The 118,032-nt window shown below is 37.1% G+C and overlaps 4 protein-coding genes and 1 long non-coding RNA gene across 6 annotated transcripts; 4 read left to right on the top strand and 1 right to left on the bottom strand.

Annotated features, from left to right (window-relative positions):
- Positions 1–976: 976 nt before the first annotated feature.
- LOC129255792 (uncharacterized) lies at positions 977–24,911 on the bottom strand. Its single transcript, XM_064095924.1, has 20 exons — positions 24,577–24,911; positions 23,542–23,721; positions 22,567–22,729; positions 21,798–21,875; positions 19,540–19,658; positions 18,898–19,071; positions 17,962–18,404; positions 17,338–17,532; positions 16,973–17,154; positions 16,549–16,662; positions 13,074–13,282; positions 8,944–9,120; positions 8,086–8,245; positions 7,211–7,288; positions 6,523–6,641; positions 6,074–6,244; positions 5,145–5,587; positions 4,147–4,341; positions 3,525–3,706; positions 977–2,293 (listed from the first exon to the last, which is right to left on the bottom strand). The coding sequence occupies exons 1-20, from the start codon at positions 24,736–24,738 to the stop codon at positions 2,178–2,180; spliced, it is 3,660 nt and encodes a 1,219-aa protein (XP_063951994.1). The 5' UTR covers positions 24,739–24,911; the 3' UTR covers positions 977–2,177.
- A 4,753-nt stretch (positions 24,912–29,664) lies between these two features.
- Positions 29,665–44,677, top strand: LOC129255791 (organic cation transporter protein-like). 2 transcript variants are annotated; one of them, XR_010292981.1, is made up of 12 exons: positions 29,665–29,963; positions 32,237–32,494; positions 34,186–34,289; positions 35,227–35,381; positions 36,545–36,713; positions 37,736–37,886; positions 38,582–38,670; positions 39,178–39,386; positions 40,190–40,298; positions 40,956–41,165; positions 42,406–42,632; positions 42,882–44,525. XR_010292981.1 is itself a non-coding variant. In XM_064096623.1 (11 exons), exons 1-11 carry the CDS (start codon positions 29,799–29,801, stop codon positions 42,491–42,493), a joined length of 1,707 nt encoding a protein of 568 aa, XP_063952693.1. In that variant the 5' UTR covers positions 29,667–29,798; the 3' UTR covers positions 42,494–44,677. The 2 variants fall into 2 exon arrangements, 1 of the variants encoding a protein (XP_063952693.1); XM_064096623.1 differs by having other exon boundaries at positions 29,667–29,963; positions 42,406–44,677.
- A 9,996-nt stretch (positions 44,678–54,673) lies between these two features.
- LOC129256470 (organic cation transporter protein-like) lies at positions 54,674–75,027 on the top strand. The gene is made up of 11 exons (XM_054894662.2): positions 54,674–55,095; positions 57,276–57,536; positions 61,839–61,942; positions 67,678–67,832; positions 68,245–68,413; positions 69,670–69,808; positions 70,200–70,288; positions 70,673–70,881; positions 71,323–71,431; positions 72,275–72,484; positions 74,677–75,027. Exons 1-11 carry the CDS (start codon positions 54,931–54,933, stop codon positions 74,771–74,773), a joined length of 1,707 nt encoding a protein of 568 aa, XP_054750637.2. The 5' UTR covers positions 54,674–54,930; the 3' UTR covers positions 74,774–75,027.
- Positions 75,028–85,111: 10,084 nt separating this feature from the next.
- LOC129255790 (organic cation transporter protein-like) lies at positions 85,112–98,485 on the top strand. Its single transcript, XM_054894117.2, has 11 exons — positions 85,112–85,316; positions 87,035–87,295; positions 88,466–88,569; positions 91,980–92,134; positions 92,723–92,891; positions 93,729–93,867; positions 94,354–94,442; positions 94,793–95,001; positions 95,385–95,493; positions 96,875–97,084; positions 97,496–98,485. The coding sequence occupies exons 1-11, from the start codon at positions 85,152–85,154 to the stop codon at positions 97,590–97,592; spliced, it is 1,707 nt and encodes a 568-aa protein (XP_054750092.2). The 5' UTR covers positions 85,112–85,151; the 3' UTR covers positions 97,593–98,485.
- Positions 98,486–102,632: 4,147 nt separating this feature from the next.
- Positions 102,633–104,102, top strand: LOC135153736 (uncharacterized). The gene is made up of 3 exons (XR_010293243.1): positions 102,633–102,743; positions 103,261–103,377; positions 103,849–104,102. It is a non-coding gene; the product is annotated as an uncharacterized LOC135153736 (long non-coding RNA).
- The last annotated feature ends 13,930 nt before the right edge of the window (positions 104,103–118,032 follow it).

Below are 118,032 nucleotides of genomic sequence, written 5' to 3' on the forward strand. Positions count from 1 at the left end.
GAGAGATTGATAAACAGTTAAATCTAGACCAATCAGAGCTTGTTTAGATCGCTTATACCTAAATTATTACATCCCCAAACTATTGATATGAGACTTCTTGATCACGAGGATTAGTATTAGACCCAGAAACATCCATAAATAGAGATAGACCGACTGACTACAAGACTTGACATCGACATCCATTGAGTTTACTTCAAAAATGCATGTACTCAATACTACACAATTATTGAATTTGAATAAAGGTTTCATTATTAAGTTCCAAATGGAGCTTTCTTAAGAGTTTCATTAGTTATGCTTCTTAACAAAATACTTGGAAATTCCATATGTACACGCCATTCCATTAGCTAGTCTTAATACATATACCCTTTGATAATAAAAATCAGAAATACATTCGATTTTTTTTGTTTAAAGATAATGATGTTAATGATACTTTTATAGATTTTTAGGAACGCTTGTAAGCATACTGTGGTAAATATTTCTTGGGAAACAGTGTGAAATGATACACACATCATGTTCTTTTTTATTTGTTTTTGTTACTTGTATTAATTTTTGTCCATTACGCTTTGTATTTGTGTTAATAAATTATTTTCCATGTTTTTAAACTCATTTCATATATGTTTTTTTTCCTGTATGTACTCTGTCATTATTTATTTTCAATCACTGTTTTTATTTATGTATATGATTATATGAATGTACATTTGACAGGGCTTCCTTGTAAAGCAGGCCAGTTCTGGTCTTGAGCTGGTTCTGTTCAAAGTGAATAAAGCATGTTGGTATTATTTCAAATGATAAAGCACTCTTCTTGTCATATTTCAGCGGCAATGACTCGAAAGTAAACGATAATAATAATAATAGCCAATCCCGCACGAAAAGTGCACAATTTCCACTCCCTGGGGAGCATTCCTTGCATTCATCGCAGCCTCATTATGGCGCTGGCAAAATCAAACATACAATAAAACAATTAGGAACAAAGATCTTTTTGATGTCGGGAATATCCCCGATTTATTTTAGCCATAATAGTTATCATTATTTTGACACCAACTCTAATCGTTTTGCGGGTGTTTTTAGTAAGTTGTTTTTTCCAAAATGCAGCTGTAATCCTTAGTTCTGATCAACTTCCATCTAGAATCTTGATCGCTGTCACCTAATCTCCAGCAATTTTCATAATAATTTATTCATTCAGAGTCCACTCCTTACCATATTTCCGCTATGCTATTAACTTTAAACAGGACTAAGTTCCTAACAAGTGCATATGAAGAGCTCACTTGCAAAAGGGGTTAGGTCCATTTTTCATCAAATTTGACTTTTATGTCTCAATGTATAGATTTTTAGTAGCTCTATAAGATGATACCAAAGAAAAGTTGAAATTCCTATTAAAAAGTGAACTAAAATGACAAATAAAAATCACTTTTTTTTTTCAAAAGGGGCTAGGTCCATTTCAGTTTAGTTGCAAAAGGGGTTAGGTCCACACAATTTTTTTTGGAAAAGAATATCTTAAATAATATGAAGACAGGTAGATTTCTTTTTTACCCAATTTTATGTTCTCATGGTAGGGTATTATGAAAATTCAGTTTCGCATAAGAATATTGCAATATGGGAGAATTAAAAAAATGATTTTCTTGGAGTGGACCTAACCCCTTTTGCAACTAAACTCTTCTAAAGAACTCATTTGTCAAAAGGGATTAGGTCCATTTTTCATAAATTTTATTGTTTTCTGTCTCTAAACCTTTAAATTCTTATTCACTCTGACGATACCAAAGAAAATTTGAAATTCAAATGAAAACGTGAATGAAATTGGCAAAGAAAAATCACTATTTTAATCAAAAGAGATTAATTTCAGTTTGCTTGCAAAAGGGGTTAGGTCCACAATGATATTTTTTTCAAAAATGTGTAGAAAAAAATTGAAGACAGGTAGATTTCTTCTATACCCAATTTTATGTTCACATGATAGGGTAGTACATCATGACAATTTAGTTTCTCATAAGAATATTTCAATAAGTGAGAATAAAAAACATGGTTTTTCTCGAAATGGTCAAAAGTGGACCTAACCCCTTTTGTAACTAAACTCTTCATATGTAGGATGAAATATGATGAACTGATACAGGGGAAGTTTGTTTGTTTTTTAAGCCGTAGGATAAAGGGTAGACATTACACTATGCTTCCTACCGATGTTCAATCTAATTGCATGTGGGTAGCTGTTTGTATTCTTCAAAGTACTGTTCCCACACTGCCATTTCATCTTTCCAGTCATCATAGCCCTCTCGCCATTCTTTCTGATCTTCGTCAATCGTGTCTAGTGGTAAGAATTATAATCAGACAAAGTAAAGATCAGTTTACATAAATAGCTAAAATTTACATATCCTTTCCAATTAGTGTCAATGACAAGCTATATATTATTTCATTCATTTGATTATTTGTACGGAATATATTTTCTGCCAATGAGTTTAAAAACACGAATGATAGGAGTGTAATAATATTTTTTTTCCATGACATAACCGGCAACACTAGCATAGATATCAATTATTAGAATATCCGTTTAAAGTGAGCGATAATTGAACTATTAACGCAGTTAACATGGTTAAGGTACAAGCACCTTTAAATAATTTTTTTTTTGCAGTGCCACAATTTTTCTCTTTTTCTGAGGGGGGTGGTAAATCTCCACCAAGACATGATATCCAAAACGCTGAAATTGGAAATGGATTTATTATACGTCATCGCGTCATTATTCTCTATTCTCTATTGTGTCAGTTAATTGAGTTGCCAATAAAATGCTGTCGTGTGTATAAACAAAGGTGACATGTCTAATATCATCGCTATCGATGCGGATGCATATGGAAATCATCGACAAGAAAATGCTACACTGCACTCATGTTTCCTCAAAACTAAAGAATGTGAAAATTCCATCTTTTAATATGTGTTCATTAGTCCATAACTTAGGGATCATATCATTTCATTTATGTGCATAATACTTAATGTTTTAACGATTAAATAAATTGTTATAAATTTTCATAATTGCTCTAAGAATCTCTTCGATGCAAAATTACGCTGCTTTAAGTGGAACTCTTATTTATCATCTTTAGATATGAAAACATTATACAAGCGTTAAATTTTTGTGAAGGGTTATTGCAAAATAAATCGAAGTTGAAATATTTAGAATTTCATGGCTTTTTTACGCTCCCCCCCTAAAAAAATCTCGGGTCAGGCTTTTGTTGCCCCATCCTGAGTGAAAAAAAAACTTTTTTAAGGTCCGATCTCCCATGAAAGGATCATATCTGTCCAGGAAATGATCACATCAGATCATATTTCGAGTCATTTTACACAAAACATGGGCTGCAAATCTTAGCCGGGTCTTCCCTTTATAGAATATGTATTTATTCTTGTTTTTTTTTCAATTAGGTATAAAGGCCCTTTAACATATGCCTACATACATCCACCCACACATACATCAAACCATACCTACATACATACACATACATATACATATACCCATGCATACATACATATATACAGCTAAACACACATACTTGCAAATGCCTCCAGATCGGGTAAGTATTCGTTCCAGAAATGGCACTGTCTCGCCAACACAGCTCTGCCCTCACCCAGTTCTAGGGATAGTTCCTTGTGTTTGAGCTCGGGGATCGTGTACAAGGGCCATGAATCGACTCCTACACCTGCTTCTCCATCGACACTTGATTTGCTGGGATCTCTGCAAATGAAAGGAAAAGTATTATCAGACCTTCTTTCTCTTCAGAATAATGAACAAATTACATTGACATACGGTTCCATATGATTTTAATAACAATCACGCTGATAACTGTTTTTTATTATTATATTTTTCACAACGCAATTTGACCGCACCTAGCTTGTAAAAGATGAGTTGTCTTTTCTAAAGAAACTCACAAAACATTGTCAGTCTATGCACCATGTGAATACACGTCAATTATCACCCTAAAATGGAAAAGGTGTGCTATCCCTAAAAGTCATATCTTTGCTAGAGAAGATCTGCGTCAGTTGACACCAGTGGTTATTAAATTATAGTCAGTACGATTTCTCTTTGCAACGTTTTCTAAAAAGTCCTTCAAACTTAAAGTGTTCGTCAAAGATTTCATTCATGATTATTGTTACTGAGATGAACCTCCAACTTACCCAGACTTGGCAAAGTTTGTCCAGAACTGCATGAATTTCACGGACAGTGCGTTTTCCTCATCTGTCAAGTTTTGCCCATGAATATAGTAAAGCTCATCAATAAAAGGGAGACCCCAAACGAACGTTAGATCTTCTCCATGACCAGCTCCTAACCACGGAGTATTCGGTAGAATATCTCCGTACAAAAAGAGACTCCTGAACATGAACATGATGAATAACATAGTGATTTAATGTGAACATAATGCAAACCTGGTGACGTAGCTTAGCGATAGTAGCATTCTGCTATCATATTCGACGACTGTGCAAAGAAGAATTCTAACTTCATTGTTTTAATATCAGTTGGACTATTATATAGCTCAATGATAATCTCTCTTTTGGGTATTAATACACTACTGAAGATCCATGACTCGCTACGGTACAGAAAAGTAAATGTCATTGAAGAGATATAGCAACGATTGCAATGATAATTTGTTCATAGCTTTTCATCATGGACCTACTAGAGTAGGTCCATGCTTTTCATAGACGACAGGCTGAATTCAAATGAAGGAGTTGTTTTGGTCACAGTGCACTGGTCGTATCATGTAGCGAAGGAATAAATTAGCCAATAATGACGACGATTAGGTGCGTTAGTCGTTCTCTCTAATTTAAAAACATTAATAGCTATCTCATAAAATTGATTACTTATCGAATACACTGTAAAAAAATGAAGTGCTAATTTAGCACTTACAGTGCTTGTATAGTGACTGCACTACGAGTGCTGATTCTCTAGTTTAAATTTGAACTAGAAAATCAGCACTAGTAGTGCAGTCACTATACAAGCACTTTAGATTAGATTAGATTTTTTACAGTGTATGCCTCAGAAAATGTCACATGACTGTATAGTCATTCAACATTTTTTTCTTAAATACTGACAGATTATTATTTTGTAGATACTACATTATAATTTAACTATCATGACTATGTGGGATTAAAAAAAACATATTTAACAATTGTCTTACTTAGACGGTGCATGTGTCATGTAATACTTGTAGACTGTACCACCAGCTTCAGCATGTTTCCTGACGACGAAATCCGATGGGCAGCCAAAGTCAGAATCAGTCCCAAAATTCACCCACGATTCAAAATAATCGGCTTCTGGATCATCAGCATTAGTCCAGTCGATGTATTCCTGGAGCACAGAATCGTATACGATCTCCTCATCCCTGCCATAATTACTCAAAATGGCCTTAATCACTCCTTCAAAGTAAGTGCGATTTATTGGTGGTGGAGTCGGGCTCCCAACGTAGTCTGGAAGGAAAAAGAATGGGTTCAGTGTGCCTTCGTCCTTGTTGAAGCCAACCATGATTGGTACGTTTGCAAAATCTCCCATCTCATAGAGGTTGGTGGGGGTGTCATCTAAGAATGAACCGTCCAAGGTTACTGGATATTGTAACTGATAAATCTATAAACAAAAAAGGAGTTATTCTCAAGCAATATGTGCTAAAAATATTTTTTTTTCTAAAAAAAAAACGCATCTTGAAAGGGATTGGCCAAATATTCTATCATAGAAATATGGTCGTATACCGTCAACAAGTCAATATACAAATAAATGCGACTAAAATTCGGTTGTTTCGATAAATGCGTCCTATATTTATTTCGAATGTATAGGGAGACGAGATTAAACACTACCAATCATTGTTGAAGGTGAAGAAGATTTACGCCTATAAGCATAAGTTTGTTCTTAAAGAAGTCGTGGATATATGCAACTCTTGTATACTTTCCGGAAATGTAACATAATTTATCGATAATCCAAATTCACAAGATTCATTATCCCATGCAATTTCGTGATTATTAAACTCACACACAAGGATAATGTTATAAGAATCACAAAAAATCAAAATTGTATGACACAACATTTTGAAGAAAACAAATATCAGAAAGATAATACCTCGTCAGCTGCCACACTTAGTTGCAGGGCATCTGCATCCCGGAGGCAGGAAACCAAAGCAGAATTAGAGATGACATCGTCACAACCCATCTCTCTTCCAAGTTGTTGTGCTTTCTCAAGCTCAGCGACTGGATCGTGCTTAAAGGCCCATGGACTAAACACAGTTCCACTCTGTAATTATTTATGGTTACGTTGTTATGGTTATTTGAATGATATGAAGTATATTGGAGTGCTGACGAATATAATCATTACAAACAGTCTTCAGGGCACGAAACACCTTATGGATTGTGTGTCAATAAATCGTTCAACATGTTTAGCAAGTTTTTTTTTATCCTTTCCTGAAATCCATCAAATGCTGATTGCTGATAAGGAAGACTGGTATCATTCTAACTTCATTGAAATATGGTCTGAAAACATGCCACAGAACGAACATAAAGATAAATACAAACCTGATATATTGCCTGATTGAAATATTGTCTGCTAAGCTTGGAGATAATGTGAAAACTAACACTTCCTGATCCAGCACTTTCTCCAAATATGGTCACCTTATTCTTGTCACCGCCGAATGCTAAACATGATATTGACAAAAATTATGTTATTATGTTAATAAACTCTTCAAATTATTGGAGTGACGTTTAGATGGATCAATAAGATGTTTAGGTTGACATTTTTTATATAGTACAGGTCAATATCTGTCCAGGTTTAGATTTATGTCATGATTATCAAACATAGGTATAGAACCTTTCGGTCTTGAATATATTTCTTCGATACTGAAAGCCCAACTACATATAAAACTTCACATGCACGGTAAACTTTCTTTTATATAACAAACTAAAATATGTTGTAATAACAATACAACCATATCTATGTGAATAAGTTATAACGCGCACACTATCATCATATCATTATTTATTTAAAAACCATGTTAAGTGTTTCGTACGTTATGATACTAGATTTACCGTTGCAAAATCAATGAAAATAATCCATTCCAGATAATAAACTCAATTAACATGTCTGACTTAGATCAAGGACTTTAAGAGCCTTTGATATATGAATTATTTTACTAATTCACGACAAGAAAGATACAAACAACGGATATATGTTTTGTCTGAAAATGTATTGTGTTAATAACTTTACCTTCTATGTTGTCATAAACCCATTTCAGAGCAGCCACTTGATCCAGCATTCCATAATTCCCCGGTGAGTTTTCGTCCTCTTTGTGATGGAAACATATTTAGACATATAACGTGTTTTATTTTTTTCAACAAGGACTACACGAGCATCAATGCAATATTCGAGTATCAATCCAATATATATTAATTTCATCAAAGACAATGTTATTTAATGATATCTTAAAAACTGACGACTATAAATCAGGCTTTTACCAATGGCCGTGATGGCCTTTCTATCAGATTTTGCAGATTTGTGAGGACTGAAATTTATCATTTCCAAAATTCCTCTGCAAATTTAATCGGGAAAGACATCATGTTCATTTAACAATAAACTTTATTATCATCAACAAAATGGGTTACCATAAAGACAAAAATCACAACAAAGGTTAATGATATCCAGGTGAATCATGTGACTACGAAAGCGATATTTTTTTATCCATACTTAGCTTTATATAGTGAAAATATGGGACTGGGTAGTGCGAGTTGATATTAGATCGCGTATAGATGTTAATATAATTTTGAATAAAGACTTTTTTTCATTTTAGTGTTGTTACAGAATGTGAATATACCTTTCTTAAAGGTTACGCCGTATGGTCGATAGGGGGTAATCTCCGCTACGACTTCAACATGTTCAAGTAATGAGAAAAAAAACCCCAGGGGAATAGGAGAAAAAAACATATTAATGGAGAAGGGGAAGAAAGAAAGTAAAGAGAACATAGCAACGTGGTGTTTAGGTCATGTAACTATATGATACTCCCATAATGCAATTTCGAAATATATGGCATCCACCTTAGGATGCCACCACCACTGATGCCACTCCCTGGCCTTAACAATACCTACCGGTTGAAAACTGAGCGAAAATCGCGAGACGGTAGTTGATAGTTACAACAATGACATCGCCAACAGCAACTAAAGGTAATCCGTAATAATCGTATGCCATTGCCGTACCAGTAGAGAACCCTCCTCCGTGTATCCACACCATCACAGGAATTCCAGATCCCTAGAATTAAGAAAAGAATATGCAATCAATAGTCAGCATCTTGCATGACCCGGAAATAAATAATCAACAACGTCGTTGTAATCCCAGATAAAACTGTACACTTATTGGAAGAGGTAACCAATTTGATGGTGAATATATTTCCAACCGAGTACGAATTCTGTTACATTTTCGCCAGTAGGCCTAAAGTGGTTGATTTTGACAATTTTACCGGTCGAACAAAATAATATTGACCAGCAAACTGGTTACTTTGACCTTTGACTCTTTAGAGTGTTTATTACGAGCTCCCAGCTTCCCCTTCTCTTCCCCTTTCTATTATTTATTATGGGGTGTCCGTCTCAACCAACCCAGTAACTCAGCCACTTCTTTCACCACGCTCTCTCCAAGATCTATACCAAACAATCTTGGGATGAATACGAGACAGAATCTTCCTTTCATACATGACAAAATAAATTTTATCACGTTCCATGTAGGTTATGAGTCTACTTGGTAATTCAGTGCCATAACGGTATTTGGTATCGTAATGGTATCGTATTTTGGGTAGCTCTTTTACAGATATTCATTGTAGCAACTATACACCCTCATAAAAAAAACAGGGGTTTATAATGTCGGCTAGTTACAGTATTATCTGAATGTGGTAAATTCAATTAGCTCCAGGAGAGTAAAATAGTATCTGTGAATAAAGTTGATGGTTATCATACCTTTGGGCTTGGTGCGTAAACGTTCAGGAAAAGACAATCTTCTGACAAGTTGGGGTATAGGAAAGACGGTGCCTGTTGACACGCAGGGGCAAATTGTGTAGCATTTCTATCGCCCTCCCATGGCGTCATGGGCTCCGGGGCTGCAAACCGAGTTGGCGGACTTGCATAAGGAACACCCTATAAATGAAGCAATGTTTACAATAGAAATTGTCAAACGATAAACAGAAATGAATATTAGGGCCTTTTCACACGTGAATCTTGAATCATCATTGTATTGATGATTGCAATTCGTCTTTAGAATCATTGGACCTTTCACAAGCTCACTCGAAAACTGTGATTTGAATTCCGAGCGAAGGCGATATGTGTCCCTGGTGACTTGTCAATCAAAGCATTGCATCGACACAATGAGTGCATGACAATTGTATTATCTACGGAAGTGCCTGAAAGAACAAGTAAGCTCCCCAAAAGATGTTTTGGAGGTCATGCCTTTCACACGTAAAATTCGTACCGTAATTTGAGTTAAACTTATTACGGTAAAAAAATCGTAATTTGAATGATTCCAGTGAAAAATACGGCTAGTGACGAATATTTAGCACGCGTGAAAGCATACTACAACATAATTAGAATCACGAACACTAATCACAGTCACGATAACAATAGTAATCATCATTACAATGATGATTTAAGATTCACGTATGAAAAGGCCCTAAAATTTCCCCCCGGAGTAGAATTTGAATTCGTGATTATGATTAGCGTTCGTGATTCTAGTTTGGTTTCACACGTGATAAAAATTCGTCCTTAGCCTTATTTTTTACTGGAATCATCATTCAAATCACGATTTTTACCGTGTGAAAGGGCTTAGTTAGTCTCATATTATACCTGGGTGCATTGGTTGCATAGTTGCATTAGATCTGATCGAATTATGCTTATTGGAATGCATTTTTCATTGATTGGAGATGCCTTAATGAGTATGTTTATTTAATCTTTCATTATTTTTTTTAATATATGCAAGATGACAAATATTACAGCATTGGTGGTCTCCCATGATATCTGGTTCGGTGACAATAAATAAATAACATCAATAATAAACAAGATAACACTGCACAAACATTATCAACATTATGTTTAAATAATAATTGTTCACCTCATTAATCAAGTATGCTTGTTCGTTCAATGATAATTCTTGACAGATTCTTTTTTAATTAATGTTGAATATAGATAGAAAGTAAATGAATGAAGAAAAAAAACTTAGATGAAACTACTGTATTTTTAAAAGATGAAGCCAGGTATGAAAGAGAGACATAATCAAAGTCAATCGACACGGGGTGCCAACAATCTAGGTATTTACATGATATGTTCACTACTCTTTTATTGATACATTGGGGAAAATCACAGACATTATAAACGCATAGTACTTTTCCTAGAATATTGCTTACGAAAGATGATTCTGACAATGGTCTTTAATTTGGTTGAGTGGACATACATGTATCATCAACGTTTTACTTTTGAATTAACGTTGCCTTTTTAAAGATCTTTTGGCACATGTCTTGTTGCAATTCACTTCTTAATGAGTTAAGTTTATTAGAGTCTACAATTATATATTTTGCCATTGAAAAAATATTCCATCTTCTGCTAATGTTTTCAACTTCGCTTCTCATGAATGCAGTTTTAATTTGTATTCTGTATTCAAAATCTCACTGTCATGTAGAATAGTTTCTAAGTGTTTAGGAATATCACATGTGATATACTCATTCCAGCCTTCGCCCTTGGAACTATTCATTAGATCTTTGAGTGATACATTTTTTATTCATGAATTTTGGTCCCATGCTTGGTAACGAAAAAAAATAGATTTAGGAATAAGTATGCTTGATACTCTGTCACAATTTCTAAATATGTCCCTTTATCTATATCAAATCTATCTATCTGGGAATCGTAATGATGAAAAGAATGTATTCCCTGACGTAAAGTTGGGTTTCACTAAAGCAAACAAAAAATGTCAAGAGCATATTAATGATAGGCTGATGAATATCCATTTAAAGATTTTTTTTTTTTTTTTTTTTTGATGTTTCAACGTTGCAATTTGTTTACAAAATGCAATTTCTTCTACTAGTGCATTCAATCAAGTATTTCATGAACACTTTAGAAAAATATCGTTTAGTCATTCTTAATAAACCTAGACCAATGCAATTTATGACCTTTGTAATGCACAGTAAATATATAGAGAGCAAGCGCGAGTCGTACGTGGTTTCACAACAAAAGGCAAATATTAGCTCTGTGATAGTTTAAAAGATTTTCATATTGTAAAGAATGGTGCATTTTTTTTCTTCGCGTAATACGCTAATTTTGTTCTCCACTTTGCTTTGAAATATTATGTGTAGGCATTTAGTGTTATGCGTAGGCATCTGTGAGTAGTTCTGTGGTGTACACAGAATAAAAAAAAAACTGTTTATTTTTTTCATACAAAGCTGTTTACTACATCAACCTTACAGAACTTGTTCAAACAGTTTAAACAAGTGTTTAAAAAATAATAATAATACATGAGATTTTTATAACAAATTTTATTTGTATATTTAGTTCTCAATGAATTAAGTACGAGTGATTGAAATTTTAAAGAAATATTGTAAGGTTCATATAGTAACAGAAGTCAGCGTTTTACTGTGTCGGGATAGAATAGCTGTACATGCATGTGTGTGTGTGTGTATTACATGTTATCGTCTGTAATGGAAATTCTGGGGCCCTTTGCATAAACGTTATTATTATGGTAACTTTGCCATCTAATGGTTACTACTATGGTAACGATGATCAACAGCCAATCAAAATCAAGGATTCCAAGCAATTTACCACTGGATGGCAATGCAACGGGGCTGTGGATAGAGAGAGATTCACTAAAAGATCAAGTCTCCCCCAGAAAATGTTAATGTGAAAAAGAGAAAAAAAAATAAAACGAGCATGACACTGAAAATCTCATCAAAATCGGATGTAAGATAAGAAAGTTATGACATTCTAAAGTTTCGTTTATTTTTCATAAAACAGTGATATACACAACTCTTTGACATGCAAATGAGGCAGATGATATGTCCCTCACTCAATATTTCTTTTGTCGTTTATTGTTTCAATTATACAATATTTCATTTCTTGCAGTTTTTACAATAAGGGCCAACTTGACTGAACCATACAGTACTAAACAATGATAATTCCACATGTTCAGGGATGAATTAATCGTTGTTTCACATGGCAATGAGGAGAACATTAGAACAGTTCATATAATAAAATACAAAAGAAACAGTGAGTGGATGGCGTCATCAGTCTCCTCATTTGCATACCTACCAGGATGTGCATACAACTGTTCTTTTTTTATTACTCGAAATTTTAAAATGTAATAACTTATTTACATCCAATTTTGATGGAATTTTCAGTGTCATGCTTGTTGGATTTTTCTCTTTTTATTAAAATCAACTTTTTGTTGGGTTGGTCTTGTCCTTTAACTAAGCATAACGGTGAAAGTGGGTCCGTTTGAATTAACTTGGGGATTTTCATATTAAATTCATTATTGCAACCTATCGGTAGCAGATACATGTACATAACGGGGGGAGATCACGTTAACCTTTCTAATTCCCAAGGCAGACTGACATTGTATGTTATGTTTAAAAGAAAACATTTAACAACTTTTTTTCCAGTATCATATCATGCAGCCATTTGTTAGCAATTTGGATAAACTAATTTTTCCCCACAATAGTGTTTGAAATGTTAATATTTCAGGTTCAGCTCGCATAATTTGGATTGATTTTAATCAGGTAATCACACGCATTGATATCGATCTGATCCTTTGATTTAAAATCCCCCCTCCTTTTAATCCTGGATCTGTCCCTGTTTATATCCCGAACATAAATTTCTGCCTACGGGTCTGATCTATAACCAACATCCAATTTGTACAAATTCAATGTTGCCTTTCCATGTTTTGTTTTTGTTTTGGTACTAGTAATTGATCTAAAGCTGTGTCCTGTCGAAAATTCTCTATTTCTTTCCTATTTAAGAAATATCAGGGTGAATTTTGACTATAAAACCTTTACTAGTAAACTTTGGATCCAATTAATGAAAAAATGTTTGATATGTAAATATCCTTGACTTACCAAGTATATGTCTACATTTTTAGTCACGTTGATGAACCGATCCTCACTAAACTCGACGGTCTTTCCTACAAGCTCGCCTTCAGTGACAGTCACGCGAGGGTTTTGTCCAGACACGACAAGAATAGAGGAAACGAAAAGCACCAAGATACAAAACAACTCCATCTTCTTTAGAACGAAATATGTCCACGGTGTAGTGATTACCGTCTGATCTTATGACTGATCCGTTTTTTTACAAACTTACCTGACTCTTTTGTTTTTTAATTTTCTGTTTACTTTAGACTGATTGCAATAGTTAACCATTAAAAAACAAATCGCTTGGATTTCATTCTCACGCCAATATGCAATACATTGTATCATGCTACACAAGTGCTTCTTAATTCAAAGAACACGGTAGACAAGTAAATATTTGATAATTGTACTGTACTTTGTAATGGACTATACTTTGACTTGCTTTCCCACACGTACCTATTTTGATTACTTTCATTATTATAAATATATACTGTATGCTAACTGCATATTTGGAAGGGATTGTACCCACGATGGTATATAACTCCTCCACTGGATTCAAACACAAAATGACTGTGTAATCCTTAATTAGCTAAACCTATTTATCATTTCAATTTGGCTGTGTCATTATTTGATTTATAAGCTCTCGACTATTTACAAATTTAGTGACCGATTGGTCTTATTGGCACTTCATCTACCTTTGGTTTGGTCTATAGCTAATCGTAAAATCAACGTTTGTTATTCATCACCATGAAAAGCTTATTGCCCCCTCCCCCTTCCCCACTGGCTATTATTCACTCGCACTGACTGTCCCTTTATCGTTCATTCTACAAAACGCTTTCGGCCTAATGTGAGATCATTACATACAAGAAATCGGGATATTTCATGATTTACAATATGTGTCGTTACTATAACAACGCAGTATCACATTAAATTAATTATTTTGCCCGTATTTACTCCATGACACCATCACTTGAACTCCATGACTGTTTTTAAATTACGTCAGCAATATCTACAGACCACTTTATTTTAACTGCACATCTTCATGTTCTTGTTGACAGTAAATACCGTCATCATGCTGCACTGGCATATTTGAAAGTTATTATACCAAATGCATAGTTACGGTACAGTTATCCTTTTTGTGTGTAATCAATTTTAAAGGACAAGTCCACCCCAACAAAAAATTGATTTGAATAAAAGAGAAAGATCCAACGAGCATAATACTGAAAATTTCATCAAAATCGGATGTAAAATAAGAAAGTTATGACATTTTTAAGTATCGCTTAATTTAACATAATAGTTGTATGCACATCCTGGTCGGTATGCAAATGAGGGAACTGATGACATCACTCACTCACTTTTTCTTTTGTATCTTATTATTTGAAATATGAAATATTCTAACTTTCTCCTCATTGTCCTGTGAAACAAAGTTTTATTTCTCACTGAACATGTGGAATTACCATTGTTTAACATTATATGGTTCAGTCAAGTTTATCCTTATTGTCAAATCTGTAAAAATTGAAATATTGTATAATTCAAACAATAAAAAACAAAAGAAATAGTGAGTGAGGGACATCATCGATTCTCTCATAAGCATGTGACTAAATTGTGCATATAACTAATTTGTGAAAAATAAGCGAAATTTCAATATGTCATAACTTTCTTTAATATTTTACATCCGATTTTGATGAAATTTTCAGCATTATGCTTGTCTGATTTTTATCTGTCGATTCAAAACAACTTTTTTTCTGAGATGGACTTGACCTTTAAAAATGTAAATCATACATAAAATGTATTATTTACATGATGTACCGTAATAAGTCGAGGGACATCGAGTGAAAAGTGTAGGTGCCTCTTTTCCCATATAACATGTATAATCTCTCTCTATACATTCCCCTTCCAATTCTGCCCCCCTCTCTTCCCCTCCCTCTCTCCCCCCCCCCCCTCTCTCTCTCTCTTTCTCTCTCTCCCTCTCTATCTATTTCAGAATAAAACATTATTACAAACAAATGGAAGACGTGTGTCATATTGGCCTATTCTATTTCGTAGATACGACAAAAAAAGTTTCATCGACATTCAAAGAAAGTTGAGATTCAATATAAACACATTCATAAGTGTATGAACTTTTAGGGTTATCCAAACCAAAGAGCTTACAAATTTAGTGAGAACATAAACTAAAAAAAGAAACCTAATTTATTGTTTGCTAACAAACGCAATATTAATTGAGAAGCTCTGATAATAAGTATCAGTAAAAAAATACTGTCATAATGAAGGTCAATATGTTATCTCAGTTAAATGCAAATAAAAGTTAGTAATGATTAATACATTGTGCAATACATCTTTCATAAAGAAATACATTGTTTATAAGGATATTTGAATCTTAAGAATATTCTTTGATTTGTCAAGAATATCAAAGATTGACACGAAATCATGAGCATAATACATAACACAGGCAATGTATGAAAGCGTCGTGGTGTAGCACTTCTGACTCTCGCCTTGTAATCAGAGGGTCGTGTGTTCGAATCCCACCGTGGCCTAGCGTTCTTTGGCAAGGCGTCAATCCACAATTTGCCACTCTCCACCCTGGTGTTAAATGGGTACCAGAAAGCCTAGTATGCCGAGCAATCGAGTCTTGAAACTCTTGTTGGAATACTCCCCAGGGAGTGGAGAAGGTGCATACATTGAATGCGGGCATGTCAGGTTCCGATGACCGGGGTAATGATATATTTGTAAAGCGCATAGAGACGTCTGTTAAGGTCTTAAAAGCGACTCGGGCTTACAGACGTCGTTCCGATGTATCAAGCGCTATATAAAAGCGGATTATTGTTATTTGTTATTATTATTATCATTATTATTATTATATAGCTACACAATCGTCGTTAACCGTGAAAATGAAATGAAGAAAATAAACAGAAAATGAATTTATTTCTACCAGACATATTAAACCATATATCTATTTAGTCTAAAATGCCCCTTAAGCAAGGGTTGACTCTACAGGGGTCAAGTGTGACCCAAACCTATGATTTTTTTTTTAGTAGTGAAAAGGGGGAAGGGCAGAAACAAAGAAAATGGGGGAGGAAAGAGAAAGAAAAGAGAAAGAAAAGAAAGGGAAAGAAAAGAGAAAGAAAAATGGAAAGAAAAGAGAAAGAGAAAGAAAAGAAAGGGAAAGAAAAGAGAAAGAGAAAGAAAAGAAAGGGAAAGAAAAGAGAAAGAGCGGGTATCACAAATATGTGTATTGGTCGTGTAATTATGAAGGACATCTTACCTTCCCTCTATCAAAATACCCTTGTGCCGCCCCAGTATATCCAATATCATTTCAATGTTTTATTCATGAAAACGAACAGCTATTGAGAGTGGTTAACGTTGTACAATGGTAAAGAAGACAGTGATTCAGGGTCAGCTCAACGAACTTTGCAAAGTGTTGACGCCCTCTAGGTTCGTTGGGTCACGTATTAAATAAATTTCATCTATTTGCATGTTGGCTGTTCTTTGTATTTTTCGAACGCCTGCTCCCAGTCGGTCATTTCACTCTTCCAGTCATCATAGCTCTCTCGCCATTCCTTCTGATCCTCGTCAATTTTGTCTAAGATGGAGAAGAGAAAAGGCATTAGTGCTATAATTACCATCATCACTTTTATTAACAAAATCGTTGTTATTTCCATTATTACAACAATTTTTTTTGATTTTCCTTTACGTAAATCTGGCCGGTGAAAATATAATAAATGTCTGTAAACCATGTTTCTACCTGAGAGGTAACACCCACACACAAATCAAAACCCTGCCCTCGCATTTTTCTTTTGGGACTTAAAGATGCATTTAGTCAATATTTCTTTAAACTTTAATATATTGTATTCATATACACATTTAAAGGGGGAAATACCAAAAGTTCATACTTGCAAAGGATTGAAGGGTCGGAACGTAGTTCGCCCAGAAACGACACTCGCGAGCCTTTAAAGCTCTATCCTCACCAAAGCTCGGTGAGAGTACTTTGTGTCTTAATTCAGGAATCGTGTATAAAGGCCAAAATTCATCTCCTTCTCCGGGCTCTGCACCGGGGATGGACTTGCCGGGATCACTGAATGAAAAGATTTAAGGCAGAGTTGTAGAAGGTGGTAATGTGGTGGTGGTGGTGGTATAGAAATAGGCAAAATCTCTTTAACGTCAATGGATTGAGAGAGTTCGATATAATAATGTATGGTGGGTTTTTTTAATTGAATTACTGTGTCCAATAAAATAGTGATGACGCGAGTAAACCTACCCTGATTTTGCAAAGTTTGTCCAAAATTGCATGAACTTGACGGAGAGGGCGTTCTCTTCATCTGTCAAATTGTGCCCATGGATATGGTAAAGCTCATCGATGAAGGGCACACCCCACACGAATGTGAGGTCTTCACCATGACCTGCTCCCAACCAAGGAGTGTTTGGGATCTCACCTGCGACCATGAAGTAACTCCTATTTGGGCATGAAAAAGACACCGATTTATGCTCGTTCAAATATAACGTGACTTAGCTATAACATTTTGTTTTTACTTCTGTAGGTATGGCCAATGAGATGTGAGGGCACGGAAGAAAGCCACAGAGGAAAGATGGTTTCTCGTCGTTGAGTTACGAAAAAAGGTAGTGCAGCAAAGATATTCTAAATAGTGTGCACAAAATAAGTTTTGAAGGTGTGCGCTGAATAACTTTCGCCGACTCTTGTAGTAGAGCTCGCAACCTATAAATGTATCTATAACTACATAAATTGGAGATCATAGATCCCGTCAGGTATGTTCTACCGGCATATTTTTTATTACAAAGTTCTTTTATCAAAATGTGCATTTCCCAAATATGCCGTAACATAGTCAAGGTACAATGAGATGAGCTGACAGGTGTGCTATCTTACTTAGATGGCGCATGGGTCATGAAATATTTGTAGACTGTTCCACCGGCCTCTGCGTGTTTCCGCATCACGATATCTGACGGACAGGCGTAGTCTGAATCGGTTCCGTAATTCACAAACGACTGAAAGTAATCACTTTCCGGATTATCAGCCATTGCCCAGTCAATGTATTCCTGGAACACGGCATCGTGCACGATCTCGTCGTCTGTACCATAATTTACCAGAAGACCCTTCACAAAGATCTCGAACAGGTTGCGATCCATAGGAGGTGGCGTCGGACTTCCGACATAAGATGGAAAATAAAAGTACGGGCCTATCGTACCCTCATCCCGGTTAAAACCTATCAGGAGTGGAACGTTGGCAAAGTCGTTCTTTTTATACAGATTGGCTGGAGTGTCTTCCAAAAAAGTACCATCCAGGGTCACTGGATACTGATTGCCGTATACCTGAAATGAAAAGTGATAAAGGTACATCTTTAGAGTCATTAGAGTTTATCACTAATTATTGGTTTTACTAGTATTGAATCATAATCAATTCAAAATTGTCAAGAGGCCATATAAAGTTTTTGATTATATATTTCTGTACAGGGAACAATATCAATCACGGACAGTCTCAAAGCGGGAGGGGGTCGTATGCTTACTATTTGAAATTCACAAGTAAACGGAGCATCATCATCATTTTAAGAAAAAAGTAAGGTGTTTCTCTCAGGGACAGAAATCCAGCTACCGACATAAAATGTATGTTACTTGATGTCTTGGAATTTCCCCCTAACAGTGGATGAACTTATCCCGTAAAAATCATTTTGATACAGTAATCCGCAGTAATCCCCAGTCTATAATGCATTCCACGTTACGTAGCTAAACTGTGCCTGTGATCTATTGCCTTTTAACATCAGAAATTTCCATGGGGGAAAAAATCATCAAATAATGATTAGTGTACCTTGTCGGCTGCTGTGCTCAGAGCTAAGGGGTCTTCTACATCCCGGAGGCAAGTGACCAAAGCTGAGGTAGATGTCACATCTACACAACCCATCTCTCGTCCAAGTTCCTGTGCTTTCTCAAGCTCAGCGACTGGATCGTGCTTGAAGGCCCATGAACTAAATGCAGTTCCACTCTGTGAGTTATAAATTTTGAAATTCCGTTTGTGGCCCCCAGTACCAAGCTAATCTAATAACTTTTTCATAATAAAATTGAAATGAGTCTGGGAAGTATTAACTTTACTCACAAAAATAGATAGAAGTGGCTGCTAATTATTTCTTTATTTAATTTTAAACGAAATAAAGACATTGTAGTGGTCACAACTCAACAGAAACTGTATTTTTTAATCCATTTGATCTTCAAAACTAAGAGCTTAAATTATGTTTAACCAGTCGTTCCGTCTTTATAACTGCATGTGACTGAAATTATAAAATCAGAGGAGGAGTTTAAAAGTCGACACCACAAGGGACCAAGATTATCTGTTTCATTAATACTTTGAATTTGTAAAATTCTGATTATCTATACATTGTGTAGAGTAGAAAAGCACTATCATGCCCGATTGCAACATGTCTACTGCAAATGGTTAAAAGATGGAATATTTAACCTGAAGCACAGCTTGCTTGAAAAACTTTTTACTCAGTTTGGAGAGCAGGTGAAAACTGACGCTCGCAGATCCTGCACTTTCGCCAAATATGGTTATCTGTTCTTTGTCACCTCCAAAAGCTAGAAATGATCAGGATGATAGAAATAACAATATGATTTATCTCATTATGGGCTCTTAATTAATGAATAATTATCATTGTCTCACTAATCATTATTACAGCAGATAATAGAGATGCCAAAAGTTCAATTTTGGCGTATTTGGTTTTTTTTTTTGGGGGGGGGGGCAAGAATAAGGCAATATTTTTTTTAAAGAAATTATGATTATGGAGTGTACATAATCAGGTCTAAATATAATTAAGTTCATTTACTACTTAGTCATAGATTGACTACTTAAGCCGGTTTTCCACTAGGGCACGGACAAGACCAGGAAGGGTTGCGGAAGCAACTTTTGTCATTTCGGCATGCTGTCCGCACCAAATCCCGAAAAAGATTATGCAAATGAACTTGTCCGAGGACATAACAAGGACTGTCTCCGTTTTGTCCTAGGACATTCCTGGAAATGTCTTGGGAGTGTTTTAGGACAGCATTGTCTGAATATTTTTTTCGGCGTTTGGCGCGGACAGCATGCAGATCGTATCAGGACAAAGCCGGACAAACTTAGGACAACGTCCCGAGAGGTAAAATCAAGGACTCGGATAATCAGAATAATTTACGGACAACCTCTTGATATACAAAGAAATTATCGTCAAGTTATTGAATGAAAAACCATTTGTTTCCAAAACGACCCATTTGAGAGCAGGCGAGAATATAAAATTGTTTCGTCATCAAAATACACTTTTCAAAATCGTTATTCCTATTAAATAGGCTACAAGATTTTCTTTTTTTTTTCAAATAAAAATTCATCCATATTTTATGCCTTCATACGAATGAATGAGAGGACAAATATCTCTTTTCGCCTGACATGTCAGAACATGGAAACGCGCACCATGATGTATCACATCATATCATAATTTGCATGATTATGCATCTACCATATTGTTCATGATTTTATCATAGTCCATCGAATGAAAAAAAGAAGAAAAAAATGTCATTAAAATGTAACGGCGTTGACGTTTCAAATTTGGATTCGGACAAATTTTTTATTTCCCGAACACCAGGAAGGGTTTAGGACAGCATGCGGACACTCCCAGGAATGTCCGGACAGGTTGCGGAAGGGTCGCGGATTACAATTATTACATTCCGCGCCTTGTCCTGACGCTGTCCTGGCCCTAGTGGAAAACCCCTATTATGAACCAAACTTTCATTTGACAAAGTAGAAAGTGATAAGCAGACAAAGCTTATATAGGTCAAAGTGGTCATTAAAGGAAAAAAACTAGACTAATTGGGTATAAAACCAAATGAAGTGTTTACCAAACGACAATGAGAGGAAATAAAACAGTTAATAGACCAAATCAAAGATGCATTGATGTTACTACTAGCTTAAAGGGATGGTCCGGGCTGAAAATATTTATATCTTAATACATAGAGTAGAATTCATTTAGCAAAATGCCGAAAATTTCATCAAAATCGGATAACATAAAATAAAGTTATTGAAGTTTAAAGTTTAGCAATATTTTGTGAAAACAGTCGTCATGAATATTCATTAGGTGGGCTGATGATGTAACATCGTCACTTTCCGTTTTCTTATGTTATTACATAAAATCATTTTTTTTTCATTATTTCATACTTGTGTGAATAATATGTCTCCCTTATAATGAAATAAGTTGCAGCAATAAATATCTAATGCACTAAATCAGTTGTCAATCCAATTTTTCTAGTTCTTGGAGGAAAAAATTTGAATAAACCTAATTCCATATAGTAAAATACAAAAGAACAAGTGGAGATGTGACATCATCAGCCCACCTAATGAATATTCATGACGACTGTTTTCACAAAATATTGCTTAACTTTAAGATTCAATAACTTTGTTATTTGTTATCCGATTTTGATGAAATTTTCGGCATTTTGCTCTGTGAATTCTACTCTATTTATTAAGCTATACATACTTTCAGCCCGGACCATCCCTTTAAAAGCTTTTGGTTTGTCAGTTTTCACCTTTTTTTCCTCCGAATTGAGCCTTTATTCAGTTTACCTAGTTAGTAAACATGGTGAAAGGAGGAATGTATAAAACTTTCAGAGATAAATGCACCAATTTCATGATAATCATATTTAAATACGTGATACTATACGTTGTATAGGTCTTATTCAAATGATACATACGTTCTATGTTGTTGTAAACCCATTCTAGTGCGGCTACTTGGTCCAACATTCCAACATTTCCAGGTGCTTCTTCATCCTCTGATTATAAATTGTTATTAAACAATAAATGGAGAGCAAAAATGTTATGACTATAAAATTAGCCATTCATTAAAGGTAGTTGTAACCGACTACTACAGCACGCTTCCAGTCATGATCGTGTCCGTCTTCCGTCAAAATTAAAAATGGTCATTGTGAATAATACCGAAATTGAAGCAAAATCTTCATGTGTTAATGAAGGCTATGTGTGTATCAATAGTGATAACCAAGTACATGGGCCAGTATTGAGCAAACCACCTGGTGATTATCTCGCTTGAAAATTCATTTTTTTTTTTTTTTTTTTTTTTGGGGGGGGTTAGTATTCTGATCTACAATGACTGTTTTTTGTATCATCATTATTTAAAATGACTTTATTAACAGCAAATATAACATTACAATGAGAAGATTGGGTTAAGTATTAAGTTCAAATTTTCATGAAGAATCAGTCAATGAAATATTTATACTTGCTATGCTGCAGTCAAACCGGAGAAACGGAGCTATTACGTTATTACGAATGGCATACGTGTACGTAGTTCGGTTTGGAGCCAGTTTTAAGTCGGTTTTGCCGATGCAACTATGGTAGATTATAGATTTGTATATGGACAATTCACAAAACTTTTATGAAATTTAAAAGCTAAATTCATTTTTCGTCCTTTTGTCGTCCGAGATAAGAAATTCTGTATTCAGATTATACCTGTTGACAACTGTGCAAAGATCGCTAAGCGGTAGTTGAAGGTTACTATTATGACGTCGCCAACAGCTACTAATGGAGGTCCGTAGTAATCATATGTCATTGAGGTCCCCGTTGAAAAAGCACCTCCATGAATCCATACCATGACAGGTATCCCTGTTGATGGCTACATGAAAAAAAAAGTTGTCTCAATCATCTTTCTTCTTTCAGACATGTAATAATTGTTTTGCATCAATTAATTAACCCATATGGTAGTGGCATTAACCAATTTTCTACAGGATTCAAAGTAATGGTCAATGCAGGAAGGCCATTAAAATCACAGGTTTTAGTAGTCAATGGGCTAGTTGGACTCTACATTATGCTTACTGCCAGTATATCAAAAGACCATTCGAATCGAATTCAGGATCTATTTCAAGATACGATGGTGAGTGGTTATAAGAGTCAATTCTAAAGAATATGCGGAACAGCCAAATAAAGATCAAATTAAAAAAATAATAAATTTAATCAGAACCGAAGTGATCCCTATACGGTCTGGGATCGCTTTCGTTGGTGTGATATATTGTTCTTAATACCCAAAGTCCTAAATCTGCACTGTTCGTCAATTAGGGACCAAGGAACAGCAGGTCTGAGTGGGCTTGCCCCCATGCTTTTTAGTATACAAGTACAAAAAAACGTCATTTAAATCTTAAAGTGATTTTTTTTTACATGGTCACCACCCTTCCCCCTCCCCATGATCAAAGCTGTTCTGTGGTCCCTGTCAATTGCTAATTCATTCATCAGTTCCAAAGTATGACATGATTTACATGATTTAGGTGTTATCTATGCAAAAATAGTGGCCTAATAAGGATAAGAATGGGGCCTTATATCGTTGTCATCCAAATATGGAATAGTCACTCTTGCCAATGTATGAGTCACTTGTGTCTGTACAAATAAAAATAGAAAATAGGGCCTAATAAGGACATTTTTTCAATCAAATACCTTTGGACTTGGTGTGTAAACATTTAGATAGAGGCAATCTTCTGACATGACGGGATAGAATAAAGGCTGAGGTACTTGTTGGCATGCAGGTGTAAACTCAGTGGCATTCCGTTCTCCTTCCCATCGTGTCATCGGGTCAGCTCGGGCGAACCGCGTTGGAGGACTAGCGAAGGGAACGCCCTAATCATCAGCAAAATAATGATAGTTTTATTTTATCTCCCATGTCATATGCATGTGATGTGTCATAAAAAATATAGTTTGTCGCTACAAGTCTGAAATGTGTGAAAAAATAATAGTTGGTTTCGAGCTCATATATAGTTCAAGTCTGTGAGATATGATACACTAAGTTTTCCACAACTTAAAACCCGACAAAAGTCAATAATGTGCGCACAAGCAATTTAAGAAATGAATTCCTGCCAGGTACCCAGTAACCTATCCTGGGTTGAGTGTGGCAAAGTTATTGGTGTCTAGTAACACGACATGTTAGCGCCAGCACGACATTCATACCTGAGCAATCAGTATTTTGAGCTACACCAATCCACTTGATGCCACCACCTCTACAAAAGTCAAGTGAGAATGGATGTGTATATAATCAGGTCACTGTTCCAGTCGTTATATTTCATTGAACCAAACAAAGCAATATAACATATAATTTTTAACTTTTCTCAAGCACAAAAACAATTAAACAATATAACCAAATAACAATAGAGATCTACATAAAACACGAAAGGTGGAAACTATACTAAAATGTTCATGAAATTTACATATTCAGCAGTTCCAATTATGAAAACAACATGGCATGGGTGTATGGTGTAAACCTTATCAATTTTGAATTAGCTAATCAACACATAAACAAGCGTAATTCGTACAGATGTAAAGAAGGGTTGAAAGTTGAATTGATTTTAAAATAAAAACATTAATTTCAATATTAAGCAGTAATCTCATTTATGATCAATAGTCCCAAACTAAAACATCGGTAAATCATGAATCTAAAAGAAAATTAAACACTGTTTATTCAACATTTTTACGACTTACAAGAAACATGTCGACATCTTTGGTTAGATTGATGTACTGGTTCTCAGTGAACTGCACTGTCTTTCCCACAAGAATTCCCTCTGTCACTTCCACACGAGGACTTTCCCCCGATACACAAACAGTGACAACAAAAAACATCAAAATCTTAGAAACTCGCATCATTGTTCTTCACCCAAATTGTTTATCCACAGCGAAAGATTATTTAAGACTATTATAGACAGAGTAAAATGCAACTTTCTGCCTGAAAATTTACCAATCAATATGCATTTCTAATATTTCACCTGCTGGTGACTGTCAAAGGTCTGTACCATACCAATTCTATTCTCAAATACAGTGATGCAGCAATTTATGATGTGATTTGTTTTATTGTTTTATTCATATTCCATGCAGTCGCTGGACCGGTGACGAATGTATTCACGTGGGTATTGTATGAGAATAATAATGGGTCCAAGTTGAACTTTGAACTGTTTTGGCCTTTAATATTTGTGTCTTTTCCGCTGGATCCAATTGTTTGCTTTTATCCCGGTCTGAACCAACAGTGGCGTACTGGAGCTAAATCTTGAGGGGTTGAAGTGTTCATGCTATAATAAAACTAATGATATTTAGGTTAGAAATTGCGTCTGTAAAATAGCTTTTATACACGTGTTACTGCATAATGTCAAATATGTGTAGTAGAGTTAGTATATTATTTGATTACAAAATGTCAACTTTTAAATCAAAGAGGACTACGTACGTAAGCAAAATAAACAAAGAAATTGTGTTTGCCTTGGTTGAACAGTGAATGGTACAGTGGCCCGGTTCAAAAAGAATTACTACTATTATTACTTTGTCCTTATTGTAAGTACCATAGAAACCTTGACTGTGATTGGCTGCTGAACAGTATATATTATCATGGATTCATGGCACTTGCCATAATGGAAGAGTTATAACAGCTGTACACTTAAAACTTTTAACAACATACTGTCCACACAACTATCGACTAAAATATGTTCAAATTGAGTAATAAAAACTAATAATTGGGTAATAAATTTGCTCAGTTGGATAATAATTGCCCAGAATATACATATATTTACGAACATACATTACACAACACAGTGGACAGTATTTTGCCCAACATTTTAAGTGTGTAGGCCTAACTCTTGATGAAACGAATACGAGTGATATTACGAGGTGGATGTGACGCAGCAGCCTGCAACAAGACTTTGAGAAACATAACATGCGCGTATTATGGGGGTTGCTTTCGGGGTCCGGGCCCCCGGGTAGGCCAAAAAGGGGGCGCCAAAAAGAAGAAGAAAAGAGAGAGAGAAAGGGGGAGAAAAATGAGGGAAAGAAGAAAACAAAGAGAAAAATGAGAAAGAAAGAGAGAAGAAAAAAAAAGAAGAAGAAATAATATTATCGATTATTATGATTTCCTATTAGTATTAATATTGTTACAATTCTTTAAATTGAGGTCAATTCCTGTTTTAACTTGATATCGATGTATAAAACCTCTTTCTTTTTCCTTCATTTCTTTATCTTACTATGAGATAAATCTTGCTATTTGTTCCTTTTTTTCCTGATGTTTCACTTTTAGCATTATTTGTATTTTAGTTTTGCTGTATATAATTACATGTATTCCTAATTATTTGTAATCTTTTCTTTTAATGTGTGTATATTTTCTTTATGCAGGACCACCATTATGTGAAACAGCCTGTGAGCTGATTAATGTTTTATCCTGTTGAAAGATGTTTTAATAAAATAAAAATAATAAATAAAAAGGGAGCACCGAATTAATGATCGAACTAGAGGGCGCCGAGTTGATGTTCGATCTAGGAACGCCGAATTGATGTTCGACATAGGGGGCACCGAATCTATGTTTTTCTAGGGGCGCCGAATTGATGTTTGGCATAGGGGGCGCCGACTTGAAGTTGGACAAAGGTGCACCGAATTGATCTTCAATCTAGGGGTGCCGAATTGATCTTCAACCTAGGGGAGCCGAATTAGAGTTTGATAGAGGGGGCGCCTAATTGATCTTCATCCTAGGGGCGCGCCGAATTTATGTTCTACCTAGGGGCGCCGAATTCACGTTCAACCTAGGGGGCGCCGATTAGATGTTCGACCTAGGGGCGCCGAATTGATGTTCTACATACGGGCGCCGAATATTCAACATAGGTGCCACCGAATTGACGTTCGACATTGGGGGCACCGACTTGAAGTTGGACAGAGGGGCACCAAAGTGATCTTCAACCTTGGGCCCGCCGAATTTATGTTCTACCTAGGGGCCGCCGAATTGATTTTCCACCTTATGGCGCCGAATTGGAGTTTGATATAGGGGCACCAAATTTATGTTCAACCTAGGGGGGCGCCGAATTGATGTTCGACCTAGGGGCGCTGAATTGTTGTTCGACATAGAAGCACTAATTTGATGTTTGTCCTGAGGCGCCAAATTCATGTTCTACCTAGGGAGGGAGCGCCAAATTCATATTCGACCTTTGGGCGCAATTTGATGTTTGACCGGGGGCGCCAAATTCATGTTTCACATGAGTTTGGCGCTCGTGCTTGCCTCGAATGCATAGTTAGATGCTCATCCTGTTCATGATTACAAAAAGTGGTTAGGACCTCCAAATTTTAGGTCAGAATATCAAAAACTGTCATCTCGTTCTTCTCGTTTGCATCAATTGTTTAGTAAGGTGACGATTGGTCCTGTTCATGTTTAGATAAATGCTTAGAATGTCAAACCTTGGGTCGAAATACCCAAAAAAATTAGCTCGCGCTTCGCGCTCGCATAAGAGCGAAGTTTTCTCAGTCGGTAAAGTGTCTGCCTGCCGAACCAAAGATCGTGGGTTCGAGTCCACCCCGGGCTGATGACCGAAGCCAGCGCGTTGTGTGTAAACGTCTCTTCCTTGTTTCATAGATGCAGGCTATGTTACAGTGGAAAACACTTCGTCCCTCGGATAGGACGTTAAATGGAGGCCCCTTGTAGAGGAGAGTCATCACCTTTGCACGTTAAAAACCCACTGCACTATTCGAATAAGAGTAGAGGGAAACCCCGGTGTAGTGGTCCACCTGCATTCCCCCAATTATGTTCATGGTTAGAAAATGTGCTTAAAATGTGCAGCTTTTGGTCGGAATATCAAAAAATTTAAGCTCGCGCTTCGCGCTCGCATGAAATTATTTTTCAGATACCCATTCTGTTCATGATCACAAAAAGTGCTAAGAACGTCCAAAATTAAGGTAATAATATCACAGTTCTTCATCTCGCGCTTCGCGCTCGCATCAATTGTTTAGATAGATACCCATCCTATTCATGGTTACAAAATGTGCTGAGAATGTCCAGTTTTGGGTCATAATATCAAAAATTCTCAGCTCGCATCAATTATTTTCATAAAAATAGCCATCATGTTCATGGTTACAAAAAGTGCTTAGAATGTTCAGTTTTGGTCGGAAATAAAAAAAATTGCGCTTTGCGCATGCATATACCCATAATGTTCACGGTTACAAAAAGTGCTTAGAATATCCGATCGGGAAACATATAGATGAAAATATCCCCCCCCCCTCCTATTAGGGAAAGTTGGATCCGCCCTTGGTAAAGAATGTCAGCTACCGCTCACATATCTTTGTTAGGCCTACTCTGATGAGAAGCTGAAACCTTTAAGTGCTTAAAATTATATGCTTTCAGGAGCCTTTTCATAAAACTGATCGTAAGTAAAGAACGACTGGTGATCCTTTCTTTTAAGAGCGTAAAATCGTTTAAAATTCACCATTCGTTCTTAAAGTCGCTCTTAACTTACGAGCTTTATGAAACACCCACCTGATTGCATTTATTCTTTTCAAAAAGTTGTATTATGACGACATATTCATGGATATTTCTTTTTCATGAACACATTTTTCAAAAAGTGGTCTTCGATTGCCCTTTTTTCACGTGATTATTAAACAAGATAATTCAATATGCATTTAAGGCACCTATCTTAGCCTGGCGGGAGAGGGAGGGGCGCCATTTTCCAAAAGTTCACAGGGGCACCAAAATTAGTTCGGCCCCCCAGGGTGCAAAATCCTGGATATGCGCCTGCATAACTAAATCGAAAATAATCCCGGGCAGTTTTAACACAAACAATTTCGATTTGAACGACACGTGATCTCATTTGCCTAGAAATAAGTGATAATTGATGATTAAAATAAGCTACTAATGTCTACGATTTCTAAGTGAGAGTACACCACACCATAAATGCTAGTGAGGTATCCGTTTATCGTAACGATGTGTCAATCAACACCTACACGCCTCGTGCTCCATGTCGGAGGCATGGTGTATGATGAACCATGCATTTCGTCTACCGTACGGTATAACTTTCTTCAGTAGCATTTTCTACTTTGTCAAAGAGAATTCTTTTAAAATAAAAATCCATTAAAAGAAATAAATACAAATACGTATGTGTTCTTATAGATAAACAAATGTGAATTGTGTTCAATAAAATCAATTTCTTTCCTATTCGTATCACTGGTATATATGGCATAGATTAATTTGGTTGTACACACAAATTAAGAAGAGAAAATGCTCATTTTTGCCAATGGGAATAATACAAAATTATTCATATTTTCGTTTGGAAATTATCTACGTGCTCTACAAGCATAATGTTTACACCAGGTGTGCCAGAACAAGTAATAAAGTATTGTTTTCTTAAGAAAATTGGTAAATGTCTTTTTTAATTGGGACCAATATCTCTGAGAATATTACATAGTTGGGAACAGGCTTACTGCATGGTGATCTTAAAGCAGGCTACGCTTCGTAGGAATCAACTTTCATTTTAATCAAGTAGAAGTCAATAGATATTGATAATGTGATGAAATTGAAGGGATAAAAAGAAATCGACGAAGGCAAGCAGGCTAATTGTGGTATTCGCGATATGAAACGTCTCAGCGTGGATGCGCACGCACCATTATATCAGCATAAAATTGAAAACATGATCTCGGTAACACTTATCGTGAAAGGGTGTCACTCGATTCATCCCTCCTCAAATTTCATGGTCTTTCTGCAAGTATAGGGCCTTAGGATTGACCTCTGCGCATAAACTTAACCCTCTTTTCTGTTCGACCGGTTGTGATGCTGAACTCGCATCGCAGTGCATCGATCCACGGTTAACAGACAAAAGATCCCTGCATGCGAGTGTTTTTAGCCTTTGTGTATTTCGGAGTTTCGTCCTTTTGTCACCTTTCCCTTCATCATCTTACAACCACTTTACAAAATTATGGAGCAGGGCGGAATAAATTTCGATGAAATTTTGTTGAAGGTGGGAGAATTCGGTCGGTACCAGATCTACATTTATAATATTCTTTGTCTCTTCATGTTTGTCCCACCTTGGCACACTCTCGCTATTTACTTTCTCTCTGGTACAGCTGAACACTGGTGTAAGGTAAGATATAAATTCTTTCAGCGCGTGCGTACCTGTATCTCTTGTGGATAACTCGAACATCATACAATTTATATGAGTAATGAGTGTAACATATCTGCTTCATAGGCATGTAATTATCACCTGGAATCACAGAGGGATACATATATATGTACATGCATATCATTAAAAGACTGTAATCATCGCGTGTATTTAGTAAAGAAGATAATATGTATCAAATGTTGTGCATATACTAACAGGAATATAGATGAAGAAAGATTACTATTCAAGGAAACTGGCGTAGGATATTTGATGACATTCGATGAGACACAATTTAAATGAATATAATGTGACACTACAATTGATAATGACGGATTTGATTTAATTTGTAAATATAAGAATCGTATTGTTTATCTATGAGAGTGACATAAGGAAAAGTGATCAGGAAAATATTTTTCTTGAATCAAACAATCAAAGTTGTTGTTTTCTATATTTGTATGGTATAGACCCCATATATAATTCAAATGTAAATAAGTTAAGAAGATCATATAAACGTGTCTTAAACATCGATTTTGTTTTACTCTTATGTAGATTGGGCATTCGATTTATTCATTGAAATGCCCATTGCACATGTTAGTAAAAAGAATGACAGCAGCATATGCGTTTACGAGTGTAGAAGATGAAATTAGATGAACCACTGCAGCAGAATATGAAAGGATTAGTATCACGATGGAAAATGACAGAATATAGGATTGTTATAGGTTCTTAATGGGTTAATGGTCTTTAAATTTGCACATCTGACTTGTGTTTCCTTACTTAAAAGCATCGGTGAACTTCGTGCAATACAAAAGAAACTGAACATACACTTGTTTACACTGAGTAGAACTCATATCAATGGTTTGAATGAGGATTCTGAATTAATGATTGATGGATATTATATCGTAAGAAATTATAAAATTGGGAGTGGTGGTGTGGCTGCCTATATTAAATCGGACTAGAAATGTAAAATTCGAACAGATTTATAAGGAATGGTGATCTTGAAATACTAGTAATTGGACTGATGGATGATTTCTATCATGAGACCTACTATTGTACTTGGTATTTCAGGAGTTTGAACAAGTCATATACATAGATGACGATAACAAATCAAAATTATTTATTGATCTCGGTGACTATTATGTGCCATCATGTTTATAAAGTAATCATACTCATGGCAAACACAACATCTGTTTGATATTGAAAACCACGATATGAAACAAATGACGAATTATATTACTAGGGTCACGTCGTATGCCTCGTCAGTAATAATATGTTATCATAACTAATAGACCAGCATGCACAGATTAGAAATTCTGGAGTCATTCCGATACCTCTATGTTACATTTATCTGTTGATATGTTTTACAAGATCAACGCAATAATACCCGAATGATTGTCAACCGAGCTACAATCGATTTAGTATTTCACGCAACATTGGTAAAATAGATATGGGTCATCCAAAGACGTTGGGGTCATCATTAAGTTGATTAGGGGAGCGTTTCATGAAAGGAGTTGTCAGACGTTTCATCCCAGTATTACCATGGTAACACTGCTTCTTAGCCAATCATCATCAAGCAAAGTTGTCAGATCTGACAACTTGTGGGACAAAAATGTTGATGAAATAATCCCCAGGTATCATGGAGACAACTTGAGTCAATCGAGAATTCTAAAGATGCGTACGATTACTTCGAAGAAAAAAAATGTTTATAAAAAAAAACTTCGACAATCGAGTCTACATGGATGAAAAATAATTTCATTGATTCGCTCTAGAAACGCTAAAACATTTGATGAAAGACTATTGATTGAAAACGACTGAAATCATTGCAGATTAAAGAAAAACAGTTCATAAATGCATAACTAGTATGTAAATCCTGAAAGAGATTCTTCTTCCACACATTTTGATCATGGATGTGTGGTTTGCTTACACTTAAGTTGTCAGGCGGTATTCTTTAATGTGATGTGAAACCGGACTGTGCAACTATCGCTCGCTATAATCGTTATCATATTATGTTGGAAGACGCTGTGGCCCACCAACATAATCCACCCCCACCCCCCCCCCGAAAAAAAACGATTGACGCCGATTATAGTAAAAATCACGACTCTGCGAAAATGGACACAATTCTATAGCGTTTTTTTTTAATGCTTGGTTGTTTCTGTCAAGGTTTTTTCTAGTGTGGATAAGAAACGCTGCTGTACGAAACTTTATAGACAAGATAGAGTAAATTTACATTTTACTAATATGCACATTTCCAAATCCAGATACCAGAATGGGATTCAGTGGACTGCGAGAATATCGGTCTAAATTCAACCAGGGAATGCATCTTAGCGAAAAGAGAGGTCGGTATCCCTTCGAATCTTTCTTCCAACGGTGGGGTGATCTTCGACCAGTGTCATCGGTACAATGTCGGTGACACTGCTTTCAATTCCTCTCTCAGATTTGGAGATGATACCATCATCCCTTGTGATGCTGGATGGGAATATGATGTAGATTATTCAACATCCACTATCGATTTAGAAGTAAGAAATTCTTATTCTTATTCATTTTTATCTAAACTCTGAAAACAAATATCATCTGCTGATTTTATCTGTTTCCCTCGCCCACATAGCAAAGCAAGACTGTAGTTAGCGCTTTTCCGACGGTTGCGGCAACGTCCCAAACATTAAAAGCTCAACCAAAATGACCAAGGTCAAGTTTTTTAAATGTCATCATAACTTAGAATGTATATGGAACTATATCATGAAACATAAACATTAAGATAATCAACTATCACTAATCATCTAGCATGAGTTCCAGGTCACCTGCCTAAGGTCAAATGCCATTTAGGGTAAATGAACCTTGACCATGTTGTGGCCAATTAACCAGTATCTGACCAAAAAATGCATATTCCAATGTTAAAATTACCACAGTTAATGTACAAAATGTACTGTGTATCAAAAGATCAGTCTAAAAGACAACTGGTACAAATTCAGTTTTTGTAATTCGTCTGTTTCTCGCAAGAAGAGACTTTTGGGTAATTTTCACGATTTTTTTAAATCATGCCTCATCTAATTTGCTGATAATTTGAAATAATTTTTATATAATGAATAGCCTACGATATTTGAAATAATTAAAAGAAAAATAACCGAAAATAAACAATTTCCCCCAAAGTCCCATGAAGCCGTCCAACTATTGGTATGATGGTTGAAATGAACAGTAACTGATTCACAAGATTAAAGGAGAATGAAACCCTTGAAACCAGCTGAATCCATATCAAAGAGAAAAATCAAAGAAACATATTGTTGAAAGTTTGAGGAAGATTGAATGAATAATAAAAAAGTTATGAGCATTTGAATATTGAGATCACTAATGCCATGTAGATCCTCCCATTGGCAATGCGACCAAGATCTGTGATGTCACACACGTACAACTCCCTCACTACTTTAGTACTTATTTCACTTATATTCTCACTTTTATAGAGTCTATCACAAGGTGAGGTGTTCTCTTTATGAGAGGACAAGTACAGAGGTTTCACAACATGATATCATTGATGAATCGTTTGTCATATGATTAGAATGAGCAAAAAGATATGTTTTGGGGTATATTTTCAGCGTCCAAAAGGGGAGAGTTGTTCATCTGTGACATCATAGATCTTGGTCGCATTGCCAATGGGAGGATCTCCATAGCATTAGTGATCTCGACATTCAAATGCTCATAACTCTTCTATCGCTAGTCCTATTTTACTCAAACTTTTTTTTATCTTATTCTTTAATTTTTCTGCTTTCACAAAAACTAACTTGCTCCAAGAGTTTCATTCTCCTTTAAGTCAGTCAGTAAAACAACCATCTCAGACTTTAATGATAATATCCTGCAAACTTCAAAAGGGCTTTCCAAGGTGATACATAAAAATAGATCGAACAGTTGATGCCTCACTGAACATGATAGAAGTAATCTTAACCTTGCCCTTCTCTTTCTGTGCAATAATTAATCCCAGTGTGCATGCACTCTACATTAATTTGCACCCTTCACAGGACGTGCAACTTTGCAATCCTTCTAATATGAAGGATGCAATTTTGCATCCATTAGGTTCTCACCCGTGTGAAAACATGCAACCTTGTAAATGTACCTTCATTGTCCCATTGGGCAGCACCTTCAAGGGTATGAATTTGTGTAAACCTATTTTATTAGAGTGTGTAATTAATGTGCTTGTGCGCTGTTCTTTATTTTTCAGTTCAACCTCGTGTGTGGTGCCAGCTACCTTCCTTCTGTATCACAATCTCTATTTTTTGCTGGTGGTGCCGCGGGTTCGGTCGTAGTAGGCTTTGTTGCTGACAGGTAATGTATAGATATACTGCCGTGCAGAATTGAAACTCTGCATTACTGAAAAAGGGTAGCAGTTGTCTTCTTTGTAAAGCATGCGCAATATGCATAGGCGGATCTCGGAGCGCTCGCAGTTATCATTAAGATACATAAGCATCTTTTTCAGAATCACACGCATTGCTCAGAATGGTCAATTTTTAGGACAAATACATGAAATTTCAAAAAAAATTAGCTCGCGCTTCGCGCTCGCACTATTCAATTAGGGCTCATTATGTGGTTAATATACCCCTTCAAAAAAAACCTTGAGCCGCCGATCGGGGAAATATGGGTGACATTTTTTTCGCACCCCCCCCCCCCCCCTATTCGCGAAAGCTAGATCCGCCCCTGATATTTACCATTAAAGCTGCACTAATGTTAGACTGAGAATAATAATAATAGCCAATTTTTATAAAGCGTTTTTCCCAGAATGGCTCAAAGCGCGTTACAGCATATTATTACCCCGGACATTGGATTCATTTCAATCCCACTCGAAAAGTGCACATTTTCCACTCCCTGGGGAGCATTCCTTGCATTCACCGCAGCCTCATTATGGCGCTGGCAAAATCAAACATGCAATATCTTTGGCATCATTCATGAGAACATGACTTATTGCGAAGAAAAGGTTACTATTAAACTGGTATTTTTTTTAAATTTAGTTGCTAAGTATTTTAGTGCTTGATAAGTATCGAATGTAAAAAAAAATAGTTATAGGTCACTCAATACGGCTAAGTGTATTTCCTATATCTGAAAAAAGTAAATATCTCATTTTAACAGAGACTCACTCATAATATCCAATTATCCATGAAACGAAAAAAAATGATTTATTATTTTTTAAGCATGGTCATATAATGAAAGTAATAATTATTTCTTTTTTTTTGTCCCTGTTTAATTCATCATATCTTCCCTTTCACAGAATAGGACGCAAGCCGACAACCTTTATCTGTCTAGCCATAGCTTCTACTTCTGGTGTGATCATGGCTTTCTCCATTAACATCTGGATGTTCTTGATTTTCCGCACTTTGACCGGTGCTTTCATATTTGGAGTTTCAACAGTATCATATGTATTCGGTAGGTGATAAATTAAGAGGAGTGGTGACAGGGTCGTATTCTAAAATGATTTTATATGTTATCTTTATTTTCATTGCTACACTGATTAAAAAAATGCAATATGCCTTTGAAAAAGAATCGCGCACTTTTGATTTGATTGTTGGTCGATGATAGGCGCTATTTTGTGCCTTAAAATCAATCACAATCGTTCATTGTCTCCCAATTTGTTTATGTTTAACTTGGAGTGATAACTTGAACTTGAACGTAGATGGCGGCAACAATTATCTTAGTTTGTAAGATGACGCTCTTTGTCAGCCAAATTACAAGAGCGCCTTCACTGGTTCACATTTTATGTGCATGTAAGACTTGAATTATGCTTATGTGCAAAAGCGCACATGGCCTGACCATGCTGACGACACACAAGTGAGAAGTGCAATTTTATGTCACACTTATACCACTGTAAAACATCATTGGTTGGGGTACTAGTAAAAGCGAGAGAAAGTCATATATACAAAGATAAACATGATTGTGCATGGAGCAGATCAAAGGGAAGGTTGCCGCCTGCAGTACCCACCCTCTCCAATACCCCCCCCCCCCTTGCATGATATAACACTCTTTCCAAGAATGAGTGGTATACAGGGTCTCTGGAGTCTAGCCTTGTATTTTACACAATGTCACTCGATATTGAAACGGAAAATATTCACTGTTTATGTCATTATTTCAAAATGATTAACCAGATCAATTTACAACTTTTTCCTATGTGGTTATAAGTAACCAGCAAACATGGCCGTACGTAGAACTTTTTTTCATGTGGGCAGGATGCGTAAAATTTTTCGAAGAACCTCAAATCAGAGGGAGCGAAGCGACCCATCTTGTCACGGGGGCACTTTTACACTTTCTAAAATGAAATGGAAGGATTTCGTGCATACTTTTAGTGATATTTGTGAAAAATTGCAGTAAAAATGTAAGTTTTCAACAATTTTGGGGGGTCTGCCCTGTCCCCCGTTGCGTACGGCCATGCCAACAGTTATTCACTCGATCATTTTCAACGTTTAGATTGGTTAATTATATAATTCAAATAGGCCTATGTAAGTCTCAGTTATTAAATTTTAAGGTATTTTATCAATTTAAAGTACATGTAATTCGTTTATTTCTATCATTATGAATACATTCTATTTTGACAGCAAATGAGTTCGTGGGTCCTTCTAAACGGAATGTATCTGGTGGCTTCGCCTGGGTTTATTTTTCGTGTGGATACATGTGTCTAGCTCTCTTGGCTTACTTCATTAGGAAGTGGCATCACCTTCAGCTCGTAATATCGCTTGCACCCCTCTCTTTATTCGCATTTTATATGTAAGTATGAACTGTTCTATGTAAATTATAAATTCGACCCTAATTATGTTTAAATGCAGAAGAGCGGATAAGAGCTATCAAATAAGACCAATAAGACTTGTGGGATATGATGGAATTGTATGAGAAGTAAACAATGGTTGACATGTACTGAAAAATCACTTCTATGAAATCGCCCTCAACGACAATCAAAGTTAATTTTGAAATCCTCCAAAGGGCACATGAGAGTAATTCATCTGCGCGCAAAGCATGTCGGACAGGCGTAAGTAAAGATCACATGACTTTATTGATTAAAATAATTCATTAAAAATAGATCAAATGTTTGTATATCCAAAGTAGAACGATAGAGATAATGCTATGTTCATACTCTTTCATAATTAAGGCGTTTGGGGAGGCTAGACTGCATTTTTGTATTTCATTTTAATTATTATTACCCACAATGCAGTTCTGTTTTTTCTGGAAATGAACTGGCCGAAATTATGGTTAGTCTTATTTCAGGCCATTTAACTTTTGATTGAGCTGGGCAAGTACCTGATTAACATATCAAGTCTTAATGTACTGTTAATTGTGACTAATTTCAGTGAATTAAAGCAAAATCTATCGAGGGATTGATTTTTAATGATTTTTTTGATGAGCTATGATATAACACGTGAGTGAATGGGGGTCTGTAATACTCATGTGTGCCCCAAACTGACAATTTCTTTTTTGAAGAGTCGGTGCATCTGCCAACGTGTTTCGTACATATCCAATCCGCTCGAGCTAATCCGTGTACGAATATCACAATGGCTGCAGGACACAATAAGACAATGCCTGAGAATGTGAACTGAAATTGATACGTGAAAAGATATATAAATTTAAACAAATGCTTCTGTTAATGAGATGTATCAAAGATGAACAAATATTTATCAACAATAAATATAAAGTTGATAGGTCTATTGTCGACAAGATTGATATGAGTATGCCTATTATTATCGTTCATTTCATTATCAATTAATTATTTTCTTCTTGTTCGTTGTTCATGGAAGGTTTTTACCAGAGTCTGTACGCTGGTTGTTATCACAGGATCGTTCTGACGAGGCTGTTGAGATTATCAGTAAAATTGCACACGTCAACAAAATTACTGATCCTTTTATAGCAGGAAGGAGTGACTTGAATACAAGTAGTTCTGATCGTAAGGTAATAATTAAATACAAACTAGCTTTTAAATGAATAATAATATCATGATATAGCAATTTAAAGGTAGGGGCCGCGGAACTACCCCCCCCCCACACTCACACATACTGTTTTTCGATAAACGTGTACAAAACGTTAAATTGTCCATCTGATTGTGATTTTCTATAAAGTCAGCCCCGGTCACCCCCCCCCCCCCCCATTAGTGGTGTGATTCTTTAATTTCTACCGGCTCCACATTTACTTGTTTTTCCTGATATGTTGGCCTATTTCTTTATATGTACTTTATGTCTGTAAATATATCAATGAAAATAACTTTATTTAATATCCATGTTGATAAACCCTGTATTACGGAATCAAAACCAATTTTTCCCCAATAATTAAATAATTATTATAAATGTTATTTAAGTGTAAAAACGTTTACACATATTTGGCTGTACAGTATTTTGCCTCTTTTACGCTTCACACCCCTCCCCCCACAAATCACACACACACACACCCACGATCACATGCACAGTTCCCTCTTCATGACGGCACTTTAAAGATTATTTGAAGCTTCTGCATGAAATGCTCTTTTTGTTTTAATATTTAAAAAAGTGGGAAAAATTACGAAACTAAGACTTAAACCTACAAAAAACATACGGGAGGAATGCCTTCATAGATGTACATTTTCCGTAACTTTTGTGTTCTTGTTATTTTAGAGTGAACCGGAGGAAATTGAACAAAAATTCACGGATCTTTTACGAATGCCACTTCTACGAAAATATTTCTTCAATGTCATGTTTAACTGGTAAGCAGAATTTCCACCATTATCTGCATATTAATACGCTTTACTACTATATTATGTATACCAACGTATATATCGAGGAATATAGAAGAAATGAGTGATGCTCCCCATAAGATAATGATTTTGTAAGTAATGATTAACAGCTCAGATATATGTTTCATCCATTTTTTTACAGGTGAGTAGATCTATTATTGTGTTGAGATGACAGAGTTATTCAAGGATTCTATCCTATCCTTAAATACACCTCTTACCCATACAGTGACATCTACACACGCTACACACTAATTGATTACACCTGTGATTGATATTAAAAACAAGACAAGATCAGATAAATAAGATTTTATTCACTCTATCGACCCCCTCTCGGGGCATGAGAGTACAGCATATAAACAACATAACAAATTATTTCTTCTAAAGGTATGCATTAAATGTGAACATTAAATTTATTGATAATTAAAGGTAATGTAAATTTTACTTTCATCATGCCAATTGTCTATATTAACTTTGTAGGATCGTGAACACCATTGTCTACTATGGTCTATCACTCAGCACCAACACACTTGGAGTTAACATTTATATAGCTTTCGCGATCGCTGGTGCAGTGGAGATTCCGGGAAATTTGGTAGTGATCTATCCCATAGAATATTTTGGACGACGTCCCTCATATGTGTTCTTCATGCTTGTAGGAGGGGTAGCCTGCCTTGCCACAATCTTTATTCGTAAGTTTGTAATAGTTCCAAACTCTCAGAAAAAAATAGGGTTCACCTTTGCACCGTCAGAGCTGCAACCGAATAATAGGCCTATACCGAGAGTACTTTTTTAAAACGCGCATTTTTTTTTTGTCTTGAGGCGCCTTTATAGAAACTTTCTTTGCAATTTTAGACCAGAAAGGTAGAAATATAACCATATTGCTAAATAGGTTTAACCCAGGGCATTGCTATAACTATAAAACCCATCATTTAATTTAGTCGTTTTTCGACTTGCTTCATTTTTAAAATGTTAACTTTCATTTCCGTCACCCAATAGTGTATGATTAGTTCATTCCTTGGTTTATTTTACTTTTCAATAGCTTTATCACAACTGAATATTTGATTCTATCTTTCTTTCCTTGCAGATCGCTGCCGTTAATGTACATGTATATATTGCGAGATGCCCGTCAACATCAAAGCATTTTCCCTGATTCCAATGACGGCGTTTAGGATTTTTTTCTAGCAATTTCCCTCATCCGGAACCATTCTTTTCCAAGTTATCGGTCTCTATCTCCAGTCATTTATCTCACCGTTGTCGTGCTTGTTACTATAATCATTATTTTGTTATGATTATTATATTACGTATATATTTTTTATTCATTTTTCAGATTAGATTTTTTTTTACTTTTTCCTCATCTTCTTCAAAGCCTTCTTTTACTTCTACAGTAAAACGAGATGAGAGCAACAATTATCACATCATAATCATTTTTTTCACGTACATTCAGTTACCTAAATTATAATACTTAATCATATATCTGTCAATGTTTTCTCAGCACAAGGACCCTGGAGAATAACAGCGGCTATGGTAGGAAAGTTCGCTATCACAGCTTCGTTCAACATCATCTTCTTGCTTGCTTGTGAAATATTTCCAACACCCGTCAGGTAAATAATAATAATAATGCTAAATTTTTGTATAGCGCATCACACATAGCATAGCATGTCCCTATGCGCTTAAAGAAGAAATAGTGTAAGGTAAGAATAAAGTAATCAAGATATTTATATTGGACCATTAGTTCAAAGGTAAATGACCTTTTATAAACGACTAAGCTTGAGAAAAGAGCATATTAACCACCCAACCTGAAAATGTGAAACCAATTGACCAATGCGCCCTTACTAATGAAACATATGCCATTGATGATATGAATTGAATTAATGTTATTCAAAGAACTTTGAATCGTTAGGCCTTATCGCTGCACTAAATAAGCGCTCATTGAAATTGTACCCCTTTTTACATTACCTGTACTAATACATAAGACTAAATGTGAGGCATAAGAAATATATTGCTTAATATGGTACAATAATTGCAAGTCTTGACATCAAAATGTGAAGTTTTGTAATTATTATAGTTTTGCTAATTCACTTGTTAAGAAACATGTGTACTTTGACTCGTTTTATGTCAAATTTTGTCCGCTATTTAAGTTTTTTTTTATTTCTTTCATTGTTAATCGTAGTCTGCGTGAGACACTTTCAGCTTTTATCAGTAAAAATATCGAAAATATGGTTAAAAGGTATTTGTTATCATTGCTCTACCTATCACAGGAATTCAGCGCTTGGTATTTGCCGACTTGGATCCAATGTCTCCAGTATCCTCTGTCCTTTCATCCTGCTTCTTGGTAATATATGGAAGCCTTTACCCCTAACCGTCTTCGGAACGATGACTCTTCTGGCTGGAGGACTCGCTATTCATCTCCCCGAAACCCGCGGCAAGAAACTCCCCGAAACTCTAGAAGAAGGAGAAAATATAGGATGGTAAATATTCCAACCGGGTTTGCTGCAAATAATATCGTTCTATTTCGTTTCACCCTTATTAAACCAAAATTTCAAACTAAGAGGTATTTTGGTAGGACGGAAGCAAGGATGCCTTGATTTTAATAATGATTGCCAGGACTGATAGACGGAACTGAAACATTATAAAATACTGTTGAATATTGTTTTAACCTATATGTTTCTTTTAAGATCCTTAACAATCAAGAATCAAATACATTTTACTTATATTTTTCTGTCGCAAGGGAAATCATTGACTGAAAAGTGCTTTGCCCAAGATTTATCGTGTTTGATTTCTATTTAGAGGTGTATGCTATAAGCTTTTAGGAAAATTATCATTATCGATTTTCCTAATTCGAGAATAAAAATGCATTAACTTTAAAGGACAAGTCCTTCTTAAATTTACTGTAATTCATCATTTCCTTTACTAATTAGCAGATTCATGAATAAATTAACCCCAATGTTCCGAACACACTTTATCCAAAAATGCATTGTGCAGACTGTATACCAACACATGCATAGTAAGGAAACCCCATCCCCGCCCACTTCCTTCAAATTGCAATGTCGTGTATTCTATTTTTTTTTAATCTATTTAAATAGAAATGGTGAATTGAAGAAGAAATACAATGACAATTTCTATATAAAAAAAAAGAAAGGATGAATTCTAGACAGGTTTAGGCATTTTAATTGCATTGCCCTGTGAAGCGGGGGTGCTGAACCACCCCCCCCCCCCCAAACAAAAGAAATCATTGGGGTGCTGCGTGTATTATTCTCAATAGGAAGCACCCCCAGGTATTATGGAAGATGTGTAAAAAAATGTAATCAAACTGACCTTCATTTTGTAGTGATAATTTTTTTTCTTACATCAGCATCTCCCGTAATTTTTTTTTTTTAATCCCACAAATAGTGTAAGAGGCTGTATGGAAATATCAACCTACATAATGTTTAAAGTTGATGATGCCAAATTTTTACAATTTTCTGCCCATAAAGATGTATGCCTTGGTCGCTGGTTCCTCGGGCACATGCCTAAAGCCATCTTGTTCACCCCTCCCCTCGATTCTTGCGAGCGTGTGTGGTTGTGTATGGGTAGCGCATGCATGTGTGTGTGTGCTATGTGCGAGCGTGTATGGGAGGCCAGATATTGGAGATGATTTCATTTTATCGATATTTTTTTCAAATCAAGTTTGTATTGGATTAATAAATACACCTTGTTTATATTTCACAGGAAAGCACAACCAAGAAATGATTTCCAAAGGGCGCCACCTGTTGCATTTTCGGAGCTCAAACAAGACTTGGAAGATTCAAGTGAATAAAAAACGATTGTGAATTGAGTTTCAAAGAGACCGCCAATCTAGGAAATATGACAGAATGGCAACTATTAATGTTTACACAGTTCGGAGGTCGGGTATCAAGTGTGCTTTCAGTCAATCCCTCATACGCACAAATCGTGCTGCTTAACCCTTTGCGCGCTGATGTTGCAATCTTGCACATTTGTACAATCAAATTCAACAATCGTAATAATTAGTTTTCTCCCCTACCTTCAAATTAAATAAGGTAATAAAAGACAATACTAGTAGTTCTTGGGATAACATTTACATAATAAGTATCAATGGTGCAATATGGAAATCTTGAATTAAAGAAAATAACATGGCAACAATTGTCATTATTATTATCCCCAAAAAATTAATTCAGCATGCAAAGAGTTAAAGGGTTAATCTTGATTAATGAACGGAGGCATATTAGTATGCAAGTGGCAAAGTATAACTCCTTCTCCAGGTATATCGAATAACGACAGACCTTTAATCATCTTATTTTTAATGTAGTGATGACATTGATCTATATCTATTTCATTCGAATTATTTAATGTATGAACTGATGAGTTTTACACGGCTTTATCACTTTGTAATCTAACTATGATTTAGAGATTTTCATAAATATTAATCTCAACCGAGGCATTTTATGTAACGTTGAGAAGTGCCTCAGCCCACAAATTATCGATAATGTTTTGTGTATTTTGAACATGTGCTACTTAGAACATGTAAAATATGAATCTGAAATATCAATGTTCATAAAGAAAAGTAACTGAAATGCTGCTCTTCAAAAATGAAAGTTGAATTGTGTGCACATTATTATTTATTAATCCACGAAGTGTTTGATATATTTTTGCTTTTAATATTTTGTTTTCCTGTGCTATATAGACTCATATTTGTAATGCACGTCTATGTAATGTACCTATAGCAATTGAGTCTTGGAACTCTTGTTGGAATGCTCCTCAGAGATTCGAGAAAGTGCATACATTGTGCGGGCATGTAATGATCCGATAACCGGGGTAATAATAATTGCTATGTAAAGCGCTTAGAAACTCAAAGTATTAAGCGCTATATTAATGTAACTTTATTACTGTTACTGTATTATTATAATTTTAACTTCGTAATTTTGCAATCACGATCACAAACAATACCTAATTTTGTGCCAAGTGCTCTTGATCTCCCCTTCTCTTCTAATTCCCTCTCCGCATTTCTCACTCTCCCCCTCCCTCCCACTCTCTCTCTCTCTCTGTCACTCTTTTCCTATCTCTTACTATAGGTATGTTTGTCTTCAAAATGATTGTCGGTGAGGGTTGTGGAACGATGGGCTTTAAACTTTTATTAGCCATCCTTACTTTGTATGAATTTAAATTAAATATCATCCTTTCATGAATTTCGTTGCATATAATGTTGACAGAAAAATAAATCGTTGCCAAGTCCATTACTGAACTATCGAATTTTCAAACAAGTTCATAGGAACAATTTCAATTTGGGGTACAAGGCCCTTAAGTTTTGAAAGACATATTTGCCATTACGTATATACATGTATTTTCTATTAAAAAAAAGATTTTCTCTCTTATAATTCCCATCGTAAAGTCTAAGGAATGTGAACACAAAGAAATATTAATGCAAACAGGTTCCAGCAAATTGCACTGTCATATTAGAATGGTGAAGCTTAACCGAAATGTGCTGTTAATCATATTTACTTTGCATTAAACAAATAGATAGAGTTCTTATTTTGCAAATTTGTTTTTTGGTAAAGGACATGGGCAATTTTGGCAGAAATACGCAAACAAAATTGACATACTGAATGAAGGGCATTAACATCTAAAGAAATAAAGTAAAGTTCCGACGCTGCTCTTTTGTTAGAAAATGAAATATGATAAAGAAAACAAAATGTGTTTTACTTACCAATACTTGTATTTTGAAGTGGGAGATTTTGTATTAAAATGTTCATGTTTTTAATTTAAGTAATGCACTATTTTTATTATATTCATATTGAATGTTTCATAAATGCATTGCAACATGGTTATATTGCAATTATTTGCCTGTTTGATTTTCTGTCAATAATATATTAGACATAAATTTAATGAAATTTATTAGGTAATGACATTATTTTATACCTGGTGCATTCTTGAAAATAAAACAGAATGTAAATTTCAATTAAGTGAGTGTTTTATACTACACCCTAAATAAAAAAAAACTTCAAAAACTACGATATGACTGTTGTTTACAAATTTTGCTTGCCCTTAATCAACATTCAGTTATCATTAAAATCAGAAATTAAGCACATTCGACGTATTTCTTTAAGTAAATGGTAAATTCAGTAAAATATATGAGAATTACTGAGTTATAGCAAACATATTAAGTACTTTTGTCCCACATCTATGACATCTTCTCTATCCTCTCCCATTTGAGTCTTTTACTAGTTTATTTTCAGCGAATTTTTACATAGTATTTTTCCTCTTTCATCTTTTCCCCCCAATTAGTTCCTATCTATCTTATTGCAATAAGTAGATATCGTTCCATCCGTTTCGTATAAGTATTTCATTTATACTGTTCGTGTTCTAGTCATCCAATCCCATTAGTTTAAATCTTAATATGTATGACTGCCAACGTTTTGAGAATGTTATTTATTCTTAGTTTGGTGTGCTATTTCTATTTAGACTGTCTCCTAAATTTCATATTTTATATTAAGCTCCATCAAGAAAATAATTATTCAATATTTACATCATTATTGCATCCCAAAGTTCTGGTCAGGTTACCCTTATACAAGCTGGGTCTACAATTCTCGATTTCCTGCGAATATTATTGAAAATTATTACAAATACTATTTTCAGTAATTAGTCTGAGGATCATGTCTTGAAATCAACAGCTTTCTAGATCCATTAAACCGACTAATCCACTGACGTGATACATACTTTCTAATAAATAATGAATAACGTTCATTCAAACATAGTTTATCATAAGTTAATTAGAATACAGCTTCATGTCGAATATCTTCACAAGACTTCATGTGGATTGGAATATATTTGTTGGTCTGAAATCCTATGGTTTTAATATGTGTGCAATTGCAGCTGATATTATATCCATTCAATGACATACATAATACTTAGACTGTGGTTAGTATAAGGAGTGATGCATCCTGCTTCAGCTGCCAAGTTACTATTGTCCAGCATCATTAGGAACTCGAGATTTTGGTATCTGCAAGAAAGCTGTACAAGAGCGGTTCAACATTGACTTATATAAGTCAATGTTGAACCGCTCTTGTACAGCTTTCAACAACACATCTATAGGAGAATCCCTTTCTTCATCCATTAGCCATGTTAGCCAACCGTATGCTTCACTTTCTACCTCTCGTCGATTTTTGGTCAATGAGTCCTTCATCTTGAAATATCTCTTCCCTTTTCTGTCTCTGTTGAGAATGTAATCATCCGATGCCATGGCTCTGAGGCTTTCCCTTCCTCTCTATCCAAAGTAGACCATCACATCCCGGAAAACCTTGTTCAACTGGAGACCAATTGGTGAATTATTGTATACCAGTCCACTTCCACGGATTTTCTTTATGCCATCGATGATTACAGTAGGTTTGTGTTTCACTGTACCCTTTCCATCTTTCTTCACTTGCTTGAGGACAGCTTTGTATGTGTTATTGAACTTTATGAATGTCCTTCGATGACAAGATGTCAATTTCTTTGGCGATGAACATCTTCCATACACCAAATTTGATAGATTGTAGAGACTTCTTTTTGTACAAGGTGCCATCTTCCTTCCTCAGACTACCAAAGAACTTGAAAGAAGCGACTTAAGACACTGTCAAGCTCTCTCGTAGGGAGTTGATGCAAAGACTCAAAATCAATTCCAACTAAACCACAAAATCTTACAACTCGGTGTTTGGCGAAACGTTCAACTTTTTTCGTGTTCTTACTGTCAACACTGTCCAAAACTTTACCCATTTCTTGATCCGTCCACAAAACAAATCCTAATCCTCTTTGTTCATCCATACTGATAATTCAATTTATATCAAACAAGGGGCATGGCAAAAGCAGAAAATAAAGAAATCCGTTGCAAGGTCAATCTACCGCAACCATGCACCCTAACCCAACTAAATTCGCGATTGCGCAACGTCGACGTACGTGTAGCTGATCTGACTGAACACGAGCGCGTATGACGCTCTTTATTACCCGCGTATTGGTCTACAAAGTACGCGCAGCGCAACTGGAATTTCTGTTGCACATTCGATGGCGCGAAATTCGACTTGCGATCGTCTGCGCTGCCGAGCTGATTGATACCGTGTTTACACTTAATCGGCATTTGAATCGGCTCGCGGTTCTGAACCGCGAGCCGATTCAGCATCGGCTTTTTCATAGCGTGTAAACGCGAGCAACTTGAATCGGCTCGCGGTTCAGAACCGGCAATTTGCACCACCAAAGTAGTAGGTTCTGAACCGCGAGCCGATGCAGAATCGGCTTTTTTACAACGTGTAAACAGAAAGCCGATTCTGCACCGGCAATTTGTGCGCATTTCAATTACTTTACCATTGTGACGTAATTGTAAGCGCACTGATCCAGCGTTGTCTTTATTATGACGTATATTGTAGGTATGCGTATCATTTCAGGTTTTTGCATCGGCTCGCGGTTCTGAACCGCGAGCTGTAACAACGTGTAAACGCAATCCAAATGCCGATTCTGCATCGGCATTTGGTTCAGAACCAATTGCCGATTAAGTGTAAACACGGTATATAACGTACATTGCGCCACAGTGCAGACCTCGCACTATCCTGCACTCTGCACTCAGAGTGCAGGATAGTGCAATTGGTATGACGTCAGAGTGCGGATAGCACATTTGGTATGACGTCAGAGTGCGGGGTAGTGCATTTTTTTTGTGCCATAGTGCAATTCGCTGAATATCATGTGATCCGATTTGGACCAATCAGATTACAGAACATTCTTGGGAGTTGTATAATTTGGTAATATATTATACTACGGTATGCCCCTGGGTTCGGTACTTGGTCCTTTGTTATTTCTAATCTCTGACAAAGATAATTATCATTAACGCATCAATTTTTGTTTTTTGATTCTTTGTTTACTGATGACCCCAATTTGTTACTGTCTCACAAAAACACTGTTTCTCTCGTGTCCGTCGCGAATGTAGAAATTAAATTATTACAATCATGGTTTTGTTTAATGTGTATGTATTACTTTACGATTAAGGAGTAAATTATTAAAATCAATGTCGATATTCTCATTGTTAGTGGTTACGATGTTGCTCGTAGTGAGCATTTTCGATTTCTCTATTTTTTTATGAACATTTGAACTGGACACCCCATTATAAGAATCTGTGTGTACAAAGGTTTATCGAGACGTAGATATTACATGTAGATTGAGGTTTAACTGAGGCGATTCCATGAGCTTCATAATCAATCCTGTACTTCCCTGCCTGACTTACTGCAATAGTGCATGGTGCACTACATTTGAGACTTACATTAACAAATCAAAAGTTTTACAATAGACAACTTTAAGGCATCATCAATGTCACTTTTCATGACTTTTCATCACTCATTAATGTCATTTTTCATCACTGTCACTTTCATCAATTGACATCATCAATGTCACTTTCATATGCTAGTTTACCTGTATTCCTTAATTTATAGTTACGTCCACTTGATAAACTAGTTTCATTAATTGTTTTATGAGTTTCATGTTAAAACGTCATTATTTTTCCCAAATTTTGCCAACTGAAAGAGTTCATCCTTAAAGGACAAGTCCACCCCAACAAAAAGTTGATTTGAAAAAAAGGAGAAAAATCCAACAAGCAAAACACTGAAAATTTCATCAAAATCGGATGTAAAATAAGAAAGTTATGACATTTTAAAGTTTTGCTTAATTTCACAAAACAGTTATATGCACATCCTGGTCGGTATGCAAATTGGCAGACTGATGACGTCACCCACTCACTATTTCTTTTGTATTTTATTATATGAAATATGAAATATTCTAATTTTCTCCTCCTTGTCAAGTGAAACAATTTTTTTTTCTCCTTGAACATGTGGAATTACCATTATTTTAACAGTATATGGTTAAGTTAAGTTGGTCCTTATTGTCAAATCCGTAAAAATTGAAATATTGTATTATTCAAACAATAAAAAACAAAAAAAATAGTGAGTGATGGACATCATCGACTCTCTCATTTGCATATCGCTGAGTTGTGCATTTAACTGTTATGTGAAAAATAAGCGAAACTTGAAAATGTCATAACATTCTTATTTTACATCCGATTTCGATGAAATTTGCAGCGTTATGTTTGTTTGATTTTTCTCTATCGATTCTAATCAACAATTTTCTGGGGTGGACTTGACCTTTAAATCTCAGAAACATTGAATTTCAGGTGCTAGGTAAAAATAGCACTGGTGAAAATCTGTGTCATTTGCCTATGTCATTTTACACCATACCGAAATTAAATATTTCATGATACAGGAGGTGCAAGGAAATATTTAATTCCTATGAAATGTAACACAGCCCTGTGTAGACCATTAATATTTTTCGTACCATGTTCCATATCTTTTCAATGTATTCTATATGATTTTAGTGCCGGTATGTTATTTTATTGCTCAGTTATCAGTAAAGCAGGGTTTCTTTCAACACGCACAATTTCATGGACTCAGCATCTTTCTTTTTTTTTCAAATATGTTTACACATTAAAAAGAGAGATATCAAAGTTCATTTGCCACAAGACATCTGAATCACATTAGGAAGTAAAGCAAATGAACAGGGTCCACACTCATTTATGGGTAGTTATAATAAAGTAAAAATATCCAGATTAAACACGAGGAAAACAAATACAGCCCATATTGACGAACGGACGTTCATATATCAATTTTCAAACAAAATGACACGAGCAAATTCTTGACAGTTGAATATAAATGACCTTTTTTATTTCTTGATAGCACTTGGGGAAACGTGCTTATTTCAAATTTCTGCAGGCAATATATTCAAGATCAAACGCAAATAGCCTTCCTCCTCATTATGAATTTAGTCTATGGTGCACTGAACTTTGGAGTCTTAACAATTCAATGTTAGAAATGATTGTATTTAAAAAATGTGGAATATTCTACATGTACTTATTTGTTCTGTCATCTTTCTAATTGTACATGTGTTATATAGTACATGTAGCACATTAATATAAAAATATGTTAATTAAGAATTCAGATAGATATTCAAAATTTAAGTAGAAATTTGAAAATAAAATGTTATCGTCCTCACAAAATCGACTACTAGTATAAGGCCCCTGGATCTCTTCCCATTCTTGAATGAGCTGACCTGATTCTTGCCTTCTTGTCCTCTTCGAAATGATACAGTGTGATACATAAGATTGTATTCTCACCCTAACATAATCTAAAAGACGATTTATTATCGTTCTAATGACTTGTCTTTACACCCTGGCGAAATCGACTTGTAAGATACGTCCCACTGGATCTAGTCTTCTCGTCTTAACTCGACTGGCCTCCCTCTCGCTTTCTCGTCCTTTTTAAAGTGAGTATTATGTTATACAAGATCACGTGTTGGTATTCTTACAAAATGACATTTTATCATAAATTTTGTCATTTCTATGCGAGATACGAGATCGCTGTAATTATATACATCTTTGATTTAAAAAAAAGGCATATTAAGGAAATACAACGTCCAGACAACCGCCCTATTCTTTTATCCTCGACGATTCCACTTGACAAGAAATATTAAGATTCTTGAAACACCATAATGAAGTTTGGAACTAACACTTTATGTTATGTGTGTTTACTATGCTATCCACAGGCACATCCGCCCTTACACACAATAGACATGATAGAAGACAACACACGTATTGTTCATCTATGAACAGTAATGGACAAAGTTAAAACAAACAAATGGGCGATATCTTTTATTGATCTCCGGACTTCGATTAGATACTGGTCACTGACCCCTAGCATAAATAGGTCAGTTGAAATCATTTACCCAATATTTAGGATACTGTTTGGAGTGTTTTTTTTCGTGAATGGCAGCTGACAGCTGATTTTTTCCCCCTATATCCATCATTGTCTTTCTTTATTTTTAGGGCCCAGGAAGGCACCCCCTTCCGAAATATGACTAAAATGGTTTATGCCTAATATCATCATGTGTAGTTTTTTTTTATAAAGAATATGTATTAAATAACTAAGAATAATAACGGAAAGGGATAAATTCATGAACAGATGGTATGCTGTGATAAATGGTGACATTGCATTGGTTTGGCATTTTTATATGTTTTGTGACGAATTTACTATTTTGTTTTTGCATAAAATATTATCGCCATGATCAGAAAAATCTTTTTTTTTGCCTTCTTCGTATTCTTTGGGGATTATGAAAACAAATGTATATACAAATGACAGAGTTGGAGTTCATTACGATTTATCACTTGTTTCTCAGTCCCAGCTCGGGTAAGTAATGTTTCCAGAACAATTTTCTGACAATCCTCCATTTATACCAATTTCGGAATTGTTTTTTTTTTTCGTATGTGTGGATAAACATATTATTTTTCAAATCAAGTACGGTAAATCCATGGAGTGGACACACGCCACTCCAAGAAAATGCACCCCCCCCCCCCCCCTTGGCATGAAGGTCGGGTTTGATTGGAGTAACATTTTTTTTGGGGGGGGAGTGTTTCATTTGCTTGTCAGATAATTCTTGAATAATGCCCCCCCCCCCTAACTGGTCAATCCTGGATCTGCCGCTGAGACAATTTATATATTTCATTAATGCAATGCATATATAAGAAATAATGATTGCGAGTTTTCTCCGATGAGCCATGATGGTGTTATGCGCTCCCATCCCCCACTAATACCAAATAAAGAAACCATAAAATATACAAAAAAACAAAGTATATAAATTTGTGTTTTCTATCACGGATCTGATTTCATTAATTTATTTTTAGTTGCCAGGGACTTGTGTATGCCTATATATCTGGACCATTTGGCTTCTAGAAATCAATTGTTTGTAATTTTATTGCCTACAATTCAACTTGGAAGTTATACATGGCTGGACTGATTTTACTGTGCATCTCAGTCAAAGCGGAATTTGAACTAATGCCCTATTATTCACGTATACGCGCTTTATTTCCAGTATGCATGAAATGAAAACCACCACAGAACGATATCAATAACAGCTTAAAGCAGATACAAACCAATAGCGCCATCTCGACTACTCATACCTGGCCAGTTTTCTGACCCATAGTGCTAGTGTAGTCTAGTAATGTAGACCCACTTGAATGATAACATGCTAATTAACTATTCGATACATTTATACCGCAATAATGATGTTACCAAGTAGCAAAACAATTACTTTTCCTCTCAAAATATTTTAGTTTCTCTATACAATACAATTATAGGTCAATTTATTCTCTGTAGTATTATTAGATATCTGAAAACATATATTTTGATACTATGTATTATAACACACAGTCAATGGGAGACCACACACAGTTCATTCCCTCTTTAAGAGATACAAAATGACATGATTTTTTTACATTTTCAGAAGTTGTCCATGTATACATTTCATTTGACACTTCAGAATTTACGAAGATATGTTCTTGCCATGTCGTTTTTATGTTCCAATCAGGAGGATTTATATAGGACAAAATCATACCCATGGCGTAATGACCCTTACATTTTGATTGGGCCAGTTATGGCGTATGGGGCAAAATTTGCAAAAAGCTGAAAATACCCTAATACGAAAATATAATTTTGTGACATAATTTTGCATACTATTCTGTAAATTATATCACAGTTCACCTTTCTCTTTCCTTTCATTTTATTACCTTTTTTTCATGGTCGTTAAAAAAAAATATTGGCCATGTTCCCCAGCCCCCCCCCCCCCCCACCTCCCATCTCTATGCCAGCGTCATACATTGAGTGAGTGAGTGGGTGAATAGATAACAATTGTAAACAAATCTGATAGATATCCACCATGTTGACCAAATAAGTTCGGCCTTCCATTGTTATCATTTCATTCTTCCTTACATTATTGGCCTGATTTAATTAATTTTATTTGATTTTTTTTTCTTCACGACTCTCCTCTATTTTTTTTCTGCTTCCCAACAACTGAAGATTAAAAAGGATTTATTTTGCACTGGCCCTTTTAAATAAAAAACTTTATCTAAATCAAACAAATCATAAAGTAGGGCATATTTTCTACAATCATGGCAATGCTATCCTTGTTCGAAGACCGATGAATGGCACATAGTCACAAACACTGACTAAACAAAGAGAACAGCACTATTATTGGAATTGCAGAAATTGTATTAATTCATTATTTCTCAAAGATACCTGCGATAACAAAACCTCGAATCAGTTCTATGCATGAGTTGAGTCTTTCTAATACTAATGCTGTTGACGTGGTTGCACGTAATTATTTTATATAAGAAACGGTGTGTGTGGGGGGGGGGTGGGTGTACGTGTGTGTGTTATTCATTGTTAAGGTCGAGGTTTGGTATGTTATTAAGTCAAGTTCACAGCACGGGTTAAAAACGGTATCTTGAATAAACAGGAAAAAAAAAGATTTCTGGGTGTAGATTCACAGGGAGCGCCAATATCCTACAGGTGGGCTTTGTCAAAGGGAAAGTTCACTCTGATAATATGGTGGTTTTGATAAAGGCAAAGAAAAATAGAGGAACATAATGGTGAGGGTTTGATGAAATTCTGTCAAAGAATAAGGGAGTTATGATATTTTTTTCTTCAAATTTTGATTTGTGACGTAACAGGGGAGCAGCTCCTCCGTTTGTTGTGGGATAAAAAGTCACCAAAAGTACATTTTCATTAAAAATGAACGTTATTTTATTTGTGCCATATATCTAATGATACATCATTTCATAGCCCTTTCAATAAGAAAATTGTTCGTATTCATCCATCATATTATTTAAAAAAATGGATTAATGGAATTTACTTTACATGATAAAAAGGGAATCTGCTCGCAAATGACGTCACATATCCAAAAACTTTAAGAAAAATCACAACTCTCTTATTCTTTGATGGATATCCTTCAAACCTTCACCGATATTTTTCTATATATTGTCTTGCTTTTATGAAATCCAACTTATCGGCTGGGTGGACTTCCCCTTTAAAGGGTGGTTAACATGGTTAAGCAAACAATCTTTAACCTTGCACGAGAGGGGATCGATCGAGGTCCAAGTAATATATCGGCGAAGCCAAGGCAGGTATAGGTGTTCTCTCTTCTTATATTTCTAGCGTTGAAGTTAAAACTTTGCTTTTATAATTTGTACAAATTTTCCCGCTCGTGATACGATGGAACATTACTACTTGCATTCAAATGAAGTGTTGCAGTATTGAGTATTTATTATGCCCAGTGATCAAGTGACGTAACAATGTTTAATTTTACTTTAAGTAGGTTCAAAATACCGTGAAAAGGCAGATTTACATTCACTTATTTGTTTATCTATTCATTTATAGATTTGGATAATACTTACAATCTTGCTTACTTTATGAACCTGATATATTCATATATACATGTAATATACTTTTAATTATATAACCTAGTGGCAGCATCGTTGATATAGATCAAATTGAACTAATATGAAATAAGAAACTTTGCAAGGCAAACTTGGGATTGCTAATTCATTCAAACCTGCATATGAAAATGTTGAATACTGATTCAACAGTGATTCATATTTAAAATGATAGCTATATATTCTCAGATACCCGCGATGCGAGATACCTAAAGCCAGTGCGCAATAATAGAAAGAAATATCGCGCGAAAGGCCGGGAATGTAGACCTAAATCTAATACACACCGGTAAACACTAGCGTACCTACGGGGGGGGGGGGCAGTCTGCCCCCCCCCCCTGACGAGCCACAACCCATGCAAAGGACGTATCCCTGCCCCCCCCCCCTGACGAGCTTGAAAGACCTTTTTTGCCCCCCCCCCCCCCTGACGAGCTTGAAGACCTTTATTATCCCCCTGACGAGCTTGAAGACCTTTTATTTTTTTTATTTTTTTTGCTTGTCAATTTTTTTGGCGGACGGTTTTTGCCCCCCCCCCCCTGTGGAAAATCCTAGGTACGCCACTGCCGGTAAATCATTATTCTGTACGACTATTCTAACAATAATCTCTTTCTTTTGTGTTTATCTACAAAAGAATGACTGTCATGTGCCACATTCACCTAACTCTTTCATCTAGGTTGCTCCCACGGGCAATATTTAGGCCTCATTAAGTTCTCATTCTGTACGTTTGCCAATGTCGAGGTTATGTTTAAATAAATTTTGAAGAATCGTTGGTCATGACCGAGACCTTGTTACGCCGTCTCGGTACAGCGTGATAGCACCGGTGCAATAAACTTACCGATCATTGTCTGCATGATCTTTGAAGCAACAAGACCTGTTGGGTTTCAGCTGCAAGATTTTGACTGCAAAAAGCGACGATGAAGCAAGCGGGAAGGAAGTTCGATGATGTGCTTATTGAGCTTGGAGAGTTTGGTCGGTATCAGATATGGATCTACAACTTATTGTGTCTCTTTGAGTTCATTGCACCGTGGCAGATCCTGGTTTATCTGTTTCTTTCTGGAGAGGCGGATCACTGGTGTGAGGTTTGTATAAGGTCAATAATTTTTAAAAAAGATGTTGGTTAACAATTTAACGAACTCTTTACCGAAAAGTAACCCGCATCCAATATTTTGACAGTGGAAGGCCTTGATGTTCCCTATGTTACTATCAAAACAAGCCAAGGCAATCTTAGACATGTAAGTAAGATAATACGTATGTCATTATCCTCCTTTTTTTTCTGTGGAAAATATCAGTTAATCTATCTGATCTACATGTTTTATTCAGTAATGGAAGGGTCTCAGTTTTATTTTTATTACAATTTCAATTTTTGTGTAGGATAAAAACAACATAACCGAAACAGGGCATACGTGTATGACAATCTAGGCTAAAGTATTGCATGACAGGATCGCCACAAGAGTTTGAGTTCATTCATATTCTATTGTAGTTATAAGGTCATTATTGACTTAAGTTTGGGGGAGTAAAAGGTGTATTTGGGATTTTGGCGATATTTCATGAAGCAAATCCCCTCAAATCTTAGGCTGACAAATCCATCGAAATTAGATAATCTGAATTAATTCCGTTATATTTCTGAAGTTCTATTTTTGTGGTAGGGCTTACAATTTTTGGTATTAAATGGTGCGCTATTGACTAGGCAACGAAATAACCGAACCCTCATGAATGCTATGTCAGGTGTATTGTTATTATAAAATGGGAAATGACTGGGTGACTTTATTGGCGAATCCCCGTCTATATCATATTTGAGCAACCTACCCCAACTGACGGGACAAAGATTAAACCCTAAGAGGAAGAAAAAGGGGGCTGATTCAGCCCCCTCATCATTTTTCGCGATAATTTTTTGACCGCGTCACTCACTGATTTTTTATTTTCAATTCTGGCGCAACTTTTGAGACCAAAATTGCAACCCCCGGTAATGTGGTTCTGAAATTACGCAACATTCCGTAAGTGCATGCAGACCCCAAATTGCTCAAAAACGTGAATTTGTGTACAAATCCAATGCTTAAAGTGTTTTAGTCAAAATTCATAAATGTATCTTTATTGTTCCTTTTACTGATTAAAATCAATTAATTCAATCTTGTTTATGGTCAAAATAAAATCCCCGACAATTTTTAATGAAAAAACAGTCAAAACAAAAAGTCGAAAAACTAAGAAAAACATAAGAAATTTAGAAAACAATAAATACGTAAGAAAATAAATGTGATGTTGAAAAAAAAATTAAATACATTTGATCATATTCCTATAAAGAGTAATGGGCAGTAAATGGAGTAAAGGGGCATTATTTGGTTAATTAGAGCAAGCTTTTGATTTTACGCATAAATTATCATAATTCATTAGCAATGAGATTTTGGCAGAATTTGATCTTATAGGTTTAATGCGTATTCCAATTTTCGTCGCGATCGCGCGATCGACGGCCGAGATCATAAGGGGGGGGGGCTGAATCAGCCCCTCCCCCAGTCTTCTTAGGCGTCGAAATAGCCCAGTCTATATTTAGGGTTAAAAACCCGGGTGCCGCCACTGTCCCATCCCTTATCATATTGGTAATGTAGGTAATTTCATCAATATTCCGTGCATGATTAATCAATACATTTCCTTTCAATTATCCAGAATATAAACAGTTATCATCGCTGAATTATATTTAATGCATTCGTTAAGAAAGTCATGGGGAAGTCAAGTTGTACATCGGAACGTTGAAACAGAAATAAAATATGACAAGATAACATTTGGCATAACTTTAATAGTTCAATGACATATCGGGACGGGGGAGGGGAGAGAAAGATAGAAAGAGACATACAGAAAAAAAGGAGAGAGGGGAAGAGCAACATAAATAATACAGTGGAAGAAGGGGGTTGTTGGTGCACTTAAAAATGGCATCTGTTTGCGAATGAAAAATTGCTCTCAATGTTTATTTTTTTAGAAGATACGTTAGTGTTTTGTTTGTGTGTGTGTCAGTTGTAAATTTACAGATATATTATTCTATGCACATTCACCATATTCACAGGTAGGTTCATTATTCATCAGTGGACTGGTTAATATTATTACTATAAATATTAGACCTTGGAAACACCTTCCGTAATACAAATAGAAGTAACTACAATTATGATAATGATGGTGATAATAGTAATGACAATCATAATAATAGTAATAGCAATAGCAATATGATCCTAAAACTAACGTTTAGTTTCCCGTAAATGCGTTTTATTTTAAGATACCAGACTGGGATCCTGTCGATTGTGAAAGCTACGGATTCAACACATCAAGAGAATGTGCTCTTGCAAAGAGAGAGGTTGGCATCCCATGGAACTACACTGATGATACTAATACAAAGGTTTATTCATCTTGTAGACGATATAATACCAGTGGAGTTGATTTTAGCCCAGAGCTCAGTCTTTATGGAACCAATGAATTCTCCTGCGATGCTGGTTGGTATTATGACACCAAAGGAGCTGAAAGGACCGTGGAACAGGACGTAAGTTAGTAGTGGAAATAAAATGAAAATGCCCGTTGAATTCAAGACTTTAGACATTTCTACATAGATACTATTTATTTGGTGTCTATTAATGGGTGCGTTGGGGCAGCAACAACGAGATGAGGTAGTATGACATTAGCCACGTCTGTTGCACCACAATTTTGTGCACAAAACGACACCACAAACTGTCACCCCTGCACGAATTGTCGCCTCATTTAGGCAACGTTTTTTGGAGGAGGGGACACCACAGATTGTCGCCCCATTTCACTTAACAAACAAAATAGGTCATGTAGAGTTGCAAATGCAATTAAACCATTTTGCTATTAGAAGAATTGGTCATTAGACCAAAAGAGAATGAGACCAAGTATATATTAGACCAAATTATTAGCAGATCAAATGGGTAAAGCCCATGTGTTATTAGACAAACGGAGAATTATTCAAACTGTTGTTAGACCTAGTGGATAAAAACAGAATTTTCCATGGGCTCTGCTGCTGTTCTCTATATTAGCCTCCCCAAAGGAAATTTACCAGTTGGTCTAAACCCAAGTTTACTAATGACCGTTTAGCCTCATCCTACAAATGGTCTAATTCCATTTCGTCTACAACCAGTTTACCTTTTGTTCTAATTGTCATTTTGCCTATTTACCATTCCGTGTAATATCCATTTGGTCTAATTTCTATTTGGTCTTAAATCTAATTGGTCGAACACCACTTGGTCAATTCCTGTAACAGATTGGAAAAATTTATTTGGGATTTAGACGAAAAGCCGACCAATTATACTCGACCAAGTCCAATACATTAGACATAGTGGAAGTTTAATAGAACAAACTGTTACTAGAGCAAATGGGTTGAGCTCGTATGGTATAAGACGATCAGAGAGTTGGACCAACCATGGAGGTAGAAAGTGGACCAACTATTACTGCTAGACCAAGTGGATATAAAAAAAAACGAAAAACTAATAATAAAAAACAATAATACACACACACCCTCACACACAAACACACTCACCTCTAGCACAACGCACACAACCTTACCTCAAACAACGACACACACCAGGACGCACATACACTACACACTCGACTGGTGATTGAAGACAATTTGTGTAATGGGCGACAATTTGTGGTTCTGGGTTTCTCTTTGCCGACACGAATTGGCACAATATGCTTAGAAATTGAGACCGGAACGTGCAGCTGCACAAATTGTCGCAAGGCGACAATGCAGGGGCGACAATTTGTGGTGCAACAACGTCCACCTGTTGGTGTACCTAGGCAAAATGTGCACTTTCGGGGACTTACGTCGCCCCTCTATGGTAGATGTCATGCGAGATTGAGTAGCGTTCGGGCGATAAAATGTGCCACTTTCAACCTTAGATCTTGGCATAGCAAACCTATAGTACAGCGTATAATTGGGAATAGAAATGAAAAGGGACTAAAATTTTAGTAAAATGTAAACCCTCCCTACCTGTAATACAGTAGATGATATTGAGTACAGTAATGAGTTGAAACTGTGATGTCTACCTCCCAAAGTGAATGTCAAGCACCCTTCATGAGAGAGAGCACGGCGACCAAAAAAGACATTTTCCACTTTTTAATTTAAAGGTAAATGCCAGTTTTGGTAACGATATCAAAATGAGTTCGTACAGAATCCAATAAAATGACCACCAAAGTGTCTGTTTGTATAAATAAAACATATGTGCCAAAGGATTCTGGAAGAAATTGTGTAATTGCTGAGAAATCAGCAAATAAGCACAGAATTCGGGTCAAGCGTCGGGCCGACGCTCAAAGCAATAATTATACACTGCCCCACATGCGCTTATCTGTGTTGGTGATCTTCAGCGTGAACATTTTTCAGCGTAGATTTCAAGATTTCACAAAGTTTAGTTTATTTAACTGTACCAGATCTAGATCCTCGATGATATACTGACAATAAGCCTTGTTTTACAGACTTTCTCATGAAATCAGTGTTTACTGCAAATACTGGAATTTCTCTTTAATCTGTGGAATTTTACTCAAACCTCTTTCCTACTTACGCCTATCGCACCTGGGACAGAGGCCGTCAACAAAGTTTCTCCGGGCAGAGCGGTCCTAGGCCAGCGTCTCATCCTTTAGCATCTGACTCCATGTCTCTGCTCCATGGGATTCGAGGCCTTCCCATCTTCCTTTTCCCCTGCGGATTCCAAGTCAATGCCTGTCTGGTCAATATAAGGCATTGTTTGTAGGGATTGGCCAATCCATCTCCATCGTCTCTGCCAGAGCTCCGCCTCAACGGGTTGCTGATGTGCAAGCTCTTTCACGTCTTTTTTTACAGAAAATATTGAGTGTACCCCCTAAGACCTGTATTGATGGAGGACTGTATCATAATTATAATGGCAACAGAAGTTCTCTAAAGAAGGAATGGCATTACTCTGTATCGAAGATACATAGTGTTTCTTGACCGGTGTGTTGGCTCAGTTGGTAGAGCGTCCGTCTCACAACCGGGTGGTCGGGGGTTCAAACCCCGGCCGCGTCAGACCAAAAGACGTTAAAAGATGGGAGTTGCTGCTAACCTGTTTGGCGTTCAACAATTAAAGGGATAGAGCCTCGTCGATCTGGCGCTGCACAGCGGCTGCCGGGCCCACGATCAATTGGGCAAAACAAAGTTTCGGAGTATTTCATTTCTGGTGTCTATTTCGAACAATAAAAAATAAAATATGGAAATTTAGATTCTTGATAGGTTTGAAGAACGCCATAAAGCTGATGGAATGCTCCTCGACTGGTTAATGTTTTGTCCAAGGCGACCTAAGTTTTTTGTTTAATGATGTCTGTTTTTCTTGCATAATTATGTTTGTCAGTGTGTAAGAGCAAAGCGATGTCATCTGCCAAATCAAGATCTTCAAGTTGTTGCCCTACCTAAAGTCCACTAGATTAAATTTCTCGTTTGAGTGGCTTATGATTTCATAATAAAGTCGATAGCAAATAAAAGAGAAAGAGTGATAGAAGATAATTATCATTGTCTAACTGCTTTCTTCACGATGAATTTATCTGTGCGCTGCCCAGCCTGCCCTCTGTAATTTACCCTACATGACAGTCTTTCAAATGCGTTCTTCGCAAGATAATTTTGTGTGGTATTTAATAGTGTCTCATAAACTTCCAGATTGTCGGTTTGTTCACGCTATCAATCGCCTTTTCATAAATCATTGAAATTTCTGTAAAGGGAAGAGTTCCACTCCAGTGACTGTTCCAGAGTTATGCGAGTCCCGATTAGATCAGCACATGATCAGCCTGGGAAAAACCCTGCTTGTTAGTGTATGAGGTGTGGGGGCAATTGTGTCCAAGGAAACGATTTTTTAGTGGGGGGCGCTCAAGTGAATTTGAAAAGCAAAAAAGGGGGGAAGGACCTCACTACTAAATGGAGAGCAAATTGTGTCAAGAAATTTGAAAAGAAAAAAAGGGTTTCTCTAAAATATTAAGGTAATTTTTGTTATATTTTCCCATCTGTACACATCTTCCAGAATACCTGGGGGTGCTACCTATGGAGAATAATACACGCAGCACCCTCGCTTCCCAGGGCCATGTTGCGTCCCTCATCCTGTTGAGGGGTATTCTGTTGAAAACCTTCCCCGGTGTTGACAGTGAAGTTATTCCTCTATAAGTTTAATACTGACGAAAGTCTTCTTTCTTAGGAAGTTTTAAAAATATCCCTCCTTGCAAATACTCTCATATCAAAGATGGAGCATTTCCATATGCCGGGTACCAACTTGGCATTCAGTGCTTCTGCTGGGATGCCATAATGCCCAGCAAATTAATCATTCATGTCAGTCCCCTCAAAATGGAGTATACAATTGGGTATAACGGATATTGTGATGTCACCCTCCTCAAAAATATATCAGTGAGACTTTAAAAAAATCACCATTTTCAAACGTGAAACTTGGATTTGTAAACGTTTGATACAGTTTACAATCGGGTATAACAGTGAAGTTGGATGGATCATGGACCGTAACGTCGATCTCTGGAAAAGAGGTGAGAGACACTTTCACCCCCCCCCCCCCCCCCCCCCGTAGCACTGCCCGTGATTGGTATGAGAATGAATGTCAAAGAACTGTGGTTTTTCTATATAAAAAAATAAAAACATGATTATTCACTTTCGTATCGTCTACATAACTATCATCACTGTAAGGTATTTCAAGCATGAAGTCTAGCCATTCTACTCTAGTTTTTTTCCCAGATATATCACTTCGCCTTTTTAAGAATTTGGCCTAATTTGGAATGTAATTAAATCATTACTTAAAAGCATTTAATTCAGCATTGTATCATTCTCTTAAAGTTCAATTTAGTTTGCGGTTCAGGGTATCAATCGTCACTCAGTCAGTCAATCTTCTTTGCTGGTACTGCGGCCGGATCTTTGATCTTTGGAATGTTTTCTGACAGGTACGTAAGAAATGAAAAAAATAGCAATCATGTCCCCATCAAGACAACATGATTAGCGATGTAATTACTCCTCTTGCCAATACTTTTGTCAACCACATATTGTAGACCGGCCAAAACGATTTTTTATACTTTGAACGGCAAAATTTGTTAATACCTCGGTCACATTATTTTGGTCTATGGCGGCCGTACGGCGAGTCGAAAACAGTCATTTTATTCATTTTTATTCAAACTACCTATGTAGCTGGTATAAAAAAAAATGTTAAAACGGCTGTTTTCGACTTGCCGTACGGCCGCCGTAGAACAAATGTAACCGAGGTATAATGTTTGCTAATGCTTGGCATCCCAGCTAAAAGTCTTGCAAAAATACCCAGAAATAGCGTACAGCTGAATGCCAAGGGCACTTTTGCGTGAAAGTGTCATTTTTAGCGTAAAAACTGAAAGAATGTAGAAAATCACGCATTTTGATATTTTGACGGAAGATGTTAACATTTTTTATTATATTTGATATGTGATTCTTTTTATTTGGATTTTCAAAATATAAGTCTCATAAATATACATTTCAAATTTGAATATTATACACACACATATAAGGCACAGTGAAACATACAACCGCGATTTCCTCAAAATAAAAGTTTGTGAAAAATATCAATAGTTTGAAGGTTTTTTTACACAAATTAAATTCTTCGATTTAAATTCGTTAATCCGTCGAATGTATAGTAAATGTGCTAATGCCACAAATATTAAAGAATTTTCGAGTAAGATGGAAGATATCTCATATCATGTTATCCGAAGGGAGACAATGTGTATTTTACAATGCGCGCATTTTGAATGAAAAATTGAATATACCGTACATTATGTACATAATTACATGTATAAGTACATACTAAGTGTTTTTATACTTTGGATAGCAAAATTTGTTATTTCTTGCCTTCTTGGCATCCCAGCTTAAAGTCTTGCGGAAATACTGATGAATAACGTCCGGGCGGATGCTAAGTGCTTTTTTGCGTGAAAGTATATTTTTTAGCGTAAAATCCGAAAGAATGTCGAAAGTCATGCATTTTGATATTTTGATGGAATGTTTTTGACTACCTTTGATATGCAATCATTCCTGTTTGGAGTTTAAAATTATAAGTCTAATAAACATACATTTCAATTAGAATATTACACACACATAATATGGCACTATGAAACATAAAATCCTGATTTACTCAAAATAAAAGTTTGTGAAAACTATCAATAATTCTTTGATTTAAATGCGTTTATCTATTGAATATATATCAATCGACCTAATATCACAGATATTAAAGAAATTTTCAAGTAAGATGGAAAATCCATCATTGTGTGTTATCCGAAAGGGGTCATGCATAATTTATCGAGTTGGAATTTTGAGGGTAAAATTGAATAATTCCGTATATTATAAACATAGTTACATGTATAAGTACATACTTAAAATGAGTTACAAAATTTCTGGCCGCCACTGCCCCTGCCCCCCCCCCCCGGGCCCTGGGAACGATTTTTTGACTGGGGGTGCTGATGTAAATATGACAAGCAGAGGTTACAGTTTTTATATCTCTTTTAAACTGTTGTTTAACTATTACCAATGCTGTAAACACTTGACACCGATCACACTCCGGGCTGAAAATAGTTAACTCAATAAATAAAGTAAAAAATAAAATTTCACTACGCATGTGGCATAATCTGATAATAACAAAGTTATTGATTTTTTTTTAAAGTTAGCATTGTGAAAACAGTTATACGCACGCCGTCATAATAGGTGTGCTCATGATGTTATGTTCCTACCTTATTTTTTCTGTTACATGCAATTGAATTTATTTGAAGTTTTCATACGATCGCCAATAGGGAGGAGCGGAAAAATAACTTTCTTTACATTTCCCTCCGTAATCATGATAAAGGAAAAGTATCTTCCTAGATGAATTATGCGAGTGGGAGCTGAGAAATTTTGATATTCCGATCTGAAAAGGAGTGAAATTTAACAGGAAAAAAGATCACACCTTTTCAATGATGCGAGCTCGAAGTGCATGCTATCTGAAACTATTTGATATTTCGATCTAGGACTATTCGTAGGAATTCATGAAAAGATATATATCTCATTAGCGCGCGAAACGCGAGTCGGAATTTGTTATAAAGTAATATGAAAAGGGGATTTTAAGTATTTTTTTGAATGAATATAAAAGTATACAAAAAATGCGAGCACGCAGAGCTATGAGTTTTGACAATTAGACCTGAAAAATACCCCAACATGGCCAAAGTTCAGTGACCCTAAATGACCTTTGACCTTAATCATTTGACCTAAAACTCATGCAAGACGATCAGTAATACCTGAATACTCTATAAGTGTCACTGACTTCTCCCCGCATACCTTCAAAGTTATGATGACATTTCAAAAACTTAATCTTGGTTAAGATTTCAAGGTTGATGACGCTGTTATATCAACACTGTTGTCTCGTCCGCCGGAAAAGTGGCCCCTATAGTCCTGCTCTGCTATGCAGGCGAGACAAAAAAAAGGTATTGCCATGGCAACAGCCATTTTTTACAGATTTTGAAATTCCAATAACTGAAGTAATATGTAGATTGAATGAATATTTTTTTAATGTTAATTCAATCGTCTTATTCATACATTTTCTGTTTTGGGATATATACTGTAGATATTCTTACAAAATTAATGTTACCATGGTAAAGGCAAATGAAATATCAGACCTATTTATGAAAATCGCCACAGGTAGCACCCATTAATTCACGGAAAATCATGACGAGTATCGTACTGATCTACTGTGTGTATGAATAGTATATAATTATGTGCAATATAGATGTATTATGCGCATTTTTTTTTTAATGTACATCCCGTAAATGTTCATTATTATCTTTCGGATATTATAATATGATATGTCTTACAACTTATTTCAATTTTCTCGCTATATAGTGACATGACAACAATTATTATGTGTTTATTCGATTAACGCGTTAAAATGGACGAATTTGAGAAGCGGAACACAAACATTCTACTATTGATAGTTTTCACAAACTTTTGTTTTGAGTAAATCACGATTTTGTGTTTCATAGTGTCATATATGTGTGTGTAATGTTCCAATTCAAAATGTATATTTTTTAGATATATTTGAAACTCCAAATAAGAATGATCGCATATCAAAGGTAATCAAAAACTTTAACATATTCCATCAAAATATCAAAATGCGTGATTTTCGACATTCTTTCAGATTTTACGCTAAAATGATACTTTCACGCAAAAGTGATTTTAGCATCCGCCCGTATGTTATTCCTCAGTATTTCCGCAAGACTTTAAGCTGGGATGCCAAGAAATTACAAATTTTGCTATCCAAAGTATAACAACTCTTAGTATGTACTTATACATGTAATTATGTACATAATATACGGTATGTTCAATTTTTCATTCAAAATGCGCACCTGGTAAAATATACATTAACCCATTTCGGATAACATAAAATGTGATATCTTCCATCATTTTATATTTGTGACATTAGGACATTTACTATACGTTCAATGGGTAAACGCATTTAAATCGAAGAATTTAACGTGTAAAAAACTTCAAACTAATGATAGTTTTCACAAACTTTTATTTTGAGGAAATCGCGGTTTTATGTTTAACTGTGCTATATAATGTGTGTGTAATATTCAAATTTTAAATGTATATTTATCAGATTTATAATTTGAAAATCCAAATAAAAAGGATCGCATATCAAAGGTAATCAAAAGTTTTAACCTATTCCGTCAAATTATCAAAATGCGTATTTTTTACATCCTTTCAAATTTCACACTAAAATGACACTTTCATGCAAAAGTGCGCTTGGCATCCGGCCGTACGCTATTCCTGGGTGTTTTAGCAAAACTTTTACCTGGGATGCCAAGCATTAACAAATTCTGCCATCGAATCATTATCTAGAGCCCTTTCTGACGTTTAGCCGGTCTACTAATAATGGAATATCCAATGTTACTCAAAACTTTGCTTTGCTGAATTAATTATTTTATGTCCTGTGTTCAGACATGTTTTATATTTGTACACGTAATATTGCACACGAACGAGTTCAACATTCCCTGAAGTCCTTTGATACATACTGTATTTACATCTCGATTATTAATGATGTTGTACATATTTGCAATTTGTGTGAAATATTTTTTTAATATAGACCTAAACTGTATGATTATCTTGCTTCCATGTGGACAATATCATGCAAAATATTATTTACTTATGCTCCGCAAGACTCTGAGCACCCCCCCCCCCCCCTTCTCGAACATGGATGGACAAGCTGCTCCCTTTCAATATACTGTATATACCTGCCTTTCTCATTCAATCTAATATTATTAAAATGTTGGCCGAACGTGTGTTCCGATCATTAAAATTAAATGAAATCATATGCAAGTTTATAGCATTGTCATTGCATTTATATACTGCATGTATTGTATGGGCGGTCGAAACGTGTGCTTGTTGATAGACCTACTATACTTTTAAGACCATATTGGAAGGCACGACAAAGATATATTTTTGGAAAGTTGTGAAGAATCAGAATACAACAATCCAGATTGTATGCATGTTCACTGCTTACTAGCTAGTAATTTTGATTTATAAACACTCGTGATTAATTTTGGGAAACTCACTCTGAGTGTCATCTGCATTCAATGAACAGATCAAGTGGGTTATTGTTGATCATACTTGAAAAGTTATTATATCATTTCAAAGCTTATACAATGTTCCTTTTCAAACTCAAATTTCATTTTAGACATATATTCTCTTTCGTATACGACATCCCCCATCATGGGCAAAATACATAAAATAATTAACAAAATTTAAGGAAAATCACATTCAATGACGAATATGCATATATTTCAAAACATGTTTCAATTCACTCACTTTGGGTACAAATCAAACAGAAGGAGCATTTATCTTAGAAAAGGTGTATATTTATTTAAGTGAAATTGGGGTTTAGTGGGGCAAACAATAGGACTGCTTAATTTGGGGGCATTAAGAAGAGATACAAGTCCCCCGTTTGAGGCATAAAGTATTATTTGAATATAATTCACCCAATTATATCTTGATGATGAATGAATGATAGAAGAAGTAAATATTTTCACAAGATGAAATACATAACAAACCCCCCCCCCCCGCCCATTCTGCCACATGCTTAATTGTTTGAGATTTTTCGTAATGCGACTAGCCTTTTCATGTTAGAAGTCAAACTCTAAACCTGATGTACAGTATGCTAATGATGATCATGTACCCTCATTTACTTCTAATATGCGACAATTGTTCTCCTCCCTAGTTTCGATTGCCCTTACAATTTTGTCTTTCGAAATTTCTTAATATTAGTTTTATGATGTGTCTAAACTATGCATGCTATTGTCATGATTTTCAATTTCAGGGTGCCAACATTCCGTGTCCAATGCTAATTCATAATTTCTTGTAATTATTTATGTAAAATGATATTTATTATGCTTAAAAGTCAGACGGTAATCAGCTTATATGCCATGGATGGCAATGAATCGATCACAACTGGTTACGATAATCATGGACCAAAAAGGTTATTCCGCATATTTAGGGGGGTTTGGGGGTGTCTATTCATTCAAATCAGTTCAGGGTGCTTGGAGGGTTGTTTGTGCAAACACAAGCCTCAACTGAACCATGTGTTGACTACACAGCCTCATCTTCATTAGTTCTTCTTTCCCTGTATTTTTCTTTGAAGATTTGGTCGTCACCGAACCCTATTCATCTGCATGTGGGTTATCATATTTTCAGGAACAGCTCTCGCTTTCTCGGTCAACATTTGGATGTTCATGGTCCTTAGAATGATCACAGGAGCATTTACGATTGGAATGGTGCAATCAGCCTTTATACTTGGTAGGGTACACTGCATTCGATGTTGTTGTAGTACTAGTGGTAATATAAGTGGTAGTATTAGAAGTAGAAGCAGTAGTAGTCGAAGAAGTAGTAGAAGTAGGAGGAGAATTAGCAGAAGAAGAATAAGAAGAGGAAAAAAGAAGAATACTTTTGGTATTTTCAACAAAAATATTGTGTTCGTTAATACCGACTGCTATATATACCGCAGTTTAACTTATATATCTGTCTGTATGTTGATAAGGGTTTTAAATAAATTAATATCTTGTAAATATATATTGTTAAAAAGTTAACAGGAGTCATACACTCTAGAGACAAAGTTGACGAGAGATGGCCAGAAGAGTAAAATCATAAATTCCATAGGTTACTGATGATTAATACAATGGAACACGTCTCTTTGTCTCCCCCTTTTCAGCAAATGAAATAATAGGTCCTTCCAAGCGAGCCATTGCTGGTAACGTAATATGGATTCACTTTGCAGTAGGCTACATGACATTGTCCCTCCTTGCATTTTACATCAGGAATTGGCGTCACCTGCAGCTCATTGTTTCTTTATTACCCGCGGCTCTTCTCATCATTTACGTGTAAGAAACCCCTCCTTCTTTGAGTATTACCACTGATGTACTGGTATTCGGTAGGGGCTGGAGAAACACCCAAAGGGGAGTAATGAATCATATCATGGCATTTTAAGGCCAGGTACACCTCAGCGACTTAAATTATTTAAAAATGAGCCTAACCTGAAATTGTCATTAAAATCGGATGTAAAACAAAGAGTAAGTTATGACATTTTTAAGGTTTGTTTTATTTCACATGATATGCATTGTATATCCTCGACAGCATTAAAGATGAGAGGGCCGATGATATCACAGATTTACTTTAGTATTTCATTATATGAATAATGTTTTTTTAACCAATCTTTTGTAAAACATGGTTCCACTACTACATTTTTCATTCTCATTATAATCAAGAGCTGATTTGATAAATACCTTATTACTAAAGACGGAGTTGTTCATATTTCATATAATCAAATACAAAGTAAAAAAATGTAATTGTTGTCACTTGGTTCTTTCATTGGCATATGACCCTTGTTCTAACGATAAATAATGTTATGTAAAATTAAATGAAACCTTTTAAAGTCATAACTTATATCGATAAATTCCGTTTTCAGCGTTCAGTGTTGGAATGTAATCTAAGATCTTAATTGCTTTATTATTTGATCCCATTTGGATGAAAGTGTAAGTGTTATGCGGGACTGATTTTCTCTAATTTATTCAAATCAGCTTGCTGTTGTACATGGACTCGATGTTCAGCATCAGGAATTTCACCCCAGATCATTGGATCAGTAACGGTTTTACAAGCAATACCTATAGCAGAATAATGAGCAATTGGTGCCTGTAGTGCGTTTAGCAATTTTACCAAAATTGTGTATCACATAAGAGGCGGCGATTTTTTTTTTTTGAGGGGGCGGATGTCCCGTACTATCATTAGTAAAAGGAATGGGTTACGGTCAGTCATGGACCTAGAGTGGCCAAAATTTGAGAAAAAAAATCAAAGGAGGCACTCTATCCACTCACTCCCACTTTGACTCCTGATTATACCGGAGATAAATATGAAGTTAGTGTGCCAAGAAAAGCTGTGATCGATATTTTTTTTTAGTTTGTCATCAAGAAAATTAGAATAACCAGCAAATTTCGTCGAAAATCGGGATTTCTAATTCACTAGATCCTTACTAATAATTTGATTGTCAGTATCTTGGATATCCATATTAATCATAGATCTGTTTATGTCTATATTGTATATCAAATGTGAATTTTACTTTAAAATCTCTATTTGTTGAAAGGCTCGCTCCTGAATCTCCTCGTTGGTTGTTGTCAAAGGGTCGTGTTGAGGAAGCAACTAAGGTCATGAGAAGATTAGGAAAGGTCAATGGAGTCACAGTCAAAGAGACATTCAATTTGGATGATGTTCAAACTGACATAGTAAGTCGAGGATTGTTCCACCCCCCCCCCCCCCTCTTCCCTATCTCTCTCTCTCTTTCTGCGTGTCTCTCTCTTGTTCTCTTAGCCTCTCCATTGATCTCTTTGAATATCCGTTTAGTTGATTGTGTGAATGAATGTGTTTGGTATTATCCTCAAGCCATTAATCTATCTACGTTGAATTCTCTCCATTTCTCCTTGGCACCCATAAAATCATAGCGCGTTTAATGCCTCCATACATGGCATGGCCCATGGTTCTCATCCTGTCATCTTTCTTTCTTAAAGACATCCCATATCAACTCTAATAGTAGTCAAGTCTACTGTTTTTGACAAATAGTAGTGTTTACCCTTTTCATCCAGTATTTCTAACAATGACTACACCATTTTTGCATAGAAAGTCGAGGGAAGTGGAAAACAGGGCGTGATTGAATTGCTCCGCAGACCTCGTTTACGGCTCTACACTATAAACCTCATGTTTCAACTGTAAGTATACAGTTTCTAGCATACTGTAAAAGCACGAAAATGTATTAGGCAAAAAGCAAATATATACATTACCTTTGCCCGAGTTTTTCCACTGTTTCAATTTTAATTTATATTCTTTATTTATATTTTTTCGATTTAGTATGTAAAGCAAATAATCAACTTCTTGTTTCAATGGATGATAAAAAAAATAATCTCTTCGGCAATATGTAGACGCTATCTTTCCTCAGCTTCAGAGAGATGGCTATATCCAAGTTAGGTTTTGTCACATCACTTTCATTAACGATTATTATTTGCTTGATATATATCATAATCTACTTTCTGATATCACCTACTGTTTACTATCACTTTTACTTACTACCGTCTGCTTTTTACTTTCATCTACAGGTGTATTAACACGGTAGTGTACTACGGAATATCAATGAGTACCGATCAACTTGGAGTCAACAAATACATAGCTTTCGCTATCGCGGGTGCTGTTGAGATTCCTGCTTGCTTTTGTGTTATTCATCCCATTGAAAGGTGGGGTAGAAGACCAGTTTATATCTTCTTCATGATCCTTTCCGGAGTCGCGATATTGGCAACTATTTTCATTCGTAAGTTTATAATCCAATTCATTCATCCTACAATGTACATACGTATGCCAAAATATTATTCATGTAGATTTCTACGACCAACAAAATAATAATTGATTACCATGTGTATAGACACAATGGGTGGATGGGCCATTACATTACATGCTTTTCTATAATAGGGTACATTGCGAAGCACTGCAGCACGCCCCATAATATGAAGGTGGAAAGGAGTTCAATGGAAGAATTCGCAATAATAGTATGGTGTCATTGAATAAGACATCTTGAACATGTTCAATGGCGTAAACTTTGTATTGTGATTGTAATTTACAATCTGAATGTAAAAAGCATTGTATAAAAATCTGACGTCCTTCTTATCGCAATCACTAAACGCTAAAACAACAATGATTCAACCATGAAGGTAACGTAGTAATGAAGTTATTTAACATTCTGTTTGCTTTACAGCGTATGGCATTGGGCGGGCAGCGGTGGCGATGATTGGCAAGTTCGCCATTACGTCTTCCTTCTGCGTAGTCTACCTTCACGCTTGTGAGATTATTCCTACTCCGGTCAGGTAATTCTTCGTAACATAACCTCCACCAGAAAACCTTCTTCTAAAAAAGGGGTCCGACAACAAACGTATATAAAAAAAAATTAGTAGATGAATGGATCAACTGGGTGCAACTCCCATTTTAGAATATTATTTTCTAAAACTATTTTAGTTGTCAATGACTAAGAACATAGTCATTACTGAGTAGAATTATAAAATTAAGTAAATATATATATTAATATATTAATATATTAATATATTAATATATATATATATATTAATATATATATATATATATATATATATATATATACATATATATATATATATATATATATATATCTCCATACACTTGATCTCGAATATATATATATATATATATATATATATATATATGTGTGTAAAGTTATACATGTACAACAGCTTTGGCAACTCTTATTTATTTAAATATTGTATCACCAATATATCACCAATTTTTCCAAAGGGTAGATATTAAAAAGATTGCTTTAGCCCTATGATATATACGTTTATTAGCCTCTCTAAAGCCTTTGACACCCTTAATGCTATGAAATCAACGTCCCTTTCCTTTTTCATATATTCAACTCTCTAGTAGGCATATTGATTATTCATTCTTCTTTTCCCCCCTTTTATGCACTCCCTGAAAGTGGTGGCTGGAGCTCTTACCTTCAATACGCTACACTCGCTTCTAAGTAATTTTACAAAATATTTCTGCACAAACTAAGCATGCGTTAAACTTGTCATTTGTAAAATTCCAAAAAGCGATAGCTCTATCATAATCATATCATTAACTTATTATTCCTTCAGTCTTTATATCTCATGTTCATGTTAAAATTTTCTTCATTCCAGGAATTCTGCCCTTGGTATGTGCACCCTATGTTCAAACATGTCCAACATCCTCGCCCCACTGATCCTTCTTCTTTCCGATGTGTGGATTCCATTTCCGCTGGTGATATTTGGCGCCTTTGCTATCGTTGGGGCAGCACTTGCCTACTTCCTTCCAGAAACCAGAGGCAAGAAAATACCAGAGACGATGGAAGAGGGAGAAAACATAGGATGGTAAGAGCTCGGGTAGCGGTATTCTGTTTTATTTGAAAGTCTTTGAAAATCGTCGCATATATATACAGCGCGTCCCCCCAAAAAAAATCCCTCTGATATACGACTGAATTAATTCCAAAATGTGGTAGTATTTTCCATCAAATGTACATGAGTAGAAATCTTATTTTACAATCTAACTTCTATGAAAATTTCATTGGTCTCGCTTCGGCGGTTTTGAATACACAGTCTATTATGTAACAATGGTGTTTTTCAGCCCATTCCAAGTTTGCATACATGCAGCACTGCTACCACTGCTGGTTTTGCACTGCCTAGCATATCAACCCTTCTTGATCATTCACAATCTGATCAGGGAATTCCCTGAGAAATCTCCGTGGTCTAATCACGCTCATCAAATCACAACATTGCACATGTTAAGAAGGGCAACAATAGTACTTGACAATTCATTTGAAGTATTGGGAGATGCACAACACAATGATAGAGACAAAATGTTAAATGTCTAATTCCAACAATAATGCATTCTTGATTTCATTCCTTTTTTTATCATTAAGTTAATGGGCTAAAATTAATTCACTGTATGTTCGCTTTCGCAAAGTGTGATACACTTGTGGTTTGGTCTTCGTTGTTCAGCTTATTGTACTTATCCATCATTCATCATGTTCATATTTTCTTTAAAGTTGGTGCACTGATCCCCTATTAATCACAAAAAATTTTTGTTTATGGTTATTACCCTTCTGCACATACTTTAGTTTATGATTTGATGAGCCTGGATTGATCAGGGAAATGTCCCTGTCGCTCAGATCCTGGATGGTAAAGTGGGGGTTAAAGTTAAAGACAATGCAGAAATACAGCAGTGCTGCAAACTTGGAATGGCCTGAAATGCACCACTGTTGCGTAACAGGGTGTGTATTCAAACCGCTGAAGTGCGACCAATGAAATTTTCTTAGAAGTTAGATTATAAAATAAGCTTTCTACTCATGCACATTTATTTGAAAATACTACCCCATTTTGGAATTACTTCAGCCCTATGTCAGAGGGACATTTTGGGGGGGACGCGCTGTAGGTTACATGTGTATATGGCATCATGAAATGGCACGATTGTCGAGAAGTCTTACTTGAATCATATTAAAATGAGGAGATATTTTCAAAACAACTCCAGCCTAACCTGTTTATACAGTAAACTTTCTGCTGAATGCACTCGGCAGCATCTCGGATTTTATTTGTTCCGTTTGCAAAACAATGGAATATTGTAAAACATTACACACATGTAGCATCATATCTTGAACATTTTGAATCACTTTAGCAAACGATTTTGTAATGACAAATTATAATTTCTTACATAGTGCGTCCCACAAAAAACGAAACCGAGATTTATCGATGATGTATCATAACTCAATCACAAATACAATAGACAGATGACCTACCATTTTAAAGCTTAGAATCTCTTCTTTCATCTGAAATTACCTAGATCATTTCTCATTTACGCATGATTGAGCAAAAAACAATTTGAAGAGGGGATACCAAAATGTAAATTGGTAGGTTATACATGGGTTTCAAAATGAAAACCATATTTCTAAAAAGTTCAATATCTGCTCTTTAATTTGATACCTCAATTACAGAAAATGGTAAAGAAATAACATAGTTCTGATTATTTGAAATAAGGCTTGCATTTCAACAATTTCATAAAATGAAGAGGTTTTACAGGCTAGCGTCCAGACTCATTCGACACTCCGGTTTGTTGACGATCAGCCATGCATTTGTGTGAACCATGCGATAGCTTCTGTGGGAAACCGGTGGTTTGTTTAATGAAATTATGGAATACAAGCATTGTTTCGAGGGGACAGAACTTTTTTACTTCTTGACCATTTTCTGTGATTAAGGTATCAAATGGAAGAACAGATTGAACTTTTTAGGCATGTGACTTTCTTTTTGAAATTCAGATAGCCCCTGCCGAATGAGTTTTTGGTATCCTTTCTTCAAATTGTTTTTGCTCAAATGCCTAAATGAGGAATAATCTAAGTAATTTCAAATGATAGAGGGGATTCTAAGCTTTATATTGGTAGGTCATTTGTTTATTATCTTTATGAATAAGTTATGATAAATCATCGCTACATCTCGGTTTCGTTTTTTGTGGGACGCACTGTACAATACTGATAAAAAGGCCTTTCTATCATGTCTCTTATGAATAACTACAGGAAAGCTGCACCAAGGAGGAAAAGTCCCAGCGTGGATGATTCGAAGTATTCTGATTACAACTATCATAGAGCAGAAGAGATGGGGGAGCCAGTGTAAGATAAGGATCAAACCACCATTTGCAAAATTGAATTACTGTGCTTCCAAGTTATCCCCAGGATAAGTCCCAGGATTAGTCTAACATACAACTTCATGAAGTTGAGACCGAAAGGTAGTTCTGATGCTGGAACCATGGAGCTATAGATCTATGCTTGAACAATGAACTTTGTGTTTGAGTGGTGACGGAGCATAATAACTGTATGACCGATGAATTACAGCATTATGTCTTAAGCCCCAGTCACATATAGACACGGATCCTCACGGATCAACACGGCAACGCCGGCATGATCCGGGGAGGTCCGGGATCGTTTTGCCCCGGATTAAGCGTTGATGACTGTAAACACGGCATCTACACGGCATCTTCACACGGATCTACACGGACCATGCCGGCAGAGCACGTCGTCAACACGGACCTACACGTCAGCAACACGGACCTACACGTCAGCAACACGGACCAACACGTCAGCTACACGGACCAACACGTCAGCAACACAAACCAACCCGTCAGCTACAAGGACCAACACGGACCAACACGTCAGCAACACGGACCTACACGTCACCAACACGGACCAACATGTCAGCTACACGGACCAACACGTCAGCTCAAGGACCAACACGGCAGCTATATTGACCAGCACGGCAAATGAAAATCTGCTCATAATAATGAGCTGATATTCATTTATTTTTTCTCATCCTTGTCGCAACATTTTATTATGTTGTTTTTAAAAAAGATATCAAAACTTAAAACTTCCTTAACCAGTAAAAACGCTGTTTTTTTATACAACGCAGTTTACTGTTATAACAGTAGTTGTTAAGTACTTTAAATATTGAACGACAAATTTAATTTCGATTTGATTTGATATCACTTTATTGAAATCATAGTAAAGGAAAGAAATTTACAAAGTCAATAGAAAACATAATAAAAATTAAGATAGGCCCAGGTCATGACGCATAACTGTCGATGCAGGGCAGTGGTATAAAACTTAATGTACAATTTTGATGTAACAGGTACATAACATTTATTTCAAGAAAATGAAATGTGAAATAGTAATAACAGACAAAGTTGGGGTAAATATTAATAAAAAAAAAAATTATTGATACATGCACTAAGTTTACAAATATTAGGTTGGGGCCGATCTCCAAAGCGTAAGAAAATATCCTGAATCGTTAAATCATCCATTTAATCATAAATAAATTAAGCATGTTTGTGTCAACTGTTTAACAACTCCTGAAAAGTTCATAAAGTAAATAGCGTTGTAAAGATTTGATGGGAAAAAAGAACACGGACTGCCAAGAATACTCCAGGCAGCCAAACGGACCTACACGGCAGCCACACGGACCTACACGGCAGCCACACGGACCTACACGGACCATCCCGGATGGCTTTGCCAACCCGGCAGTCCACGGATGACGCCGGATGTTTTTGACAGTCAAAAACTGCCGTGTTGGCCTCCCGGACGTTCAAGGACCAACACGGACCGGTCCGGGGTCTATATGTGACTGGGGCTTTAAGCCCCAGTCACATATAGATCCCGGACCATCCCGGATCTGATCCGGGGTGGTCCGGGGAGAGATCCGTGTTGGCGCCTTGGGCATCCTTGAAGGTCCGGGGTGGTCCGTATTTGTCCTTGAACGTCCGGGAGGCCAACACGGCAGTTTTTGACTGTCAAAAATATCCGGCGTCATCCGTGGACTGCTGGGTTGGCAAAGCCATCCGGGATGGTCCGTGTAGCTGCCGTGTAGGTCCGTGTGGCTGCCGTGTAGGTCCGTGTAGCTGCCGTGTAGGTCCGTGTGGCTGCCTGGAGTATCCTTGGCAGTCCGTGTTCTTTTTCCCATCAAATCTTTACAACGCTATATACTTTATGAACTTTTCAGGAGTTGTTAAACAGTTGACACAAACATGCTTAATTTATTTATGATTAAATGGATGATTAAACGATTCAGGATATTTTCTTACGCTTTGGAGATTGGCCCCAACCTAATATTTGTAAACTTAGTGCATGTATGAATAATTTTTTTTTCTTTTTTTTTTATTTACCCCAACTTTGTCTGTTATTATTTCACATTTCATTTTCTTAAAATAAATGTTATGTACCTGTTACATCAAAATTGTACATTAAGTTTTATACTACTGCCCTGTATCGACAGTTATGCGTCATGACCTGGGCCTATCTTAATTTTTATTATGTTTTCTATTGACTTTGTAAATTTCTTTCCTTTATTGTGATTTCAATAAAGTGATATCAAATCAAATCGAAATTAAATTTGTCGTTCAAGATTTTAAGTACTTAACAACTACTGTTAAAACAGTAAACTGTGTTGTATAAAAAAAAAAAAAAAAGCGTTTTTACTTGTTAAGGAAGTTTTAAGTTTTGATATCTTTTTTAAAAACAACATAATGTAATGTTGCGACAAGGACGAGAAAAACAATAATAAATAAATTAATTAATTAATTAATAAATATCAGCTCATTATTATGAGCAGATTTTCATTTGCCGTGCTGGTCAATATAGCTGCCGTGTTGGTCCTTGAGCTGACGTGTTGGTCCGTGTATAGCTGACGTGTTGGTCCGTGTTGGTAACGTGTAGGTCCGTGTTGCTGACGTGTAGGTCCGTGTTGCTGACGTGTTGGTCCGTGTTGACGACGTTCTCTGCCGGCATGGTCCGTGTAGATCCGTGTGAAGATGCCGTGTAGATGCCGTGTAGATGCCGTGTAGATGCCGTGTAGATGCCGTGTTTACAGTCATCAACGCTCAATCCGGGGCAAAACGATCCCGGACCTCCCCGGATCATGCCGGCATTGCCGTGTTGATCCGTGAGGATCCGTGTCTATATGTGACTGGGGCTTACAACACAAATAGGTTTGAATGCACTTGCATTTTGCTATACATGTATATTCATGTTAGTAGGCTTATATACCGATGTTTGTACCAATATTTTGTCTTAAACTCTGTTTTTAAAGATTGTCAAATCTAAATTTAAAGAATACAGATAAACCTGTGTAGGGAGGGAGCAGGCAGATGACCCCCCGTATCAGTGTAACAAAATGAAAGATAAGCGAGAAGAAAAAGAAAATTGATGAAAACTAAGAAAGAAGGAAGGAATTATACTGTTTTGGTTAGGGGCAAATAAAGTTGATAAGTTCTGTTTCGCAGAATATGTCGAAAACATAAACGCAATTATGACTTGAAACAAAACAAATTAAATTCAAATGAGTTATCTGTTTGTTGCAACGACAAAAAAACCTAGTGAAAATGTCTTTCTTCCAATAAATAAACATACACAATACATACATGAGACACAACAAAGATAAATGTGTGCAACAGTTGGCCAGTCTAATTCTACACGACTTCAATTGAATTCGTTATTCGCCGACGTACCGTACGACAACGCGCGACACTAAGAAGTAAGAACATGTACCCGAGGTTATCAATAATTGTTTAGATAAGGGGAAGGCTCATCCTGACAAAATTGTAGAAATAGGAGGGAAAATAATTTTAGAAAATATTGGTTAAAGTTTGAGGAAAATCCATCAAAGATTAAAAAGGTTATTATAATCATTATCAGAACTTTATTCGTTTAAATTTTTGACGCCATATGTGAGCAGCTTCCCATATTTCGCGAATAAAAGAAATGAATTAAAATTTAATTTTCAAAAAAAAAATGAAAATGGGTTTTATTGTACCTTTAGTATATCAACAGAAAAAAAATACAGCCGCTCCTGAAAGAAAAAAAAACTTTTTAGTCATCATGAACCATAAAAAAATTGAAGTTCATGCATTTTCTATTACATAACATCTGGGGCAGCTAGCTGCTCGTATATGACGTCACAAATCAAAAACTTCAGATTCTAATAACATTTATTTAGGGTACTTTTAAAGCCTTAACCATGACAATTTCACTTTGCTCCAGATTCTGATAATGGTTGAGCAGTCAATGTTGTGGAGTGTTATGGAGTATTTATAAGTTACATACACCTAGAATTATACTTTTAATATGAAATGGGGGAGGGTCTTGAGAACTGACAACTGAAATGAAGGGGCTTAAGAACGGGGCCAATGAAAAAGGTGAAAATGATGTGAGTAGGAACGGCTTGCAAGGCATGAAAAGGGAGTCTTGAGGGCCGCACATACCCTTACTGCCATTATGGGTGAGTGCCCCCCCCCCCCCGTATCAACCATAGCCCGAGGTTATGCAAACTAACTTTTAGTTTGATGTCTGAATATGGTGACTGATCGACATGCATAGCTTACTTCCACACTACAATTCATGCATAGAACAAGAAATAAGTTCACTGAGTTTGGACCATTTTTTGCAAATGAGTTTATATCTACTGTAGATAGATCTCAAACTTTTAGTTAGATCAGATTTCCTCTAACATGGAAAGAAACTCATGTTTTAAGATTTACAGCCTAAAATTAACGTAAATCATATCAAGACCAATCTTAATCGGTCGGATATATTGTGTCATTATTTGGGTTCATCCTTATTGGAGCTGAATCAAATCCAGAATTTATTTAATGGCAAGCCGGCTTGGAACCCATTCAAAATACTTGGCATGGCGGCAAAACCACACCGTGCGACGATGAAAACCTCAATGCAGTTTCACAGACCAAAGATTATGGGAAAGGGGGTACAAAAAATCGGTGGCAAACTTTCTAATACTTAAAAAAATACCGTAGATCATAAAAAAATAAGATAAAATTAATTGATTGATTTTGTAAATATATGAACTCATGCGGCAATACCAACTAAGATAATAGTACTCACTGGAGTTTTCGAAGGACCATTGATGTCAAGCGAAAAGAAAAGGGACAGTATGAACAAATTAAATGACATAATGAGGTCACATGAATAAACATTTTTGTAATATACCTCATATCGCTTTCGTTTAGTGTAATAGCAGATATGATAACCTCTACTTAGATTATAAGCTTCGTTTGATGCACAGAGCAAGCATCGAGCTCCGAACAAAATGATACCGCGAAAAAAGAACACGACGGGATCAATTGCAAACACTGTAATCTCGCCAGGGTCAGGAAGAAAGAAAAAAAATACTTGGGGAAAAACATTTGGTAAACGCACGAATCTTACAAATCTAAGCCAGCAGATTAGTATTCATGTTGTGAACTATATACCAATCGTTGTTGTTATTGTGGGGGTTTTAGTTATTTTACTTTTCTCTTTTTAAGGCACAATTTTCTTTGCAGCTTCTCTGCTGTAGAACGGCCGGCGACTAGAATGTCCTAAATGCATGACGTGACGTCACACGGAATGAGCCATTTACGATTATTTGTTTCTAGGCTCAGGGAAAGGGCTTTTCGATTTCTATGACTTGACATGTGGTTGAACTTATAGTTATACACTGTAAAAAAACTGATTTTACAGAAAAAAAGATTTTGCAAAGAGCAATAACAGAATCATTCTGTAAATTCATAAGACATGAATTTTTCTGCAATTTAACAGAGCAGGTCTGTTTAAAAAGGGGAAAGGGGTGTTTTATTAAAGGAAATGTGTAAGGTTCCAAATACCAATTTCCTGTAAGATTACGAAATCTGGTAAGATTACAGGTGTTATCGAGACTCTGCTGCAGGAATTTCTTTTATTTTAAGGATAAATCTTCTAACAGTGCATGTAGGTTGTAAGTGATGTACATGTAGGCTTTGTTTAGATACCAAATTTATGGAAATTTGTTTCCTTTTTACCTCACCTTCAAGATAGTTGATGAAAAAATTCCTACGCTACATTCTTTTGTCTACCATTATCATCATTATTTTCGTTTAGTGAATGATTGATGATATCCTTGTTCTGTATTTAACATTATACAGTGAATTCAATTTGTCTGATTATTTTAACAAATCCATACTGATGCAAGTGCCTTATTTCGTAGTCAAATAGATGAGAAACTGCATGTTGTTTAAAAATATCAATGTCGCTTCTTTATATTAAATGCTGCGAGAATTTCTATACACGTTTTCTGAAGCTACATTCATTAATTTGATATTATTTACATCATAATCTATATCAAAAGTATATCTTAATAGCAGGAGTAGTAGTCAGTAGGGTAATGGGGCAGACAAAATGAGGTAAAGTGCAATAAAAAGGTACGTTCAAAGTAATGAGTGAGTAAGTGAGTGGGTAAGTGGGTGAGTGGTGCCCTAAATGAGATGACTGTTATAAATATTTAGATACCCACTTAACACAATGTCAAATAAGTTCGCACTTCAATCGCTATCATTTCGTTTTAGAGGATATAACCATAGCCCGAGTGAATGAGTGAGCAAATGAGATGGTTAGTGAGAGAGTGTGTGTGGGCGTGTGAGAGTGTGAGATGATTAGTGATTTAGTGTGAGTGAGTGAGTGGTGCGCCAAATAAGATGACAGTTTGCACTTCAATCTTTATCATTTCGTTTTAGAGGATAATCATACCCCGATTAAGTTAGTGAGCGAATGCATGAGTGATTGAGATGATGAGTGAGTGAGTGAGTGAGTGAGGGTGTGAGTGTGTGTGGGTGAGTGAGTGGTGCCACAAATGAGATGACAGTTGTTATAAAAACTTAGAGATATCCTCTTACTTCAATGTCCAGATTAGTTCGCACTTCCATCGTTATCATTTCAAACTCCCTAACATTATTCATCTGATTTGATTTCTTTTTCATGATTTCATCAAATAAATGGGTTTTTTTTGGTCCTGGCACTTTAAATCAAGAACATTTAAATCATCTTAATCAAACAAATCGTAAAGTAGGCCATATTTTCTACAATACTGTTTTAACTTAAGTAAATATCACGAAGTATTTACATACTTGATAAGTCTGTCTTTATATTACATAATTCGCGTATCTAGGGTGAGTGAATTCTTACAAATTAGAAACCATACTCATCATGTTCGCTAAAAACACTGTTAAAATGCTCAAAAGATTTCATTATTAATCAATCGTCTTTACCGAGCTTACAACCTTCGGATTTGTTTGTTTTGTTTTGTTTTCATTGTTAAGGTCGAGGTGTAATGAAGTTAGACACACTAAACGGATCAAGTACGGATATCCGGAATGGAAAAAAATCTCTTTTGGTCGATATTCATAAGGAGCGCCATCCGGTGGCCATGTGTTAAAGGGCGGTTAACCAAAAACTTACCTGGGATTTTTTGCGAGGGTTTTGTGCCCACTACAGTGCGTATCAAAAAAAGTTTACACTTAGAAAAAGTCATGTAAAATTATACACTTGTAATATCCTGAAGATTTTTCCACATTTAAACATTAGTACAGATCCATTTAAGCAATTGACGATATAACTGTCAAAAAATATGTCTGCTTGAGTGAGCACCACTTACTTTTGAAAAGTTAGTGAAAATGATTTGCGCAGAACTTTGAAATAGTTATGCGAATAAAAGTAGACCTTAATCATAAAGAACACATGGAATTTAGCTAGTAAAATTGATTTGAAGATATATTTTACCTTTTTTAACTTGTTTCCTTTCCCAAAACACTTTGAAGAGTGCCATTGCGCCCCACCCCACTCCCCACACACTGAGGCCATCGTGACAATATTTGCTTTGCACAGAGCTGTAATTTTCATGAAGTGGCTTCGGCTTGATTTTCATTTTGTTAATCATTGTCAAGCTTGGGAAAAGTGTGGAGAAACAAGTATTAAATGAAAAATGAAATGTAAACCCACTTTAAGTGATAAAAACTTAGTGAAAAAATGTTGGAGATGTCTGATATAAGCTTTTGTTTAAATTTAGTTATGTCCTCAGATCCAGCTGGCACAAAAAGGGTAAAGGTTGTGCTTACTAAGTGTTAAAATTTTGATTTTGGTGGCAAATTGTTACAAAATGCTTGCATGTATCCGTTTTATTTCTATTGACAATAAGTGCAAGGGAAATGTATGAGAAATGTTTCGCAGGGTAAGCTTAATTTCGCCCTTTCGCCTTGACACAGCGTGAAAATGAGCATTTCTGCGCAAACAGATTTCTGCGAGCTTTACAAAAATGGACAGTGCTCACTCAAGTATAACATTCTGTCAAAATTTTAACTTTCATGGGATAGATGAGACCCAAACCGAAGAATATATGTGGAAAAGTTACCTATATGTTGTATATTTTTTAATTCCCAGGGCTTTTTCAAAGTGTAAACTTTTTTTTGATACGCACTGTATAGCCCCTAAGATCTTGGCAACAGATCACGAAATTGTAACGGAAATTTGCATAAAAGTAGAGAATGACATTATCTACGCGTTTGCATAAGTAAATTGCACAAAATCCATATATCTGATTTTATATTAATTAATTATGCTAACTTATTCATAAAATCATACGTTTGGCTCTAAATTAATAAATAAAGGTCCTACACTGCTAATTTTGGGTGAAATATTCTGTAAAGCAGTCTTTACAATTGTAAATGGAAAATATTCCGGTACCAAAATCGATATCTTTTGTATTTTTTTCTTATGTATTTCTTTGGGTTTTTTTTTTATTTCTATTTTTTCAACAAAATTTGTCCGTGACATTATTTCGGCCACAAATAACATCACATTATATGACTGAAAGTAGAAATACTCACATATTTATGAATTTTAGCTGTAAACACATTTTGTATTAACTTTGTACATGAAATCACGCTTTTGATCAATTTTTGGTCTGAAATGCACTTACATAATATTGCGTAGTTTTTAAACTGCATACTCGGGCGTCGCAAATTTGGTCTTAAAAGCTGTGCGAAACTTGCAAGTAAAAAGTCAGCAAAACGGCGCAGTCAAAAATATTTCGCGTGGCGGATATATCGCGAAAAATATCGAGGGGACCACCCTCCCCCTTGATAGGTTAGGGTTAAGCAAACAGTCATATCCTTGCACGAGAGGAGATCCATCGAGCTCAAGTACCGGCGAAGCCAAAGTAGATATTAGGTAATCCTCCTTAATCGAGCATTACAACATTAGTAATTTATTTTGATATGCAATACTTTTTCCTGCTCGTGATTATTATTCGTATATATTATTCGAAGGCCTATCTAATTTATAATCAAATCAACATTATTCCTTGTAGTTATGTGAATTCTTACAGTATTCAGTGGTTAACCTTTTGCCCAGTGTTATGTTCAACTTTATGTTGAACATTATTCATAAGACATTATTCATAATCGTGATATGCGCTATACAAGAACTGTTTATTATTATTTATGTTAAAACTAAACAAGAGTAAATGCAGACCTCTTGAAAAGGACTAAAGCTACCACGACCGGGTGTTGTGGTGTGCGCCTGTAAGCCACGCTACAGGAGGTTCGAGCCCGGGGGAGCGTTTCATCAATATTTTCATCCGACAAGTTGTCAGATCTGACATCTTTCCATGATTTTGATTGGCTGAGAGGCACTGTTCCTATGGTAACTGTCGGATAAAATGGGACTTGTCGGATAAAACGTCCGACAAGTCCTTTCATGAAATGCCCCCCTGATCACGTCTTTCGGTTGGTGACGGTAAAGGTCAGTACCAGACGCAAATAATCAGTTCTGACTGAACAATAACACACACATGCATTATAGCTGCCTGGTCATCTGATTGCAGAAGTATATTCCTGTCTAACGCTTGATTAAGAATGAAAGTGAGTGACCTGATATAAGTGTATAAATAATCAAATGACGTATTCTTTGAGTAAAATTTAGGACTGATGCAGATTATAATAAATGTAGGGTTGATTATATTCCTCATCATCATATAACATTTAGGACTGTAAGTTTATTTAATGATTTGTGTTTTTAATTCTTATTTTTTTGTTTTGCTCCTTTCCGAATATTTTTGTGTAAAGAGAGAAAAGAAACGCGAAAAGCCGGAGAAATGTAAATCACATTAATTTGTGGATTATTACAGGGAATCACAGAATCGTTTTGAAAGTGATAGCTGAGAAAAAAGTGGGGAAGGGCTGACCAAGCAAACAAATCACAATCAGATGATAATTTCTATGTTTTTGTACACGGTTTGGGGAAAAAAGTGGGGGCATAATCCCATACCCCCCCCCCCCCCACGTCCGCTCCCCTGCGTTATTCTATACATCTCTTTGAACAATTCTCATTGCATTTATGATTCATCAAGAAAAAACATATGGTGTAATGTATAAGAACAATCCTAAAGGTCCATCTCCCTGATTACTACCCGGGCAATGTCAACGTCACCCGTTCTCATTCTTTGAGTTTGGCAATGTCGAGGTTGTGTTTAAATAACTTTTGCATAATCCTTAGTTGTGACCTAGACATTGTTATGCCATGTAAACGGCACAGCGTTATAACAACTGGTACAAGCGACTCATTGATACAATGTCTGCATAATCTTTGAAGGAACAAAACTTGGTTGGGTTTGAACTGCAAGGTTTACACTGAAACAAACAACGATGAAGCAGGAGGGAAGGAAGTTTGATGATGTGCTTGTTGAACTTGGAGAATTTGGTCGGTATCAGATATGGATCTACAACTTATTGTGTCTCTTTGAATTCATTGCACCGTGGCAGATCCTGGTTTATGTGTTTCTCTCTGGAGAGGTGGATCACTGGTGTGAGGTTTGTATGAGGCCTAATCGAATAAAAAAAAATGATAATGGGGTTAATCTAAAGTATAAATTTCAAATTACTTGATGTCATAACGGTAAGCTTATTACTGATTTGTCAGCGATCCGATTTTTGAATAAAACGTAAAACATGATGAGAATGTGGAGACAAAGATTACTGTGTAGAGTTCTAAACCATCGTATGAATACTACTTATGTACAAATCTGTGACTATGTTGCAATCCTTATTACAAGAAAGGCGAATTGTAGACATACATCTAGTCGTAATGACGTCATATAGCAATCGTACGACCGGCCACGATTTGAAACCAATTTGGCCTATACTCCAAAATAAAGCCTTGCAATAATAAACAAATTATTGTTATATTAGTTCTTACACATAAATTTGAATCGAAAGATGTTTTTCATTCACATTTTCCAAAAATAAGCAAATTGCAATTTGTTCCAAAATCGGATCGTGGACCAGTCGTCATGATACTTTTTGACATGTTATTCAGATAACATGTTTGTCATTAATTCTCCTTTTTTCTGCGGAAAATATCAGGTAACTCATCAAATCTACATTGTACAACACATGGATAGATCATTGACAGCTGATTGGATGAAAGCGTGTCACATGACATTCAGAGGAATCTGCTATAGCACGCTAAGATATGCTAGCCGTGCTATAGTCGACTATTGCACGCTCGTGCTATAGTCGACTATAGCACGCTGAAGTAAATGAGCCAGCACTGCACAAGATCCCTGGGCACACTGAACCCGTGGACATGCCCCGTACACGTTAAGTGAATTAGCGGTATACGCGCATATACGTAATCACGTTTTCGTATCTCTGACCATGCTCTGACCGATGTACGTAGCACTGCGCATACACGTTGCTAAGCTGAACACAATGCGCGTACGTACGTTGCTAAGCAAATTATACCCAGGGTACGGCTGCGTACCTTATGGATTTCCTTCTGGATTTTATGGATTTCGTTCACAAATTGGACTCCATGGATCTATGACTTTATGGATCTATGTTGAAAGTATACTTGACTCTCCTGGGATTACTGGAGTAAATCTACTGACGCACAAAAGACAACATTGTAAGCAAAATAAGACCTAACGCGCGTTAGTCATAGACTATATAGACCTATAGATCTAGCCTATCTAGATCTAGTCTAAACTGTAAGCTATCGGTGTTGTATAAAACAAATATTCAATGTTGTATTCGTGCGATATAATTGAAAAGCCTCAGTTTAATTTTATTTTAATTTTAAATAAAAAGTAATACTAAAATTAAGCATAATGTATATGATACTTAAGATGTATGCGAGATAAAATGCATGACAGGGTCGCTAACAGGATTTGACCTAAATAAAACGAGAAAGGAAAACGCATTGTATAATTTGGTGGCGATTACTAATCCTACAAGGTATGCAAGGATATTTGGCGATTTTTTTTCATGATAAGAAACACAAATTTAGACTAAAGAATCCCCAGTAATTGGGTAAAGTGTGGATTACTTGTTTTTTATTTGAGTTAAATTTGTCCCTAAATTTAAACATACGTATGTATATATTTATATATATATATATATATATATATAATATATATAAATATATAAATATATATATATATATATATAAGAGAGAGACAAAGAGGTAATGCATTGTAGTTCCAACAAAGTTTATTTCCAAGTTTCCCGTAAATGCGTTTCGTTTTAAGATACCAGACTGGGATCCTGTCGATTGTGAAAGCTATGGATTCAACACATCAAGAGAATGTGCTCTTGCAAAGAGAGAGGTTGGCATCCCATGGAACTACACTGATGATACTAAAACAGAGGTTTATTCATCTTGTAGACGATACAATACCAGTGGAGTTGATTTTAGCCCAGATCTCAGTCTTTATGGAACCAATGAATTCTCCTGCGATGTTGGTTGGTATTATGACACCCAAGGAGCTGAAAGGACCGTGGAACAGGACGTAAGTTAGTAGCGGAAATAAAATGAAATGCTCGTTGAATTCAATAGTTTAGAAATAGATACCATTTATCTGGTGTCTATTATTTCCTGCTCCTCGCGGAGTATTTGGTAAACCTCGTCAGGGGGGAGATTGGGTCGTAAATATTTGTGGAAGCGTAGTGGTGTAGCGGTTCTGACTCTCGCCTTGCAATCAGAGGGTCGTGTGTTTGAATCCAACCACGGCCTAGCGTCCTTTGGCAAGGCGTTAATCCGCACTTTGCCACTCTCAACCTACCCGGTAGGATGCGAAATCCTATGTAGTATGTCTAGCGACTGAGTCTTGGAACTCTTGGAATGCTCCCCAGGGAGTGGAGAAAGTGCATACATTGTGTGCGGGCATGCCAGGATCCAATGACCGGGGTAATGATAATTGCAAAGTAAAGTGCGTAGAAACAAAGTGTAATAAGCGCTTATATAAATGGAACTGTTGTTTTATTTCATTATTCAAAATTATAGTATACCTGAAGTAATATAAAATTAGGCATATCCACATGCTTTATGTACCTGCTGTACACTTTCGGGGACATAATAACCTAGGTGATGGGCTTGTGACGTAATCCGCCTATGATAAAATGTCATTAACTTTTATGTTAGGGTGCGTAGCAATCGGGTAAGAAATTATGCCATTTTCGACTATGAAAATTGGCATCTTATAGTGCATTATACTACCGGGTATAGCAGAAATGGGAGTGATATGTTACCTTCCCAAATAGGTGTGAGACATTTCATACGAGGGAGAATATCGACTGAATAAGATATTTGCCACTTTTAGCTGTAAAACTTGTCATGTTAAACCTATAATAGAGTATAGAATTTGGTAGAGGGGAGACTCTGATATCGACCGCCAAAATACATGTCAGTGCTTTTAAAATGGGTCGCCATGTTCAAATGCGAAACTTGGAATTGTAAACAATATTATTGATATAGTTTACAATCGGTAACAGTACAGATGGACTGATCCGGCGTAAAATCCGGCCAATCATTTTTCGTTCTTTTTGTTTTTCCTTAGATATCGCTTTGCCTTTAAAAGAATTTTATCGAACTCTTTAGACCTTTCAGTGTGAGTGTAATTGAGGTAGTACATATTGACAGCATGTACATGTAATTCAATTTTGTAACCTTCTCTTTAAAGTTTAATTTAGTTTGCGGATCTGGTTATCAGTCTTCACTCACTCAGTCCATGTTCTCTGCTGGTAATGCGGCCGGATCTTTGACCTGTGGATTTTTTTCTGACAGGTATGTAAGAAAAAAAATAGTTTACTCAAAACTTTGCTTGGTGAATTGCTTATTTTCTGGCCCGTATTACTTCATCATCAACCCTATTCACAAGTGTACACATAACATTGCACGTGAGGTGAACGAGTTAAACATTTCCTATAAAGCTGAAGACCTTTCATATGTCTTGATTATTGAGGATGTTGTACTTATTCCAAAATTACCCATTTGTGTGAAGTAGAGATTTTATGAGAACTTCATGACTCGCATATGCTGTATTTATGGGGGCTTTTTTCCTCAAAAGTTAGTATTGGTGCATTTAAATATTATTGTTCCGGAGAGGAAAAAAGTAGATGAAGTGGGTGGGGCTTGATAATTCAGTCCTTTCTCTACCCGATATTAAAATGGGAATATCGTGGTAATTCCAATATGACAACTTCTCATTATTGGCATGATTGGCAAGGACCATTTACAAGATTTGAAACAAACAATCGTTGTAAAACATTGAAACTATTTCCACTCAAAAGGTCAAGTCCACTAGAAAACAACATATCGCTGGATATTTGATTTAAAATAAAACCGTTTAAATGTACAATAAAAATGTCATGACTTTCTGATGTTTTGATTTATTTCAAAACATTTTTCAGGTACATCATCGGTAATAAGACACTGCGATATTCGATGATGTAACACACTCAATATCTATTTCTATTTTATGTCATGAAATTTCATATGGTGTATAGATTAAAAACAATAAGCACAATGACAGAAACCAAGGGTGTAATGATTACGTTTTGGTTCGGTAAGAACTCTAAAAACAGGAACTTCGAGGGGCTTCGTCCTGTCATTAACTTTGTTTTCTTTAAAAACCATTGAGTTATTATGTCAACATAAATCAGATTGTCGCATGATGAAATACGCTGATGGTATAATGTGTTTTAGGTCTGGTAAGTGATAATAATAAAACGAAACAGACAACAGCCTTCAGTGGTGTTGAACTTCATGAACACTCGGAAAATCGTGATTTATTTCCGTAGGAATTCCAGGTCAGGCAAAAACAACGTTGTGCATCAAGTGTCGAGTAATGTCTTGGTAAAAATTGTGGATAATAAGCTGCTCTTCATGAGAAAACTACACTCATTTCATATCAGAAAGTCTGATGTATAAGGCTTGTGCCATCACATCCGGTTATCGCGTCGGGACCCGACCATTCGACACTTGTGTTATGATTTTTTTTTTCAAAACATCGGGTAAACTGGACCCGACCTTTCGGGAAATTAGGTTGCTCTTTTTTCGACTGGTCGGTTAAACTGGACCCGACGCTTCAGGAATTGAGGGGTCCTTTTCTCGACAGTCGGGTTTGGCAAATGCTCGACCTGACGCGATAACCCGGTGTGATGGCACAAAGCCTATGTAGAGTATGCTACTGTTCTACTATAATTATGACGTTTTACCAATAGTTGTATGATCCGTATTAACTGTGCTTGCTCTTGCTATCACGATTCCCATTCTTAGTTTGCCAATATATTTCTTCGTGCAATATTAATAGATAATTGATTGTAATTATTTATTTCTCACTACGTGAATTTTGTACTTCTGAAAGTCAGACTGTGAACACATTGCTATAATGGCTATGCTAAGCATGGAATAAATGAATTAAATACATGTATGGTGATTTCGCACATTTAAAGGCCAAGTCCACCCCAGAAAAATGTTGATTTGAATAAATAAAGAAAAATCAAATTAGCATAACTCTGAAAATTTCATCAAAATCGGATGTAAAATAAGAAATTTATGGCATTTCAAAGTTTCGCTTATTTTTCACAAAACAGTGATGTGCACAACTCAGTGACATGCAAATGAGATAGACGATGGTGTCCCTCACTCACTATTTATTTTTTTTTTTATTGTTTGAATTATACAATATTTCAATTATTACAGATTTGACAATAAGGACCAACTTGACTGAACCATATAGTATTAAACAATGCTAATTCCACATGTTCAGGGAGGAATTAATTCACTTGGCAATGAGGACAAAATTAGAATATTTTACATAATAAAATACAAAAGAAAAAGTAAGTGGATGGCGTCATCAGTCTCCTCATTTGCATACCTACCAAGATGTGCTTAACTGTTTTGTGAAATTAAGCGAAACTTTAAAATGTCATAACTTTTTTATTTTACATCCGATTTTGATAAGATTTTATTCATTTATATATCAAAACATCTTTATACAGGATAACATGTTCAGATAAAATACACTGTTTTTCAACACGGTCCTGTTACATTAAAAATATCAAACAACGATAAAAATGCATACAAACATGAGATTACTATCAACTTCAATACCTAAATATCTTACAGAATTAACTTGTTTGAGTTGCTCACCATTAAGCTTTATATCAAATTTTCCTTTGTTTTTTTAATAACGAGTTGAAATAAGCATACTTGTTTTTATAGTAATATTGATCTTTAAACAATTGTCATACCACTTATCGACTTCATGTAAACATACCTGTAAATCGCCTTGAATGTTACTTAACTTAGAATTGGAAATGTACACAATAACATCATCAGCAAAAATATTACAAACAGCAGTCGAAATGCATTGTACAATATCATTTATAAATATCAAAAATAAATCCGGGACTAATACTCCCCTCTGTGGAATTCCAACTGTTAAATCAATAGGGTTTGACTGTTTACCATGACATCTTACTGATTGCTTCCGATTTGTTAGGTAACTTTTGAACCACAAAAGCTCTGTACCAGATACCCCAAACTTTTATAATTTAGATTACAACATATCATGATTAATTGTGTCAAAACATTTTGATATATCTAAAAAAAAACAAGCGCCTACCATTTTGTGATTATTAAGCGCATCATACCAGTCATCTATTACACGATGGAGACAAGTTACTGTAGAGTGATGTTTTAAAAAAGCAGACTGATCAGAAGTTATCAAATCATTGTCAATTAAATAAGAGTGAAGACATTTCTGAACTTATTTCTCCATAATTTTGGCAAGATGGCATACAACTGAAATCGGTCTATAATTTGAACATGAATCATTGGGCCCCTTTCCTTTATGGGTGTTACTCTTGAATACTTTCAGTCATCAAATACGATTCCATTCTTTAAAGAGTAATTAAAAATACAAGTCAACGACGAAAGTATGAGAGATGATGATATATTAAGAATTTTAAATTTATAATTTTAATTTTATGTTTAAATTCTTACTGTTATGCTCTTTGGATTTTTCTCTTTTTATTCAAGTCAACTTTTTGTTGGAGTGGACCTTTAAGGTTCCTTTTTTGTGTATTTAGTCTAATCGGCTGTTTGTTTCCTTAAAGAAAAAAACACAAGCCTAAACTGGACAATCTCCATCCTCGTAAATTCTTCTTTCCTTGTCATTTTCTCTCAAGATTTGGTCGTCACCGAACCCTATTCATCTGCATGTGGGTTATCGTATTTTCAGGAACAGCTCTCGCTTACTCAGTCAACATTTGGATGTTCATGGTCCTTAGAATGATAACAGGAGCATTTACGATTGGAATGCTGCAATCAGCCTTTATACTTGGTAAGGTATTTAACCCTGGGCAGTGCATTCGTTGTTTTGGTAGAAGCAGCAGTATAGTAGAAGTAGTAGGAGCAGTATTAGTCGCCATGGTAGTACTTGTAGTAATACAGTAGTAGTAGTAGTAGCAGCAGCAGCAGAAGCAGCAAAAGTGGTAGTAGTAGTAGTAGTAGTAGTAGAAGTAGTAGTATTAGTAGTAATAGTAGTAGTGGTGGTGGTAGTAGTAGTAGTAGTAGTAGTAGTAGTAGTAGTAGTAGTAGTAGTAGTAGTAATAGTAGCAGTAGAATTAGCAGTAGTATGGTAGTAGAATAGTAGCAGTAGAAGTATTAATAAAAATAGTTATTGATGGATCATGGCTGCCGGGGGCGCAAGGGAACGGCGCCCCTCTGTATTTTGAGAATCCCCATTTGAACGTGTACATGTATATTGGCATAATTATGTACTCTGAAATTTTCGTCTGCACCCCATCTATTTCGAAACCATAGGTCCGCCATTGGTGAAGGGTAAATTCACCACTTTAATAGGTTACTGGAGACAATAAGTGTGAAACACGTTTATTTTTTTTTCTAATTTTTTGTCTCCCTTTTTCAGCAAATGAAATGATAGGTCCTTCCAAGCGAGCCATTGCTGGTAACGTGATATGGGTTCACTTTGCAGTAGGCTACATGACATTGTCCCTCATTGCATTTTACATCAGGAATTGGCGTCATCTACAGCTCATTGTTTCTTTAGTACCTGCGGTTCTTTTAATCATTTATGTGTAAGAAACCCCTCCTTCTATACTAGTGTTTTAAGTTTTTCTTAATTTCAAATGAGTGGACCAATGATGTTGACCTTTTCTTTTTTTTCATACATGAATTATGAAATATCTCTATGTAACACATGGTTTTACTATTCGGTGAATATGAAATCTCTAATTGTTGTTAAAACGCATAATAATTCCACCAAGAGATTATGTAATTATAACCAAACTATACAAAATGAAATATGTCGTATTACATACAATTCAGTAAATATTGTGTGGTTGGTTTCATTTGCATTTTGTATAACACTTTTTCATAATTTTACATGTTTTGTATTTAAAAAAATGTGCTTAACGATAATTTATCTCATTTTCAGTGTTTGTAAATCACGTTTCTTTCATATTTTTCATCATCAATTTCGGATGAAATATTAGTGTTATGCTGGTGTCATTTTCTGTAGTTAATCAAATCAACTTGCAGTTTGACGTTGATTTTCATGTTTAACATCACGAATTTCATATCAGATCATTATATTTACTCTGGTAGGATATATTGAAAATTTAGAGCCTATATTTTGCTCTTCAGCAGGTTTAACGATATAGTGTAACACATAAACAGCCATTCCAGAAGGCGGATATGCGTTTCCCGCACTAGCATTAGTATAATGCCGACCGAAAATCCCAATTTCTAATTTACTGGGAGACCATATATGAATTGTCCTTGTTTGCTGAAACTGTTGTTCAGTTTTAATATGTTTAATGCACTTATACTTTATTGATATTAAGATTCGCCGTGTACGTCTGTTTATATTCAAAACTTTTTTAACATATATTTGAAAACCCCCATTTATGAAGGATCGCTCCTGAATCTCCACGATGGTTGTTGTCAAAGGGTCGTGTTGAGGAAGCAACTAAGGTCATGAGAAAATTAGGAAAGGTTAATGGAGTCAAAGTCAAAGAGACATTCAATTTGGATGATGTTGAAGTTAACAAAGTAAGTCGAGGGATGACCCTCTCTATCTCTCTCTCTCTCTCTCTCTCTCTCTCTCTCTCTCCAATCCCCCCCCCCTCTCAGAGACTTTCATTGATCTCTTTGAAGATCCGTTTAGTTGATTGGGTAAGGTCTTAGACACCCAGACTTGATGATACCGAGTATATTTTACAGCTAGATGATCCCAGAGGAATTTAATTCATTTATTGAATGAACCGTCATGGCACTATCAAATTTACATCGGCATTTTTTTCTATTTTATTTCTTATTATTTGTCTTTCCTCCATTGGTGTCACTTTTAAAAGCATAGGCAGTTACCCCATGTCCACAAAGCACCGGCCCTGAGATCGTCATTTCTTTAACGCATCCTATATCGACTCTAATGAAAGTCAGGTGCTTAGTTATATTTTAGCCTACTGTTTTGACAAAACAGAAACTTTGACCATTTTAATCCAGTATAATAACCATGACTACACCATTTTTGCATAGAAAGTGGAGGGAAGTGGAAACCAGGGCGTGATTGAACTGCTCCGCAGACCTCGTTTACGGTTCTACACTATAAACCTCATGTTTCAACTGTAAGTATAGATTTCTAGTTTAATATTAAAGCAAACGCAACCGTGCACTAAACGCTACAAACCAACAAGGGCCTGTATCTAGAAGAGATTAATATTAGTTTTGCCGTAATTGTGCCATACTATTTCAGCTTAAACGTCCTTTTTTATTTCGACTTCCTAAGTGGAATATAAACTTTTGTTTTGTTTTGAATAAAATGATAGTGCAAGTAATGCTAGCGCCATCTTTCCTTACCGTTTGGAGAGATGGCTATATGCAAGTCGCCTCGGAAATAATGATTGTCACATCACTTTCCCCACGAGTTCAATTCGCTTAATATCTACTACATTCTACTTTTTACTCTCATCTACAGGTGTGTTAACACGGTAGTGTACTACGGAATATCGTTGAGCACTGATCAACTTGGAGTCAACAAATACATAGCTTTCGCTATCGCGGGTGCTGTTGAGATCCCTGCTTGCTTTTGCCTTGTCTATCCCCTTGAAAAGTGGGGTAGAAGACCAGTTTATATGTTCTTCATGATCCTGTGTGGAGTCGCTATATTGACAACAATTTTCATTCGTAAGTTTGCCACCATTCATATTTCTGAACATGATAAAAGATAATATTATATCTGCATGATTTGCAGATATCTTAATCGGTATCAGCCAATTATGAATTATTTTTAAAGACTCGATGCCCGGATGGTCCATTATAATCGCTCACTTTTTTACTGTGAGTAGAATAGGATCCACTACAAAGCCCCGCGGCACGCCCCATATGGAAATGGAAAGAAGTCATATGTTGAATGTCGTAGAATTTGCTTACAACATTTAAAATAATGTTTCTTTAAAGCATTGGATGCAATCTGACGTCTTTCGTATCTTAGTTGTTGAAAATCAACAATAATTATTAATTCATGAAGGTAAGTAAGGAAGTAATTAATCATTATGTTTGCTCTGTAGCGTATGGCATTGGACGGGCAGCGGTGGCGATGATTGGCAAGTTCGCCATTACGTCTTCCTTCTGCGTAGTCTACCTTCACGCGTGTGAGATTATTCCTACTCCGGTCAGGTAATTCTTCGTAACATAACCTCCACCAGAAAACACATTATCCCTCTTGTGGTCCAGAAACAAGAATAGCTCAGAAAGGTGCAGCTCCCATTTTAGTTACATTATATCTATTATTTTTAACTATTTTAGGTCGTCTATGACTAGAAAACAGAAATTACTGAGTAGAATTAGAATTAAGCAAAAAAAAAATCCGGGCTGAAAATATTTATATTTAAATGAATAGAGGTAAATTCAAAGAACAGAATACTGAAAATATCATCAATATCTGATAACAAAAAAGCGAAGTTATGGAATTTTAAAGTTTAGCACTATATTGTGGAAAATTTTTAAATTTTAAACGTCTTTATTAGGTGGGCTGATGATGTCACATTCCTTCTTTCCTATTTCTTATGTTATTACATGAAATCATAATTTAGTAATATTTCTTATACATTGTGTGAATTAGTATGTCTTCCTTATCATGAAATAAGCAATGGATATCTAATGCTTGAAGGAAAAAAATGAATAAACCTAATTTCATATGATAAAATAAAAAAACGAGTGGAAATTTGACATCGCATCAGTTCACTCATTAAATATTCATGAAGACATGCCTAGAACTATTTCACCAGAATAATGACAATTTTTTATAAAATGTCTTCACTTTGTTATTCCTTGTCCAATTTTAATCAAATTGTCAGTGTTTGTCTGATTTTCTTTAGCTGTTCAAATCATATTATTTTCAGCTTGGAGTACCCCCTTTAATCTCGTCATTTTAACTACGTGTATATAGTTTTTTAGGGAAACAGATTTCCTAACCTTATAAAGCTCATGCTATTTTGAAATTGTAAAAATGGTGGTATTAACTCAGATCTTGGCTGATTAATTTATCGCGAGTATGTGGAAGAGATGAATACCCCCCCCCCCCCCCCCGCCGCCCCCGTGCTTATAGGGTATAGCTCTACCCCCAGTGCAGTGGCGTATCTAGGCAAATCGGCGCCCGGTCCAGCAAGCGCTGAAATTGCGCTCCTTCCAACACCTAGCATCGGGGGCAAGCCCTAAAATCAAGCACTCTATGAATGTTTGACACATAAAGATTTTTTGTTTATTTATCAGATTAATTCTTTCTTTCGTTTTTTTTCTTTCCCTTTCTTTTCTTTTCATTTTTCTACTTTTTGGGGTGCTATATTTTGTGCAAACTAGAAGTGGGTGCCTAGTGTAGCAATTAGTGTCTTTTGGCACATACGGAACTGCTCTACAAGGATGAAACCACGCTCAATTTGTACAAATTAAACTTGCATTACAATTGTCACGTGTAAAGGTTAAAAAGCGAGAACTCTGTTACTTTCGCAATATTTAGTTATTCTAGGTATCCCATGTTCTTGTAATAATTACGTTCCAGGAATTCTGCCTTTGGTATGTGCAGCCTCTGTTCAAACATGTCCAACATCTTCGCACCTCCAATCCTACTCCTATCCGCCGTGTGGACTCCATTTCCACTGGTGATATTTGGCTCCTTCTCTATCGCTGGGGCAGCACTTGCCTACTTCCTTCCAGAAACCAGAGGCAAAAAAATACCAGAGACGATGGAAGAGGGGGAAAACATAGGATGGTAAGAGCTTATAAGCTGTCGATATTCTGTATTGTTCGCAAGGTTTTGAATGATCTTCAATAATAATTGACGGTTGATCTTGATGGACTCGATTCCGGATTTTGGCTAAAATGTTTATGGCATCATGAATTAACGGCACGATTGTCGCGATTGTCGAGGGTTCTCATTTGAATCATGTTATTATGAGCAAATGTAATTAAGCCCTAATCTGTCTTAATCGTTAGCTTTCCACTGAATGCACTTGGCAGCGCCTAGGATATTATTGTGTTGCATTTTAAAAACTCAGGGATATTGTCGAAATAATCTTCATGTATCTTGAACATGTTGATACACTCCGCCTTTGGCATGCCATTTTTATGACAAATTACAATTTTGTTCAACAATACATGCCTTTATAATGAAAAATTACAGGAAAGCTGCGCCAAGGAGGAAAAGTCAGGGCGTGAATGATTCCAAATACTCCGACTACACCTACCACAAATCAGAAGAGAAGGGAGATCCGGCGTAAGATAATATAATGACCAGGGACCAAGCCACCATTTGCCCAATCGAGTTATCATGCTTCCCAGTTCTGTAGATACCCAACACCATCCAACCCAGCCGGACTGGTCCATGGACTAGTCTAAATGATACTTTCAGCTTTGTATGTATTATTTTGGTGAAGCAAAATGAGTGTACTAACAGACCGCAGGAATGTTTACCATACAACGATTGCATTGCATTCTACGTCATGAATTGGCATCATCTACAGCTCATTGTTTCTTAAGTACCTGCAGTTCTTTTAATCATTTATGTGTAAGAAACCCCTCCTTCTATACTAGTTTTTCTTAATTTCAAATGAGTGGACCAATGATATTCACCTTTTCTTTTTTTATAAATGAATTCTGAAATATTTCAATTTCCTCCTATGTAACACATGGTTTCACTCTTCGGTGAATATGAAATCTCCATTTATTGTTAAAATTCATAATAATTCCACCAAGAGCTTATGTAATTATTAACAAATATTTTGTATTACATACAATTCAATACAAAATAAATAGTGTGTGATTGGTTTCATTTGCATTTTGTATAACATTTGTTCATAATTGTAAATGTTTTGTAAAGAAAATGTGCTAAACGATTACAATGTAATAATTTATTAATGTAATTATGTATCCCAATTTCAGTGTTTGCAAATCAGTTTTCTTTCATTGTAACACATCTGTATTATACATGTGTTCATATAAGCTTATACTGACAATTGATATATAAACAAATATTCTTATTTTAAAAATCATTTTTCAGACTAAATTTCAATTCATTGTGGGATCGAAAATCAGAAAATGGAGATTAAATGGTGTAGGAAGGAGGTACATCACCCACCCCCTCGATCCATGAGCAATTTGTAAAACATGAACGAAAAAAAGAAAAAGCTGGCAGAACTAATGAAAAAGTTTTATTAGTGAAAATTAATCAATGTTTTCTCCAATGCTGCCACAGACCTCCGTCTGAATTGCTATTCTTGACTTTTTTGTACCTAAATGTTATTGTGCAGAAACCTCTATTTCCAAGCACGAATGTTAAAACACTTTTCTGCAGAAAGAGGCTACTCCCCTTCCACACTTTTCCTTGATTGGTTGTTTTCTCTTTTCTCCTTTCTCTATTCATTCGGATCAGACTATTGCTGGGGTTGACTGGGTCTTTTTTTTATTACGTTTTGAGTTTGGTTTAAAGTTTCGAACCATGTCTCATACTTTATATCATTGTTCAATGCTCCATTCAGCTTTGCAAAGCGCCTTTTGTATCTTTATACTGTTTTATTTACCCCCATTTAATCCAATTACCAACAATCCCACTAAACTGTGCCCATGGATACGCTTTTGTTCTCCTTTGTCTCTCTTTTTTGTTTTGTCAGTTTGATATTGTTTTTCAAACTCATATCGTACCACCAATCAAATGTTTCCCTTTTTCTATGATGAAACAAAATAAGAAATGGTATACTGAAGATTCGAAATGCATTTCAAGGATAATTTATATATGTTGAATAAGATAATTGCCTATTTAGAGTCTACATTGCCTTTGGGCGAGTGTTACAAACGAAAAAAGATGGCTGAGACGAGGCGATGTTGATGAAATTCCGATTATATATAGTTCACCCTTTTTATATGATGGTAGAAAGGATGTAAGAATTACTGAAGAAGCACAACTATGGAATATCAATGAGAAGTATACAAGTGAAGAAATATGAGAGACTTTAAGTTGTTTCTCCGGCATGATTTGAAAACTGTTCAAACTGGCGGCGTTTACAGTGTCACTGATGAATTTCTGTATTTAGAATCTGTTTCTGTACATGTATTTAGAATGTTATTATAATTATTATATTTAGCCGGTCTATGCCAAGCGCTTAAAGATTTGTTTTAATATAAGCGCTATATAAGATTCAAGTATTATTAGGCCCACTATTATTATTTATAATTTATGAGACTATTAGACGACTAATGGTACAATTTGCACAGTTCAGTTTAATATTTAGGGGGAATCGAATGGAATGGGAGAAAAGGTCAGTGGAATTATCCAAGTTGGCCATTGAACCCTAACCCTAACCCTAACCCTAACCCTAACTCTATGGAGTCCGCCATTCTTCAATCTATATTGATTAATAATATTTCATATATATATATATATATATATATATATATATATATATATATATATATATATATATATATATATATATATATATATATATATATTGTATTATTTGTATACTGTTATGTCAAATCTATATGTGAATCTTTTTACCGTGTACAAACATTGTGATTCAGCCATTGGCTGCCAAAAATGTTTTGATGCATAATAAAGACCATTATTATTTTATCCCTAGCCTTGACCCCGTTGTTATTATTGCTGGACGCTATTGTGTGTATACAGACCTATTGCACCCCCAAGAAAAAAAAAATGAATAAATATATTCGACATGGGGGCGCAGAATTGACGTTCAACCTAGTGGGTGCTAAAATGATGTTTAACATCGAGGCACCGAATTCGACATGAGGGGGGGTGCCGCATTGAAGTTCGACATGATTGCACTGAATTGATGTTCGAAATAGAGGGGCGCTGAATTGATACTTGACAGGGGGCGCCGAGTCGATGTTCGGCCTAGGGCGGCGCCATATTGATGTTTTACCTATGAACAACAAAGTGATGCTCGACATAGGAGGGTGCCGAAGTGATGTTCGGCCTAGGGGCGCCGAATTGATGCTCGACATAGGGGGGCGCGGAATTGATGTTCGACATAGAGGACGCCGAATTGATGTTCAAACTAGGGTGGCCGAATCGATGCTCCACCTACATGCCAAAGATAGTGTCCTGGGGGCGCCAAAATGATGTTCGATAAAGAGCGCCGAATTTATATTCGACCTAAGGGGTGTCGGATTAATGTTCGACCTGGGGGCGCAAAATTGATGTTCTTACTAGGGGGCACAGAATTGATGTTCGGCCTAAGGGGTGCTGAATTTATATTCAACCTAGGGGTACCAAATTGGTTTTCGACATAGGGGGAGCCATATTTTATCTAGTTTTACCTAGGGGCACCAAATCGATGTTGAACCAAATTAATAGTTCTAGGGGCGCAGAATTAATGTTCGACCTAGGGGGCGCCGAATAGAGGTTCATCCTAGGGGATACGAACTGATGTTCGACGTAGAGGGGCGCAAAATTTATGTTCGACCTAGGGGGCACCGGATGGTTGTATTCAAAGACCTTATAATATATTACTAGACCGAAAGCTGCGTGCGCGTTCAGCACAAAACAAATGAGATTAGGCTCCGCCTACCGCGATCATTTGAAGACAAAAATAAGCCCTCATTGACATTCATGAGCGTGAAGATATTCATAATCCGGCCTTTTCATTGGCTAAGAGCGCATTAATACGCGATTTCCCCGATTCCTTGTCATCGATACTAGTGGTATCGTGTTACAGAATTAATTATTCATTTGACCTCATTACGTCATCTTATTTATTCATTCTGAAACTTTTCTTTCCACACACAAAATGGACCTACGAACACTCCGGTGAGTACGTATAAATTGATATAACCACATGAATTCAGTGGACTATTCACACATTTCACACTGTATTTTGTGATCTTAGGTTATTTCTTTAACAAATTAGAGAGTTTGCTATCATTCTTCTGTTAAAGGAAAGCAGAATTTGGTCTTTGAAATTGAAGTTAGATTGTCATCGTCGCCCAGTGCAGCCTGTATGTTGCTTGCAGTGTTGTGGTTATGCCGATGTGTGTTAACCACATGTATTTTGTACGGGCTCCTACGTAGCCGGCTGGGATTGGGAATCGAGAGATAATCGGGTTGGTTTGGTTCACCTCCAACAAGGACCAACCCACGATTGATTAAAACAAGAAGAATGAGGCTTCTTTTTGTACACTGTAACGTTAGATCTAGAGCCTAGAGGGAGATCTGCATCTATCTTCAGTAGATCGAGACTCAGTCAGGAATAAACTGTGATTATGAAGCGAAGTGTGGATGAAGATACGCCTGTCATTGTGTCAGTCCTCACTAGTCACTGTGTTTCAGATATCAAATTTATTTTGCATAACTTCAGGCTTCTGCATTTAGCCCTCACCCATTTTGTTACTCTTATTGTTATTTATAAATATAGTTAGACTCAGTCTTAGAAATAACATGCTGCTCTGCATGTTTGTCTTATTATCAATAGATCTAGTAGGACCTAGATCTTCTTAATCCTAACTTAAAGTTAGGCCCTACTTTAACTTACCTAGATCTAGGCTACTTTACTTTTATTTATTCATCGATGCTATCAAGAGCTAGGCCTACCTAATTCAAATAGGCCTATAGTCTAACTAATACTTTCCCAACCCTCGACACTTACCACCAGGGCTTATGATCTAGGTCTGGCACCGTCTGGGCCTAAACGACTCGATTTACATGTACGAGTATGACTGTCAGTGGACCAAGGACTAGATCTAGATCTACTCTCTGTCAATAATGGCAATGAAGTCTTTGCCAGAAATAGAAGTCAGAGTCAGACATCAAAAATGTATAAACCGATATAGGGTCTAGATCTCGGTTTAGTACCGAAGCTTTACTTTCTAGGTCTACTCTAGATAGATCGAGAGTCCATCGTTAGTCTAGATCTAGACCTAATTTAGATACATGAATGCTGTCGCACAGCACTGAGTCTCGTTGGACTAGATCTATACTTTCTTACAAATAGATCTAGACCTAGTGCATGGGATTATGAAATTATGTTAAAATCAAATGAAAAGATCCATATTTTTTTTTTTTTTTTTTTTGGGGGGGGCAGACATGTGAAAAAATTTAGAGAAACCTAAAATTCAGAAAGCGAGGGCCAGAAGCGACCAATATTACCTAGTAGGGCCGTTTTGTGCATTTTCTAAAGTAAAATTGAAGGATGTCATGCAATTCTCTTTTTGATGAAGGTTTTCACATTTCAGCTCTTACCCAAACCCCTCCCCCTATACATACAGCCATGAAAAAGATCACTTCTTATTATTGTTCTCTCTTTTCTTTCACAAACAGGTTGAGTTTGAAGAACAAGAAAAACAGTAGAGGTCTACCTATATGGTCCAAGATGATGATCATAAGTGCATGCATCATTTTGCAGATTCTCATCCAGGTATAAAACTTAAACTAACCCATACAAAATTACAGATACATTATCCTGAGGACGACAAGAACACACTTGTCGAAACGTCGAGATTGGGTGGTCCTTTTCAGGACCAACATATGCCCAAGAAAGAATACATGGTGTACCGTGAAACCTACTACACTACATATACATTACATGCATTGAATGTTAACCATGTTTACATTAAATAAAAATAATCCGAGCCACAAAGAGGTAGGATCTGTAATGAATATACACTTCTTAAATATACAGGCTCTCAAGTCTAAAATAGAACCAATGCCAAAAGTTATGTACCTTGGGCAAATTTATAAAATAAGGTCATGTCTTTGTCATCTACTAGTAATTAAATGGCCTTTTTATTTCCTATTTGTTTATAAACAAAGCAATATTTATTTTTCATATTTTACAAAATTCATTTAATTCATTCTTTAGTGTGATATTCATATTTCATATTTGTAGATTTACGATTTTTAAAAATCTTGTTATTTTACATTTTGTCCAATAGGATGATGCAGTTTTACAATTTCCATGGAGGTGATTGATGATGAATAATTGGTGAAGTAGGCCTAATAGAACAGCGACTAGACCACAAAGAGAAATACAACCTACAGCAGTTATATGAGTGAGTTAGTTAGTGAATATTTTTAATAATGGAGGTTGTTCACATTTTTTTTGGCAACAAATATACCTGCCTTTGAAAAACCCATTTCAATTTTGTTTTTAGATTATAGTTGTGTCGTTTTTAATCACAGATCAAAATATTCTGTGCAACAAAACATATCAACTTTAATTCTGACTATTTATATAATTTACATGTTGATTCATATATTCATATTTATGAGAAATCTCTGACATTTTTTCATAGACATGTAGTTATAATGGAGAGTGGTATGTAAACTGCATAGAACAGGTTTAAGTGATATGCTTTATAGAAGTACAAGTTTATAATTAGTAGAAGTAAGATTTCCTGTTATGTGTTGAAGAAAAATATATATGTATAGTCTCACTTTTCTTAAAACATTTTATGTTTTATAAATCACGACAATTTTAATTTAAATTCATTGATTTTCTTTCTCTATTTTTCAATCTGCAGGACTGGTGTAACTGATGTTTTCATTCAAGAAATCCAACAATTCAACATTGAAGAGTCTGACTTAGGAACCACTTGATGAAGATGGAAAAGGTTTTTTTTTTCCAAGTCCAATTTAAAAAAACAAACACCAAAATTATTATCACAACCCCAAATTCATGACGTATGAAATTTCTTGTTGATTTTCATTAAAACTGGTTGCAAAAGGAGAAGCTATAAACATACAAATAGAAGCGGCGGAGTGAAGTTGAAAGTGGGGGGGGGCATAGGGAAAATGCTGTATTACGTGAACTTTTTAAGAAGTTGCGAGCGAGCAAAATTTTGACATTTTTAAAAAGAAAATCTAAAATATTCAGAATGATATATTGCACCCTTTTCTTACCTTTTTTTTTTTTTTTTTTTTTTTTTTTTGGGGGGGGGGGGGCAAGAGTCCTTCAAGCCCCCCCCCCCTCCATCTGTACGAAACTGCTTATATACCCCCACTCATGAATTATTAAACTTAATGCACAAAGGATTTCCTTCATAAGTATATTATCGAAATGATAATATTGTTTTCTTGTTTCAAAGGGCAATCGTCATGGTGACCATAAAACGGGTCCTTCTCAGGTGAAAGGGGCACAGAACAAGTTCTTTAGGAGCACTTTTCTTGGGTAAAAGGGGGCAGTAATTCGAGAAAGGGCACTTACAAGAAGGCGAGGGGGCACTCTTTAACACATGAAACGGGCCCTCAGATGAAAGGGCACAAAACACGTTCCGGGGGGGGGGGGCATTTTTGGGTTAAAAAATTGCATACAAGGAAGAGCACTTGGTAACACCCAAAACAGGTTCTCGTCAGGTGAAAGGGACACAGTACACGTTCATGAGGGGGCATTTTTCTTGCATAAAAAGGCACTTTTCAGTGCTTCAAGAAGTAGGGGGAACTGTGCCCCCCCCCCCTCCCCAGGATCGCTGCCCCAGCATACAAAAAAAAATATATTTTGGTTCAAAGTATTAACATACGCTTAAGGGAACCCAACCCAAATAAAAACTTGTTTTTATAAGAAAAAGAAAAATCAGACAAGTTGATGGGTGAAAGTTTGAACAATATTGGACAAACAACAAGAAAGTTATGAATTTTTAAAAGTTGTAAATATTGGTAATCACTATACCCATGGAGACTTCAAATTGGCCGCATATGGGATGTCATAGTGATGTAAGGCAAGGACTACTCTTCCATGTACTCCAATACATATTATGGCTAAAATGTCATTTTTTCAAAGGTTTTATTTCAAGTTATATTTTTCTTTCATGAGGACATAAAACAATATACTACCTAGAAAATATTTAGATTACTGCCCCAGGGGAATACGTAGGAGAAAACCACAAATCCCTGATAATAAAGTACATGGCCTATGGGAAAGTTGTCCTTGCCCCTTGTCATAATTTACTTACCCAGTTGCCAATATGAAATCTACATACTATTAGTGATCTCAATTTTAAAGCAGCTATAACTTTCTTATTGCTTGTCCGATTTCTTTCAAACTTTCACCATTCTGTTTAAATTATTTCTCTCCTTCCCAACACAACATTTTATGGCCAAGGCTGGATTCCCCTTTAAGAAAAAGGTCAAGCTTAATCCTCTGATAATGTGATATCTTTTTATGGCTAATTAATAAAATTCACCACTAACCAGAAAATTCCTTTATGTCTTTCATTTGTGTTCATATAGTATTTGTACAGAGCTAAAATGAAAGGGATTTGAAATTGGCAAAATTCAAAATGAGATGAAGATCGAGAGAGGGAAAGAGTGATGAGAAGTGGGTTGAAAAGAGATGTGAAAGAAATGGAGGGGCACATATGAAGAAATAATTTAGAGGGGGGTGGTAAGAGAGCTAGAATGTGGGAAGTAGGAACAAAAGGGGTGGAAGAGAAATAGGACGAGATTTATGGAAACCAGGAGACAGATAACAAGTGGGAAAAGAAGAAGGAAATATATGAAGAGTTTAGTTGCAATAGGGGTTAGGGCCACTTTGGACCATTCCGAGAAAAACCATGTTTTTATTCTCACTTATTGCAATATTCTTATGAGAAACTAAATTGTCATGTGAACATGAAATTGGGTATAAAAGAAATCTACCTGTCTTCAATCTTTTTCTATATACTTAAAAAAAATGTCATTGTGTACCTAACCCTTTTTGCAAGTAAATTGAAGTGAATCCAATCTCTTTTGATTAAAAAAGTGATTTTTTGTTGCCATATTAGTTCACTTTTTAATAGGAATTTCAACTTTTCTATGGTATCATCTTATATAGCTACTAAAAATCTATACATTAAGACATAAAAATCAAGTTTGATGAAAAATGGACCTAACCCCTTTTGAAAGTGAGCTCTTCATATGTAGGAGAAAGGCGGCACAAAAGAATTTTGAGTGGGAAAATGATTAAATGGAAGAAAAAAAACAAGAGTAAGAAATGCTGGAGAATAAAGGGGACAGGAAACGTATTAAACATGATAAATTGGGGCCCGTTTCAAGTATGGTAACTACGATTTAGGGATATGGCAAAAGCACTAGAGACCTCTTAACCTCACGACTTGATCTTCTCTTTTCATCTTCCCTTTTGGAATTAGCAAAGGCCTATAAGACGTAATGCAAACAATGCTTTGTTTTTAAGTGATATCGCTTGTGATATCGATATTTTATAGAGCGCAACGTATCGTCTCAGATTTGCGCTTGCTTGATTCGCTGAATCCTTCGCGTCTCGAGCGCGTAACAAAATGAATACATTAATGAATTTGCCAAGTTGACCTTTGTCATTGCGCTGATGTGCGTATTGTCTAATACACGTACAAAACCACAGTTGACGAGGGAGCATCGTACGAAATTAATATTAATGAGGGCTTATTTTAGCTTCTAATGGATTAAACAAAATGGCGGTAGCTTCGGGGGCTTGGTTGTATTACCTAGGGGCGCTGAAGTGATGCTTGACGTAGGGGGTGCTGAAATGATGTTCGAACTAGTGGCGCCGAATTGATGCTCGACATAGGCGGCACTGAATTGATGTTCGACATAGGGGCGCGAAATTGATATTCACCCCAGGGGCACCAAATTGATGATCAACCTAGGAGGGTCGAACTGATGTTCGACCTAGGGGGTAGCCGAATAGATCATGAAATAGAGGGGCGTTGAATCAATGTTCGACATAGGGGCGCTGAATTCATGTTCAACCTAGAGGGCGCCGAATTCATGTCCGACATAGGGAGGGGGAGAGCACCAAACTTATATTCGACCTGGGGGTCTAGAATTGATGTTCGACCAAGGGGGTGCCGAATAAATGTTCAACATAGGGGGCACCGAATTGATGTTCGAGCCAGAGGCACCGAATTGATGTTCGAAATAGAAGGGCGTTAAATCAATGTTCGACATATGAGCGCCGAATTCATGTTTGACATAGGGGGCGCCAAACTTATGTTCGACCTGGGGGCGACCAAATTGATCTTCAACCTCGAGGTGTACTAAAAGGATGTTCTACCTTGGGGTGCTGAATTCATTTTCGAAATCGGGGGGGGGGGCGGGGGGCGCCGAATTAATGTTCTACCTAGGGCGGCAACGGATTGATGTTTTACCTAAGGGCGCCAAATTGATGCTCGACATAGGGGGGGTTAATGAGTTGATGTTCGACATGGTGGGGCCGAATTGATGTTCGACCGGGGGCGCCTAATTAACGTCTTACCTTTGGGCACTGAATTGATGTTCAACCTGGGGCGCTGAATAGATGTTCTACATTGAGGCACCAAAATTATGTTCGACCTGGGGCGTCTAAAATTGATGTTCGACCAAGGGGGTGCCGAATTGATGTTCTACCTTGTGGCGCCAAATTTATGTTTCATATAGGGAGTCACCGAATTGATCTTCAACCGCAAGGTGTGCTGAAATGATGTTCTACCTTGGGGCGCTGAATTCATGTTCGACATTGGGGGGGGGGCGCCGAATTCATGTTCGAGCCAGAGCACCAAACTTATATTCGACCTGGGGGTCTAGAATTGATGTTCGACCAAGGGGGTGTCGAATAAATGTTCCACATAAGGGCGCCGTCTTGATGTTTCAACCTGGGGCGCTGAATAGATGTTCTACATTGAGGTGCAAAACTTATATTCGACCTGGGGGGTCTAGAATTGACGTTCGACCAATGGGTGCCGAATTGATGTTCTACCTTTGGGCGCCAAATTTATGTTTTATATAGAGGGTCACCGAATTGATCTTCAAGCTCAAGGTGTGCTGAAATGATGTTCTACCTTGAAGCGATGAATTAATGTTCGACATAGGGGGGGGGCGCCGAATTAATGTTCGACCTAGGGGGCGCCGGATTCATGTCTTACCTAGGGGCGCCAAAGTGGTGCTCAACATAGTGCCGAAACGTTCGACCTAAGGGCGCCGAATTGATGCTCGACATAGGGGTCGCTGAATCGATGTTCGACATAGGTGGCGCCGAATTGATGTTCGACCAGGGGCGCCTAATTAATGTTTTACCTTTGGCCGCTGAATTGATGCTTGACATAAGGGGGCGCCGATGTCGTGTTCGGCCTAGGGGCCCTAATTTGATAGTAAACCTGGGGGCACTAAAATGATGTTCGAACTGGAGAGCACCAATTTATGTTTGAACTCAGGGGGGTGTTGAATTGATTTTCGACCAAGGGGCCACCGAATTGATGTTTGACCGGGGGGGGGCGCCGATTTGATGTTCAACCTTGGGAGGGGGCCGAATTAATGTTCGACCTAGGGGCACCGAATTGATGCTCGACATAAGAGGGGCGCCAAACTTATTTTAGAACTGGGGGATCTAAAATTGATGTTTGACATGGGGGCGCAGAATTCAAGTTCATTCTAGGGGGATGCCAAATTGATGTTCAACATCGAGGCGCCGAATCCGACATGAGGGGGGGGGCGCCCGAATTGATGTTCGACCAGGGGCGCCTAATTAATGTTTTACCTTTGGCCGCTGAATTGATGCTTGACATAAGGGGGCGCCGAAGTCGTGTTTGGCCTAAGTAAGGGCCCTAATTTGATAGTAAACCTGGGGGCACTAAAATGATGTTCGAACTGGAGAGCACCAATTTATGTTTTAACTCAGGGGGGTGTTGAATTGATTTTCGACCAAGGGGCCACCGAATTGATGTTTGACCGGGGGGGCGCCGATTTGATGTTCAACCTTGGGAGGGGGCCAAATTCATGTTCAACCTAGGGAGTGCCGAAATCATGTTCGACATAAGGGGGGGCGCCAAACTTATTTTAGAACTGGGGGGTCTAAAATTGATGTTTGACATGGGGGCGCAGAATTCAATTTCATTCTAGGGGGATGCCAAATTGATGTTCAACATCGAGGCACCGAATTCGACATGAGGGGGGGGGCGCCGAACTGATGTTCAACATGGGAATGCACGCGAAATTCATGTTCAACCTAGGGGGACGCTGAATTCATGTTCGTCATAGGGAGCGCCGATTTGATGTTCGACCTAGGGCCGCCATATTGATGTTCGACATAAGGGCACCAAATCGATGTTCAAAATGAGGGACGTTAAATCAATGTTCGACAAAGGGGCTCCGAATTCATGTTTAACCTAGGGAGCGCAAAATTCATGTTCAACATAGAGGGGGGCGCCAAACTTATGTTCGACCTGGGGCGTCTAAAATTGATGTTCGACCAAGGGGGTGCCGAATTGATGTTCTACCTTGGGGCGCCAAATTTATGTTTGAAATAGGGGAGTCACCGAATTGATCTTCAACCGCAAGGTGTGCTGAAATGATGTTCTACCTTGGGGCGCTGAATTCATGTTCGACATTGGGGGGGGGCGCCAAACTTATGTTCGACCTGGGGGCACTGAATTGTTGTTCGACATGGGGCGCAGAATTGATGTTCAACCTAGGAGGGCCGAACTGATGTTCGACCTAGGGGGTAGCCGAATTGATCATGAAATAGAGAGGCGTTAAATCAATGTTCGACATAGGGGCGCCGAATTCATGTTCAACCTAGAGGGCGCCCTATTCATGTCCGACATACGGGGGGGGGGGGGAGAGCGCCAAACTTATATTCGACCTGGGGGTCTAGAATTGATGTTCGACCAAGGGGGTGCCGAATAAATGTTCGACATAGGGGGCACCGACTTCATGTTCGACATAAGGGCGCCGAATTCATGTTCAACCTTGGGCGATGAATTGATGTTCTACCTTCGGTCACCAAATTTATGTTTGTTATAGGGGGCGCCAAATTAATGTTTAACCTAGAGGGCACCAAATTGATGTTCGAAATAGAAGGGCGTTGAATCAATGTTCGACATATGAGCGCCGAATTCATGTTTGACATAGGGGACGCCAAATTTATGTTCGACCTGGGGGTGCCGAATTGATCTTCAACCTCGAGGTGTACTGAAAGGATGTTCTACCTTGGGGTGCTGAATTCATGTTCGAAATCGGGCGGGGGCGCCGAATTAATGTTCGACCAAGGGTGGCACCGGATTGATGTTTTACCTAAAGGCGCCAAATTGATGCTCGACATAGGGGTTGATGAATTGATGTTCGACAAAGGGGCTCCGAATTCATGTTTAATCTAGGGAGCGCAAAATTCATGCTCGACATAGAGGGGGCGCCAAACTTATGTTCGACCTGGGGCGTCTAAAATTGATGTTCGACAAAGGGGGTGCCGAATTGATGTTCTACCTTGGGGCGCTAAATTTATGTTTCATATAGGGGAGTCACCGAATTGATCTTCAACCGCAAGGTGTGCTGAAATGATGTTCTACCTTGGGGAGCTGAATTCATGTTCGACATTGGGGGGGGGGCGCCGAATTGATGTTCAAGCCAGAGGCGCCGAATTGATCTTCGACATAAGAGCACCGACTTGATGTTCAACCTGTGGCGCTGAATAGATGTTCTACATTGGGGCGCCAAACTTATGTTCGACCTGGGGGCACTGAATTGTTTTTTGACATGGGGCGCAGAATTGATGTTTAACCTAGGAGGGCCGACTTGATGTTCGACCTAGGGGGTAGCCGAATTGATCGTGAAATAGAGGGACGTTAAATCAATGTTCGACAATGGGGCTCCGAATTCATGTTTGACATAGGGGACGCCAAATTTATGTTCGACCTGGGGGTGCCGACTTGATGTTCAACCTGGGGCGCCGAATTGATGTTCGACCTAGGGCCGCCGTATTGATGTTCGACATAAGGGCACCGAATCCATGTTCAAAATGAGGGACGTTAAATCAATGTTCGACATAGGGGCTCCGAATTCATGTTTAACCTAGGGAGCGCCAAATTCATGTTCAAAATAAAGGGGGGCGCCAAACTTATGTTCGACCTGGGGCGTCTAAAATTGATGTTCGACCAAGGGGGTGCCGAATTGATGTTCGACATGGGGGGGGGGCACGCCGAATTCATGTTCAACCTTGGGCGCTGAATTGATGTTCTACCTAGGAGGGCCGAACTGATGTTCGACCTAGGGGGTAGCCGAATTGATCATGAAATAGAGGGGTGTTGAATCAATGTTCGACATAGGGGCGCCGAATTCATGTTCAACCTAGAAGGCGCCGAACTCATGTCCGACATAGGGGGAGCACCAAACTTATATTCGACCTGGAGGTCTAGAATTGATGTTCGACCAAGGGGGTGCCGAATAAATGTTCGAAATAGGGGGCGCCTAATTGATGTTCGAGCCAGAAACACCAAATTTATGTTCGAGCCAGAGGCGCCGAATTGATGTTCGACATAAGGCCACCGACTTGATATTCATCCTGGGGCGCTGAATAGATGTTCTACATTGGGGCGCCAAACTTATGTTCGATCTGGGGGGGTCTAGAATTGATTTTCGACCAATGGGTGCAGAATTGATGCTCGAAAAAAGGGGCACTGAATTGTTGTTCGACATGGGGCGCAGAATTGATGTTCAACTGCTAGAATGATGTACAACATCGAGGTGCCGAATTCGACATGAAGCAGGGGGGGTGCCGAATAAGAGCACCGACTTGATGTTCAACCTGGGGCGCCGAATTGATGTTCGACCTAGGGCCGCCGTATTGATGTTCGACATAAGGGCACCGAATCGATGTTCAAAATGAGGGACGTTAAATCAGTGTTTGACAAAGGGGCTCCGAATTCATGTTTAACCTAGGGAGCGCCAAATTCATGTTCAAAATAGAGGGGGGCGCCAAACTTATGTTCGACCTGGGGCGTCTAAAATTGATGTTCGACCAAGGGGGTGCCGAATTGATGTTCTACCTTGGGGCGCCAAATTTATGTTTCATATAGGGGAGTCACCGAATTGATCTTCAACCGCAAGGTGTGCTGAAATGATGTTCTACCTTGGGGCGCTGAATTCATGTTCGACATTGAGGGGGGGCGCCGAATTGATGTTCGAGCCAGAGGCGCCGAATTGATGTTCGACATAAGGGCACCGACTTGATGTTCAACCTGGGGCGCTGAATAGATGTTCTACATTCGGGCGTCAAACTTATGTTCGACCTGGGAGCACTGAATTGTTGTTCGACATGGGGCGCAGAATTGATGCTCAACCTAGGAGGGCCGAACTGATGTTCGACCTAGGGGGTAGCCGAATTGATCATGAAATAGAGGGGCGTTGAATCAATGTTCGACATAGGGGCGCCGAATTCATATTCAACCTAGAGGGCGCCGAATTCATGTCCGACATAGGGGGGGGGGGGAGAGCGCCAAACTTATATTCGACCTGGGGGTCTAGAATTGATGTTCGACCAAGGGGGTGCCGAATAAATGTTCGACATAGGGGGCACCGAATTCATGTTCGACATAAGGGCGCCGAATTCATGTTCAACCTTGGGCGATGAATTGATGTTCTACCTTCGGTCACCAAATTTATGTTTGTTATAGGGGACGCCAAATTAATGTTTAACCTAGAGGGCACCAAATTGATGTTCGAAATAGAAGGGCGTTGAATCAATGTTCGACATATGAGCGCCGAATTCATGTTTGACATCGGGGACGCCAAATTTATGTTCGACCTGGGGGTGCCGAATTGATCTTCAACCTCGAGGAGTAATGAAAGGATGTTCTACCTTGGGGTGCTGAATTCATGTTCGACCAAGGGTTGCACCAGATTGATGTTTTACCTAAGGGCGCAAAATTGATGCTCGACATAGGGGTTGATGAATTGATGTTCGACAAAGGGGCTCCGAATTTATGTTTAACCTAGGGAGCGCCAAATTCATGTTCGACATAGAGGGGGGCGCCAAACTTATGTTCGACCTGGGGCGTCTAAAATTGATGTTCGACCAAGGGGGTGCCGAATTGATGTTCTACCTTGGGGCGCCAAATTCATGTTTCATATATATTTGAGTCACCGAATTGATCTTCAACCGCAAGGTGTGCTGAAATGATGTTCTACCTTGGGGCGCTGAATTCATGTTCGACATTGAGGGGCGCCAAATTAATATTCGGCCTAGGGGTTGACGGATTAATGTTTTACCTAGGGCGCCGAAGTGATGCTTGCCAAAGGGGGCACTAAATTTTTGTTCGACATGGGGGTCACGCAAATTGATGTTCGACATGGGGGGCACGCCAAATTCACATTCAACCTAATGGGATGCTGAATTCATGTTCGTCATAGGGAGCGCCGAATTGATGTTCGACCTAGGGCCGCCGTATTGATGTTCGACATAAGGGAACCGAATCGATGTTCAAAATGAGGGACGTTAAATCAATGTTCGACAAAAGGGCTCCGAATTCATGTTTAACCTAGGGAGCGCCAAATTCATGTTCGACATAGAGGGGGGCGCCAACTTATGTTCGACCTGGGGCGTCTAAAATTGATGTTCGACAAAGGGGGTGCCGAATTGATGTTCTACCTTGGGGCGCCAAATTTATGTTTCATATAGGGGAGTCACCGAATTGATCTTCAACCGCAAGGTGTGCTGAAATGATGTTCTACCTTGGGGAGCTGAATTCATGTTCGACATTGGGGGGGGGGCGCCGAATTGATGTTCAAGCCAGAGGCGCCGAATAGATCTTCGACATAAGAGCACCGACTTGATGTTCAACCTGGGGCGCTGAATAGATGTTCTACATTGGGGCGCCAAACTTATGTTCGACCTGGGGGCACTGAATTGTTGTTCGACATGGGGCGCAGAATTGATGTTCAACCTAGGAGGGCCGAACTGATGTTCAACCTAGGGGGTAGCCGAATTGATCATGAAATAGAGGGGCGTTGAATCAATGTTCGACATAGGGGCGCCGAATTCATGTTCAACCTAGAGGGCGCCGAATTCATGTCCGACATAGGGGGGGGGGGAGAGCGCCAAACTTATATTCGACCTGGGGGTCTAGAATTGATGTTCGACCAAGGGGGTGCCGAATAAATGTTCGACATAGGGGGCACCGAATTCATGTTCGACATAAGGGCGCCGAATTCATGTTCAACCTTGGGCGATGAATTGATGTTCTACCTTAGGTCATCAAATTTATGTTTGTTATAGGGGGCGCCAAATTAATGTTTAACCTAGAGGGCACCAAATTGATGTTCGAAATAGAAGGGCGTTGAATCAATGTTCGACATATGAGCGCCGAATTCATGTTCGACATTGAGGGGCGCCAAATTAATGTTCGGCCTAGGGGGTGACGGATTAATGTTTTACCTAGGGCGCCGAAGTGATGCTCGCCAAAGGGGGCACTAAATTTTTATTCGACATGGGGGTCAAGCAAATTGATGTTCGACATGGGGGGCACGCCAAATTCATGTTCAACCTAATGGGATGCTGAATTCATGTTCGTCATAGGGAGCGCCGAATTGATGTTCGACCTAGGGCCGCCGTATTAATGTTCGACATAAGGGCACCGAATCGATGTTCAAAATGAGGGACGTTAAATCAATATTCGACAAAGGGGCTCCGAATTCATGTTTAATCTAGGGAGCGCCAAATTCATGTTCAACATAGAGGGGGGCGCCAAACTTATATTCGACCTGGGGCGTCTAAAATTGATGTTCGACCAAGGGGGTGCCGAATTAATGTTCTACCTTGGGGCGCCAAATTTATGTTTCATATAGGGGAGTCAACGAATTAATCTTCAACCGCAAGGTGTGCTGAAATGATGTTCTACCTTGGGGCGCTGAATTCATGTTCGACATTCGGGGGGGGGGGCACCGAATGGATGTTCGAGCCAGAGGCGCCGAATTGATGTTCGACATAAGGGCACCAACTTGATGTTCAACCTGGGGCGCTGAATAGATGTTCTACATTGGGGTGCCAAACTTATGTTCGACCTGGGGGCACTGAATTGTTGTTCGACATGGGGCGCAGAATTGATGTTCAACCTAGGAGGGCCGAACGGATGTTCGACCTAGGGGGTAGCCGAATTGATCATGAAATAGAGGGGCGTTGAATCAATGTTCGACATAGGGGCGCCGAATTCATGTCCGACATATGGGGGAGGGGGGAGAGCGCCAAACTTATATTCGACCTGGGGGTCTAGAATTGATGTTCGACCAAGGGGGTGCCGAATAAATGTTCGACATAAGGGCGCCGAATTCATGTTCAACCTTGGGCGATGAATTGATGTTCTACCTTCGGTCACCAAATTTATGTTTGGTATAGGGGGCGCCAAATTAATGTTTAACCTAGAGGGCACCAAATTGACGTTTGAAATAGAAAGGCGTTGAATCAAAGTTCGACATATGAGCGCCGAATTCATGTTTGACGTAGGGGACGCCAAATTTATGTTCGACCTGGGGGTGCCGAATCGATCTTCAACCTCGAGGCGTACTGAAAGGATGTTATACCTTGTGGTGCTGAATTCATGTTCGAAATCGGGCGGGGGCGCCGAATTAATGTTTCATATAGGGGAGCCACCGAACTGATCTACAACCGAAAGGTGTGCTGAAATGATGTTCTACCTTGGGGCGCTGAATTCATGTTCGACATTGAGGGGCGCCAAATTAATGATCGGCCTAGGGGGTGACAGATTAATGTTTTACCTAGGGCAGTGAAGTGATGCTCGCCAAAGGGGGCACTAAATTTTTGTTCGACATGGGGGTCACGCAAATTGATGTTCGACATGGGGGGCACGCCAAATTCATGTTCAACCTAATGGGATGCTGAATTCATGTTCGTCATAGGGAGCGCCGAATTGATGTTCGACCTAGGGCTGCCGTATTGATGTTCGACAAAATGGCACCGAATCGATGTTCAAAATGAGGGACGTTAAATCAATGTTCGACAAAGGGGCTCCGAATTCATGTTTAACCTAGGGAGCGCCAAATTCATGTTCAACATAGAGGGGGGCACCAAACTTATGTTCGACCTGGGGCGTCTAAAATTGATGTTCGACCAAGGGGATGCCGAATTGATGTTCTACCTTGGGGCGCCAAATTTATGTTTCATATAGGGGAGTCACCGAACTGATCTTCAACCGCAAGGTATGCTGAAATGATGTTCTACCTTGGGGCGCTGAATTCATGTTCGACATTGGGGGGGGGGGGGGGCGCCGAATTGATGTTCGAGCCAGAGGCGCCGAATTGATGTTCGACATAAGGGCACCGACTTGATGTTCAACCTGGGGCGCTGAATAGATGTTCTACATTGGGGCGCCAAACTTATGTTCGACCTTGGGGCACTGAATTGTTGTTCGACATGGGGCGCAGTATTGATATTCAACCTAGGGGGTAGCCGAATTGATCATGAAATAGAGAGGCGTTGAATCAATGTTCGACATAGGGGCGCCGAATTCATGTTCAGCCTAGAGGGCGCCGAATTCATGACCGACATAGGGGGGGGGGGGAGAGCGCCAAACTTATATTCGACCTGGGGGTCTAGAATTGATGTTCGACCAAGGGCGTGCCGAATAAATTTTAGACATAGGGGGCACCGAATTCATGTTCGACATAAGGGCGCCGAATTCATGTTCAACCTTCGGCGATGAATTGATTTTCGAAATAGAAGGGCGTTTAATCAATGTTCGACATATGAGCGCCGAATTCATGTTTGACATAGGGGACGCCAAATTTATGTTCGACCTGGGGGTGCCGAATTGATCTTCAACCTCGAGGAGTACTGAAAGGATGTTCTACCTTGGGGTGCTGAATTCATGTTCGAAATCGGGCGGGGGCGCCGAATTAATGTTCGACCAAGGGTGGCACCGGATTGATGTTTTACCTAAAGGCGCCAAATTGATGCTCGACATAGGGGTTGATGAATTGATGTTCGACAAAGGGGCTCCGAATTCATGTTTAACCTAGGGAGCGCAAAATTCACTTTCGACATAGAGGGGGCGCCAAAATTATGTTCGACCTGGGGCGTCTAAAATTGATGTTCGACAAAGGGGGTGCCGAATTGATGTTCTACCTTGGGGCGCCAAATTTATGTTTCATATAGGGGAGTCACCGAACTGATCTTCAACCGCAAGGTGTGCTGAAATGATGTTCTACCTTGGGGCGCTGAATTCATGTTCGACATTGGGGGGGGGCGCCGAATTGATGTTCGAGCCAGAGGCGCCGAATTGATGTTCGACATAAGGGCACCGATTTGATGTTCAACCTGGGGCGCTGAATAGATGTTCTACATTGGGGCGCCAATTTTATGTTCGACCTGGGGGCACTGAATTGTTGTTCGACATGGGGCGCAGTATTGATATTCAACCTAGGAGGGCCGAACTGATGTTCGACCTAGGGGGTAGCCGAATTGATCATGAAATAGAGGGGTGTTGAATCAATGTTGGACATAGGGGCGCCGAATTCATGTTCAACCTAGAGGGCGCCGAATTCATGTCCAACATAGGGGGGGGGGGGAGAGCGCCAAACTTATATTCGACCTGGGGGTCTAGAATTGATGTTCGACCAAGGGGGTGCCGAATAAATGTTCGACATGGGGGGCACCGAATTCATGTTCGACAAAATGGCACCGAATCGATGTTCAAAATGAGGGACGTTAAATCAATGTTCGACAAAGAGGCTCCGAATTCATGTTTAACCTAGGGAGCGCCAAATTCATTTTCAACATAGAGGGGGCGCCAAACTTATGTTCGACCTGGGGCGTCTAAAATTGATGTTCGACCAAGGGGGTGCCGAATTGATGTTCTACCTTGGGGCGCCAAATTTATGTTTCATATAGGGGAGTCACCGAATTGATCTTCAACCGTAAGGTGTGCTGAAATGATGTTCTACCTTGGGGCGCTGAATTCATGTTCGACATT

This window comes from Lytechinus pictus, chromosome 3, assembly GCF_037042905.1.
Source record: "Lytechinus pictus isolate F3 Inbred chromosome 3, Lp3.0, whole genome shotgun sequence".
In the NCBI taxonomy this organism is placed as follows: domain Eukaryota; kingdom Metazoa; phylum Echinodermata; class Echinoidea; order Temnopleuroida; family Toxopneustidae; genus Lytechinus; species Lytechinus pictus.

Bases quoted from the DNA above. Each gene is read 5' to 3' on its own strand.
- LOC129255791 (XM_064096623.1), top strand. From the start codon at position 29,799: ATGGAGCAGGGCGGAATAAATTTCGATGAAATTTTGTTGAAGGTGGGA. The intron at 35,382-36,544 runs GTAGGTGATAAA...CTATTTTGACAG, and splicing joins AACAGTATCATATGTATTCG to CAAATGAGTTCGTGGGTCCT. The intron at 36,714-37,735 runs GTAAGTATGAAC...TGTTCATGGAAG, and splicing joins TCTTTATTCGCATTTTATAT to GTTTTTACCAGAGTCTGTAC.
- LOC129255792 (XM_064095924.1), bottom strand. From the start codon at position 24,738: ATGATGCGAGTTTCTAAGATTTTGATGTTTTTTGTTGTCACTGTTTGT. The intron at 13,283-16,548 runs AGATGAAATTTA...ATCAGTCATAAG, and splicing joins AGAACAGCCAACATGCAAAT to ATCAGACGGTAATCACTACA. The intron at 6,642-7,210 runs GTAAAGTTATTA...TATCATGTTTAG, and splicing joins GGTTTATGACAACATAGAAG to CATTCGGCGGTGACAAGAAT.
- LOC129256470 (XM_054894662.2), top strand. From the start codon at position 54,931: ATGAAGCAAGCGGGAAGGAAGTTCGATGATGTGCTTATTGAGCTTGGA. The intron at 69,809-70,199 runs GTAAGTCGAGGA...ATTTTTGCATAG, and splicing joins ATGATGTTCAAACTGACATA to AAAGTCGAGGGAAGTGGAAA. The intron at 70,289-70,672 runs GTAAGTATACAG...TTTCATCTACAG, and splicing joins ATAAACCTCATGTTTCAACT to GTGTATTAACACGGTAGTGT.
- LOC129255790 (XM_054894117.2), top strand. From the start codon at position 85,152: ATGAAGCAGGAGGGAAGGAAGTTTGATGATGTGCTTGTTGAACTTGGA. The intron at 85,317-87,034 runs GTTTGTATGAGG...TTTCGTTTTAAG, and splicing joins AGGTGGATCACTGGTGTGAG to ATACCAGACTGGGATCCTGT. The intron at 95,002-95,384 runs GTAAGTTTGCCA...TTTGCTCTGTAG, and splicing joins ATTGACAACAATTTTCATTC to CGTATGGCATTGGACGGGCA.